This window comes from Thalia democratica, chromosome 4 (genome assembly GCF_965202585.1).
Source record: "Thalia democratica chromosome 4, ktThaDemo2.hap1.1, whole genome shotgun sequence".
NCBI classification, from domain to species: Eukaryota; Metazoa; Chordata; class Thaliacea; order Salpida; family Salpidae; genus Thalia; species Thalia democratica.
The window spans coordinates 62,376,022-62,520,200 of NC_139168.1; the positions used below are offsets into that span (position 1 = coordinate 62,376,022).

The 144,179-nt window shown below is 27.1% G+C and overlaps 4 protein-coding genes across 6 annotated transcripts; all 4 read right to left on the reverse strand.

Moving 5' to 3' along the window:
• Positions 1–1,328: 1,328 nt before the first annotated feature.
• On the reverse strand, positions 1,329–5,517 carry LOC145833519 (heat shock cognate 71 kDa protein-like). The gene is made up of 9 exons (XM_082940691.1): positions 5,443–5,517; positions 5,109–5,238; positions 4,836–4,954; positions 4,349–4,712; positions 3,857–4,158; positions 3,249–3,581; positions 2,937–3,135; positions 1,905–2,240; positions 1,329–1,381 (listed from the first exon to the last, which is right to left on the reverse strand). The coding sequence occupies exons 1-9, from the start codon at positions 5,515–5,517 to the stop codon at positions 1,329–1,331; spliced, it is 1,911 nt and encodes a 636-aa protein (XP_082796817.1).
• Positions 5,518–14,965: 9,448 nt separating this feature from the next.
• LOC145834654 (putative RNA-binding protein 18) lies at positions 14,966–18,843 on the reverse strand. Its single transcript, XM_082942138.1, has 4 exons — positions 18,707–18,843; positions 17,717–17,843; positions 17,347–17,504; positions 14,966–15,854 (listed from the first exon to the last, which is right to left on the reverse strand). Exons 1-4 carry the CDS (start codon positions 18,823–18,825, stop codon positions 15,668–15,670), a joined length of 591 nt encoding a protein of 196 aa, XP_082798264.1. The 5' UTR covers positions 18,826–18,843; the 3' UTR covers positions 14,966–15,667.
• Positions 18,844–19,090: 247 nt separating this feature from the next.
• LOC145834291 (GPN-loop GTPase 3-like) lies at positions 19,091–24,455 on the reverse strand. 2 transcript variants are annotated; one of them, XM_082941688.1, is made up of 3 exons: positions 24,168–24,455; positions 20,132–20,219; positions 19,091–19,786 (listed from the first exon to the last, which is right to left on the reverse strand). In XM_082941688.1, exons 1-3 carry the CDS (start codon positions 24,436–24,438, stop codon positions 19,321–19,323), a joined length of 825 nt encoding a protein of 274 aa, XP_082797814.1. In that variant the 5' UTR covers positions 24,439–24,455; the 3' UTR covers positions 19,091–19,320. The 2 variants fall into 2 exon arrangements, with proteins under 2 accessions (XP_082797814.1, XP_082797813.1); XM_082941687.1 differs by having other exon boundaries at positions 20,132–20,228.
• Positions 24,456–34,307: 9,852 nt separating this feature from the next.
• On the reverse strand, positions 34,308–75,434 carry LOC145833862 (A disintegrin and metalloproteinase with thrombospondin motifs 4-like). 2 transcript variants are annotated; one of them, XM_082941093.1, is made up of 15 exons: positions 75,430–75,434; positions 43,225–43,699; positions 42,679–43,064; positions 42,351–42,469; positions 41,936–42,039; positions 39,907–40,179; positions 39,381–39,523; positions 38,819–39,060; positions 37,125–37,236; positions 36,797–36,946; positions 36,333–36,472; positions 36,049–36,252; positions 35,742–35,926; positions 35,236–35,444; positions 34,308–34,917 (listed from the first exon to the last, which is right to left on the reverse strand). In XM_082941093.1, the coding sequence occupies exons 2-15, from the start codon at positions 43,690–43,692 to the stop codon at positions 34,854–34,856; spliced, it is 2,799 nt and encodes a 932-aa protein (XP_082797219.1). In that variant the 5' UTR covers positions 43,693–43,699; positions 75,430–75,434; the 3' UTR covers positions 34,308–34,853. The 2 variants fall into 2 exon arrangements, with proteins under 2 accessions (XP_082797219.1, XP_082797218.1); XM_082941092.1 differs by lacking the exon at positions 75,430–75,434 and having other exon boundaries at positions 43,225–43,711.
• Between the last annotated feature and the right edge of the window lie 68,745 nt (positions 75,435–144,179).

Here is a 144,179-nt window from a genome sequence, read left to right on the forward strand (position 1 = left end):
TGTAAGGAAAAATATATTTATATATTAATTGTCTACTTAAGGATAGTAGTCGTCTGTACAACAAAGAATTCAAATTGCTAAAAATATTAAATGATTAGCAGGTTTAAATTTTCTCTTACTAGAATTTCTTGTCTTATATTTATTCTAGAATCTCGTTTTATTAGACTCCCGTTCCAAAAATTTGTTAAAGACGTTTGAATAACTTATTACTTTTTTTAAATTTATTGTTTTACCTAAGTTTTTAAGCTTTTTCTTAAATTTATTTGTTTTTCTGCTTTCCAACTAAACATTGAAACTAACATTTAAAAAATCATATTCTACTTAAACTGATCAGGAGTGAAGTAACCAAACAGTAATAAACAAACTATCATATACATGCAAAATTATTATAGCAGTATATGTTTTTAGGAACCTTTCACTAGATGTAAGTATAGCTGTAAAATTTTTGGTTATGGTCTGCTGCTATTTAAGTCGTAAATGAGTGACAAATGCTGCAAACATATTCAATTTATTGAATTAATCTTTTACTAAGATTAGGTACATGCTCACATCAGAAACTACTTGAAATTAGTTTTAATCTAGACACGCTAAATAAGATTAAGGACCAAACTATATTTAAACTTTATTATCTAACAATTGTTTATTAGCTTAAATATTTTTTTTAGTAATTTAGTTCGATCGTTTAGTCGTTTTTAAATTTACTTAAACAGATGCTTACATCAGGATCAGAAATAAGCTAATTTAATTTAGAAATTGAACTCGTTATTCACGGCTGTGTGTTAATTTATTTCTATTAAGTAAATTTTTACTGAATCTAATTTCTGTTTGGTAAAACTCAGTAAAACGAAGTAAATTTTTATTTCGTTTAATGAACACCGCTAAAATTTGTATCATACTAATAAAAAAAGGAATTTTAAGGCGGATTGGAAGTTAAGCATAGTTAAAAATTTTTGGCAGTTTTATATTTGTTGTTTAACCTTGCGTCAAGGTTTCACAGAACTTAAACTTAAGTAAAACAAACAACTTCTACAAATTAAAAAAAGCCAAATTTTATATTCTTCTAATTGTTTTTCAATTAAAATCAGGTTTAATTATTCATACATGATTATTTTAAAACTTAAACAATAACATGTTTTTTGTTTATTTTATTTTTACAACAAAAAATACATCATAAAGTGGCTTTGAGAAAAAAGGGAGGTCGAAAAAAACTCAATAAAAATATGGCAATATAAAATGGCTCAAAAAAAAAAATCATACAGTATAAATTAAATGCATAAACACAGTATTTATCTAATTAGCCTAATGAAAAAAGCAAAGACAAGCATGATTCAATCAAGTATTATAATGGTTTCTGATTCTTGTTGCGATTCAGGGGATCCACCTGGTATTATTTGATTATTTTAGAAGGTTTTCTATGTACAGCTATAAAGTTTACTTAAAGCAATTTTTCCTATAACCCATAACAAATCTTGTTTTCTACTTCTATAATTGGCAGTAACATTATTTATTTAGCTTATCGAATTTATAATCAGAAACTAATTTAATAAAGAGTTAATATGATACTAAATATAACAAGTAGTAGCCGGGCTACGACTGATTGAGGCAAAAAAGCAAGCCTGGGTTAACAAAACAGTGCAAGCTCAAGATATAAGTTAATATAAATTACTTAAAGAATCAATTAGTAAAAAACAAACACGGTTAATTAGATTAAAAAACTTCGACTAATCATTACTATATCAAATTGACTACTTAATAAGAAGAAAAAATTAACATGATAACAAACTAGTTTTGTAGTCATGAACCTTATTTAAACTCTCAATACTTTTTTACCTTTCTGAGTGTGTAAAAACATTAATATTCCAAATGTGAACAATTTTAATAAAACAAACAGACTCCTGACGTACCTTCCGCAGCAGCGCCAACTTGCTGATAAACTTTCGTCAACACCGGGCTCGCCACATTTTCCAGCTCCTTCTTTTTGCCCTCATACTCGTCCCTTTCAGCCTGTTGATTCGTTTCCAACCACTCCAGCACCTCTTCGCACTTCGCCACCACCGCCTGCCTGTCCTCATCGGATATCTCACCCCTCATTTTGTCGTCCTCGGCGGTCTGCTTGCATTGAAATGCGTAAGCTTCCAGCTGGTTCTTCGCCGCAACGCGTTGTTTTTGCTCCTCGTCTTCAGCCTTGTACCTCTCCGCGTCGTTCACCATCTTGTCTATCTGCTCCTTGCTCAAGCGTCCTGATGAAGGTATTTTAGTAGTTCGTTTGCAAACAGCTTTATCATTAGTACGGTTTAAGAAACAATTAAAATAAGGAAGTAGGGTGGGTGCAAACTGATTTAAGCTTAAAGTTAGAGTTATAAATTCACTTTTTAGGGAATAACATTTCAACGTTTTTGTGATTTACTAAGATCTGTGAAAAGTTTTCAATAAGAACCTATGGACCATAACATTTTCCAACATCAATTTTTCTCAGGATTTAAACAGATTAGACATTTATCTGCTAATTTTCGGAGCTCTGGCCACCCAATTAAAATGAAAAATTTTCTTGAACAAGTTTGAAAATATTATAAAATAAAAATATCAGTTAACAACTTTGTAATTTACATTAAATTATTTTAACTTTATCAATTAACTTAAAGTGAAATTTGTAAAATGTAACTTCAAAAATGATAAACATAATTGTTTAGTGGACTAATAGTTTATCATTCCATAATGATCCTATTGAATTTGTTGAATTTTATTTGTTTTACCTCAAAAACTTATTTGAATTTTTCTTAGCAGTTAAAGGCATTTAATAGCTAAGTTGAAGCTAATTTTAAATAAAATCAATTCGTAAAAACCAATGTTGACAACCATTGTATATTTTATAAAAAGTCAAATTTTATCACCAGTTTTTTTCTTAAAATAGAAAAAGTTAATTAATTAAAACATACCTTTGTCGTTGGTAATGGTAATTTGTTTGGACTTTCCCGTGGACGTGTCACTAGCCATGACGTTCAAGATAGAGTTCGCGTCAACATCATAAGTCACTTCAATTTTGGGAACTCCCTTGGGCGCAGGGGGAATTCCAAAAAGCACGAATGTTCCGAGCAAGTTGTTGTCTTTTGTGAATGCACGCTCTCCCTCGTACACCTGATTAAAAAAGTTTTTGTTTGTTTTTCTAGTTATTGAAAATGCATAACTATAACAACACTGAAAGAAGTGTACTTTTGTATTTAAATTGTAATCTCTTGCTTGTTAAATACCTGAATTCGGACAGAGGTCTGGTTGTCCTCATATGTAGTGAACGATTTGGTCTTCTTGATTGGGACTGTGGTGTTTCTTTCAATGAGTTTTGTCATGACACCTCCGGTGGTCTCCACACCAAGCGAAAGCGGAGCTACATCGAGAAGTAGAAGATCTTTGATCTCCTCCGAAGTGTCTTTATTCAAAAGGGCAGCTTGGATGGACGCTCCATAGGCAACTGCCTCATCAGGGTTGATTGACTTATTGAGCTCCTTGTTGTTAAAGAAGTCTCTTAACTCCTTCTGGATTCTCGGTATGCGAGTTGATCCGCCAACAAGGACAACTTCATCAATCTGGTATCCAATTATTCAAACAGAGTTATTATATTAACAATATGTATTGTAAAATTCAATTGTATTTTATTAGCTCATTTTCTTGTGATTAAAATTGTGAAGAAACAAAGTTAGTGAAAACTTTTGTTTATATTTAATTTATTCAGACTTCTGTAAAAAGTATTTAACTTTAAAATTTTAATACTTGTTTTTATAAACCTGTTTAGTTGAGATCACACAGAAAATGTTAAATGTATACTCAATATTGTATTAATTAATAAAACTGAAAAAAAAACCTTATCTTTGTCAAGCTTTGCTCCCTCTAATGCTTCTTCAACTGGTTGAAGAGTGTAGCGGAACAAATCTACGCAAATGTTTTCGAAACAAGCACGTGTGACGTTGGAGTAAAAGTCTACACCTTCAAACAAAGAATCAATTTCAACACTGGTTTGCGCAGATGAGGATAAGGTCCTCTTGGCACGTTCGCAAGCCGTGCGCAGGCGACGCAAAGCTTTTTTGTTTGATTTGATGTCTCTTCTGTGTTTACGTTTGATTTCATTAACGAAATGATCAACAAGACGACCATCAAAATCCTCACCTGTTTATTTTAATCAAATTTATTTAAGTGGTAGTTGAAGTACCTTAATATTGTTTATTAAAATAGTTATAAAAGCATTAAAAACTTCTTATAAAAACGTGTTTAAACTGGTTGTACCTTTCTATTATTTTCAAAACAAACCACTGTGTATAAAAGCTTGACTACCTTATTAGCCTCAAAGTTTACTCACCTCCAAGATGAGTGTTACCAGCAGTAGATTTAACCTCGAATATGCCATCTTCAATAGAAAGAATGGAAACATCAAAAGTACCGCCTCCCAGATCAAAGATGAGTACGTTTTTTTCGTCCCCAACCTTTTTGTTAAGGCCATAAGCAATAGCAGCAGCGGTTGGCTCGTTGATGATACGGAGAATGTTCAAACCAGAAATGATGCCAGCATCTTTGGTGGCTTGACGTTGGGAATCGTTGAAGTAGGCCGGCACGGTGACTACTGCATTTGTGACAGTTTCGCCCAAGTAGCTTTCCGCAGTCTCTTTCATTTTAAGGAGGATCATGGAACTGATTTCCTCTGGAAAGAATGTTTTTGTTTCACCCTGTTTAGTTATTATGTGAGAAACAAGTATAGTAACTTTGATTGATAAGAAAAATTAAGTTAATAAAAAGCATGCAAAACAAGATAGTTACTATTTGTACACAAATTTTATAATAATAAACACCTTGTATACAACTTGAACTTTTGGCTTTGTGTTATCATCAACAACTGTAAAAGACCATTGTTTAATGTCGTTTTGGACATCTTCATCAGTGTACTTGCGACCAATCAAACGCTTGGCATCTGAAAAAGTTTTATAATTAAGTAAAACATAAACAATATATTAAGTTATGAAATCTGATCAAAATTCAATTAGCTATACATTATCTTAAAATTTAGTTATCAGAGGGACTGTTCAGTATTAATATAAAAATAGTAAAATTAGCTGTTTTCCTACCAAAAACTGTGTTGGTGGGGTTCATTGAAACCTGATTTTTGGCAGCATTACCAATAAGACGTTCAGTGTCAGTGAAACCAACATAACTAGGTGTAGTACGGTTGCCTACGTCATTTGCAATAATTTCAACCTAAAACATTTTAAATCATTTTAAATCATTTTAAATGTCAATCTTTCTTCTAATGCATAAATACATATATGATTAATAATCAAACATAAAAAACTGTTAATTATAACACACACACAACAATTAGTTCAATTATCAAAGTTTTATAATTATATAAATTTAGTAATTGTCATATGAAGCTTAATTAAAATATTTTTTTCAACTTACCTTGCCATGTTGAAAGACACCAACACAAGAGTAGGTTGTTCCTAAATCAATACCTATAGCAGGAACTTTTGACATTTTACAGTTTTATATAATTGAAAACTAATTAAATTTATTTGCGTTTATATAATTTTTATCTATTTTATAAAAACTTGGTTTTCATAACAATACCTTAATTACTGAATATTAATTTCATTTTTAATTCAGAAACAAAAAAATCCAAAAAAATATGATAGTATTTTACTGCACAAACAATCATAAAACAATGGTGCCTTATAAGAAAATTAACAAAATATAGTGCTATGAAAAAAGTAACAACTTTATAAATTTAGCTTTTTATAGTAATAAATATAGTATTGTTTGAAAACAAATTGATTGCACTTAACACTTTACATGAAAATGTTGACTACCTCTTAATATTAAGAGGTTCAAAATCAACGACTGAACTTTTTTAAATTTAATAATCTTATTAGTTTTTTAAGTTCTTATTTAAGAGGTATATGTCTGAATTCAGCATTAATTCATGAATATACACCATGTTAACGATAATTGATTTAATTAAATCAATCCTAACTTAAATATTTACTGGTTAAAAACTCTTTAAATATATACTAATTTTTTCCTTACTCAAGATAATCTTAATTTTTTCTTCAAATAGAAATTTAAATTACTTTTATATTAAGCATTGTTGTAAACAACTTAGGTATTAGTATTTATTTGTATGGAGTTCTCAAAACATTCTTTCTTATCTTAGATTTAAAACAAAAATCTTAAGTTAATCGATGAAATTGAATTTTACACGTTAGAAGGCCCTGGTGTCTTCTATATTAAATTTTTGTAGTATTTAATTTTGTTGGTTGGTCATAATTTTTTTTTCAACTTAGTAATTACATCTACATAAAGCTCAAAAAAAAATATTTTAGAAATTAAAGTGGAAAAAAGAATCATAACAATCTATAACCTTAATTATTAACTTCTTTTTTTTGTTGTTATACTGTATTAGTATTTGTTTCAGTGTAATGTATTTTGCTTTTGATAAACTCTTTGAGCAAAGTATACATAGCAGATCTTGGCTGATAGCAAGTCTTTTTTTATATTAAAATTTAAACTTGGAGATTTAGATAAGTTTAACAAATTCTTTTAATATTAAAATATAGTCTAATAAAGGGGTTTTCATAGTATAATTAGTTTTAATTTTTTTTATCAGAATACCAAGTGTATTTTTTAAGCCCTAAGAAGTAAATCACTTTTTCAAAAATTTTATCTTAAACTAATTTTTAGATATAGATAGTTAAAATTGAAGAGTAAAACAGGCAGAAGAAAACTGAAATGGTAATTAGAATCCACTTAAAAAAACTTGTTTTTTATTTTGAGAAAAATACTTAAAATTTTCACAATATGTATCTTGCACTATTATGAAAGTTCTGTAGTAAAGAATGAAAAATATTAGTAAAAATAAATATAAGAAAATCATGTCCATAAAACCTTACAACAAAACTTTTGTTTACTTGATAAACTAAAATTGTCCAAAATTTTATAACTCATTATCTTTTAACTAAACACTGCCTGATATTTTGCATAGGACTTTTCCTGGAAACTTGAGATATTTTATTAAAAAATGTACTAGGAGATAGATTTTTAGTGATATCAAATTGTTTAATATTTAAGAAAACTTGTTGTACTCTCAAAATATAACCAGCTATATCTAAAATTTAGCTTGAATATTAGAAATATGTAAAAAGCAACTTGTAGCATAGTAAAAGTTATAAAAAACAAGACTAACTTAAAAAAAAATTGATTTACTTTCTCCTCCTTTAGTCTTAACATTTTATAAGATGTAAGGCATGTATAAATTATAAAGTAGAAAAACTTTAGTTAGTGAATTATTTTTCTAGTGTCAGATGATAATAAAGAAAGTTTTAGCAAGCTTTTTACTTATGATTCATAAAGCTTTTGCTAAACGTTAAAAAAAGCTCGCAAGACTAATAGATAAGTTAAAAAGTATAAAATATAAGTAGCAGTATGTGCAAGTTAAGGCCATGGTGTAGGATTTTTTATACTAACAGTGATCCTTATTTGTTATCTTAAACTGTGTTCTATGAAATTTTTTTTCTATAAAAGAATATATATTGAACATTTGAGGTTAAGTCAGATGAGTAAAAAGTTTCAAATACACATGTTTAGTAAAGATAGTTTCTTTGCTAACTACCTTAAAATTTTGAAAACAAAATATCTTAAAATATACTTTCTCATTTCTCAACATTAATTCTTGAACCTGAAGAAAAAACTTAAATTTACAATTAAAAATAAATTAAATGTTAAGCAATACATTACCAAAAAGTTCAGATTTTCTTCTTTACAATTATGTATTATTCAGCTTAAATTATACTAAAAGCTCTGAAGATCCTTTTAGAAAAAATATTGTCAGTTTAAGTGACAATCATTAATAAGAAAAATATTTAGTAATTAAGCATTTATACATTGAGCACTCAAACTCATACAGTTGTATAACTTAAGTAAAGTTATACTAAATAAGTTTAAGAACAACTGCTTGAACACTGTAGGAGAATATTGATTTTTATCAAGGCTCTTTAACAGAAAATTATTAGAATTTGTTACAAAAACCAAGGTTACCACTTTTTAAAGCAAAAAAAAAAGACTTCTTAAAAAGAGTGACTAAAAACTGATATAAGTCAGCTAGAGTTCACAAAATTTTTTTATAAATTTTCAAGCTAGTTTGCAAATAATTTAATTCAGTTGGCACAGAAAAAATTAAATGATAAACATTCTGAATAAAAATTGCACAATTTTTTAACCAGCTGCTTACTATGCACACAATAATGTGATATATAAAAGGAGAACTACTTTTTTTTTCTTTGCTTATTTACACCTATAATTTAAATTCTTTTAAAATCACTTAAATCAGGACTGCAATAGTGTGCTTTCACACTTAAGGGTTACAAATGGATGTAAAAATATAACAATTAATAAATACAAATATAGCTATAAACAGTATTCAAGCAGAGCTAGAGCGGCTAGGAAATTTTTTACTTAAGGATGAAAAAATCACTGAAAAAAAAATCAGACCAGGATTGGCATATCAAATAAATGAATATAAATATACAGCTTACTAACAATATAAAAATTAAACTAGGCAGAAATTTTCAAAACATAACAAAACTAGCAGGAGTTAGCCTGGTTATCAGGCTACCCAGCAAAATTCATTTGTCAAGCAAAAATAGCCTAAATGAGTGGTAGCCAGATTGTTTTTATATGTAGTCTCAATACAAAATTCAAACCCAAAAACTGCTTTTGTTGTAATCTTAATCAGATATTAACAAATTTTTGTTGGTTTAAACATTCATAACAATAACTAATATTTACAACTCACTTTATTTCTTTAACTAATTTACTAAAAGTAGTTTCAAAAATTAAAGAAAACTGTTAAGCATTAAATGAAATTAATTGAAATTTATTTAAGTCTGAACAATTTTATATCCAAGTAAACATATTAGTGTGGAACTTTAAAAAAAATTAAATGGTTACCTGATTGAAAAAAAAAGGTATTTTATTGAAGTTGGAAAACTAAAATTTCTTAACATGCACAAAAGAAAAGTTTGTTTTCTTATACTATGTACAAGTAAAAACAATTGAATTATTCATGACCTGCACTAAATATACACAACAAAGACTTCATTGGAATAGTGTAATCATTTTGTAATTAATAGAATGCACAGCAGTCTTAAAGATACTTAGCATTATATATACTATAACTGCACTAATTAAAGAGTAGCTTTCTCAATAACCAGCACGTTTTTTCAATTAAATGCCACAAAAAGCACCTAATCTATTACAAGTCGTTCTAATCAGAACAAAAGCTTGAAGTTTTAGAAAAATTAGAAGACAACATTGAACATATGATGATTAAATTTATTTAAGCGCAGTAAATCTAAAAATGTAATGGCAGCAATAAAATCAGTAATTAAATGCCAATAAAAAAGTGTTATTAACATACAGTCTAACTTGAAAAATAATTAAAAACTCGTAACAAGATACGTTTAAAAGTATTTAAACATTTTAGAATGAACTTAAACTTACTTTATACACTTCTAACCATATTTATTTAAATCACTGACTGTAAACTAGTTAAAGAGAAGTTTCAATAACGAAATCTTTTTTCGTATGTCTCATTTTATGAGAATGTAATTTGTTGTGCTTCTAAAATATTTGCAACTAAGAGTTTTTATAGTCTTTTCTTAATTTTTTTTATTTTTGATAACTTTTTTCACCGTTATGAATTAATAAATTAAGTTAAAAATACTTTGTAAGTAAAAATTCTTCATTGGCTCAAGATTTTATAAAGTATTGTACATAACTTCAAAAATTAACTTATACGGAAATTATAAGTGTTTAACTTTTCTGCAATAATTAAGTTTACAGTTTTTCATTTGAAATTTTTTATAAGTTCTATAAGTTTATTAAACAAAAATTTGAAAAAAGTTTTGATCGTCTAATGATATGTTTTTCAAACTCATTAACTAATTTGCTAATTTTTAAGTTATAAAATATAAAAAAACGCGACATGTTTAGTTTCAAATTTGTTAAAATGTGTTATTATACTATTTTAAGTTTTAGTATTAACTGAACATAGCTTGTACGTTTTTGTCAAAGTAACGTAAACTAGGTATAAAATATTATTAAGTTTTTAATAGAAACAACAAAGTTATGTCAAGTAACACTCAGAGTAAAAAAAAATTATAACTATCTATTGTTTATTAAATTAACACAGAAATGAAGATGTCATGCAAACAGATATTAGTCCTGTACAGGACGTTAAAAGGTATCCAAGTGGTGTGCGACTCATTAACCGAAAGGTTCTTCGTGCACCAGGTCCTAGGACCAAATCTTTTGAGCGTCTAATTTTTGTCGCTTAATAAACTATACTACATTAGGCTTTCAAGTCAACATGAAGAGCCAAAACTATTTGCAATCTTAATAGCAAAAGTTAAGTTTACTTTAAAACTTTCAAAACTATTAAAAACATTTAGTATCGACAATAAATATTAAACTTTGGTTAATATAAGTCGAACAAAATACGAAAAGAAAAAAAACTATATGACTGTTTTTAATCCCAACTAGCTGAATTATGCTTTTTAGTAAAAAACCTATTTAAAAACTTAAAAATATAAGCACTAAAAAACTTTTTTAAATTATGTTTTATAAAACTAAACTATTAACTTTACTACAACTGGGTTTTCACATGTCAACCATTTACTGTTTACAACCGTTTACCGTATACATGTAATACACCCAGAAAGGGAGTTATTTCGCTTACATTGAGAAACTGTACTATAGACCTTGGTTTGCAGCAAAATAGTATCTAGAAACTGTTTTGAATTTATGTTGCTATTTATTGATGCTTTTTAAAATAGTTTTAGTTTTTGACATAAAAACTTTTCAAATAAAACTTTGTAAACTAGCCACTTTTAAGTGTTAAGAGTGCATTTTTTCTATGTTACAAAACTTCTACTTACATACCAAAGTCTAAAACTTTTCATAAGTTTATCTCTAGCTACTCCATGACTTTTATTGTTGATAAATATAGAAATAACTTTGAGTATATTAGCGACATAATTACTACACGTTTTAACTTAGCTTCAATTAATATTCAAAGTAGTTTTTAATATCAATATAAAACAGTTAAAAATGTATTATGTTATTTAAGTTTTTAATAAATAATTTTTTGGTTTAAGTTTAAATTAAAGTTAAGGTGTAACTGTAACACACAATTTATTATGATGTGATAAGATTTTTTAAGTAGTCTAAAACACTATTTTTTTTAAATTATGCATACCTCATTTCAATTTTTCTAGAAAAACATTAAATAAATAATTTAATGTGTTTATACTATAAGAAACTTATTATTGAACAAGTTTTTAAACGATTAGAAAAACTCAAATGAAACTCATTAACTTTCAAAGATTAGTTCTAAGTTAAATTTAAGTTATGTTAATAAATGTTTTGTAATAATTATAAGTCATTTTTCATATTGAAATATAATTTTTTTCATATTCAAAACTTAAAAAATAATCTATTTATTGATAGTAAGTTATAAGCTAAACCATAAATAATGTTAAATATAGTACATTTACTAGTAATTGTAGCTATAAAAAGCAAACTATTTCGCAATATAGAAAATTGAAAAATAATTAAAAAGCAAATCTTCAAGCCATGTTTTATATTTTGAATTAGTAATTAATATAAATGAAACATAAAACTTTATTTTACCTCGTGGTACTTGGAATAAGGTTATAAATCTACTTTAAAACGTAGTATTAAATAAAAAATTTATAAATTTACTAAATAAACAACATTAGTTATCAAAAACAATAAAACTCAAGCAAATTTATTATTAAATCAATGTATTGCTAATAAATTTATATAAAATAAATTTTATTTAAAAAAATTGTAGAAATATTATTGAAAAATAGATAATGATTATCTACGTAAAAAAGAGAACAAAACTGAAAACTTAATTTTGATAAGAAATAAGCTTACTAAAAATAGCTACTCGATTTTTTTTTCTTATAAAGTGAGTCAACTTCTGTCTAAAAAGTTTGGTTAAAAATAGTTAGCTTTTCTTACTTTTAAATTATCATTTTTAATTTTCTAGGACCGAAATTGAAAAAAAATTGTATCAGTGAATTTTAAATTTTTTAAAGTATTAAACAGTACCGCAAAAAATAATCTAAGATTTTTAAGCCTTTGAATGTTCTAAACAAACAAGGTAAACTTTTTAAAGTACATCCGAAAATAAAAACAAAATAAATTGAAAGTGAGAAAACTTAATTCAAGCTGTACTAGAAACGTTAGGATTTCACTTAAAACAGTTTAAAATTGACTTATTTGCTTTATTTCTTTTGAATGAATGTGTTTGTATCTTTTATAGCTTTAAAATGTGAGATCAAAAAACAAATCTAAGTTTTTTTTCAATCCTAATAAGTTTCTTATCTTTATGTTTTGAATTACTTAACTTTAACTAAATAAAAATAAGCTTGTATTTGAACCTTATAGTAAAAAAATTGTTAAAAATTAGATTTAACTTGGTTGAAGTTATTTCAATGTCATAAAATCTTAATTAATTTTAGACAGCCTATTAAAACACACTTAAAACTAAAGTGAACTAAACATCTTAAGGAAAAGTGGAAAATAAACTAACTAATTATTTTCAAATGCACAGATATTTTCCGATGATATTAGTAAAGTTTTAACTAATGCATTAAAAGTTGTGTGAAAGAAGTATAGTTAAAACAGTGTTTTTAAAGGGTAAAACCAAACATATTTTTGAGTTAGAAAATTGGATTGTTGTTTAAACATAAAGAAATTAAAAGAGAGCTTTTGCGGTTTTTATAAAGTACTTTTTAATACCATTTCTATATATTTTAAGAGCATCATGATCATTCATAAAATTTACTTTTTGAAATAGTTTTCTAACCTAATTAAACTACAGATTACTTGAACCTTTTGGTTATATTTAATAAAAAAAAATTCCTTAAAAAGCTTAATTACTAACAAATTTTCAATTTGAATTAAATGTTCCTAATTTTATGTATAATAGAAAATTTAAAATCAAAAACTACAGCAAAAATTATTTGAAAAGAGTTACTATGTCTTAAGAGAGTCTAAAAAATGTAATTTTTTTTTGTAAAAACATTAAAAAAGTCAGATTATCATAAAAAGATAAGATATTATGCAAAGAGAATAAATAAGTAGTTAATTTCCTAACTGAAAATCGAGATATAAAGTCTAAACTAATTTTAAGTGCATAATTTGATATATTTTTTAACATTTTAACAATAATTAAAGTATTTTTTAGACATGTTACATATTACAAAGAAGAATTATACACTGTAAAATTGTAATATAAGCGTTTATGTAACCAAATATAAAAACCACACTTAATGATAATCATTTATATATCTGGTTATAAAAAATATGTATGTTCTATTTAAAAAATATTATAATGTTTAAAAAACTCTAAACACTTTTAGATGAATTTTGTACACAAATCAGAAAAAACATTTGCCTCTTATTTTAATGAAAACTGACCTATAACTACTTTTCGGATAGACACTACTTAGAGATACCATATTTAGATGTATAAATTTTAACTTTCTTAAACTAAGTTTAAAATGTGGTTTATTGATTTAGATTGATGATGTAAACACAATAGATGCTTGAATTACAAAACAAAAGAATCCTACCAGGTCTTAAATTCAAATACATAATAATACATACATCATAATACATAGTTAGTTGATTTTTTATTTGTCGATACAATACAAAAATATTTAAAAAAATCATCATTCTAAATTAAAAGTTTTCTAAACAGATGCAAAAACTTATCAACACTTATTATATATTTGTATATGGCAGAAGAGGCTTACAAAAATTTATCCTTATTGCTGAAGAAATTATATAAGTAAAAAATAAAGAAAAAGTTTGCAATCTGCACTTTATTTGCCAAGTTTTCTTAAATATATAAATAACAGTATTGATTTTGATTATTTTTTGAATAAACATCAATATTCTTCTACTTATTTAAATTATAATAAAATTTTAAGGCTAATTAACCTTTGGTTGACTTTGTTAAATGTTATAAAAATAGATGGGATAAACTCGGAAATCTGTGGGCAAGATGTTTTACATTAACGGGTCGAATTTGATTACTTTTTTTATTCGCTTTACTTTCGAATAAGTAGATAAAAATACTAATTTGCTTAAATACAAAACTTTAACAGTATATCTATGAAATTAGTACAGTATTTACTCTTTTTTAAGTTACATCATTTGTAAAATTTTGAATTTATTTGTTAAGTACAAAAGTAGTCGCAGGACAGGTTCTATTCTAGAAAAAAAAATCAACAAACCAAAATGTATTCGTACTCTTAATCTCTTGAAGCAGATTTTTATAGACAAAAATAATAATCCTGTATTTGAAGGAGCAGTATTTGTTAGTCTTTATAGTTAATTAATTTTTAAACATAAGCTGTTCTGGTGCTTACAAATGCCTTAGTTAATCCCTCACGTATATTTCAAATCAATTGAAGTTTTAAACCAACACGATTTTTTAATTGTCAACTTCAATGTTCTATGAGTATAAAAAACTAAATCTGAAATTATAAAGGCAGACAGTAGAATGGTATAAACTAAAAAATATATTTCAACAAGTTGTTGTCACTATTTATAACTTGTTATTCGTACAACATATGACTGCTTGTATAATTGTCTAAACTTTATATGAACCAGCTACGAATTTTTGTTTTAGTGTCTGAAAGATTAGCTAAAACTTTAAAACATCTAAATAAAATTTGCAACTTTATATGGTTTTTAGTTTTTGAAATTTTAAAAGCAACGTTTTAATATGCAATGACAACACAAAGTTAATACCAATTTTATAAACAGACATGTAATAAAAACTATTGGCCTTCCTATTTTCAATACCACTAAAAATAAATAATCTAAACTAAAGACATGGGTATATGAATAAAATTAGTTTTTAATTTCGTATTATATTAGTTATATTAGTATATATAAGTTATATGTCAAAATTTTTTATTGAATTTTCATGTTTTATAAAAAATAACATAGCTAAAAGAATTAATGGTACTTTTGCTTCTTAGGTACAGTAAGATGAAAAAAACTACTTGGACCAATAAATAAAACGCATACATTCAAAAACATCTACTCCAAATATTGTACTACCTTTACATATAAAACTACTAATTGTATAAAATAAATTGCAAAATTACAAAAATAAAGTGGTAAAATTATTTAATCAGACACAACTAAAATATTTTTTCATAAACAAATCAATGATTCAAAGTAGAGTTTTAAAACTATATTTAAAAAATAAAATATAATTCTCTTTGTAAATATAAAAGCAGCTTAATATAAAATTCAAGTCGTAATAAAATTTAAAACAAAGTATTTTTTTGAAAATTTATTAAAAAAAAATATTTATAATAATTTCAATTTCTTTTCTTAAGATTATGATGCACTAAAAATTACTTAAACAAAAGACATCAAATAAAAACGTGTATTAATAAACTTCAGAGTATCACGAGAATTTCTAAATCTTATCAAGTCACGATACTCATACCACAGCTAACAATTCAAAATCAAACACGTTTGAAAAACTATAAAAATTTTATAATGTTCACAATCTTCACCTTCTCTTGTTGTTGTTGTTGTTGTTGTAAGGGTGATTTCTCCTCGCCTTCTTTCTCGCCTCATCCTCCCTCCTCCGCACTTGCGCTTGCTGCAGGAGGGGATGCATCCTCCCTTTCTCCTCACCTGCGTCACGTGGTTCCTTCATCTCCTTCAACTTCCGTTCGATCGCCTCAATAGCGCTCCTGGCGGTAGAAAATACGAGGAAGTTAATTATTTTATAATAAATTGAAAAAACAAATTCTAGAAAGTTTGATTAATAATAGATATTCAAGTTAAAAAATTTTTTTAATCAAATATAAATGAATACAAAAATCAAATTGACTAAAATATTTTTGATATTTATGTAAACTTTTTTTTAACTTACAAATAAATTAGTTCATATATAATTTATACGCGCTACTTACTTTTAAAATGAATCTTTTTTTATTCAATTATTATAAACTCAAAATTTTAATGAACATTATTAAAATACAAATTATTATAGTTTTAAAGCTTCATTAAGATAATTTTAGTCTATAAGGTAAAAAAAAACAAATATAATATATTTCTTGCTTTTAAAAGGTTTTGAAACTTGAGTAGTTGTAAAACCTAAATTTGCTGAAAGTTGTAGTTATGTAACAAGCTCTTAAAATTAGTTTAAGTTGATCTAAAATTCAATGACTTTCTCAGCAAACTTTAAAAAAAAGTTATTACTAAACATTTCTAAACTGATTATGGAGTTAAACCACTCGGCAGCTTTTTATGATTCCCAGATCAATTTTTCAAGGCAAAAAGGATCGCGGGGCACAGTTATTTTAATCATTTTGATAATAAGTTAAAATCTATTATTTTAAACCAAAAAAAGTAAGCAACAATAAAACAGTATTAAATTTCGATTATTTAATTAAGAGCTTAGTAGCTCCCTTTTACTAAAAAATTTTTTTTTATTGCTTTTAAAAACAATGTTTTTAGCTAACAAGTATGTACATCGCAAGCTAATAATTTACTTTATGATTTATTTTTTGGAAAATAAGTACACCTGAGTATACGATTCACATTCTGATTTTAAATGAAAACAATATTTTTTTCTCTATTTATAAACAAATAACATCTATTTTTAAACTTTTTTAAATTAAACTTGTAATAGAATCTTTAGTTGTTGATTTAACTTTTATTATTCAATACCTAATTTATATACTATACATGAGTTGATGCAGTTTTTAAATTTATATTCAACTGCAAACTTGTTTAATAAATATAAACTAATAAAATATATTATTTTAGAAACTAATTTAAGTATTTTGATATTTTACTACTAAAGTTTAGTACGTTTTCATAAGAGCCATTAGTATCAAGAACCATGTTATATAAAAAACATTTAAAAAGGACATTGAAAATAATTATTGGATTTTAAATTAGTTAGGTCTAAGTCATGATCCTTTCGTAAACTATTTCCTTATTTTACAATAGAAAAAAAAAATTATTGTGTAATACTAAAAAACAGAAATCACCTCTAGTAAAATACTAAATTGCTTATTTTGCAAGTTTAAAGCTTTAAAACACTTCAATTCTGTTGTGTTCCAAGCTATTAAAACATAGTTTATAAAATGGATTTCATAAAATAAATTGAATAAAGTGGTCAAAATTTTATCAGTATTAAATTAGTTATAAAAACTTTTTAGAAACAAAACCAACTCTTTCTTGTTCTTTTTGCTCTTTCCAACCACAAGAGGCGTGGTGAGCACGGACGGAGCTAGTTGCTTGGCAACAGTGAACTCGGTTGCCCATTTTACAGATATTTTTCTACCGCTGACAGTGCTGTTGTGCAGTTCTTTCATTGCTTTTTCAGCTGGCTGTAGGATAGAAAAATTAAAAATAGTTTTTTGAACTGTAATATCTAAGTATTATTTTATCAGCATTACGAAAAAAGAAAACACAAAAAACTAATAGATACGTTGAGAAAAATTTTATATTTATAAAGATTAATAATGATTCACAACATTTTTCAATCAAATTTTAGTTGATCTACAAGATGTAAAATAAACTTTATAAGAGTATAAAAAACCTGTTTTGATGAAAAAGATGCAAAACCGTATCCCTTAGACTGCCCTTTGTGGAGACCCGCCTTGTTCCGTATAATGTCGAATGATTTCAATGTTTCGTATTTTTTCAGCAATTGAAGTAGAATGTACCTCAAGAAAATGTTCAAAAATTAACCAGAAGTTAATGTATTTTGTTGCATGTACACCAATAGAAACTTATAATTATAAATGTAGTTTATTTAAACAACATTATTATTTTTTTGCTTTTTACATACTTATACAATTGACTTCTATAAGCTACTAGCATATAATAACATGAAATGATTAAAATGCAAATAGTAAAGTTGTTACGGTTTTCTTTAAAAATTAGCCTTAAGGTTTATAGAAATTGAAACTAGAAATAGTATATTTAAAATAGTTAATTAAAGTTTCAAGCTTTTAAAGATTATGAATGGGATTCTTCAAACAGTAATAAACCCAGCTCAATATTTTTTTCAAAATATTTGATTTTGAAAATAACAAAAGCATATAAAAACACATACTTATACACACCTAGTTATTAATTACTAAAGCTTTAAATTTTTATTTTTGTATACAAAACAAATACAAATATTAAAATCAAGTAAAAAAAAACAAGTAAGTTAATTAACAAAACACAGTTGTTTTCGTACTTTTACTTCTCTGTACAATTTATTTCTATAAACATACATATTTATCTATTTAAAACAATGAGCCTTTTGACTCATTGGGATTTACTGAACTTCCTAATCAATAAAACTTTAATGTATTGAGTTAAATTAGCTTAATGCCTAAAAATTAAATAAGTATTTAAAACATTGACTTCAATATTCTTCGAACTAAAATAATCAGTAAAAAAATACACGTTTTAAAATATGATTTATTTGCTTTAATCAAAAACTTTAACTAGCCAATGTTTTCTAAAACTTCAAGTTAGGCTTTGGGAATGAAGTTTCATGAAAAAGACCTATTGAAACAACATGAATTGAACTAACTCATTCCATTTTGTGTCTAAATTTCCGATCCAAATTCTGAACTCATCTTTTGTATCTGTTGTATCGAGTACAGGCAAAGGTTTAGACACGACTGTGCCTGGTGTAAACTCAGTTGTCATGCTATTTTAATTAATGCTAATAAAAACGTATAAATATTAAAACATATTGAAAATATACATTTGATGAAGTTTAAACAAAAAATATTGTAATAATTCTTCTAATCTAGTATTAAAAAGCGAATATGTTCTTTATAAGCAGTGTAACAAAATTTCTAAACAATTTGCTCAAAAAATATTCTGCTTTATCAATATTTTTTTTTGTTTATCAGAAAAAACAAAGTTTTACTTTAAACATTAATAAAAACTTTAAGTTAGTTGAGTTATTTCTTTGTTAAGTTTTAAACAAGTTTATTTAATTATTTTAACCATTTAAAAAATATTAAAAAACAAGTAAAATGTATAATCAATTAAATTTTATTTTTTTTAAATTCAAGAAGAAATCATAACCACATCTATAAAAAAAGTATTACATAAAAACCGAATCAAAATTTCCTATTCAAAAAAGTTCCCATATTGTCTAATCACGGATTTCCAAAAAAAATCATTGTCAAAATCTCAATCGTCGATGTCGGGAAACTCCTCGTCCCTCACTTTCACGTCCCTGTCGTCGTCCACCTGCAGGATCATGTCCACCGTCTGCAAGATCATGTCCAGGGTGTCCACCTCGCCCTGGTCCACCGGCATGAAGCTCACCATGCCGTACTCGTCCACCAGGTCGCAGATGGTCCTGGTCAGCTTCACGAACTTGCCCCGCCCCCTGCCCCGGCACCGCCGCTCCTCCTCCTCCACGAACTCCACCAGGTTCCTCGTCTCCAGGAACTCCTCGATGCGGTTCTTGCTGGCCTGGGGCAGCATGTCCATCTTGGTCATGAGGGTGCAGTAGCTGACCTCCAGGTTGATCATGCACGACAGCGAGGCGAACACCCCGCTGAGGAACTTGAACGGCTCGCCGAGCATGTGCGCGTCCACCAGGAACAGCCCGCACACGCGGAAGTCCAAGTTCTGCAGCTTGTCCACGAACCTTTTGCAAATGTATGTATGCTTTGTTATTGCATTTTTTTTTCAACAAAAATGTTAATATTTTTTTTATAAGCTAATCAGACTAAACTATTTTTTTAGAGGTTTTACTTAGTTTTTTGAATTGTTATACTGAACTACATCTACGCCAAGAAACCTTTATTTTGTTCAATTAACCTGACTTGTTAATACTTTTTTCAAAAAGATTTTTGTTTTGCTTCTTAAGGTTTAATGAATTATCAATTAAAATGTTTATTAGTTTAGGTTTCTATTGTTAAAACTTGTTTTGTTATTATTAAAAATTCAAATGGTTAAAAAATGTTGATCATAAATCTAACAAACAAAGTACTTTCTCATGATGTTCAAATGCGTGTAGAGCTCAATTTGTCCAGGAAAGTCAAATATGAAGTAGTCTCCATCTCGAGCGTCAAGCAGGTCTATTAAACCTAGAAAAAAAATATTCGTGAAAGTTTTTCAACATAATCGTCTTTCAACTTTAAAACCAAGTTGGTATAGCTATGTGAAAGTTTTAAATTTGCATCTCATTAGAATCTACAGAAAAATTGCATTCCATTTAACTCAGTGGATCAGTAGAAATATTATTTTTATTTAATTATAAATTTCTAAACCGCTTGTAAATTGAAAAATATATCTAAATTTATCACAATGCCATTTATGTCTCATTTTTTCACAAGCAAAATAAAAAAAAAACTACATAAACTTAGCAAAACAAACTCTTTAAAAATACTTATTTACTTATAGCGACTTAATATCAATGCTTCTAAACTTTGTACACAGGAAAATTGTTATAACCAGACGAAAATAATGTTTTAAAAGATGGAATTCTTGAAAGATATTTGTCGTGTTTACATTTCTATGCTTAACGAAAATTTATTGAAAAATAAAGGTAAGCATTATCTTATAACTATTATAAAAGTAAAATAAAGTCCACAACAAAATTCAGCGTAACTATCACAACTACATATAAAAGCTATTTGTTTATGAAGCAAGCAATTAAAATTTTCAAATAAAAAGGCAGTTATACTACAGATTTTTCTTAAAACAATTTAAAATTGTAGGCTTCAAAAAACTACAAACTTTTAAACTTTTCTGTGTACACAATACATATAAGTATCCAATTACCTTAACTTTTCAATCATATTTTCAGAACTTAAAACTTACTATAATTTTGGCATAAACGAAACTAGACGAATGTAGCTACACTATAGCATGGATTAAACAAATATACAATATTTAAAAAAAGAATTTGAAAATTCCTATTTTCTAATAAGTAAATTAAAACAGTTCAATAGAAAAAATATTTTTTAAATTTAAAATTTAATTCTAGACTGTAGCTTCATTTAAAAACTTTTTCTATCAACCTTTTTATCAATTTTAAAAACTACAACTGAGGATTATGATAATAAATTATTTACTTGAAAAACTTAAATTTTTATAAGAAAAGGTTAATGGATAACTAAGTATTGTTGGCAAAAAAAACTCTTCTTAATGTTTCACTAAACATGGTTTGATCTTAATTTAAACTGACAGAATTGTCTCCACACTCTTACTTAAGTTTTGCCAATAGTTAAAAAAAATATAGTATTTTTTGTTTTAAGATTGTAGTTTAAAATTAAATTAAGGTCATAAGGGAGTCCAACATTTTTTTTCACAAAAGTTAACTTTAGCTTTTATATAAAAGCTTTAAGTAAAAACTATAAGCCAGTTTTTATAGAATTAAAAAATATCATTTAACTTTTGAGATATTAACTTTTTGTAAAAATTTTCCAATATAAACGTATGGACTGCAAATTTTTTGGGGTCAATTTTCTCGGAAATTTAAAATTCACTAAAAATCTATCTCCTCCTTCATTTTTCAAGCAATCTTCTTCGAATTTTTAGGAAACGTTCCTTATAATAGAAGGAAAAAACGTTACTTTAGAATTTTAGTATTTTAAAAAAATAAAAATTTTATCACAAAAGTTGAAAAAAAAAGTGTTTTTTTTTCATAAAAAAAAAATTTACAAAATCTTTTTTCAATTCCAAAGTAACGTTTTTTTGTTATTGTATAAAGATTAGACTGTGAAAATTTGAAGAAGATTGCTTGAAAAATGTAGGAGGAGATAGATTTTAAATGAAATAGTCTTTTTTCGCTGTTTTAGTTTTCCCTTCTCATAAGGAACCTGTTATGCGGCCCGGCTTTGACTGGTCATATCTCAAAAATAATTTGAACTTTCTAAAACGATAAAAAGCATCTTGAAGCTTAGAAAAAACTCTGTAAAATAAGATCAACTTGTAAAAACATTTTGCAAATCACACAATGTAGGATTCACTCAAGTAAGGTGCACATCAAATATTTTATTTAGGAATGAGTGATTTCAAGAAGAAGCAAAATGTGTAACATGTTTAGAATATTTAAAACTTAAAAGTTTCAGGAAGTCAAAAGTATATAAAACTTTAAATCTTAAAAGTATAATAAATATTTTCATGTGATTAGCATATGTTTTCCAAACATCATACTTGAACTTTTTTATTACAAATGATTTAAGTTAGATGAAGTTAACTAACTTTTGGGTAAATAAATATAGTTTAATAAACATGTTATCAGCTTCTAAAGTATTAGAAACAATTGATACCTTTTTTGGTAATACATCTTCTACAATAAAGAACTTCATATTTACATTTGTAGAACACTACTCAACATGCTTTATTTATAGCTAAATTTACTACAAATGGATGAAACAAATGAGGTGTTTTTTTTTCAAAATAAAAAATTTAAATAGATATTCATTGTTATTACAAAATAAGCTTTTGAATTGAATACTTAAGTATTGAATAACTAATTTTTCAAAGTCAGATGTTCTAAAGGTTTGTTTTATTTTACCCCAAACGGAGTAATAGTTTCCCTTAATTTTAGTAACTACAGGTTAAACTGATATAACACTGTTAATAATATAAAACTTAACTTTTCTAAATAAATGATCTCAGTACCTTTTTTCACCTTAGTGGAACTAGTTCAACATATTCTAATTAAATTGAAACATAAAAATTGTGCATTAAAAATAAACTGCATAGAAGTAAAAGTCAGGCAAAAGCTTAAACCAATTGGGAGTACAGGCACATTATTGAAAACTAATTACATTAGCTTTTATTTGAAAGTGTTAAGTATAAACTATAGGCTACTTTTTAAGGGTAGGTGTCAGAAAAGCACAGCGTCACTTTAGCACAGAGTGACACTTTAGCATGGAGTGTCACTTTAGCACGGAGTGACATTTTTGCACGTAATAATATTAAATCTTTTAAAATGTTTATTTAAACAATGAATAGTTACCTAGAATTATTAACTTAACAAACAAATAATTGTGACAATTAGTTCTTACACTTTTTAAAAAATTGTCTTAAAAAAAATTAAAAACTAAGTTTTTACTATGGGCTTAAAATGAAATAAGAAAGTTTTTAATCTTTATATTTCTCACTTTTTATCTAAAACTTACGCTTAAAGTTTAGTCTTATTAGAATTAGTTAAAGCATTAAAAAAAAGTTTTAATAATCTTAGAGCTTGTATTTATTGCAAGCTTTATTAAAATAGTTTTATGTTGACAACTTTAGAGTAAAAGTATCAAAATATTATCATCTAAAATTAAATAGTAAAACAAGTTAATAAAGTTTTTAAATTTACTTTTGCATTAGTTTTAAGTAAAGCTTAAACTTGTAACTTATTTAAAGCTTGTTAAATTTTAGTTTACATGATGCATAGTTTGTTTTTTAGATTTTAAACATTACAGTACCTAATGTGATTTACGCAAAGAAAAAAAAAATCAAAATAAATTCTGTGCTAAAATGACACTCCGTGCTAAAGTGTAACTCCGTGCTAAATTGACACACTGCGCTAAAGTGTCACTCCGTGCTAAAGTGTCACACAGTGCTCAAGTGTCACCCGTGCTTTTCTGACCCGTTCCCACTTTTTAAAGATTATATTATTCAATTAATTATTAGAAGTAGTCAGCATTGTGAAAATTTATGCTACTAATGTATTAAGGGCAACTTTTAGACTGTTTCTTATAAATTTATAACATACTGTTAGATTTCTAAACTATCTAACTCAAACTCCATGCATAATTATTTAAATTATTCAAAAGCATTTAAATTTTATACCTTAAAAAACATAATTGTACTACTAGTTGTAAAATTAAAATGTATATATAAATATGTTAAAAAAGAAGTACAACTTTAATTCAAAAATTCTTAAATTTATCTAAAATAAAATTCTTCAAAATAAGTGCATTACTCCTCTATGGTCTTAATGTATACAAATCTTTCAAACAAAGTAAAATAATTTAAAGTTTTTAGAATTATTTCATTTGGTACAAGCACACTAAACAAACCATCTTTTTCTTCCATGTTCTTCACAATATGGTCCATGCAAAACACCAGTCCACCATTCGGTCCCAGGTCTACATACTCCATGGCATCGTCTAAGTCAATTATCTGCTTAACGTCCACATGGCACTCGTAGTTGAAGTTTTCTGCAGCAGGGTCACAGTTGACAACAAAGTGGGGTCTCTTGAGAGTAGTTAAGTGCTGCTGCATGATGGCGCAGTAAGTTGACTTGCCACTGCCTGCTGGGCCCATGACTATCTGTGCATACTTTGGCATTTTACTTGTTTAATTAATTAGGCTGAGAGAAAAATTTTATTATGGATATGATTAGCTATAGATTGGATTTTATTTATAACAATTTCATGTTGATAAAACTTTGAGAAATAATGTGATTTAATAGAGGATTTTCAAATTTTGTTAAGAAAAACTAAATATCTGAACAATTTTTGTAATGAAAATATTATAAAGCTGTTTAACAAGAATTGCAAAAACCATTCAATAACCAAAATTGAAAGATACACTACACTGCTCAAGTATCTTATTTTTGTATACATCATTACCTACAAAAAAAAGTAAATATTTTTTACAAATATTTGTCTACAAAAAGATCACAAAATTAATAAATTTTAAGCTCACAGTTAGAACCGGATATCTTTTAAATATGTTATTTTGAATGAAGTTTAAAAACTTTTAACAACTATGCACTTTTACATTCAAGGTTCTAAACAAATATTTTTTAAAAATCAATAAAATCTTCTTGGATCAAATTTTATCTGATAGAAAGCCTGGGTTATTAAAAAAAAAAATTGTTTGAATTTGTTTCAATTACTTTTCTTAAAGACTTTGAAAGTTTATATAATTAAATACAGTTCAATTTATTTTGTCTAACAATCTGGTGTTCACAGAACTTTTCATTAGTGATACATTTGACAGATTCTTAACCATTAGAGAACAACTAATTTAAGCTAAAAAATAATAAGCAATTGCTATAAACATTTGAAAACTAAGTGTGGTGAAAGCATTTCGTACACAGACATAAAAGGATAAGATTCATATGCTGACTGAGTGCTTTAAAAGGCTTAATCTTTTTTTCAGTCATTCAATAACTTAAAATCAACAGTTAAAACTTCTGCAACCTGTAAAAATACTCTTTGTGAAAAGACTTAAAAAAGACTATTTGTTCATGGTAAACTTAAAACAGGATGTACTTTAAATAAGGTGTGCTGTATTTAAAACTTTCACTACATTTATTTTGAGGTTGCTACTTACAGGTTTGCTACTGGTTTTATATAAATGTTGTCCAGATTTTCTGGTTATTTTCCAGGTTTTAAAAAGTAGAAGGTTTCTTGTCCCATGTAGGTATAAGATATATTTTAAGGTTTAATAATACTAAATTTGTTTAATAATACTAAATTACTGAAAAGATACTTTAGTACAACTTTAAATGTGTTGTCTAATGATGAAAATTCTAAATAATAGTATAACCGTTTCATAGTCTGTAAGTTAAAGTTCTGCAGTTTTTCATCAAAATATTGAAATTCACAAGAAAATTTTAGTTTATAATTATTATGGCCATAGGGGGGTCCAACACTTTTTTTTACAAAAATTAACTTTGGCTTTTATATGATAGTTTTAGGTACAAACTACAAGCCAGTTTTTATAGATTCAAAAATATAATTAAACTTTTGAGATAATTTATTTTTTGCACAAAGTTTCCAATACAAATCTATGGACCGCAAATTTTTCAGGGTTAATTTTATCAGAATTTTTTAAATCCCTAAAAATCTATCTCCTCCTTTGTCTTCAAGCAATATCTTCAAATTTTCAGGAAATGTTCTTTATATTAAGAGAAAAAAATGTTACTTAAAAATTATAAGGGCATAAGGGGGGTTAACACCCTTTTTTGGTTTTTGATCTTATTTTATATAGTTTTTACTAAGCTACAAGATGCTTTTTACAGATTTTAAAAATTCAAAATAGTTTTTGAGATATAGCTGGTCAAAGTCGGAGGCAACAATAGGATCCTTATGGGAGGCGCAAACTAAAACGGCAAATAACTAGAAATCACTAAAAATATACCTCCTTTTACGTTTTTTGAGATAACTACCTCAAATTTTCAGGAAGTGTTCCTTTCCAAGAAATAAACAAAAAAAAATTTTTTTTTGTTTATTTTTTATATAAAATTTTTATTTTTTTTTTTTTTTAATTACTTCTGACAGAATTTTCTAAATATATCAAGGAACATTTCCTGAAAGTTTGAGGTAGTTATCTTAAAAAACATAGGAGAAGATATATTTTTAGTGAAACAGTCTATTTTTCCATTTTAGTGTGCGCCTCCCATAAGGAACCTATTGTTGGCTATAACTTAGACCAGCTTTATCTCAAAATTTATTTTGAAATTTGAAATCTGTAAAAAGTATCTTGTAGCTTAGTAAAAATTATATAAAATAAGATCAAAAACCAAAAAAGGGTGTTTACCCCCCCTATGCCCATAATAATTAAAAAAAAGTTTTTTTTTTTTTAAAGTATATTTACTTGAATTTTTTCAAGTCCAAAGTAACGTTTTTTTTTATTGTATAGAAATTAGACTGTGAAAATTTGAAAAACATCTTGAAAAATGTAGGAGGAAAAAGATTTTAAATAAAATAGTCTTTTTTTGCTGTTTAAGTTTTACCTTTTCATAGAGAGCGTATTATGCGGCCAACTTTGACTAATCATATCTCAAAAACTTATAGAATTTTTTTAAATGATAAAAAGCATCTTGAAGCTTAGAAAAAACTCTATAAAATAAGATTAACTTGTAAAAACATGTTTTACCCCTTTCCACCATATGGTCTTATTATTTTTTATCTATACCAGGGCTAAAAATGAATTTAGTTTTATTTACTACTAATGATACCTATTCAATGTCATTTCAAGTTTGGTAGAAAAAACTATAATGTTGAAAATAACCAGAAGTTTTTCTTTATTAAGAATTTATTTGCTTTATATGTTTAGTGTATTGCATTTAAATCACTCTATAATATGAAACTGACTATAATATTATATATATATATATATATATATTCATATTGTTATATTTTATATTGTGGTTTTGTGATTTTAATTGTTGATTTAGTTAGATGGAAGATCAACTTTTGCACAAAATATTTGTAATGTACAATATTCAATTCTTACATCATTTTGTTTTTTTGTATAATTTTTGCATCTTTGTTCACCAAAGTGCATTTTATATTAAATTGAACCTGCTGAAGATAAAGACAACTTTTTTTTTGTCTTTATGATACGTATATTTAGGAATTTTGAAAATCACAATTTCCTAATATATTATTATTATTGTATTATATACTTATAATAAACAAACAAATACTGTCACTGATGTCTCAAAAGAGTGATAAAATAAAGTATTAAAGGTTACAAACCAAATTGATAAAATATTCAAATAATTTCTTTAATCCAACTATAGTTGCATTTCAAATGTAATTCCAGATTTAAATTTTCTAGAGACCTAAAGAGTTACTGTAAAAATTAAGAATAAAATTTGAATAAATACTGCTTTTTAAAGTTATAATAACTTTATTTTGTATGTGTGTCAACTAAGTTTTTATCTTATAATGTTCAACTCAGGAAGTTTCCAAATTACTTTTAAATATGGTTGTCACTGATCAAGCTGAGAAAAATTTCCTGACTTTTTACCAAAATTTTCCTGACTTTTCTAAATCAAGCTCTTAAATTAAACTTATTCTAATATACATAATCTAACACTTGAAAGTATATAAAGCTTTCAATCTAATTTTAATACAGGTTAAAAACAACAGTTTTTTGCTGAATTCTATCATCAAACTTCCAGTACATCATTTAAACCATTTGTGTATGATTGATGTTTGTAATAAACAGCTCTATCAACAAAATACTTGTATTATTACCTTATAAACACAGTTTGTCTGAAAAAAGACACAATTTTTTAGCATTTCCTAGCATAAATGTATCTAGATAAACAAACGACATATAAGGAACTTTTAGAAAGTTTTATAAAAGATATTCTACTAATTTATACCATGTGAAGGCATTGGAAACAAAATTAAATATTTTTGTAAATTTCTATAGAAATTTTGGATTTTTTTTTGACTTTGAAGGACTTTTAATTAATTTTTACCATTTTACCATTGGCTTTGAAAAACAAGGAATTTTGTAAATTTAAACTGACAAAATCTTTTTTTTTTTTAATTTTATCAAATTTCATGACTTTTCCTGACTTATTTTCAAAACCCCCCATTTTTTCCTGACTTTTCCTGACTTTTGTCATTTTTTAAATTTCTCCTGACTTTTCCTGATTTCCTGACTTTTCCTGACCGAGTGGCAACCCTGATTAAATTAAAAAATATGTACTAACTGACTATACTGACTAACTCCTTAAAATTATTTGAGTTTAAACCTCTAAATGTTTTAACTTTAAACTTGCAACCTTAACATTAGCAAACTGTATTACAAAGTAAGTCAGGGTTTCCTAAAGTCAGCCATGTAGTCCCTTGGTGGTTATTACAGAAATTTAGGGAGCCATGAAGCCATACCTTGAAACTTAAACTAGATATTCTGGAGTTGATGGTGAGGAGCAAAAAAAGATCTTAGGTGTATTTAAAGGTAATTTTGGAACTTATTTTAGATATAACAGTAAAAATTCAGAAGTCTATAAGCTGTAGAAGGGGATCCATGAGGCCATAGCTTGAAACTTAAACTTGATATAGAGGGGAAAAAAAGGGAAGTGTATTTAAGGAAAGTTTTTTTAGTAATCTTGACGGAGGGGGCCATAGATTTTTTATTTCTTAAAGGGGCTTTATAAAAAATTTTGGAAAACCCTGAAATAAATAAATTTTGTTATAAAAATGTAATTAAAAATTTGTTAAGTTCTTGGGTCAAACACATTGTTTTTCAAGGTTTTGTATCCTCTGAAGCCAGGGGTTTTTATGTGATTATCAAAGTAAATCCAAAAATAATCTGGAGCTCTGTAACAGCTTATTTATTTTTAAAAGTTAGATTCTACTGGAATAAGATGTTTGTTTTACAGTAAATATTTTGGCTTGTCATAATTTCAGTATGTATTACTGGTCTACTGAGCACAAAATAAACATGCTTTAGAATAAACCTAATTTTAAACAACTACTTTTCAACATTCAAAACAAACAAAATATAAGTGCTAACTTGCACCCGTAAAAACCAAACAAAAAGTTGAAAAAGGAAAGGATGTAACTGTTCAAGTGCTTAACATTAACAAAAAGGATATAATTAATTCTAAAACAAAACAACATTAAAATTTAAAATCATCATTAATTTCTCATTATATAATATTCAAAACTATCATCTAAATTTTAGTTTTAAATAAGTTAAGTGTAATCTTACTAAGGAATGCTAACATTATACAGTTTTTCAACTTAAGTTGTAGAGTATGACATTTCAGTTCAAAATAACCAAACGTTAGTTAAGTAACCAGTACTGAGAATTCTTTATATTTGGAAGCCCTGATCTCATATGTCATAATAGCTTTTACACAACCACTGCCTCTACATTTCTTAAATATAAAGTATCAGACACCACAGAAAAAACTTACATATAGTATTTAATAAAGTTTAATAAGAAAAAGGCATATTAAAATTTTAATTAATCAATGAAAAAAAACTCAACAAAAGTTTTTGAAACTTAAATTATTTGTAGAACAGTTTTTGACAACAAACTTATTTTAACATTGAATTGAAACAGCTTACTTTAACTTATTGAGGTAAGATTTATTGCGAAAAAAACTAGTAAAACTAATGTTATATATAATCTTTATAGTTTAAAGTTTATTAAGTAGTTGCTCAATTTTTTATTTATTACTAAACTTAACAAAAAAAATTTCAAACTTTTTGATAATTAATTGTTTTTATATCAGCATATGTGTGTTTTATACTTTTGTTTTGTGTTTTAGCCCTGTAGTACAACTTACAACTACTATATATGTTAGACCTTATGAAAAATTGTTTTAGTGTACAATGAGTCTTTAATTTTTAAATGTACATTAGGTGTACTAACTTTTGTTTAGTCAAACTAACTTTGATTTCATATTACCTTGCATTGAACGTTTAATGCTGAAGAAGTAAAGTAAAGAAAAACTAAAAAAAAAAATCAATTTTTTTTTTACGAAAAGTAATATTGCTTCTTATATGAAGTTTAAACTTTAAACAATGTTTTACCTTATGAAGGACATAAGAATTAAAACTAATTTACAAGCATATAAGTAAAACTCTTGTTAAATAAAAAAAAGAGGTTTTTATATACAAGAGAAAAAGGAAGTCGAAAGTCGACTACAAACCTTTAAACGGCAAAAAGTTACGTACTTTACTGCTTTTTTGACAATTTTTACCCCCTCAAACCAAGTAAAAGCTAAAAAAAATCTTTTTAGTAATAATACTATCAATTCTAGTATAATTTAGATTCACTTGACAAAATTAATTTCTATTTTATTTTCATTAATCCTAACAAGATCATGTTTTCGGTCATTTAAATTTATTGGTATTTTTTGAAATAAAATTTGATCCTATTTTGTCGAAATTTTATGTGTAGTGTACCTCATATAGGTTCGTTTTTTCTAAAATGCGTTGCGATGTCGCTACTGTAAAAACAACTTCTTGGGGCAGGACAGCAAAAACTAGTATAAAATTATTATAACAATTTCCTAAAATTTTTGTGTTACCTACATAAAAACAACTCAGTAAAAGCTCTTACTTAAAAGGTTGATAAATATATCCTTCAATTTAGCTGCTTTTCTAAAACCATGCCAAAATGTTTGATGTTTTTACTCTGCTTACTAAAAACCTTTAACCTATATACTAAACTTAAAACTTAATTTTTTGAATATGTAAAAAATATACTTTTGTTTTTTAAATATTTTATTACCATATATTACCGCACGACCAACAATCTATTCAAAACTAATTACTTATTATAATATTCCACCAAGGATCATATGCAAACAACTTTCTTAATTTATACTTTGTAACAAAGCATATGTCATAAGTATAAACAAAATCTACGAAACTATGATTATATAAATTATAAAGTTTTATAACCTTTAATCAAATATTTTCCGTTTTAACTGCCAAAACTTAATGGTTTTTAACAAGACTATAACAAAACTTTATAATAGGTTCAAACATAAAATATTTTTTCACGCGCAATAAATTATTTTATCTTCACTTATGGTGAAAACTAAAATTTATTTGTAGATTTTCTTATTAATGTCTTTAAAACTTATAAGTTTGTTCTAAAAAAGTCTATAGACATATTTGTTTGTAAAAACAACAACGAAGATCTAATATCTCACTATTTATTTATTTATTTATTTAGGTAAAAACTACATTTAATAGCAAAGTCGAAACAATACAAGGTTTACTCCAATTTAAACTAAAAACAGTTGTAAGTATATTACACACAAGCATTATTATTCATTACACCACTCTTAAAACTACTAAAAGAGATCTTAATTATTAAATTATTTTGAAAGATATGTTCTGCTTTAAAATTCAGGTCTACAATGTATGATAAAACTTGTTTTTTCATACTTTTTATAAACTACAGTGCTTATGAATAAAAATAAAAATTTTCATAAAAGTATAAAATATAATTAATTTATGTAAAAGATAAAAACGTTTTAAATGTTATTAATAAAGAGATAAACAAAAACAAAAACTGTTTTACAAATTTTTAAGTGAGTTACATGTCAATATTTTAACAAAAACAAAATTTCTTAGAGCATTAAAAAGTTTTAAACTCTTATGAAAATAATTTTGTGTTTAAATGGCATTCTAATAAATATTAAAAAAATCTACAGCAATGTTACAAATTGCACCATGAATTTAAAACTAATCATTATTAAGCAAAAAATAAAACATTTATTTTGATTTGAGTTATAAAAGATAAAAAAAATATATAGACTACCCTCTTTATTCTCCAAAGAATATAAAATTAAAGTATTTTTTTTATAAATTTAATATATTTATAATCTTGAAAAAACTTTTAAATTAAAGAGTAAACAAACATTTTTTATATAAACAGAAAAAACACTAAAAAGTGAAAAAAAACATTGAGTAAAAATGTATATAAAATCTTTCACACAATGAATTTATAAGTCTACTTAAATGTCGTGGTAGGAAATACTAACATGAGACTCTTGGTTTCAAAAACTATTCAAGATTTATTTAATTAAACTGTATGTGTGACTATAATTTTCTTTTACAAAAATATTTTTGAATGAAGTTAATTTTAAACACTTAAATTTATAGTATACTAAACTGAAAGAAAACATTATTATTTATATGGCTTTTTTCACCAAATATTAAATTTGTTTTTAGTTTTATAGTTTAAATTTTTTGAGTTACGTGCAAAGTACATAAATAAACAGTTAACTTCTAGTATTTTTTTAATTTTCTGTTTTAGATGATTGCAAAACTGTTAAAAATGCTTGTTACATAAACATTTTATAATAATATCATTCATCAATAAACTTTAAAAATAGCTCTTTCATTCAAAAGGAATACCTAAGTATATGTCAACTAACCGCTTGTCTAAAAGCCTAAATTGCGTGAAAAAATTCAAAGAGAGTAAATCTTATATGCCGCAATCATCATAAAGTGAGAATTTAGTTTCCCTAAGATTTGCTCACAAAAATATTTTGTTGTTTGTTGCACAAAACCAAGGAAAGTGTATTTTGTTTTGTAATATTACGAATAAATTTGTTCGAATAAATTGTTAAGAATAATTAATAAAAGCTGTTCGTTTAAGCTTGAGAAACTTGTTATTCGTACATAACAGTTTTTGGTTTAGGACTTTAAAGTTTTTATTGATAGCTCTAAACGGTTGTTAAAAAAAGCTATAATAAAAATTGTACTTGAATGCAAAGGTGCTGCTGTCTGAAAGTCTGTAAAGCGAAATCCATCATTAAAAAAAGGTTTTTTGAAAGCCTACAAAACCGAGGCCATAGTAAAGTGAACAAATTTTGCTTTATCGACATTTGTTTTAAAAGAGTATGGTTCATGTTTTAAAATCATGTCGGTTGCATTTTTTCGTTACAAGAAGTATAAATTTAATTAACAATTATCTAATTTCATTTTTTAGTTGTTATCTTGTTCGTCAAAATGTTCTATAAAAAGTATGTAAACTTTATGCGTTTTTGCTTTTGTTTAAAATATTTATAGTAAGTATTCAACTTTTGAAAGTGATGAAAAGTAAAAAAAATCTAAAAAATTTAAGTTTGCTTTTAATGTTACTGTACTTCATAGTAGCCCAATACTTATTCATCGAACAGTTTTATAAGTTTCAGTTTAGTACTTTAATAATAGTGATACTATATGATAGTTGCTAACAACTTATTTTTTTTCTACTCTTTCTATTAAATATCTCATTTAAATTTATTAAAATTATACTGATATCTGTTTCGGAGACTAGCTGTTTAATATTTTTGGGTTAACTAGGAAAAAATTGTCAATCATGTTATTTTTAAAGTATTAAGGGGCGTCATAGATTAATTAAACATATCAAATTTTTAACCAAAAAGCGGTTTGTAAGTTAATTAATTTTCACTGACAGTTTATAGGTGTTTTTTTAATTTGTATTAAGTTATGTGGTTTGTGAACTAACCTGCTATAAAAATTAAACATTGATAATGTTCAGAACAAGATAAAAAGATAAGTACTGGTAAAGTAAACTTAGCGGTTGTAAATAAATTAGTGAAAAAAGTGACTGATTATTAAATTTATAATATTAATTTTTAATTAAATTTGGTCATAAAACTTAAGTTTAAAATCTAGTTAACTTTTTATGTGAACAAAAAAGTTAGTTTTTTATGAGTTAAAGAAATACAAAAAAATTCAATTTGTTTTATTATCTAGCTCTTATTATCATTTATTAAGTATAAACTTAAGAAAAACACACACAATACTTAATCATTTTATTTTATAAACGATCAAAATAAGTTTGTTCTTAAAATTCAGAAGCTTTTTTTGTTGTAAAAATGTTAAGATACCGTATATTATAAAAAAAATTATTTGTTAATTGTTTAAGTACAATACATTTTTGGTTCTTAAAATAAGAACACTATCATAAAAATTACCAACAGAAGTCTATATCGCTATTCCTAAATAAGCTATCTTATACTTAAGTATGTTTAATTTTTATAAAAGTTTTACAGTGAATTAAGGTAATTCAAAACAAATTTAAAACAAATAAAGTTATTTTTATATGCTAAGGATTTTTCCCGCATTTTTAATAAAACATTTTTTTAAAAGGTATGTTACAGTTTGGTAAACATATGGAAAAAACAAAAATATTAGTTGTTTTAAGATAAATCAAAACATAAGTTTTTATATTTTATATTTTTAATAGAAAACAAAAAGCAGCTGCTGACAAAAATCAGTTTATAAAAAGAAAATTCTTAGTTATAAAACAAATTAAAATTATTATAATAGTCTGCAAGTTCTTTGGTCCTAGTTTTAGAATTTACCAATCAAAATAGTTTTTTAATTTTAAGATGTACTTTTCAACAACTTTAGGAATGAAATACTAAAGAAAAGAATGTTAGCAGTAAAAAATTTCAAATATCTTGAAAGTACAGTGAACAGGAAATATAAAAACAATATGATTAGTTAACTAATTCTACTTCATCAATTATTTCTTTTGTTGCACTTTCTACACTTCCTTCTTTGCCTACGCTTGAGCTTTTTACACCTGGAAAAGGAAGGTAATTAAAATTTGTAAGTAGTTAGTAGAAACATATTTACAGCAGTAAAATTTAGCGGATGAATACACATATAAACTTAAGTTATTATCTTTTTTTAGCTTGGTTGTATAAATTTTTTTCAAATATTTTTTAGTTTAGTTTGTTTTTTGGTTCGTTAAGAGTTGGTTCGTTTTACATTTAAAAAGACAAAGTTCGTTAAGAGCTTTAAACTATCTTGAAATTTTGTGTATATAAAAGTATTTTATATTGAAATTTGAATGAAAACTTGTACTTTTATGTTACTTAACTATGAACTACAGTTATACCTTCCGTTTCCTTTTTCTTTTCTGGTGCAACTATACTTTTCACAAATTTCCGAGCAACTACTTGGTGATTTTAAGTGAATGACGTTATTACTAAAATTTTTCTTCCCTTTCTTTTTTATTTCCTGTTCAATTCTTTTCAGATTTGCTTTGGCATCTAAAGTATCACGAATTTTCTTTTTATTTAACCTTAAATCTTCTTCTTCCGCAAACTGTTATAAATTAGCAGAAAATTAGTTTTATGTTAATAACCAAGGTACTTAACATAAGTATTAAAAACAACTTAATTAAACTACTGTTAAAGTTTGAATTTTTTTCTTTATAACATTGAACAAAAATTTTAACTTATTAAACTTGTAATAGAAAAATACATATGTGAGACAATGTCGATTGGCTTTAGTTTTTTATTAAACGTTTAAATGTTTTCTATTTATTGCAGTTAAAAAATACTTTTGCTTACATTATTTTTATTTCAAAAAAAATTTTTTTGTTTTATTTTAATATCTAACTTGTTCATAATAAGCCCTGTTTTCTGCTACATTATAAGACCAATCAATTAATATCTTAGCATTAGGAAAACTGCTCAATGTAATGTCATCTTCATATATCTTTATCAGAAGCTTTCGGCTAAGTGTACCTTTGAGCGTGATTTTTTGAGAGGTACGGTCCGAGTTGAAGTACAAGACTTCTGTGTCTGTTCGAATTTTTTATCTTAAGATTTAAAAAAAAGTGAAATTTTTGCAAAACGTTAATGTTGTTGGTTTTACTTTCAGAACAAGTCAGAAAAGTATAAAACATAAAAACTACAAAACATACTGGAAAACACAAATTTTCCATCTCCTTCCAAAACACTGATATTTCTCAACATAAAGTCGCCTGTTCCGTCGAACACAAGAATATGTCCGAAATGCCCATGTTTTGTCAGCGTCAGGTTGGTGGCTCCATGTTCTACTTCCACAAGCTTCAACACCCCATCTTCTCTCATGTCCAAAAAATCAGCTTGCTTGTATAAATACGAACCTGTAGGTATATAAACGTTTTGATTTCGTAAAAGTTAAAAACCAGTGTATAACTTATAGTCCTTAAAAAACTCAACGAACCAGTGAAAGTAGTGCACATGTGATCTTCATCATCACAGACACCGCACTTGTTAAGTGTCTTGTCAGATCCAATTATTCCGTCACACCCAGTCGCAAAACATTGGCCGTTGACACAAGTGTCGGTGGAGTCTACTCTACACCTGTTAAGTTTTGCTTGTATTATTACCATTAAGAGTTTTAGTTTTATAATCTTTATGTAATATTTAAATCTTATTACTTGTTTATACTAAATTGATCATAAATATAATACACACTTTAAAGCTTACTTATAAGTGTAAACTTAAATAAGTTTTCATACTACAAAGTTATAAGTAAGAATAACTTTACCTAACATAAAACAAAAAAACTATTTTAGCACCAAAATTAAAAATTAAACTTTCCTTTAAGCACCTTATTACGATTTCAAAGCAATTTGAATAAAATTTATAACAGATTTATAGGTACTTTTATAAACAACCACTAACTTAGTGCCGTCCTCCACGTCTTTCCTGAACGCGTATCCCTCCTCGAACCAGGGCTTGGTTGGTCCGAACTTCTTGCAGAACAGCGCGCACTCGTGCTCCTCCCAGTGGCCGTAGTACACCGGCTCGTACAAACGCTTCCTGCTGGTGAACCTGTGTAATTTCAGTTGACAAAATTTCCTTTCCATTCACTTGAAAATTGAACAATATAAAATCAGTCAAGCAGAACGCAAATTGTCTGACGCAATGTCAAGACCTTCCAGATGTAGTTTCAGTGTAGAAATAATTTATATTGCTTATTGTGAGTTTTTTTTAAAACTTATGGTTATACCTGTACAGCATGCCGAAGAACCACTGGTTGCACTGGTCCATCCGGTCGTCGTTGTAGCCAATCAGAGGCGAGCACGGTTGGTTGCCGCAGCTTTTAAGTTTCCTGTCAACTCCTGTGAAACATTTTGAGACTTTAGGTTAGATTGAATGAAAATTATTAGTTTGTTTAATTATAATTTTGGTTACTTAAATATTTTAAACATTTTTGTAATAACTTTGATTAATGTTTTTAAAATTTAGTTGTGTTATTCAATTTTAAAAGTTGACATCCACTAAAACAAGACTATTTTGTCTATGAAAAATGCAAGTTTTTTGAAATATTATTGAAGCAAATACTTCAAAATTTTTTGCTTGTTTTTATTTTAATTTAAAAACATTTCAAGTCTAAGTGTGTTGATGTTTAAAATAACTTTTTTTTTATTAATTTCAAACTAAAATGTACTAAAACAAAATTCTAACGATAAACAAGCTAATGTGTCAAAAGTAAGATTAAATAACGATCATAAAAGTTACACATATTGTTATTATATTTTGAATTTATGTTTTATTGTCATTAGTTTATACATAGTTTTATTTGTTTTTATATAAAATAAGAAAACTTCGACTAAGTTTTTTCGTGATCGCAACCAAATCTATAGTAAAACAAAACATTTAAGCACATTTAAGGTAAACCGATTAGTAAAAACGAAATAAATTGTAGGCGTAATTTTTTGTTAAGGAGGAGTTTTGATGCACAATAATATTTAAGGTAACAAAAGCATCATGTTATAAACATTTGTAAATTTTGTTTAAAATTGAACAAGTTTTTGAATTTAAAAATTTAATTACATTTTAAAGTTTACGCCTATTGATTAAAAATTGTGAATAACAATAACACTACTTAAGCATGTTTTAAGTTTTATCTAAATAACGCTTTGCAATAAATATGCTTTAATTTCAAAAAATTTCAAAACTCAATTCTTCCTTTTATTTTTAGAATAAAGATTTAATATTTTTATTGCGAGTTGATTAGTTAAGATAGTAAATTATCGGTTTAAGCTCGAGTAAACAAATTGCATAACTAATGAATTGTTGTTGACTAAAACTAAATATTTTTTGAAAATACTTTCTAGTCATTAATAAAACATGTTGTTTTCGAACAGTTTAGATTAGCAAAAACAGTTTTTGAGGTTATTCACAAACGAAGTTTTAGCTTAATTTTTAAATGACGTATTTCAAACAAATCTTAAATTCAAAAGCTTTTTAACTACGTTTAATATAGCTGCTTAGAACTTTCATATAAACTACCTAAAATTTTACAAAACTCATAAGAGCAAAGTAGTTGAAAAACATTTTTACTTGACAACTTATATGTTTCAGTCGACACCGAATTGCGACAAAATAAAAAGTTTCTAAACATTTATGTTTTAAAGTGCTTTACATATACTTAATACTTGAGTACTGTTAAAATCTAAAACTACATACATGTTTGAATTTAAACATAGCAATTAAAAACCTGTTTTACATATATTTTTATATTAAAACGTATAAATATATATATATATATATTCAATTAAGTCTCAATATTATTCATAACAAAACTAATTTGCAGAAGCTGCTGTGTTAAAGTTTTAAAAAATTGAAGAAAAGTTTTTATCCTTATCAAGCGCACTTGAAGTTACATAGACTTTATTCGATTGTCAAAAACCAACCAACCGGAACAGATTTGCCCGCCAAACTGCGGCACTGGGCTGTCGCAACGTCGGTAGCTGTAAGAAACCCCTCCGTCGCAACTCTTGCTGCAGGGGCTGTACCTGGACCAGGAGGACCAGCCCCCGTGTACGGGGCGGGGCACCTCCCTCTTAAGTACGCACTCTCCGGCGAAACAAACGCTCTTCTTGCCGCAGTCGGTGCCGTCGGGCACAAACATGCGTTTGAAGTCGCAACTGTTACTGTCCCTGTTATTTTATGATTATTGAATGTTTTTTTTTCAAGGAAAAGTATGATCAATAAAATTAAAGTACATTCTTACTTAAATTACAAGTATTGTTGTCTTTACTTAAGTTTAGACAAAAAAATAAAAGTAAAAACGTTGAAATTTTTAGTAAAGTAATTTAGTACCATTGTACAATACATATCTCAATTTAATAAATACAAGTATAACAATTTTTACTACTGCGTCTGTTTACATAACTTCTTTTAAAAAATATCCACACTTAATCCACTTAATATTTACACGTTTAATAAATAAAGCAAAAGCAAAAAACAAACAACCAACTTGTTCAAACACTTGAGTTGCTCGCAGTAATTGTAATCGCGACCCCTCATGTTTCTGGGGCACGCCACCGATTCGTTGCCGTATGTCATCTTGCACTGGTCGTCGTGGCCGTACACTTCCCCCGGAAGAGCAAACGCGTAATCCTGTGATGAAGCACAAGCGTGATGCAAGCTTGCTGTGTCAAAATTCCTGCGGTCGACGCACAGGTGCATTTCATATTAAAACGCGTCACTCAAAGATTATTTTTTGCTGCTACACATAATGATTTTTTGCGTTTGTCTTGAAAATTCTAAGAATAATTGACGCGTATGTATTCAGTCATACTCAGCTTAGTTTGTATAATCACAGACTAAGTTTGAACGTATAATTGAATATTTAAAAAATCAGCCAAGTAACTCGATTATAATCATGTGCTTATTTTTTTTCAAAATTCAATAATTTTTCTTTTAAATTTTTCTCAATCATTTAAACAACAAAATTAATACATACTGCAGCAAAGTAAGAACTATTTCAAAACACAACTTACTTTAACGATGCCCGCACTCTTGTTGAAGTAAGTCTTCTGCGGGACGTCGTACAGGCACTTTCCGTGGCCCTGCTGCAGGAAGTAGTGCAACTGCTGCGCGCTGCAGTCGCTCCACGGCTCGTCGGCGGGTATCTGCGCTCCGAACAGCCCGAAGTGGCTGCTGTACATCATCTTCACTTCCAGGGAATACCCTCCGAACCCCCCGTCGTGCTCCGGGAACCTCTTCGTGCAGTAAGTTGAGTCGTCGTGTTGCACGTTCATGGTGTGGGCGATCTACAATAGTTCAACAAGATAAAAAATACAGATAATTTTAAATAGTAATGTATTATGTTCAATGTTGTGATGGTTTAAACTGTAAAGTGTGCGCGATCTGTTGAGTTAAGGATGCCGAGTTTAAATCAAGTTGAATTTTAATTTAAGTATTTTTAGAGTTGGCGAATAACTTTGCTTTTTCCTTTATTCCAATAAGGAAATTAACCTTAGCGAGAACTGGAAAACAACTTTTTTGGTTTTTATATAGCTTTAAAATGATGCTAAGTTTAAAGTACTTAAAATATATGAAATGCAGTTTGTGCATTAAAAATTGACGGTAGTTTTAAATAGTCTATAAAAAATACAGATAATTTTCAATGTTGTGTTGGTAAAAACTGTGAAGTTTTGGTTTAAAATTGGAAAACGTGCGTTCTTGCGTTTTGGTAAGTGAAGTGCACGTGTAAAAGTTAGCACCTTTTTTATAGTATACTAAAGCTTTTTAAATCTTATAGAAAAAAATGATATATGAAAAACTACAGTTTGTATACTTTAAATTACTTTAAAACCAAATGATAAGTATAGTAAAACTAGTAAGGTTTTCTAGTAATTGTTTTAGTATATTTAATATAAATAGTTATAAATTTGAACAGGTTAGTTTTTTTACTGTTTACATCACGAGATTAATCTTTTGTTAAACTTTTTTCTCAGATTTAAAAAAATACACATAAACTAAAGGCAATATACGTATAATTATTTTTTTTTTTGAAAAACAAGTTTTTTCCATTAAAATAGTTTAAAAATAGTTTATGGTTTTTAAAAGCTTCCTAACCGCGTTTAAAATCAGCTAAAATTTGCACCTTATTGCTGCAAACAACTTTATTTTCTACAAAAATTTTACTACAACCCGCAAAGTAACCATTACTCATGACAAACATACAGCTACAAAAACTGTTTGCATTTTGGTTCGTATTAAGTTTATTGTTCTTAAGTGAACTCTTAAAACACTTTTCAATAGCGTTTAAGAACAAAAAGTTAAAACAACTTTTTACTGAATAGTTTTTGTTCGTAATTATAGATTCCTAAAAACTTTAAAACAATCAGCTTTAACACATATCTTACTGACATATTTTATATTTAACAACATATAACGAAAACTTAAACTACAACAATTAGAAAAATAAAACGATTTAAGCAGTTTTAGATAGGAGTAACTCAAATTATAATTTTAATTACAACTTGAGGCGTAAAAGAAAACAGGAACATAAAAAATATGTTTAAGTTTTTTAAGGGTAGAACTTTGTGGACTTAAAATAATTAAAATTATACATTAAAGTACTTGAAAATTATTTAAAAGATATAAGTTTGACAGCGTATGTAGATAAGAAATATAACATAACAATGATATAACATCGTGGAAAGATACTGATAACAAAATTAGTTAACAGTTTGTATTAAATATTTTTCTTAAATATTTTTTCTTAAATATATTAAATATTTTTTGAACGATTTCAAACTTAGTCGCAATAAAAAATTTCGTATAAAACTATGAGCAAGAATTTTTTGTTTTTAAATGTGGTATTTAAAAAGTTTTACTTATTAACAAAAGTTATCAATTAATTTGGCTTTCTAAACAAACTCCGAATTTTTGCTGATGTAAACAACTAATATACTTTGTTTACTTAAATCTAAATATTTTCTGTTTAAATATGAACTTATTAGTGGTAGCACTTCTTACGTTTTTTAACTAATCTAATTTCTCCTAAGCACACATACTCACCTCATGAGCAGTGGTTATTATGACTTCGGTGAGAATTCTGCTGTGAGTTCCGATGAGGGCGCAAGTGCCCCCTCCTGTGCACATACCTGCCGCGTACGCCATTCCTGCGTATAAAAGCACATTAAATGTCGTGTTTGTACACTTATGCGTGGTATAAACACTGTTTGAAAAAAAAAGAAATTTCTACTATAAAAATTGGCCAGAGTAAAAATTAAGAAATTCCAGCTGGAATGAAAGATTTTGAAACTTTTTTAAAAGGTTTGTTTTGGTACTGGTTTTAACTAAAAATTTAGAACACAATAAAGTTGTTTAATTTTGTTTAAACAGTTATTCAAAAATAATACTTAAATCTTTTATTGTATTTCGGTAGCTTTCCTTAGCATTTCTTGTGAAATCCAAAAAATTCAATGTTCACCTTTAACAGTGTTGACTGTGTACTTGGACTTGAGCCACATTTCCTCGTTGGTGAACAACAAGGCGATGTCGAAGTGGTCGTCTCTCAGGTCGGAGTTGAAATTTCTCTCTTGCTTGTAGCTGCAGAGCAAGTAATTTACCAAAAACTGTAAGTAAATCCAAATAATACTAAATTTCGTTCAAAAGAAAGTTTTAATGATAAAAAATGTGTAAATTTTGAACATTTTTAAAATGACTGCAGCAAACTTAAACGCTTTATCATTATACTCCTCGTACCACTATGATTAAATCGTTTCATTCAAGTTAAAACACCCTAAAACTACTCGTACCTGCAAAACTCCTCCAAGGCGTGGTGCGACTCCTCACCGAACTTCAGCTTCTCGCTCTCCTCTTTATCCATCACCACGATCTGGTTCAATGATAAAATCACCGACACGTTCAACTTGGGTCTCTGGTACAGCAAGTTGGCTCCGTTGATAACCGCCGTCATGTACTTTTCCAACTCGTCACCATGCTCGAGCGCCATCTTGTGGGTGACGAATGCGGCGATCTCGACGTAGAACTGGTCACGTGGCAAAGGACCCAGTATCAGCGGATCGTCCTTGTCTATGTACCCGATCTCCCGCGTCTGCACGCTCCTCCTCTGCCTCCTCTTCTCGTCGTGGATCTCCTTGCGGATGCGGTGGTTCGCCCTCCTCAGTTCCTCTCTGGTTATCTGTTTTTTGTATGTTTTGTATTTGTTATTATGTTATTTCAATTAGCAACTCTTTAAAAGTAAAAAAAAATGTAGTTACTAGCTACACGCTTTTATAATTTTTGTTGGCGTTGTCTAAAAAAAAAAAGAGCATAATAACTAATGCAATATATTTATCTACTTGCGACGGACGATAGCTCCTGCTGAATGCTTGAAACTTTTCCTCGTGCAAAATGCTGCAGCTCGACAACCGCTCGACTTCCTCAACCACGTGGTGGTTCCCCGCCTTCTTCAAAACCAGAATTTTTTCTCCCCGCGCGGGTGCCAGCACCCCCTTGTAGCGCCACTTCTCGTCCCCGCAAACTCCGACGAGGGCGTGCTTGAACTCCTCGGAGTTTCCAAAGTACAGCGCGCACGACCCCTCCCACCTCGTGCGGTCGTAGTAGCCGAAGATCAGGGACTGCTCCTCCTCGTCCAGGTGCTTCACCGGGATCATGTCGACGCCGCGCTCCCACTGGTCGGTTCGGAGGTTCACGGTGATGCGCGGGTCGTCGCGGGAAAGCCCCAGCTTCACTTTGACTTTGAGCGAGACTGCGGTTGAAAGGGCGAAAAGGCACGGTAAGAGTGTGAGAGTTAAGGTGGTTTTCATTTTGGTAGTTTAAGAAAAATAACCTAAGAATAACAGCTTTTTTGAAATGTATAGAATAGTTTGTATGTGAAGCATACGATAGCCTGAGTACTTGCCTTCTACTTTTAAGTAGATACTGTATTTTATTCAAATTAACCGTTATTGTTATTAAACAAAAGTTAATTTAGGGAAATAAAGTGCTTTACTTACTTTGATACATGCAATATACAAACTAATTAAAAGACATATATCCAATAAAAGCTACAAAAACTGGTTGAAAATCAAATAAAGTTTAAGCCACTTAAGTACTTTACTTTTTACATGTCCAACTGAAATTTACTATCCTCGAAGGAGCTAATAAAATTGTGAGACAGACATTATTAAGTATTAAATTCTTGAAATACTTTTATACGTTTTTTATGATAAAAAACATCAGTCTCAATATATATATATATACAATATATCGTTTAATCTTAATTGAAATATATTGATACTAATCAGATTTATGGAAACATTATAGCTTATGACGTGCAAGTTGTTTAAGTTTAATATATTTAATAAAAATAAATAACATTTTAAGTAAAAGCTCGTGTAAAATAATACAAAGTTAATGAAAAGCTATAGTTAGTTACGTATGTATGGTTTTAAATTAATATTTAAATAAGAAAATAATGATTAATTTTTATTAAAAAACGCTTCGTGTCTTTTACTTGAACTCGTTTATTAAATTAAGTTTTTTCTTACTACTAAAAAATCAAAACTACTTTTATCGACAATAACGATATGCTAACATAACTCAATTCAGTATAAATGTTATTATACGATTAAAAGTAAAACTTCTATTGATGACTGTATTTTTTATAGCTAAATCTCTCATTAAACAATTTAGTTAAATGTTTTATAAGAAAATATAACCTAATAAAAGTTTTAAACTTAAATGCTTAAAGAAATTACAAGTTATGTTAAACGTAAAATCAAATACTATTTTCTCAAGTATATACACAAAAACATGTTGGTAACCATTAAACTTTAACTTTATATAAAATTCAAGTCTAAGAAAAAGTCTTCATTAATCTTTTCAAAAAACATTTTTTCTTAAATTCAGAGTAATGACACACTTTTATATCATATACATTTGCTTTAAAAGCTATAAACAAAAACTTTAAGTTTGTATTTTAGCTAAATGCTCTTTCTAAGCACTCATTACATTAACTTCTTTGAAATTTATTCTGCATGCTTAAAAAAATTCTTTGTTTTGCGCAATATAAGTATTTTTGTAGCATCTTTTTTTCTTCGCATTAAACTGAAACGTGCATAGTCTGAGAACGCAAATTTGAGAGAAGCTTTATTTTTGGTCTACAAAAAATAGCTGTAAATTCCCTAAAGAATCTTTAAGTGTCTGAAAATTTAATAAAAGTATGTTGTTAAACTTTTATGTTTTACAACAGACTAATCGCATGTAATTTCAGTAAAAAGATAAAATTTTATTTGACACAAACACTTTTAAGTTTAAAGAGAAAATGACACGCGTTTCGTAATACTAAAATATTTGGAGCAATTTCGCTCACATTCTCCGTAAAAGAGCTTGCTTTCAAATTTGAAAAAGACTGAAGTTGTTAAGGATTGTATTAGTTATATAGCAAGCCCAGTAATTAATAGCCTTGTTAAAATGCATATTGTAATTAAAATAATATATTTTTTACTTAATTTTTTTTTTGATATTAATTCATGGCTAAAATTGCTCAATTATTTATTTTAAGCACTTAACAATTTGGTAAATTTCAGAAAATTAATTTTTTTATTACAACACTGATTTAAAGTTAAATACATATGATTTGAATTAGTTTTAATGAAGTAGACCAAACAAAAGCTCTCAAATAAGTTCGGAAACGAAAATCCAAAATAGAACTTTGCTATCAAAATTTCATGTTAAACATTTTCAAATAACATGTTAAGCTAAAACAACTTTACAACAAAATAAAGCCACTAAACTGAACGAAACATTGTTTCTTAACAAAATTCAACAAACACCATGCCTGACTAAAACAACGTTTTTGTAATTTTAAAACTGGCATTTTAAAGCATTTCGACATAACAAATTCTCCTTTCCTTTGAAACAGAGACGTCTTTTATTTTACCTTTAGCGCCAAGTCCAAAGTCCGAAAAGCTCGCTTTTTGTGAAGCTGCGAGAAAGTGACGAAGTAAAACGCATTTTACAAGTATTTTTTCTCTAAGCCGTGAACCTGCCTCAATGACGAAATGCTTCACAATAAACTTTGCAAGTTGAATTTAAGTTTAACGCCACATAAGTCAAGCGAGTGCATGTTTAACTTGGGTTTTTTAGCGGTTTTTGAATAAACTTGATTTATTACTTTGCAACTAGCCTTGTGATTTATTGTAAACAACTTTGTTCAAACAACAACATAGTTAAATAGAAACAGTTGGATTTACTCATCAGTAACATTTATTTACACTGTTTTTACAAGCTTTTAAGTTTAAATGCTAAAGTAGTACTTTTTTTATTTAATAAATTAAACTAACAAGTAAAGTTATAACAGATGTTTCTAATTTTTTAAATAAAAGTTTGATCAATATAAAATATTTTTTTATTTTTTCTTATTCCTAAAAACTATAAAAAAAAACTTTTAAGTAACTTAAAACAAAATATTATCAAGAGTCTAGTTTGAAAAACTTGTCATCAAATATTTCATTTAATTCTTTTCCTTTTATTATAGCAATTGAAAACTTTTTACTTTTTTACTACAGAACTGAATATTATTCCTTACTACAAACCAATGTTTGCAAAACAAGCCTGCGGAATTATTTGAACAAACAAATATTTGTAGCAAAGTAAAACCAGGTAGTAATTTTACCTGCTTTGCAAATTTGAAACATTTTTTGAACAACTCTACGTTTTAAGTACATAGAGTAAAACTATCTTATATAGTTTTTATATCAAGAATGCCTAAAATTTTAGATATATATTAAAGAAAATTGGTGGTTATGTATAACTCTACAAGGAAGTAGGGTGTAAATATTAAATTTTTATTATGGTTTTTACAAGAGTATCATTTTAAACGTATACTGTTAAAAAATACAGAAAGTAAAAGTTTAGTACCTTGTGCAAAAAAAAATAAAGTTTTAACCAATTCAGTTTTAAACAATGTAGTATTCAAAAAAATCTAATCCCACATGAAATGTTAAATACAACTTTTGAACACAAAAAAAAAACTGAATATAAAGGTAAACATAGTTTTGATAGCTAAAGTAAAAATTTCAACATAAAATAATTTATTTCTATTGCCATTTTTTGATATAAAATAAAACGGTAAATGTAGAATTACTTAGAATTATAAAGCTATGCGTCTATTTGAAAAAAAAACTACAAATAAAAAAGAAAGTTGTTGTTTTCTTTCTAATTATTACCTTTCATTATTACAATCTCTTTTATTAAATAAATACATTTTTTTGTCTGCTTTACTATAACAAAACCTTTTAGACTTTGTTGTTCAGCGATTATTTTTTTCAAATTTTTCCTACTAAAAAAATAATTAATTTACTTAATCAAGTTTTGTGTTTAATTTTAACTTGATAAAACAAACTATAAATAACACAAATGATGCAGCAAGATAACATTCCTAAAAAAAATCTCATCATGAAAAAATTTAACTAAATACTAGTTCGAACGCAAACAACTTGTTTGGATAGATATAGTAAGGTCTTTATATAACGCGACGTTTTGTTAACTAAGCAAATAAGAAGGCCCAAGTTCAAGCTCAAAACAATTTTTGTTTGTTTAAATATTTTTTTTTCCTAAAAATAACTTTTTTATGTTATACATATCTTGATTTAAAGTATAAATAAATTTGAAAACACATTTTTATTATTTTTATAATGAATTTGACTTGATAAAGTTTTAACTATCATATAAGTTTTAATCAGCACAAAAAGTTTCATTTTAATCTCTTTCCTTAAGTAGGCACAATTTAAGTAGAACAGAAATTAATTCAGAATTAACTTAAAGTTCAAAATTTTCTGAAACAATGAAACTCGTTTGTATTTCTAATCCCCTTCAGAACAAACAATACACTTGCACTAGACATGACTGCGCTTATAAAGGAAATTAAATGAATCGTAAAGTTTAAATTCTTTCGATATCAACATCCGATGTCCACGTGTTTTATTGAGATGGATGCTTAGAGATTTTATATGAAATACATAAGGCTTAAAACTTCATGCTACTTACTATATTCGTTTTATTTTACCAAAAAACAAAAATTTTACTTGATACTTTCTAATCAAGTATCACTCAAATTTATTTAGTTTTATCAGCACAGTAAAGTTTGTCATTTTAGATAAAAAGTTTTACTCAAAACTTTTTTTATGTAGACATAAAGCTACTTTTGATATTTTAAAAACTCAGCTAACTATCAAAATCGTATCTACTCAAGTATAAAGTCTAACTAGCTGTAGTTTGACAACAAGACATAGAATAAAATACGTAAACAAGTCTGCTTAAGTCAATCGAATATACAAAATTAAAGTATTATCAGTTTAAAATCGCAAACTGCAAACAAACTATTGAAAAAATTATACTTTTTACCTACAATAACACTAGATTAAAGCTTGCTTACAAAGTTTGTTTTTAAACATCGCAGTTTTTATCAGAGTGTTAAGTTTGCACATTTGATTGACAAGTTAAATAAGCAATATATGTGATAGTCTTGCTCGTCTGAAAGTTTTTTGCTTGCTTTTGTCTTTAGAGAAAAGCTTTGAAACCAGTCCTGGGTTTATTTAATGAGCTGGGTTTTAACTTTTATTCATAAATTATTTTATATTTTCAAATAATTCAAAAAGCTACATCGGTTAATAACCAAGATAGCTGCTTAACCCTGATCTTAGTTAGTAAACAAAAAAGGATTTGAATACATGTTAAAATAATACTTTGTAGTTTCTCTACCTTAGATTAATTCAAAATATTGTTCATGTATAAAAAAAGTAAATGTCTAAAAAAAATTAATGTTTATTAAAAAGTTACAAAAATAAAACCAATGTAAGTGTATACTGCTTTTTGTTGGTAAACATGAATTTCCTTATAAAACTTTTATATGTTATATTATAATTAAAACTTAACAAGTTTTTTTTTATACGCAAACTTTATTGTTGTTTTTTTCTCAAGTATTTATTCTACACTTGATGTAAACAGAATTTTGTTACTAAATAAAGTTCGCCAAGCAACTATCACTAAACATAAACAAAAAAAGATAAAAAGTTTTACTCATAATCTGTTTATCAGAAAAACATTTATTTATACGAAGATCCTCTGATCGTTAGCAATGTTTTCGCAGAACTGATCAAGTCTCACATCTCAAAAAAATAATTGCAGCTTGCGGCAATGTAAACCTTAGTCGCTGAAAGGCGGTACAGAAGCAATTTGTTCAAACAAACTTGTTTACTGTTTCATAGTTAGATGCCTTCGAGCTTACGTCCATTTGCATTCGCGGTTTGACAATGACTTGATTTTAAGGCTTTATTTATTGCAATATGTTAAGTTTCCTTGTGAAATTAGTTAAATTTATACAAGTTAAGTTTTGAAAAAGTTTAGTAATATACGGGTAACTTATTAAATTTTGAAAATGTTTTAGTATTTGTTTTTCACTAACGAACAACCTGTTGTAAAAGCTGTTTATATATAAAAACTTTTAGTTTGAGTTACTTTTCTTAGAAACTAAAAAAAAAAAATCTTTCGTAATCAAGCAATTAAAAACGATTTTATATAGAAACATAGACACCATTAAAAGCTTATTTAATTAAAAACTTGTTGTTTTTTGTAATATTTTAAAGCCAGCCAGCTTAATTTTGTTTGTAGATCATTAAAAAAACAAAAAAAAAAGGTTTAATATTAAAATATGTGTAATTTGAAGCGTTTCTCTATGTCAATTTAGGAACTACCTACGTAATTTAATTTTTAACTCTCGTGCTAAATGTTTTTCTTATTTTGCTTCCAGGTAATACCTTAATCTTTACTCATAACAAAGGTGATCGTAGTTCTGCAAACACGTTATTATTTTGCAGCAATGTAAAGTATTTTGTTTAAAAAATGTCTTAGTTGTTGACTTAAGATTTAAAAAAAGTTTGTGTTCTAAAACATATTGGAATAAGGATTTCAAAATGCATTAATTATTATAATAAGTTTTAGTATTTAAGAGTTTTTAATGTTTTGACCTTCTGACTTTGATAAATAACTTTTAAATGCTTAAAGTGTAAAAAACAAGTAATAAAATCATTTTTTGAGCTATCTAAATCTTACAAAACTCTTTGTATTACAAAAGGTTAAGTGTTTAATTTTATAGACTTGTAATATTTGTTATGATTATTGGATTTATGTATAATATTGTTTACAAACTTTGCTGTTTTTTTTTATTATTTATTACGATTTTTTTAATTATTGGTTTAAACTGATTTAAAGGTTTATCAAATTCATTTACAAAACTTATTCAGTTTTGTTCACAACTAAATAGAATAGGTAATGTTTTTTATACTTGTCAGTGGTATATTATGGCAAATATATACCTAACTAAAAGATATCACAACAAATAATAAAATTAAGAAGTGTACAAATAGATGTTATATACAAGCGCTATGAATGCTAAGTAAAACAAATTTAATAAATGTAAAATAGATATTAATAGTTTATTAATTTAGCTTTAAAGCTTTTCAACTTAATTCCAAAAAAATAACAAAATGGTCGAAATAAATATTTTTTTTTGTCGATTAAGTTTAGGTTTAAGACTAAAAACGTAAAATACTTTGTTATACTAAAATTTTTAGTTGATGATTTAAGTCATATAAAAGAGTATGCTAAGTTTGAACATATAAGAATAAGAGCTTTTTTAAGTAAATAATAATTTAACAAGTTCTAGTTTTTTGATAGCAGTATTTTAAGTGTAAGGTCTTAACTTTGAAATATAACTTTCCAATGCTTTAATTATCTACTTATTGTAGTTACAAAAAAAAAATATTTTAAAAACTTTAAAAAGTTCACAAAAAAAAAAAAACTTGACAAAATTTGAATATGCAATATTACTCTATATTAAACTTTTTAAATTAATTAACATACAAGAAATAAGAAAGCAAAATGAATGTTAAATAAGTCGTTAAAGGTATTTTTTAAACTTCAAAAGTCTTTTTAATTAGTTTGATTATAAATTTGACTTTAAATAGGATCTTTTGTTAACTAATGCTTAAATTTATATTTTGAATAGTTAAATTAGATTTTATACATTTAAGTTCTTTATTTTAAAGGTTATTTTTCATATCATAATTTTCATAAAATTTTGTTTAATCTTTTTTATATGACGAATACTTATTTATTATTGTATATTAACTAGGTTAAAAAAGATTTACTCACTTTGATTATTTACAAAACTAATTCTTAAACAATTTCATTGCAAAATACAAACAAAGGTACTTTTACTCACACTTATCAGTATTATACCATGGTAAAAAAACGATAAAGAATTGTATATATACAAAAAAATGGCAATATATAAATACATATAAAATACTAAATCTGTAAATGTTATTTTAAAATAAAAGTAAACCGATGGAAAATAAGCAGCACCAGTTGGCTAATTAAGTTTTACAACTAATCAACTTTATTTCAAATATAAAATACAAATACTTGTAAAAATAATCTTTGTCTGCAAAGCTCAGGTTTGGTGCTTAAAACGTAGAAAAGTTCTAAACAGTTTAGCTGAAACACATTACAACTTTTGAAAGTATTCTAAAGATATTCGAAAAAGATTTATTAAAACAACTTGGATTATTATTTAAGTTGACTAAGTGCTAAACTTCTGTGAATTTTTAATTCTCTCCCAGTCATTGTTTAAAGTTCTAATACTTATCATACTAGTATTTAATTGTAAGTAAATTAATTTGCTTGCTTGTTTTTTATTTACTGATAAAGAAGTTCTCTTCAATAAAAACTACGTTGATTTGTTTACTAAGTGACTGATACTATTGCTAAACTGAGCTTAAATTTTTAAAGTCATTACAAAATGAAAAGAAGCATTTGATTCATGTATCAAGGTCGGCAGCCTTCAATAAGTAACGGGCTAATTTTCTGATAAACTTCTTCGTGGGCCGCACTGTATAGAAATAAGTCTTACCCGGGCCGCAGACAGAAACAACTTAAAAACTAAGGTTTTAAAATTATCAAAATCATTCAATAATGGAACTGTAATTGCGGGTTGCAGTTTGCCGACCTCTGAAACAAACAAACATTATTTCTACAATAATACAAATTAATTTTATGGGTTGGTGAAAACATTGTGTACAGATTGAGTTAAATTAACAAATGAATGATCTGTTTTTAAAAAAATCAAATTAAGTTTAATGAATATTATTATTAGTTTTTTTCTAATAAATACTTAAACGTTAAAGTTATTAAAAGTGACACTGTTTCAGTCTAATATCCGTTTTTCTAATAAGCCTTAATATCTATCATATTTTTGTCGAGAAAAACTTGAACTTCAACTAAGTTATAACACTCGTCTGTATTTGTTGATATGACTAGATAATTATACTTTAAAGTTATACTTTAATTATTTTATGTTAGTTAGATAACAAAGATATATACAGAAAATTCAAATAGTTTACGTCTCAATTTTTTTTGTAGTATTTAAAAAGTTACCAGCACCTAAAAAAGAAAGGTACTGGACATAAAATGACAAATTTATTACTTTGTCGGTTAATTTTGTAAGCTTTCCTTACATTGTTGAATGAACTTCTCAGTCCTTTAGCAAAACTCGAAGCTAGCCTCTTCGCCTTCGGTTTAGTTTTCGCTTCAGCCTGCAACTGGTCGGGAGAAACTCGATTTGATCTAAACCATCAGAACCGTTTTGACTCCGGTTTAGTCTTTCGAGCGTTGTCTTTTATCAAATTGTTCGATTTATTACTATTTGATGTTTTTGCTAAGCTACAGCTTTTAATGTCTGTTTAAAAGTAACTTTCAATGCAAGGACTTTTAGTAAGAAAAAACTCACTATCATCAGACAAGCTTTCGTAATCTGGTGTCAGTTCTCTTTCTAGTGAGCTAAAACTAAAAACTTTTGTTAGCTTTTTATCTTTTCTAGACAAGTTATCATCAATTAATTTTTTCTTTTCAAGTTTCATTACATCATTTTTGTGTTTCACATAAAGCAATGCATTATTATCTCCCATGTCAAAATTTCTTTGCTTTCCAAGCTCAGTAGAGACTTCAATGCTTGAATGTGATTTTATACCCGTTAGACTCTCTTTTGCCCGGTCAGTAGAAACTATATTCCTAATTTTTATGTGTTCGTCTTTAGTAGTGTTTTTTTCCACTTCATTGTTTTCAAAGGGTTCAAGTACCTTATTGAGAGAAGAATCACCATTTTTAGCTTCACAAATGTTCTTTATTATAAAGCTGTCTTTAGTTACGCTTTTTATCATTGTAGGATCATTTAAGAACGCTGACTCATTTTTCACAGTTTTGCTTACATTGCAAAGTATAAAAGCTTGACTTGACTGTTCACCAGTAGATACACTAATCTCATTTCTTTTATGCAAATTAATTTGCTGCTCAGTATTTAGAGGAGCATAACCATTTTCAACTACATCAAAGTTCTCCGCTATAAGACTGTCTTTACCTGCATTTTGAAAAAATGAAGGAACACCTGAGAACTCTGACTTGGTTTTCAAACCAGAATCAGTTTTTCTTACAGTGCAAATTTAAGAAGTTTGATTCGGTTTTTCATCATTATATACAACAATCTCATTTGCTTTTTGCAAAGTTAGTTTGCTGATGAATAGCATTGAAACTGTTAGTTGACAAGTTTTCTTCTACTGCAGCCAGCATGGCATTCATAAGATCATTTATAATAAATACGTTTTCCATTGTGCTTTTTAAAACGTGTTGTTTTGAAAACAGATAGTTTTAAAATATTTAAAAATTATACATCGAAATTTTATTGACGTAACAATACGTTTATTCATTTTTGATAGTATTTATACAAAAATATACGGTGGTGCAGATAGAAAATACAAAAAAAAACTTCTATAAAATATATAATTTAACCTTAAAATGTTAAAGAATTAATTGGATCGCCATTTATCATTTTCAGCTGTATATATCATAAAAAGTATTATAAGTAATTTAACAAAAAGATGATAAATTGTTTCATTTTAACAACTTGTAGACTATTTTATAAAATAAATACAAATTTAGTTAAAATAAGCAATGTTAAAATAAACTTATTTATTTTGTAAAGAACAGCTTAGAAAGACAAAATTAAGGTGAAATGTTTTGCTTTTAGTTTTATACTGCAAGAAGTATAATTCAATTGTTTAGAAAACATATAGTTATCACTAAAAAGTACAATTATATGCTGAAAAATCTGTTAAAACAAGCGATAATAAACCATATTTTTTATTTTTCAAAACAGTATGTTTTTAACATAAAACTACATCGAGGGCCACAAGTTATGCTTTGGCGACTTTTGTATCAGATAAAAATAACTCTTTGTAATTTATTTTTTAGCTTATTTAAAACAATTTGCTTAATAAAACACATAGCTTGTTATTTAAATTTAACGCCAAGTTTAAAAACTGTTAAGCAACTTGAATAGATCATATTAAGTAATAACTGTAAGAAAATATTTCAGTATAATTTCGACCGTTAACTACTAAAGTTTACCAAAGTAAACTAATACTTATTTCTCGTTAAATTTTAGACTTGTAAATTTTGTAAAATTCAGCAAGCGTTTTTCAAAACTAAAAAAAAACAAGTTAAAAAAAATATATTAAAAATAACTGTTCAAAATATAGGTTTAATTGTTTGCTAACAAAAGATCCTAGTGAAGTAACTTCACTGGAATATAAATAAAAACAAATTATACAGTAATCTTCCTTTATTCTACCAACATATGTTTCTGTGTGGCAACGAATCAACACACTTTAACTGGGTTCTGTAAAAAAATAATTACTGTAATGAGAGAATAGAAGCATAGAATAAAGTAGGTGTATACATGTTTTCATTAAAATAATACATTTTCTACAGATAATAGTTATTAATAGTTTGCCATTAACGTGAGTTGCTTGTTTATATTATGTTTTGTTGTGTAATTTAGCTTACTTTACTTATTTTAGACTTAATAATCACAAATATTATATAGTTTTATAACAGTCGGAATTAATATTAAGTATTTCACCTATTAATAACTATTATCCGTAGAAAATATATTGTTTTAATGAAAACATGTATACACCTACTTTATTCTTTGCTTCTATTCTGTCATTACAGTAATTATTTTTTTACAGAACCCAGTTGAAGTGTGTTGATTCGTTGACACACAGAAACATATGTTGGTAGAATAAAGGAAGATTACTGTATAATTTGTTTTTATTTATACTAAAAATAAATATTTGTAATATATCAAATTTAAACTAAATTTAAATGTTACTTAACTGAACTTTAACAGTAATTTAAAAATGCATATGAGCTAAAATTAAATTATACTGAAAAAAAAATGGCGCAAAAATAAAAGCTGATTCATGAATCAGGTAGAATGTTTTAAAACTTTATATATGTTTTTTAGTTTTAACATTTCTGTCTCATTTTGATGTTTATTGTCAATGAATACATGGTCAAAATATACACGTTGTGTTATCAGCTGTAAAATATAAAGTATTTTTTATAGAAGACTATTGCAACATTCTAAACTTACAAGAAAAATTAACTGGTTACATTAAAATGTTCATCGATCTTTTTTATATTTCATTTAAGTTCTACACCAGGGGTTGGCAAACTGCGGCCCGCTAAGGGTAAATCTGCGGCCCGCATGCACGTTATTTTTTTAAATGGAATGCGGCCCGAAAAATAAAATTTTGCGGCCTGCGAGCATGTAAATGTGGCCCGCTGACCAAAAATTTATTTCAATTTAAACTTGATAAATTTATTTTTAAGTTCCTGTATAACATTTAAAAACAATTAAAAGACTTTACTGATTTAGCCTTAAAATGTGAAAAAGACAGGTTAGCATTCTACCAGTATTTTATTCTTAATTTCATAATTACTTTCTTCTTACAACAGCAAATTATTTTCTGAAAAAAAGTGTAAAAAGTGATTTGAATTAGTAAGATATTTATACAATACCTTTTTGGTAAAAACTAAATGCAAATGTTTTCCGTTTTGTACAAAAGTAATGCACAGTTATTAACTAAAATGTCATTTCTTTACAGTTTAATTTTTTTTTACTCGTGTTTATACCTAAGTTTCTATTACAGATGTTTTATTTCTAAATGTTATAAACTAGTTTACACAAATACATTTAATAAGCATAATAATATTAATAAAAACAATAATAATATGAAGAATAGTAAAAATAATAAGAAGAAATAAGGTTAATTTTATTTTGGTTCTACAACTTTTGATGTTTTAGAAGTTTTCTTTACTTTTTAAATTAAAATCTATGTACACCAGTTAACAAAAATAATCTTATTTTAAACAACTTTTTATATAATAATTAACGAGATAAAATTTAGCCTATGCACAATTTTCTAACACTATTGTTTCTACATGTAATAACTAAGTGTGTACAGACACATTTAAAGCAATATATATGACATAAGTTAAAAAAGTTTTTGAAAGGTATACTTTTCGATTTTTCAAACATGTTTTTGGCAAAATAAGTTAACTTTTATGCGTTGCATACTAATATAAACAGTTGCTGTTTTTTGGAACTACCTATCTAATACAAACTAGACTGAAAAATGGTAATTTATTAAGTTTGTACATTTTTAATCAAAATAGCTCAAATTCGATCAAACTAACAAATAAAAATTGCCATACACTCAGACTATGACTACTTGAAGAATTTAAATCTTAGGAAAATTTAGTCATTTTTCAGTTTTTGTCTTGTATTACTTTTTTAGGCTAAAATAGCAGGCTAGTTTTGGTCACTCGGACTGACTTTTTTGCTTTAAAGAGGGGTAAATTAAATTTATGATGCGTGTTTTGTTCAATGCACAGTGTTGGTTTGAATCAAAGTATTTTTAAAACTTTAAGTCTTTCAGCAGATATATCTTAGATTATTGTTTATACTAATTGTATACATATAAGTGTAACAACTAATGTTGACAAAAAATCCCGGAAAAGCTTGAAAATTGACAACTTATACTTAAAATATCTGAAAAAGCCTTGAATTTGAGAATTATCGAAAAAACTGGAACTTTAAAAAATTTCTAAATGTAAAGTAATAAATGTTCGATTTGACATAAAAAATTAACAAAATAATATTTAAGTAAAAAACACATTTAAAGTATTTTAACGGTATTTTTCAAATTTTTTCTATTATTTAAGACAGTTTTTTATACCTTCAACTTAATTATATAATAAAAACAGAACCAAAAAGTTGTACTTTTAAAACTTTATATTAGTGCATCGCAACTTTGCTTTTGAAATGTCTTAACCTATGTTTTGCTTTGTATTGGAACTAAACCTAGAAATTCTTCTAAAATGTCAAGATTAGTAAAACCACCTGTAATAAAAAATCTAAAATTAGCAATATCTGTTGTATCGATACTCGCATCTTAACAGATTAATTTGAGTCTTAAATTGGTTAATGCAGCTTTATAATCTTCAGACATTTCCTAAACACGACTTCTTGTTGATATTGAAGAAATAAACTAAGATATTTTAATAACGCAAACACAAATTATCTAAATAAGTTTTCTAATCACAACGGTTTCAATTTTTAGTAAATAGTTTTTCTACTTTATAACTTACCTAAACATATTTTTCTGATCATTCTGTAGTTACTGAAAATAATTATGTGCATTGTTGAAAATGACTTAAGCGATTTGAGTTTTTTCGTTTCTCGCAATAAATTCAAAATAACGTCTTATAGTTCTTATCGCTCGTCTTATAATTCACATTTACTCTTTTTAAATGCAATATTTTTCTTGCAGATAAAGAATTGCTATAGTGCTCAATAAAAAACAGGTTTTTCTACTTCATTGATAGCTTAATAAGTTTTAATACATTTGATAAAAATGTTCAAAAACTTTATTGTCCATTAAAGCTGAATTACAATAATTTTTTTAATTATAAAATTAATTCACTGTTAATAAACTTCGGTATTTCTTTATGTTTTGAACTTTATTTTAAACAGGGTTGCCAAACAAACAGGCTAGTTTATAAGTAAATAAAAAATTAGACTACGTTAAAGCTGTTTAAGAAATTTTTATAAAACTCAGGTGTATCTGAAACACTTTGAATAAACCCTCGAATTCTCAGAATAGTTTTTATGATTGTAGTGTAGTTTACTAATTGTATTTTTTTATTTATTTACATTATGTGTTTTTTTATAATAATACTGTATTTAAGCTTAAAAACAGAAAGTTTTTAGCTATTTTAACTTTTAGTAAACTTTTAATATAATTCAGAAATGTTTGCTTTTAAAGTGGCAACCGTGTTAAAGACTAATCAATTACTAATAAGGTATTTTATTAAAGTATTCCAGCATTAATTATGCTAAAAAATTTGATATAGCTTATTTACATTATAAAATGGTATTGAATTATTTAATTAACTTATTACTGAATTTTCTAAAAAGTGCAAACTATTTAAGGCGCAAAAACTATTTTTTTAAGTTAACAGTTTTTAAAATATGAAAAGGTGATTCATAATATTAATATAAAAAATTAGTAAAAGTTAGCCATAAATGTTTTTTAAATCTCGGTTTTTACTGAGAGTTAGGTTGTAAGTAAAATAATATAAGTATTTTATTAAGTTTAACGTGTTAAGTATTTAAAAAAGTACATATTTTATTAAGACTTAAGTATGTTAAAAAATGTAAATTCTATTACAATAGATATTTATATATTAAATAGGCATTCTAAGTATAGCTAAAAGTCATGTAAAGTAATTAAGTGAATCAAAGTAAAACTATCTCTGGTGTGACGAAAACTATAGCCTAAATAATATTCAAATATCATTAAAATTAAAACTTTAAATTTGGCCCGCGCGCACCAACTGCCTGCCGACCCCTGATTGAAGCTATTTTTTTGTAAATACTATACGAGTCACTTATTTCGTAATTAAGTTAAGTAAGTTTATAACTAAACTACATTTATGGTGGTATTACAACTCCTAGAAATAATACTACTACCGAAAATATTCTTTACAATGTTGATGACTAAATTAAACTGCAATTTACGTTTAGTTGAGTTTAAGTTATTTAATATAATTAACTTAAAAAGAACTATTCTACATTAATACGTTTAGACTCGCAATCGGTAGACATTAGAAATATCAGGAAAAGTAGAAAAATCAATTTTGTAATTATAAGCATCATTTTAACAAATAACGAAACATTATCGTTATGATTTTTTTGTTTTTGTTTCTATAATAAATGTTTTTATAACTGTTTCGGTGATCATAAATTAAAGAAATCAATTAATCTTAAACATATACTAAAGATCTTATCATTTAATAAAACTATTCTATTCATCAGGTAAAGATCAAGTTTTTATAGATTGTTAAAATTGAGCTGTTGCCGCTATTGAATAAATAACTTTTTATTAAACTTTTCATTAAAAAAATTATATAAATATGTTATTTAAAGTTTAACTTACAATTTGATTTTTGATTTGTATATTGTTTATTATAGAGTAGGGTTTCACAAAATGAGCCAAGTGGCCCCCTTAGGGGCCATTAGATCATAATTTAAAACTTACACTAGATACTCTGGAGTTGATGATTATAAGCAAAAAAAGAAAAAAGGTCTTAGGCGTTTTTAATGGCATGTTTTTAAGAAATCTTCTTGGAGAGTCCAATATCTTATTTTTATTTCTTTAAAGCGGACCTTTTTTTAAAGTTGGAAAGCCCTGCAATGAAGTTCTTTATTTACTTGCATTTTTAATTGTTTTGTATTTTAAGTACGTAGAGCCAGAAAACAATGACCATATATGGTAGTGACCTCTCAAAACACTCAACCATAACCTAATGAGCGAATCGGAACTAGGGTTATTGAGGCATGGAAATTACAAAAAAAAATCATAAAATGTATATAAAATACATTGATTAGTGCTATAGATTAAGTAATATAATATTTGCTACTTCTTGTGTAGCTGAGAGAAATATCAACTGAACCTTTATTTGATTTGTATGTTATTGTAATTAATGTTTAAATATAAAGTTAATATTTGAACTTTATGTTTAATTGCTTTCAATACTTGAATAAAATTTAAACGTTAAACTGTTTATTAAGTCGTTTATAGTCTATTGATCACTAAAAGTTTTTATTTAAGCTTTATTTAATAGTTTTAAGTACTTTGAAGTAGATTTAAATATTTGAAGATTCTTAAATTTTTCATGGTTACTGCACTAAAACTTGTTTTACTATTAAGTTTGCACGTTTTCCAAGTAAATAATAAAAGTTTTATAAGTAACTTATTACTTCGAAATAGAGATTTTGTAATAGATTTTGTAGCTCTACTGTAAAATAGACACATTGTTTAAACTGTCTGATTTATATACAGTAGTCTCAAATAGAATCTAGTATTTATAAGATATTCATTAAATAAGGTAGGATTTAGTTATGATGAGTATTATAAATATATTAATTGTACACAAATCCATAACTTACAACCTTGACTTAGAGTAAGATTTTTTGTGAAGCACTTTAAAGTTTAAGCTATATACTCTAACAACAGAAAACTATTTAGGTTAAACTAAAAATATGTCATAAAGTTTCAATTGTTTCCATAAGGTATTTTATCTGAATATACAACTTTAAACATACAAAACACAAAATAAACTCATTTATAGTAAATTTTTTTAGTTTATAGAAAGTGTTTGAAGATATACGCAAGTTTTATACGAATATTAAAAACACTTCGCCGACTACTAGACAAAAACTTTTCGAATGATGAACAATTAACTATCTATATCTTTTACTGCATATCGTTTAACATTTTATTTAAGAAAATTTAGGGCATATGTTTGAAACATATTCAATTAAATGTTGAAGTAAGTATTTTAGTTTGATATTCAAATGCTGACTGTAAACTTAGCTTATATTTCATTTAAAGCACAAAAGAGAAGTTTAAAAATATTAACGTTTTAATTGATTTTTCTAAGAACATCACTACTTTCGTGGTGAAATATGCATTCAGGAACTTTAACAAATGCTTTCATTTTGTTCTAAACATATGTTATGAAATTTTGATAAATGAATACTGTCGTTCAGGGACGTCGCGTGGGGTGTTGCACTGCCGCAACTGCACCACCTGGAAATTTTGTAAGGAAAAAATTAAGTATCTATAATATTTTCGTTATTTTTTAGAACGAAATCTCTTTTAAAACTCCAATTTAGAAAACGACCATTTTGCCCACTTCACCGCCGCAAACTTTTAGCTGACTGCCGCAAATGAACTCAAAAAAGCAAAATTCTTCAAGAATTACCGCAAAATCAATATCTTGCGGTAAGTAAGCTAAGTTGAAAATTCCCTAAAACAGGACATGCTTAAGTATCATCTACATTCTACAAGCTATTTTCAACATAAAATAAAAACAAAGCTAAGCTACTGCAAAGGATTAAACTTGAGTTTATGTACTCACATGATTTTTTAAATTTAAACTTGTCATAAATTAAATATTTTGAATAAAAAATATAAGAAACTTAAATCACCAAAGTCTAAGAAATTCGATTTTTTATTTTAATCTGCATACATAAACTTAACTATAACTGATTATTGTAATCATAAAGTTAATAAAATATTTAATTAAATAATATTTAAATGTACAATTTGAGTTGTGAAAAAAATGTTAAGCAGTTTATTTTAAACTTCTAGTTTACTCTTACAGAAAATAATTTAGATTTATTTTAAATAAAAATTATTATTATTGAAACAGTCACATATTTAAATAAAGTAAATAGCCTTAACTTAAAATATTGGTCTGACCCCCCAAGAAACTTTGATTACTTAGAGTAGTTTAACATTTTAGTCTACTTTATATGACTTTTGGTATAATTTTTTCATAAACAAAGCAAAAATTTTAGATAGAATTGTTGAAACATGGTTGCCTTGCCTCATAATCAGGATAACTTAGAAATGTTAAAAAAACTCAAGATGACCCAAGATAAATTAAAACTGACCAAATTAGAAAATATTCAGGCTGACTAAAGCAGTTTTAGTTTTTTACTCTGAAATGACAAGTTTATTTAAAGTTAAAATATAAGTGTTTTACCCCTATGGCCACATGAAAATTAACTGTTATAATGTTATATATTTATTAATTATCTTTAAATTTCTTGAAAAGTTCTACAGCCTCACCAACTAAACTTTATAAAGTTGAGCTCCTGAGAAAAATGCTGTCATCAAAATGAAAAACAAATTAAATTTAAATACATAAAAGATACCCTTAAAAAACTATTGAATTTTAAACCTCCAACAGAAAAACATTAAGTTTAGAAAAAAAGTTAATTAAAATCTTAAAGTTTGTTGAAAAAAATTGTGCAAAATAGTGAGGGGAAAGGGGGGTGGGATGTATAGGCACTTTTTTACATGTTGTTCTTATTCTAAAATTTTCAGAAAGCTAATAGTTACTCTTTAATAAACTTGAATCTTCCAATTAAACTTTTAGATACAACCGGTCAGGCCAGAGATTACATTGATTTATTATACAAGGAGCAAACTAAAACAGCAAAAAAATACAATTTTAATGAAAACCTATATTCTCCATCATTTTTTAAGCAATTTTTATCAAACTTTTTCATCCTAATCTTTATGAAATTTTATACTTTTGTTGAAGAGAAGTGTTAAATTTTTAACTATCAATGTATATTTTTATATATACAAAAAAATATTACTTTTGTTATAACTTTTTTTTCTTAGTGTTTTAAATATCTATTTTAGCAAATTGTTTTATTTTATAAAAGAAACATCTAAAGATTTTGAGGCCAACTTATAAAAAAAGATATGGTTTTAGTGATTTGATTTATTTGTTGTTTGAGTTTATATTATATTAATAAGGACTCTTTTGTATCTCTGACTGTGAATTCCCATATCTCAAAAATTAATATGATTTTTTATATTGATAAAGAATGCCTTGCAGTTAAATTAAAACTGTATAAAATAATTTCAGTAAAATAATTTTAAAGTATATGTTAAGGGCATAAAAGGGGGGTAAAATACTTTTTTTTTAAACGCTGTTTTAGTTTGTGCCTCCTGTAAGGAACCTTTTGTTGCCTTCGACTTTGATCGGCTATATCTAAAAAAGTATTTTGAATTTTTAAAATCAGTAAAAAGCATCTTGTAGCTTAGTAAAACTTCATAAAATAAAATCAAATTGTGAAGAAAGTGTTTCATCCCCCAAAACCCTTAAAAGCAAAGCTTATCTTCAGGTGTAGCAAAAGTTCAGTTGTTTTCAAACTTGATAGTAAAAATATATTAAAAAAAATATTTTCATGTCCTTAAAGATTTTGATAAAATGAAACTCTTTGTTTTTAAACTTATTTTAATCTTTTTTTTAGCTATATTCAAGATTGCCACACACTCAGGGTACTCAGTGAAACTTAATGATATTTTAAGTTCTAAAAAATCTCAGGGAAACTCAGGGTATTTTGATTTTTTCTCAAAAACACATGGTGACTCAAGGCATTTCAAGGTCACTCAGGACAGTTTCTTTTGACTCAAAGAGTGGCAACCTTGCTTTTATTTAATTTTTTTTTAATATTGAAATTATTTATTAGTTTACTCTGTATAGTTAGAACAGTTTAAGAATTTCACAGTTATTGTTGGCAAAATATTTTACTGTTTATAATTCCTGTTTTCTTTTAGAACTTATAGAAACAGTGAAGAAGTGTTATCCTGTAGTTGAATGTAAATAGTTAGAAAGAGAACTGAAAACATTTTATTCACATGCATCAGGATGATTTAGTGAAAACACTGTTATATCTTGAAGAACATAACCTGACTAAAATATTTAACAAAACTACAAAGTTTCTTAGCACTTTGATAACTATTCCCATGAATAGTGTAGACGCTGAAAGAACATTTTCATCTTTGAAAAGTATAAAAACATTTTTGAGAAACACCATGGGTCAGTCAAGATTAAATTCTTTGAGTTTAATTTCGATTGGTAGGGACTTACTTAAAAACTGTACTAGTTTCAAAGAAGAGGTGATGGAGAAATTTATCAGCCAAAAGGAGAGAAGAATGAATTTTAGTTACAAAGGTGAAAAGTAAGAGTCTAAGTATTTATGTTTGCAAAGTTAGACTTTAGATTTAATTTTTCAGGTAGACATTCAGTGGTAACTATTTTCTGTACTAAGCAAGATTAGTTTTTCTTTAAAAAGTTGTAATTTGTAAATAAATTTTTCTTTGTTTGTAGACTTTTTAATTTACTTGCCAAGCTTCATTATGCATTCCTTTTTTTTGTTTAGTTAAAAATAAGTAAAAATATTATTTTTAGTTTGGTATTTAATCCAATATTTTTCAATTAAAGTTTTAGCTAAATTGAAATATTATTATAGTTGCTGTGTTTTTTATTATAATATAAGTTTCTTATATCTAAATTGTAAGCTACTTTTAGTTTTAACTTTAGAGCCTTTGTAAAACTTAATATTATTTAGTTTGCTTGTTTACTTTTGAGTTTTTTACTTATTTAATTTTTTTTTTATCATAAATGAATTTTAAATTTCTTTACTGAGTAATGTAAGTTGTTCTTTAAAAAAATTTCAATTTCTACACAATATTTTATTTGTTTGTAGACTTTTTCATTTACTTGCCAAGTATAATTAGACTTTTTTATTATTAAATATTAGTAAAACAATTATTAGTAGTTTGATATTTAATTAATCCAATATTTTTAAACTAAAGTTGAGGCTAAAAAAATATTATTGCAGTTGCTGTATTTTCTTATTATAATATTAATCTGTTTAATCTAAATTGTAAGTTAGAGATTTCGTAAAATTTGATAGTTATGAGCTTGCTTATTTTACTTTTGTGTTTTTAACTTAGTAGTCAAGCTGTTTTTTTTTTTCAAACATAAATATTTTAATTAGTTATAAGTTGATACTCGTTTATTTTTTTTTCATTTTTCATCAGTAAATAAGCAATTATTTTCTACTGAGTTTTAATAAATTGTACTTAAAATAAACTTGCAGTTTGTACATACATTTTTTTGTTTGTTTGTAAACTTTTTAATGTTCTTGCCAAGTCTAATAAGAAATTTCTTTTTTTTTTGTTAAGTTAAGTATTAGTAAAATAACCATTCTTAGTATTATGTTTAATCAAATATTTTTTAAATTAAGTTGAGGCAATAAAAAAACTATTGAAGTTGCTGTGTTTTTCAATATAATAAAAATTTGTTTTGTCCAATTTTTTTTCTACTGTTAGTTTAAATTTTAAAGCCTTCTTAAAAATAAATACTCATAAGTAAGCTAACATTTTTTGAGTCTTGTAAATTACTTAAAGTAATTTTTTTCTTATATTCTTATATTTACTTAAAATTTCAAAGTATTTACCTTTTTTTTAAAGTTATTTTCTTACATAATTTTTTTTTGAAAAAATAAATGTTTTATTTCTAAACAAAATTTCCCAGGTTACATTAGCAATTTAATGTAATTGTTGTAGAAAAAAGTCTTTATTTAAGATAAAAAAGAGTTTTAAAGTAGGGGATTTTTTTTCTAAATTCTGCACCACCTAAAAAAAATACCAGGCGACGCCACTGCTGTCGTTATAGTAAAAGCTATTCCGACAGTAAGTTTTCTTTATTGAAATGATAAATGCTTCTCTGTGTTAAACAAGTTAATACAGTTGCACGAAGTTCTGTAAAAAAAATATAACTACTGCAAAAAAAATAGAAGATAAGTAGGCGGATTTGTGCAGTTAATAAAGATAAGCCACAGTTAATAAAGTTAAATACTTAATATTAGATACAATATATGTTATATAATCCGAATGTTATAAATTAAAAAACAAAAGTAAATAAGTTAGAACTAGTTTATAATTTTGTTTTTTTCTACAATCAAATTTAAATTAAAATACTACGTAATGCGTTCAATTGCAGTTTAAGATGTTTACTATAAATCTGTATAAAATAGGAGTATTACAAAATCTTTTTTATTTTAGTGATGATTAAAATTGAATTACATTAAAAGTAGAGTAACATAAAATAAAAAACAAATTACTTAAATTAAGTCTTCCAGCTCCATGCACCTGACTTGAACCGTGTCTTGAGAGCGCGGTTGGAACACGGTTTTAATTGGAGTTCTGTTTTTCAGCTGAACTCCGCATTTTTGATTGTTTAAAAAGTTCCTGAAAGGTTTGTGCAGTTCAAAAGTTAAATCTAAAAGTTTCCTAGCTTTAAAAATTACACTAAAGTCATTGAAACACTTTTTAATTGAAGAGTTTTAATATATATACATATCGTAAGTAATCATTCAACTTAATTCTTATAGTAACAAAGTTATGGGTAACTGTCAAATTTGCATGAGAGCACAAAATTGCACGAATATACTTTTGCACGAAGACACTTTTGCACAAAGACATTTTTGAATGAATAGACAATTTTGCACGGAAACGTTTTTGATTGGGTTAGTTTGTTTTTGTTTTTCATTTAATTTTACTATTAATTTCTTTTTTTTTATTAATTTAAATTATTTATTTCTTTTTTACCATCACTGTTACCCCTATTCTCGGTCGTAACTATTTTTTTAAATATTTTTATTTCTTTTAATATTTTTCTATCACTGTTACCCCTAACCCTTACTTTTCCTCGGTCGGTAGCTTTTTTTTTTAGTTTTTTTATTAATTTATCTTTTTGTTTTTTAATTTTCTTATTTTATATTTATACTTTTTTCTGTTAGTTTTTTACTCCGATGCAGAAATGTAACCCTTTCAAAATTTGTTTTTGGTGCAAAATTGTCTTCGTGCAATTTTGTTTCTCTGTGCAATTCCGGCCTTCGTGTAAATTTGACTTCGTGCAAAAGTATCTTCGTTCAATTTTGTTCTAGTGCAATTTAGTAACCTTGTGTAATTTTGTATTCGTGCAACTTTGACCCGTTCCCTAAAATTAAATATTTAGTATTTAAGCATAGAATTTTTTTAAGACAATTAGTTTAGAACAAAAGAAAACTAAATGAACCTATTAATCAAAAACTATTTAGTACGAAAACATATTTAAAATCTATGTAATGGTATGTAGAAAAATTTTAGTAATTAAGTTTTTTATTTAATTTAAATAGTTTAATGTTTTAAGAATTTAAAATAACGTACTTTTATTATATTTAAAACATGTGGTAAAAATTCAATAGTTATGTTAATAGTTTATAAACAGTTGTCAAATTGGCTTTTATTTTTTTGAAACAAATGTTTTAAAAAGAAAAGCATAGAAAATATCAAAATCAATATGTTAATCATTTTATTGAAAGATGTGTACAATTTGACGGTATGAAGTATAAATGAAAAACAAATCCTTTTAGAATCAAGATTATGTATTGAACGCTTTTTTATTGGAGCTGATATAGTAGGCAGAAACTAATTGTCCTAAAATTTGTCGTCATGTTCCTCGCTTTCGTGAGTGGCTGCACTTCTTGCTGTTTCAAAACTGCCATTAAACGACAAAAAACCATTGGGAACACCATTTGTGGTTAGTTAGTTAGTTGAGTTTAAGGATTATTTGGTGGTACTTGAGACAAGTGACCATATTGACAGTCTCACAACAACTGTGCTTTTTAAATTTTAAAACTGTGCTAATTTTTAAATTTAAGCAGCTTATTTAATCCCTTGCTAGAGATTAGGAGAGAACAATTAATGTCGATACCGTGGATCAACAGTTGTTGTGACTAACAACAAGCTGTTATCATAAAGATTTAGGTGTTAGCTGCTATTTGTAATATACAAAAAACCCTCTTCTATATTTTCTGCCAAGGTTGCTAAAGTTGAACCCTTTTGAAATATTGGGCTATTCGCTAAAATATTAAAATAATCATGCGGAAATTTCCGCTACTGCGTAACTACGCTACTGCGTAACTATGTAAAAAGGTTTAAGAAGTTAAAAAATGAAATAGATGGCGTCAAATAGTTAGCTACGTAGTACTGGATCTTTTTTTTAATTTTTATACTCCTTACAAAACTTTTTTTTTTTCCTTAAATTTTAAATATATTTCTTTTTTTATCTTTCTAATATAATCTGTAGTAAGAAAAAATTATATTTTTTATTTAATTAATAGTCTTTATTCTATACGTTTTTTTCTTTTATTGACGCAAATCTTATAAAAATATTTTTATTCTAGACATGAAGAAATAAATGCTTTAAAAGCTACTATAATAAAATTATTTGCTTTTATTTTTATAAATTTTCTAAAACTCTCAACCAACGGGAAAATTACATTACACAAAAGTAAAGACTTGTAAAATAAGCAATAATTATAAAGTTTCACAGCAAGCAAAGCAAGACAATTCAAAAGGTAAATTCGGACCACTTCTCCATTCATTCTTCTCAATGTCGTATACCTCAACTTCATTTGTTAAATTTAAGCAGTTTTCAGTGTAGTTACAATCCTTAAATCCTCCAATCGCATATACTTTCGAATTGATGACGCAGCAACCAAAACAATGGCGCGCAATGTTCATCGGAGCAACGAAAGTGAACTCATTCGTGACGCTCGAGTAAACTTCAACCGAAGAAACGTTGTACAGTCTGTTTTTGCCTCCGATAACAAAGAGTTTTTTGCGGTGAGCAACAGTGCTGTGCCCGCAACGTTTTGTTATCAGCTTCAAATTGCTTGTCGTCCATTTGTTTGTTTTCAGGTCAAATGTCTCTATCGAGTCATAGCATGTTAATATGGAGTTTGAGGAGTCCAAACCGCCGACGGCCCAGATTTTTCCTTGAAAATAAGTCAGAGTAAATAGGCATCTTCTCTTATTCATGCTAGAAACTTCAGTCCATTCGCGAGATTCAAAGCTGTAAATTTCGCATTTGTTCAAGGCTTCAAAGTTTATTTGATCACCCCCGCCGACAAAAACACAATCTGCAAAAGAACATATTCCGAAACTTTGCCTTTTGTTGTGCATGGAAGGAAATGTGTGAGTGGGTAGTTGCTCTCCAACAGGCAATATCTCAGTGTCAACTAACTCCCGCCTGTTATGGCCGCCTAACAAGTACATTTGATTTCCTTTTACAATGCATTGATGTTCACGTCTAGCTGTTTTCTCATTTTTAAAACAAGCCTGTATGCGTAGTTTTTTATCCATTTGCAAAACACATTCATTGAGAGCATATTTAGCTGTAATTCCTCCGCTAATGTATATATAACTATTAACTTCATTGCTTTCTGCATCTGTAAAACTTCAAGCGTTAATAACAGTTAAACAAAATTATACTAAACATTATAGAAATAAAAAGTCATCGAAATGTCATCATATCCTAAACTTTTATGTGTCCTGACACAAGCTCCATATTTGTTAAAACAAGACAATTGGATCAAATACTAAGACCCGAATATCGTTTTCTTGTTAAAATATGTCAGTTAGTCGTAACCGTTGGATTTTGAACTTTCTTGCAGCGCATACAAAAGTTCAGTCTATAATTCCGATATCTTTCGTTGATGTTTTCTTTTTGATCTGATCACAAACGAGCAAATCAACCAACTTGGGAAAATGTGTTTAATTAGACAAGGTGTCGTCACTTGATCATACCAGCAAACAGTAGCTTCGTGGTAAGACATCAAAACTATTTTTAGACTTAGGAATAAAGACTATTTCGTTTAAAAAAATTGAAAATTTTCAATTAATACAAAAATATTTATGGTTACTTACTATTGCAATAAAAAATTCTTACAATGTATTCTTAAATTAAAAAAACAAGGTAATTTAAGCATAGTATCAATACTAGTATACAGTACAATGTATAATACTTTAATATAAAATAATACCTTTGTCGTGAGTGTTATCAAATGATGTTTCTCCGCTCTTTTTTACCGGACTTGCCACTACTTCTTTTACTTTGTTTGTTACTTCAAGATGATCCAACAACTCTTCATTTTTTGACTGCAAATTTTGGTAACTTTCTTTCATGCATTCTGCCTGGTTTTGAGCTGCTTTCAAAGATTTTTGTAAAATTCTTAGTTGAATATTTAGTTCATCGTTGGTTGCTTTTAACGCCTCGTTTTCAGTACGGAGCTTTACAATTTTACTCAACATCAAATCATTTACTTTTACATCGTGCTCATGAAGTTCATTCATATTTTTTTCAACTTCTTCAAAAAGTCCTTCGTGAAGTAATTTTTTATTCAAGCTTGAGTTCACGTTGTACTCAAGGATTTTGTTTTTTCCATCTTCATTGTTAGTCCCTTCAAAAGTGTCTTAATTTAATGCAAAAAAGTAGTTAATTAGACAATGAAAAAATAAGTATTAAGAAATCCTAATTTATTACTTCCTTTTTTAAGACATAGGCCAAGTTATTTTGTATGGTAAAAAAATACTGATCTACAGGATTCACAAGTTAGAATTATACTCGGATTTTCCTAAATTGAAACCAAGGCGGTTCTAGATTATTATACTGTAGATCCAGCCGGTTGCAGTAGTTTTAAACTCATCAAGTAAACTTTGCTAATTTTAACTAATTATGTATATATATTATCAACTGTTGTTTTGTTGTAACTTATTAAGTAATTAGCAATTTTAATAAATGTTTTACAGAACTTTGAATCAAATGAGTTGAGTTTAGTTGTTTTAAGAACGAAAAAAAAAAACATATTAGAAACAGAAAATAAAAGTTTTTTGAATATAAATAAATTAAGGCAAACTTACTGAAAATCATTGAATAAAATATTTTAGAATTTAACTACATTTTATATTTTTGTAAATTTTACAACAACGAGAAAATATATATATTTTTATTTTTAGTTATTTTTTATAAAAGTTTCTAAAACAGTGAATCTATTAATGTACTAAGCTTATGTTTAACAAAGGTAGTTTTATATTAATGTAAGAATATTATTAATTCAGTAATTTTGTCCTAACAAAGTATAAAACGTTAATCTTCATCTTTTTATCTAATTTCATCTGGATCTTATTGTGAATTTAAAATGTTGATCGAGTAGATCACTAGTACTAACAAATAAAAAATTTAACCAAAGTAAAAAAACCTTTATTTATTATTGCTTCAATGTTTTTGATAGCATCTTCTCCATTTCTTTCATCAACTTCATCACGTTCGACTAATTTTGACTCTTCTTCTTCATTCACGTGTTCTTTTTCATTCAACAATCTTCTTATCTTAGCCAACAACAAATTGTTTGTTTGTTTTAGCTTACTGCTCTTTTCAAGAACGTCTTTGATTTCTTTCTGGAAACCTTTCAAAAAGAGCTTGCACGTCCTGTAGCTTTCTTGTATGTTTTTGAATGCTGCCTTAAGACTAGTGTTTTCTTTGTCTAGCTTTTTGATGATTTTTATCATCATTATCTTCTTTTCTTCTTCATGATTACGTATATCTTCAAAAAAGTTTATAGTTTCGCTTGAACAGTCACTGTAGTCTAGATCTTGATATACATCGAAGTGAATTTTCTTCAGTTCATTTTCCCTACATTCAGCTCTGCATTTGGGACATTTATTGTCATTATCTCTTTTTAATCTTGATATGCAGTTTTTGTGAAAGGCATGACAACACGGTGTGACAGAAACTTCTGCGTTTGCTGTGAGTAATCTATCGAGGCATATACAGCACTGGTACTCCATTTAGTAGAACGGTTTGTTTTTGAATTTTTAAACTGTAAAATATGTTTTATATAATTTAGTGTAAACTTAAACTCTTTAAATTGTCTCAAACATGTTTGAGATCAATGATAACGCAAAACATAGATGATATAGTTAGATTTTGTTAATAAACAATAATAATAAACAAAGCTAGTTAAAGATAGAGTGATTGAGATAGAGTATGCTGTAAAAGAATAGCTTTTAAGGTCATAGATAAGTGTACAACCAGAATTATTAATTAAAATTATATTTTAAATTTAAGTTAAACTAAATGCTAATATTTAATAAAGTTTAGGGCTACTTCGTATAAAACTAGACATGACACGAATAAACATAGTGTATTAAAATCATTTGCAAATACTGATAAATATAGAAAGAACATCTTAATTTAAAAATCACTTTAAATGAGGTCAAAACTTTTATACATGATTTAATCTAAAAGGAATATTGTTTAATAATGTATAAAATGGAATAAAATTTAACTATTAAGAAAACAAAAAGAAATTACAAAAATTATAAATACAAAAAAGTACTTTATATAAACATCTACTATGGAACAAATATTTATTGAGCAGGCTGTGGCTATAATGCCCCCACCACTCTCTGTGGCTGTTTTATATTACATTGTTTATTGAAATACAAAAACGCTTGGTCTAAGGACCTGGTGCACGAGATAACCTTTCGGTTATCGAGTCATAAACCAGAACAGTTTAATGTCATGTCCAGGACATATGAAGCAATGTTCTTAATTTTATCAGTATAATATCATAATTTTTAACATACTCTTTAATTTATCATTATCTTAACTTGTATGAGTATAATACCTTGCGAGTTTTCTCTTAAACGCTAGGATGAACAAGAAAATAAACTCAAAACATTCCATTAAACTTAAACAGTTATTGTATAAGTATTTACCTAGTTTAACTATGTTTTGTGTTACAGACTTTATCATTCTTGTAATTAGTTTGTGAATAAACTCAACCAAGAAAGATATATTTATTTATGATAAAGTCAAGCTGAATTGAATCAACAATGCCTGTGATTAAATGCCACCTTGAGAGTTGCACATATGAAACACCAGACGTCGATTCTTCTGTAGTTGCCTCTTTGCTTATCATTCACAACAATGTTCACATTAGTGCAAATTTTTTAAAACCAAAGCCTCCAAAGATGGACCGTCCTCGAATAGGGACAGACTGCAATGAAGAGGGTTGGAACATATTTGTACAAAAGTGGACTATTTTTAAAGATAGCATAGAGATGACAGATGTAGAAAAACGCCGTCAACTGTACCAGTGCTGTGAGGAAGATCTAGGGGATGCTATTCTGAAGGGACATGGAGATGTAGTTAATTTAAGTGAGCAAGAGCTTTTAAGGAGGATCAAGCAGCTTGCAGTTATTCCTGTTTCAGTTGTTGTACGACGATCAGACTTTCTTAGTGCAAGACAGGATTTGACTGAAAATACTAGATCATTTGCCGCCCGCTTAAAGGGAAAAGCCAGTACATGCTCGTACACATGTAAATGCCCAAAGGATGGCTGTAATCAAATGATAGATTTTACAGACATAATCCTAAAAGATGTCATGGTAACAGGTTTAGTGGATGAGGATATCCGTAAAGAGGTACTAGGATGGGAAAATCTAGATGAAAGAAATGTCAATGAGACAATCGGTTTTATTGAAGGCAAAGAGATGGCACGTGATGCAATGTCGAAACCTGCTGTTACAGCCTCAGTTTTCTCATACAAATCCTCAAAGAAAACCACACAAAAACCAAATGGTAAAATACCCTGTGGCATATGTAATAAATCAACTGATAAATTTGTTTGGAGCAGTAAAAGTATGAGGTATGTTGAGTGTTTTGCCTGCAAACAATGTTGGATAAAGTCCCGTAAAAAAGTTTATCAAAGTCACCAAAATTATGCTGATGAGTCAAATGCACTTGTAGTTGGTGGATTGTATACACAAAACTTTGATAACTTTTGCAGCCAAGGTCGTAGGAAAAATATGTTCGAGCGTAAAAACGTCAAGAAGAAAAAGGAGGTACAGGGACAGAAAAATGTATTTCTACACACTGGATGGCGACGAAATCGCGAAAATCCCAAAGCAATCCTCACCTACCTCCAAATGATAAGAAGTCATTACCTTACGTCAGAAAGAGTGTTATGACTTACAATAACCCGCAGATCTCAAAAATGTGGCGTGACATTTGGAATAAAAAGAAAGAATCTCTCAGTATTCGTTTTGTTAAGTCTCTGGAAAATATAAGTGAGAACACAAAATCTTTGCCACCTTTGAATTGCGGTGATCATGTCGTGATACTAAATCGAACAGGTAACTTTCCTAGCAAGTGGGGGAATAGTGGAGTGGTGGTGGAAGTGAAGGACTGCCATCAATGTGTTGTCAAAGTTGATTGATCAGGTCGCTTAACTGCTCAAAATCGTAAGTTTCTGAGAAGATTTACCCCTCCTGTTTGCAAATCTCTAAGTAGTATCCCTTATCTGAGAAAGGCAAACATACAACTGTAAAAGTTTGTCTTTTCTGTAAGGTTGAGAAAAAGATGTCAAGAAAAGTTTTAATGTTCCATGTTTTTATAGAAAGAAGATTCTTTTTGTGAAGCATGGTGTAATTTCCTTCTGTACTAATGGTTTTCTTCGAAATTGATGTTGAACTGGAATGGCTCGGATTTGCTTTGATCTGTATTTTCTTGACTTATATTTTCTACAGAAAAGCAAACAGACAGCCAAAGTTTACTGCGAACAACAATGTGTTCGGGATGAGTGTGTGAAATTATCGGATTATTTGCAGCGTTTCCTTGTAAGACTTTACGATGCTTTTTAAAAGCTTCATGCCACCGATGTTGCTGATATTCAATTATTGTCAAGTTGGAATGTTCACTGTAAATTAATGTTTTATGGTCTAATGAATGAGTTTCAGTCCAATGGTAACGTCCTAAAGTTTGTAGTTGACTTTGCAGCAGACTAGTCTAACAGCCATCTGTTCAAAGTGATCTTGGATGAGGACGCAGAGATTGAATTTCAAAAATTCGAAACTGTTGGTTGGTATCGAGTATTTGGAAAATAAGTGTAGCAGTATTTCGTCAGTGTTCAATGCTATCAGTAATGCACCTTCTACTTTGTTTAAAGTCGAAAATATGATAAAAATGTTAATCAGCAAATGAAGTGAAGTTTCAAGATTGTTAGATGAATGACGTGTGGTTTCGTTCTTCAAAGTTGAAAAGTTCAAATCGCTGAAGCAATTAAGTTTTTGAATGTTTGTATTCAGCAAAGTGAAAAAAAAAGTTAAGATTAAGTCTCAAATTTTTGTTACATTTTGTTTGTTTTAACAAATCATTTAATAGTGAACTAAGTTAATCGTAATTTTTTAAATGTTTTGTCTTTTTGAGTTTAGTTTCGTTGAATTTTAGACCTGAAAAATGTGTTTAAGTTGTAACTAATTGTTTTAAAATAATTTTGTTTCGCTAGGTAAATTTACCATTTTATCTCCTTCGTAGATAAAATCTGGGGGGAGATGTATAAGTATTTACCTAGTTTAACTATGTTTTGTGTTACAGACTTGATCATTCTTGTAATTAGTTTGTGAATAAACTCAACCAAGAAAGATATATTTATTTAGTTATCAAATACAGCTTGATATCCCTGCATACTACCTTTTCTTCTACTATTGAAAAAGAATATTTACTCTACTTCTTTTTTGCTTTTTTGTTTGAAAATAAACACTACCCTACCTGGGAACGGGTCTAAATTGCACGAAGACTATATTGCACGAGAACCCTAAATTGTAAGAGGTGCACAAAATTGAACAAAGCCAAATTTGCACGAAGCCAAATTTGTACGAGTAACAAAATTGCACTGAGACGATTTTGCACCAAGGGTTAAATTTGCAATAGTTACATTTTTGCACGACAGTAAAAAATTACAGAAAAATTAAATAAATAAAAATCAGAGAAAAATAACTGAAAACTAATTAAAAAAAAAAGAATTTACTATCATCATTTATTTTTTAAGACCTTATTTTTTGTCTAGTTATAAGGAACAAAGTTTTTGGGCTACTGAAATAGTAAACTTACAAGGGTACTTGAATGGTTACAACATATTATATCTATACAAATAACCATAACTAACAGGGTTGCCACATATTTTTTCAAAAATTTTTCCAAGTTTTTTTAAATTATTCCAGGTTTTTTGAAGTACACATTTTTGGTATATTTTTAGTTTAAAGTTAAGTTTAAGGTAAGAAACTGTGTTAGTGAGTATAAAAATATTAAAAAGATACTGTAAAGCTACTTTAAATATGTTTTTGAATAAAAAAAAATTGATGATGACAAAATTTTTTATTTATATTATAAGTTTTTTTGGGTCAAATTGAAATTTTACTACTGAACATGTGAAAGTTTTAAAATTTCAGGTTTTTCCAGGTTTTTTTTGCCTAAATTTTCTAAATTTGTCAAGGTTTCCAGGTTAAGTGGTAACCCAGAATTAAACTTAAACTTAACTTATACTAAATGCCACTCTGTTTGCTACTTATACAAACTAAGGATGACAACTAGTGGTTGTATTTTATACTAAAGAAGAAATACACAATCTAACAATCATATAAAGAACATCATACTCTAAAAAAACTTTGAAGGAGGAGAAAACCACAACACATATCTTAAGTTTAAAATAATATATTTTAAGAAAAGGAAAACCTAGAATAAAAATTAAATACTTTAAATTTAAAACTTAAAAAATTTTCAATAAAATAAAGTTATTTAAAAAAGAACTATAAATAAAACATTATAATCAAAACTTTTAGATCTACATGTTAGCAGCAGCAGGGTTGAGGCTAGAATCTCTGTCCTTGCACAAACTCAGTATCTATATAGCTGACCATACCCTACGAAGACTTACATTAGGATCATTTTGTTTTTTTTATTTTCTCTTAATTCTTAAACCCCTCATATAAGATTTCTCAAAAAAAAATATGTTAAAAAGTTTTTTTTTGTGTTGTTTGTCATCATCACCATTAGATCATTTAATTTTAGCATTAAACATTCAATTATAAAAGTTTAAATAAATTGATATGAAAAACAAAAATTTAGATATTTTTATATAACCATGTTAGTTAACTATTTATATGATAGAAAACAGTTTGATTGTTTTTTAATTTTCAATTGAACAACTTTAATCTAACCACAAAAGGTATTCATTTGTATTAATGAATTAAAATCATGATAAGTATTAACTTGTTATGTACAAAAAAAATTATAATGCTGTTTCTAAGTAAAGTAATGTACTAACCACCAGGCAAAAACTTTTATGACGTGAATTTCAAAGTCAATAAAAGTTATGTTTCTTCACAAAATAAGTTATATAAAGTGATAAATATTGAAAATGGATCAGCTACATCTCAAAATATCCTGAGTTATTAAAATTGACCTTGAATCTCCCAGAGTATTTCTAGAATTTCAAAATATCCTGACTTTCGCTGAGTACCGTATTCTGTGTGTGGCAACCCTGTATCAATTTTGTGGCATATTATTTGTTATAGTTGCAGTTCAACTTAAAATGTTTTTTGTTATTATATTTAAAAAAAGTTAAACAATACTAACGCTATTGCCAATAAACTTATCTTAGTTACAAATTTAGTTTTATCGATTTTTAATTAATTAATTTTAGTTAACAATTTTAATTCAAAAATTGCAGTTATTTAACATACTTTTACCTTTTTTTTAATGTTTAAAACTTATAACTTATTGTGATTTATAATAAAATGTTAGCCAATGGTCATTGTCTATTAACACAATCTTGTAACTCAACTGAATGATTAAAATTTTATTCATAAACTCATTGGGTTGTACACTGTACATGAAACAATAGATTAAAAGAAACTAGATAAAATTGTGGAACATTAAATAAAAAAGTATTAATAACTAAACTTCATGCCATGAACATTTACTTGTATCATAATAAATTTTTAAACTTTTGATTAACTCTTACACTATTTTGAAAAGTTCTTCATTTAACAGAAATTAGAATTTGCTACCACACTTTAAAAAGCCTAGGCAGAAGACATACATTTTGTTTTTGGTGAATTATGAAAATAAAAACTAAAAATATACAAAAAAAACATATAAGTTATGCAAAAATAGAAAGGCGAAAAACCTGCGTAATAACATTAAGTTAAAATTAATAATATCAATTAAAATAAATAAGTAATTTGCTGCACATAAATGTATCTTTACTCAAAGGATAACTTAAATTGAAAATTTTAACATATCATTGATAACTTTTTAAATAAAGTTTCAGTACCTAGTAGTTAAAAATTAGTGTACCTTCTTAAAAAATATATACATATTAGCTTTTCAAAATAAAAAACTGTTTTTCATTCTAGTGCAGGTTTACTTTTTCATTTAATTAAAGTATAAGTTTATTATAATATTGTAGTAAACTTATATTCAAAACTAGTTCAAGCTGTTTTTAATTTCTCTCATCTTAAGGTTGCGGTTTGAGGCAAATAATCTAATTATAATTGGCCTTAGTTGTGTTGAGCTTAAAGGAAAAAAATGGAAAATAGTATGAACCAGATAGTGAAGAAAAACTTTTATACAAGTTAAAATACAAAAAAATAGCAAAAAGACTTAATATAATTTAACTTTTAGAAAAAACATTAAAACTTGCCTTAGTTTTAAAAACTTTCCAAAAAAGCTTGAGTCACCTGAAGTTAGCCTAGGATAATTTGAATTTTTAATTATTTTGTATTTTACTGAGTATTCCTTGAGACAACCCTTTTACATATTTAATTTCACTTTAACTTGTTACAAACCTTTCACTTTCACCATTTGGATGATGCTTATTGTATAATGTGGAGGTTTTTTAAATTCATTATTCACCATTTAAAAAATTTTCAAGAAACTAAAAGCTTTAAAATATATAAAGTTTCTGTATTCAAAAATATTTTTAAAAGGTTATTATTTTTGTTTTTTATAGTGTAGTTTAGCAAATACATTAGTAAATCAGTTTAGAGCTGTGTTTTTTACGAAGCATTAAGTGTTAAAAATAACACTAAAAATATACTTATCTAAAGTTTTAAATATAAATTTGTTTTCTATTTTATTAAAACTATACAACATAATAAAAGAAAGTTAAATTAGATTTTTTAGAAACTTTATATTTTAGGTTTGTTTTAAATAAACGCGAATATTTACTACAAAAATTTTAAAAAGGCCAATTTAAAACTATTAATAATAAGTTTTGTTGAAACGCTTAGGTGTTTCTCCTGTTATTTGCTGAGTCAGCACAAAAAAAAACTTTTTTTCATAGTTTTTTCTATATTTAGTTATTTAAGATTTACTTTTTGATTAACTTTTAATATGTTTTGGTAAAGTGAGTAAGGTATAACGGTATAAATTTAAAACATTAAATAAAGTATATATATATATATTTTGTTAACTCAACAAATATACGGAGAAACACCTTAATATTACAATCAAACATTCAGACCTAGTAATAATAACGACTAATACTGGTATAAATATCCTAGTAAAAACAACAAGCTGTCGTTAAAACTGAAAATAATTTAAACACTTTGCTTTGTAATATTGCTACGTGGACTAGTTACGTTACCGGTTTCCTTCGGATCCACCTCTGCCTCAGATCTGACAGCTTTGTCAGAGCCCAATTTGGTAGTAGTCTCAGAGCAACTTATATCGGTCAAAGACCAACTGCGGGTTGGTTTGATCGCAATTTTTTCGGTTTAAACGACATACTTTAGTGATAGGCAAATTTAAATATAATTTAACAACTAATAAAAGTTTATTATGTTTAATTTAAGTAAACATAAAAAAAAATATTTTCAAAAAGCTCTAATTCAATTGAACAATGAAAATAAACGTATCCTGAATTTCATTCTTTTTTGTGCAACTGATAGCTGGTTGCACAAATTTCTTGTATTAGACGACAAAGTTGCTGGCTCGTCTCATGCAAGGGGACGGTGATTGGTTCGTCATCAATCGGTAAATTTAAATAATAGTACAATTCTTAAATAAAAAACAAAGAATGCTCTGACAAAAGGATTAAATATAGAAACAACTTGTTTGTTGACAAACAGCTGTAGTTGATGTGTATGACCTTATTCGTCAGAGTTCAAAATTCAAATTGACTTAATCGTGAAGTTGGTGATTCAGCTTCGTAAAATGGTGGTGACTGGTGAGTTCTCAAACTTGAGAGCTACACAGTGGTGCTCGCAGTTGTCGCTGAGGTGTTGTCTTTTTTATTAAAATTTTATATTAATTAATTTAATATCCGTGTTGGCGACAGGCTTTATGTTCACAACAAGAAAAGAATTTAGTTACCAATTTTGAGAAACATAGTTTTATTTCTAAAAATAAAACTTTTAAAATCCATTAGATTAACTCAGTTAATTTAAGTAATTAACACGTAACACAACATATTTTTATTATTTTTAACTTTTGTAGCGCAAAAATCAAATATGCTACACATTTAAAAAGACTATTTCCCCACAACTTTGAACTGTAAGATAAATAATGTACAATAAAAAAACAAAAAAAAAATTTTTACTTGTCAGTAATTTTTTTTAGGATCGGTTTTTTAAACAAGTTGACTTACATTAATTTTATCTTTATGTAGGTATAAATACGTAGAAATTTTTTCGTGAAAACAATTAAAAAAATATAAAAAAATAAGTAGTAAATATATGAAAACTAGAGTTTTTCATGTTTCATCGTTTTCATGCTTTTCTCATTATCGCTAACGGGTGTTCTACTTCTAAAATGTTAGGGTTCTGGTTTATAACGCAACGTGCGCTTTAACTTGTACAAAATATGTCCCCAGGATAACGAGTAAACTATAGTCAATAAGTAGACTAATATGACTTACTTACTTTTTACTAAAGGTTTAATAAATAAGTTACTTATACTAATGTTAAACGTAATTCGAGTCTGTGGTAATGATTATATTTACAATGAAATTGCGAGACGAAAAGATGATACAATACTGTACAACATAAAACTAATAAATCGAACTGTCAATTCTTTTAAAAGAATAAAATACATAAATCAAAGAAGCTGAAAATAAGTGTTCGTTTAAACAAAACCCATAAAGCGATCTAAAGGCGAACTAAATTCGATAAACAAGATTGAAACCATTCACAACTAAGTGCAGCGAAAAGCCGCCATGAATTAAAGTTAGCTGCTACGCAGCAAAAACTAAAAGCCAGTTTAAGCGTAACTTTGCTTTTAATACAAGATAGCTCTCTCGAAAAGGAGAAACTGCCAATAACATTACTTCAGACACATCCGAATTCTTAAAATTTGTATAAAGAAAAATTAACAAAAAAAAAATTAAATATGCACCCATCAGGCTTAAAATTTGTCAAACAAAAAGTCGTACAACAACTTAAAAAAACTGTTTGATTTAATTATTTTTAATTGCGGCAAAAGAAAAACAACCTTTTAGCAATGATGTGTTTTTTTTTTTTTGAGCTCTAGCAACCCTGGTACTCTAAACAAAAAAAACGTTTTTTGAATGCAGTATTACAAATGTAAATATTATAAATTATATTATATACTTAAGCAAAAATAATATACTGGAACTAAACTTTTTAAAGTCAAGTAATTTAGTGGCAACAATATTTGTTAAACCGTATTCAGTTCACATATTGAATAATCGTACATAACATTTTTATTTAAAAGCAACGTTTGTTAACTTTTAGTGTTAGTTATAACTGTTTTTCTTAAAAAAATAAATCAATGTATAAGAAACAGTACCAGTTAACAAATTAAGCTTTACAATTAATCGACTTTATTTCAAAAACAATACATAACAAAATACTTGAAAAAAACGATTGACTGCAAAGCTCAGATATGGTCCTAAATACGTAAATTGATTCTAAATCTTTCAAGTGAAACAGATTTCAACTTTTGAAAATATTTCAAAGATATTCTAACTACTTATTATTAAAACAACTTAGATTGTTACTTAAGTTGACTTATCGCTAAACTTTGCGAATTATTACTTCTCTCTACCAACTTTCCGGTCATTGCTTCAAGTTCTGATATTTATCATATTAGTATTTTTATAAGTTAATTAATCTAATTTGCTTATTTGTCTTTTATTTACTGATAAAGAAGTTCTATTTAATGAAAACTACGTTGGTTTGCTTACTAAGTGACTGATACTATTGCTAAATTGAACTTAATTTTTTTAAATCATTACAAAATGAATAAAATCATTTAATATATATACCAAGGTCGGCAGCCTTCAGTAAGTAACGGGCTAATTTTCTGATAAACTTGTTCGTAGGCCGCACTGTATAAAAAAAGTCTTCCCCAGGCTGCAGATAGAAAAAACTTGAAAACTAAGGTTTAAAAATTATCAAAAACATTCAATAAAGAAACATTAGTAATAACTGATTATTAAATTAGGAGCCTAATTGTAAGTTTTAACTACAAAACTTTTTCAAAATTCTTTTATAAAAGTATGTTTTTAAAGGAACAGTAACTGCGGGTTGCAGTTTGCCAACTTCTGAAAGAAACAAACATTATTTCAACAATAATAAAAATAAATTTAATGGGTTGGTGAAAACATTGTGTATAAATTCAGTTAAATTAACAAATGATTGATCTGTGCTAAAAAAATCTAATTAAATTTAATAAATATGATTTTTTATTCTAATAAAAATTTAAATGTTAAAGTTATTAAAAGTGCACACTGTTTCAGCCTAATATCTGTTTTTCTAATAAGCCTTAATATATAATATACTTTTATCGAGCAAAAATTAAATTTAATTAAGTTATAACGCTCGTTTGTATTTTATTTGTTGATACAATTAGATAACTATACTTTAATATATTTAATATATTTAATTTTAGTTAAGTAACACAGATATATACAGAAAATACAAATAGTTTACGTCTCAAAATTTATTGTAGTATTTAAAAAGTTACCAGCACCTCAAAAATAAAGGTAAAGGACATAAAACCATCAAATTTAATCGTATTCTGCTTTTGTAAGCTTTCCTTACATTGTTGAATGAACTTCTCAGTCCTTTAGCAAAACTCGAAGCTAGCCTCTTCGCCTTTGACTTAGTTTTCGCTTCAGCCTGCAACTGGTCGGGAGAAACTCGATTTGATCTAAACCATCTGAACCGTTTTGACTTCGGTTTAGTCTTTCGACCACTGTCTTTTATCAAAACGTTCGACTTATTACTATTTGATGTTTTTGCTAAGCTACAGCTTTTAATGTCTGTTTGAAAGTAACTTTCAATGCCAGGACTTTTAGTGAGAAAAAACTCACTGTAATCAGCCAAGCTTTCATAATCTGGTGTCAGTTCTCTTTTTAGTGAGCTGAAACTAAACACTTCTATTAGCTTTTTCTCTTTTCCAGATAATTTATCATCAAATAATTTTTTGTTTTCAAGTTTAATTACCTCAACAGCATTATTTTCAGAAAGCAATGCATCACTATCTCCTATGTCAAAATTTCTTTGCTTTCTCAGCTCAGTAGACACTTTAATGCTTGAATGTGTTTTTATACCCGTTAGACTCTCTTTTGCTGGATCAATAGAAAACATGTTCTTAATTTTATTGTGTTCGTTTTTAGGAGTATTGTTTTCCACTTTATTGTTTTCAAAGGGATCAAGTACCTTATTGAAAGAAGAGTCACCATTTTTAACTTCACCAATGTTCTCCGTTATCAAGCGGCCTTCAGCTACGCTTTGTATCATTGTAGGAACATTTAAGAACTGTGAATCATTTTTGACTGTTTTGCTTACATTGCAAAGTTCAAAAGCTTGATCTGACTGTGCACCATTAGATACATTAATCTCATTCGCTTTTTGCAAGCTAATTTGCTGCTCAGTATTTAGAGGAGCATCACCATTTTCAACTACATCAAAATTCTCCGCTATAAGACTGTCTTTACCTGCATTTTGAAAAAATGAAGGAACACCTGAGAACTCTGACTTGGTTTTCAAACCAGACTCAGTTTTTCTTACAATGCAAAGTTAAGAAGTTTGATTCGGTTTTTCATCATAGGATACAACAACTTCATTCGCTTTTTCAAAGCTAGTTTGCTACTGAATAGCATTGAAACTGTTAATTAACAAGTTTTCTTCTATTGCAGTCAGCATTGTATTCATAAGATCATTTATAATAAATGCGTTTTCCATTGTGCTTTTTAAAACGTGTTGTTTTGAAAACATATATTTTTAAAATAGTTGAAAATTATACATCGAAATTTTATTGACGTAACAATACGTTTTCTTTTTTTTTATAACAAAATTTATTAATTTAATCTTAGGCTTTTTTAAATAAAAATATTTCGTGGTGTTGACAAAATATAAAAGAAAAAAAGTTTGTATAAAATAATAATTGACCTCAAAATTTTAAATACTGTAACCCCTCGCATCTTTACGCACTCGTGACGTTACGCACTCTCGTTTAGTTACGCATTTTGAATTTTAAAAAATTAAAAAAAAAAAAAATGTTTTCAATATTGCACCAATTAGGTTTATTGTATATGTTTATTTTGAAATATATTTTAAAATGCTATCAGACCTCTCAAATATTTAGACTCTGTAAACTTGTGTTCCTTGACTAATGGATAAACATTAGTTAAACCTCAGTATATCAGAAATTATGTTAACAATAAGAGATTAAATTAAAATTCTGAAAGAAATATGACTGTGTTAAATAATGAAAGTATAATGAAATAATGAGAGTTTAAAACACAAATAAATAATACAGCACTCTTGCCCTATATATGAATAAAGCATTACAAACTTTAATACAGACACCACACCATTTTTTAATTGTAAACAAATGCTTAGTTAAAGTTTGAATTCGCTAAGTAGAATAGAATATAAATGTTAAATATCAAATAGGTCACTTATAAACAAAGATAAAGGAAAAATCTATATATTAAATAAAATAATAAATTTTTTCTATATTTATTATTATTTTACATAAATTTAATCCTTTATTAATGTATGTATAGTTTTATCTTTTGTTTTCATATTTATAGATAAAGTAGAAAAATTGTCAAAAGTTGGAAAGTACCTAGTCTGCTTTTGAATAGAAACGATATTAAATAACAGCCATTATAGTAAATAAATTTGATACCTCTCGTATCTTTACGCATTTTTTCTGTGGACACAATGTGCGTAAATAAGCAAGAGGTTACTGTAATTAGTTGAACTTTTATCTAAGTATTTTTAGCTGCATCTACCATAAAAAAAAGTTTCAAATCGTAAACTAGAAAAATTATATTTAACTTAAGTTTAACATCTTGTAAGACTATTTTGTAAAAGAAACACAAATTTAGTTAAAATAAGCAATGTTATTGTAAATGTTTTGATTATTTTAACAGCAGTTTAGAATAACAAAATAAATGTAAATTAGTTTGCTTTTAGCTTTATAACGCAATAAATATAACTCAGTTATTAAGAATTAGTGATGTACCGGACCCACAATTTCGGGTCCGGCCGGACCCGGATCCGGACTTTTTTTTCAAATCAGAATCCGGCCGGAACCGGATCCGGACTTTTTTTTTAAATTAGAATCCGGCCGGAACCGGATCCGGACTTTTTTTTCAAATTAGAATCCGGCCGGAACCGGATCCGGACTTTTTTTTCAAACTAGAGTCCGGCCGGATCCGGATATCAGACAAAAATGGCAATATCCGGCCGGACCCGGACCCGGATAGTGAGTCCGGTACATCACTAGTAAGAACCCGGAGAAAGATTTATGATGCCGAAAGCGGTACATACAAACCTGTTTAAACTGTTGTTAAAATTAATGTTTTTGTACAAATTGTAACTATGTTTATTGTAACATTTTAGTGATTTACGTTCGTTTTGAGTGTTGTTTCGTTGATGTTAGCACAGAAAACGGTATTTAAGTTTGCAATTTTGTAAATAATTTGTTTTGTTAGCTAGACGTGTCGTTTCATCTCCTTGTTGATAAAATCTGGGGGGAGATGTATAAGTATTTACCTAGCTTTCATTATGTTTTCTTGTACAGATTTTATCATTCTTTTAATTAGTTTGTAAATAAACTCAACAAAGAAAGATATATATTTATTTAAAAATTTCAAATAATTAATAGAATATTAATTAAGCAATTTCAGCTGCATCTACCATATAAAAAGTTTCAAATCATATAATAGAAAAATGATACATTACTTAAGTCAAACATCATGTAAGACTATTTTATAAAATAAACTCAAATTTAGTCAAAATAAGCAATGTAAATCTAAATGCTTTGATTTTTTTAACAACAGTTTAGAAAAACAAAATAAATGTAAATTAACTTACCTTTTTAGAAGTATTATAACGCAAGAAATATAATTCAGTTATTGAAAATACATGCAGTAATCAATAATAAATACAATTATAAGCTAAAATGTTACAAACCAAACGATAATAAAGTATTAGTATTTAATAATTACCAAATTAGAAGCCTTAACGGTTTTTACAGGTATGTTTTTAACATAAAAGTACATCGAGGGCCACAAGTTATGTTTTGGCGACTTCTGCATCAAATAGAAAATAATTTCGTCATTTTTGAATGAGTATAAGTTTTGCAGATAATTAAGAGCTTTCGGTTTTTAAAACTGAAACTTTAATGGGAGAAAACATCTAAGTTTAAACGATAACAGGTAGATATTATGAAAATTGCTTTTATATCTAATTTTTTGTAAAAATGTGTTTGAAAATTTTTAAAACTATAAGTTATGAAACATGTTTTTAAACGGTATACTATCAAAATCCACCCGCGTTCAAAATCCACCCGATCAAAATCCACCCGCGTTCAAAATCCACCCGGTTCAAAATCCACCCGATCAAAATCCACCCGGGTCAAAATCCACCCGATCAAAATCCACCCGAGTCAAAATCTATCCGATCAAAATCAACCCGAGTCAAAATCCACCCGATCAAAATCCATCCGATCAAAATCCACCCGATCAAAATCCACCCGAGTTAAAATCCACCCGATTAAAATCCACCCGGTTCAAAATCCACCCGATCAAAATCAACCCGACTCTAAATCCACCCGTTTCAAAATTCACCCGATCAAAATCCACCCGGTTCAAAATCCACCCGATCAAAATCCACCCGGTTCAAAATCCACCCGATCAAAATCAACCCGATCAAAATCCACCCGCGTTCAAAATCCACATGATCAAAATCAACCCGAGTCAAAATTCACCCGAGTCAAAATCCACCCGATCAAAATCCACCCAAGTCAAAATCCACCCGATCAAAATTCATCCGAGTTAAAATCAACCCGAGTCAAAATCCTACCGACACAAAATCAACCAAAGTCAAAATCCAACCGAATCGAAACAAGCACCTTGTTTAATTATTTCTTTTTAAATCAAGTATCATTTAAACAAATCTCACCACTCTAAAAATCTTAAACAAGTTTTATTTAAAAAACACTTATAAAATCTTGTATTTTTGTTCCTTATAAATTGACCTAAGAATATAAAAAATGTACTACAGATTGAACTTATTTTGTGAGGTTTTTTGAGTTGTTATTTGGTATTTTTGTTTATTATAAGGAATTTTTGACAAAAATATTTTTGTTTTTTTGATTACTGAATATAATTTTGAATAGCTACAGCCGGCAAGCAGCTTTTAAAGGAACTGTTGTTTTTGATATAAGTATAACTATAAGAGCTAATAAAAGTTAAACAACGTTAGGATAAATAAATTAAAGTTTTACTTTACAAATATGACTATGTTAAAACTTTTAGAAAACGAAAGGATGTGCCAGAAAAAATAATCTTGTATTATCTCAATCACAATTACACGACAATCAATTATAATTTACTGTTTCTAGGTATAAAATTTAATAATTTAGAACTTTTAAGTAATTTTTAAACAAATACGTCACACGATATAATTTTTATAAAAACTGAGTATTACAAGTGAAAGCTACCATTTATACTACAAATTAATCCATTTAATTTAGGGGTCAGCAAACTGCGGCCCTCGAAGTGTAAATATGTCGCCCTCGAGCATGTAAATTTGGTCCGCTAAACAAAACAAAATTTAAATTGAAATTTTCAAAAAAAGAAAAAGAAATTATAATAGTTTGTTTTTAAGTTCCTGATTATCATTTAAAAACCATTTATTATGCTTAAGCCTTAGATGTGAAAAAAGACAGATAGTAAATCTAGAAGTTTTTCTTTAAAGTTTAGACTTTACTTTTCCTTTTAAACAACAAAAGTTTACATACTTGGATTAATTACTTATATAATATTGCAAAGTTTTTTTAATTGGCAATTTTACATGTTTTTAACTTTTAAAAACACGGTGACTGGGTTGAAGTAACTGTTGTACTTTTTTTGTTTCAAAAAGTTGCAACCCGAAAAACTTTAGATAGATTATTAAGGTACTTAAAGGTTTTAAAAGAAAAACTTACACTGTTTAAAATGAAAGTATTAATATTTGTTTATATTTTAACTAGTTTAACAAGATCACTAAAATTTTAAATACGTGATATGCTGTGCATTAAATAAAAAAAGATTTTTTTTAACTACTAAAAAGAAAAAACAAATAAAACAATAGAAATTGATTATAAAAAGTGTACATAATGATCTACACCTGTTTTTTAAGCTTAGTTTTTTTCAGATGTCACTGAGAGTTGCTTTTAAATGACAACCTGAAATGGCTATCAACAAAATGCAAAAGACTGAAAGAAAGAAAAAAACAACACTTTATGAAACCGAACCAGAAGAGGAAATGGATATCAAATTTTATTAATTGTATTATTGCATTACTGTGTTGTTGTGTACCGTGTTGTTTTCTGAAACACAAAACGTTTCATAGATTGCTTTCTTAATTATTAAACAGATAAGTGCTCATGAAAATTGAATTTGTTATTTAATTTAAATAACATTGTAAATAATGATAGAAATAATAATATGACACAAGTTTTTTAAAAAATAGTTTTCGACTTTATAAAAAAATATACATTTTAAATATGCCAGGCCTGATCCCTATAAGTAGATAAACGTGACTAAAACAGATTAAAAACAAAAATTGAATAAAACAACGGCTCGCGGAAAAAATTGAAACATGAAATTTGGCCCGAGATAAACAATTGTCTGCCGACTCTGATTAAATCCAACTGCATCTTCGTTACTTTTAATTACAAAAAAGTAAAAGGCAAACGTTTAAAATTCATTTAGTTTGTGTTTTTTTTAATATAATTTTTTTATGTGAAAGGTCTTAACAAGATTTTTATCTATAAAAGTTGTCTTTGTTAAGAAAAGGTCACTAATTTACTTTAGATAGTTACCTTTACTGTATTGCCATTTAAAGATTTTTCAATATTAACTTTAAATTAAATATTTATTAATTTTCGGTTTTATTTGTTAGACAAAATTTTCACGCTTTTAAAGTTAATTTGTCTACTAAACAATTTGTTATAACAATAGTTGTCTTTACCGTTTAAATTCGTTATAACCAAAATAAAATTTTGTTTAATTTTAATATTGTTTCATTTTTAATTAAATTACTTATAATTTCTTAAGTTTTAACAAATGGACTTTTTTTATATGAAGATTATATTTAAAAAAATAGTGGTAAATAATAACAATTTCATTTCTATGAATTAAAAAATATCAATTAACAATATAATATTGAACAGTAAATAATAATTTATCTCACTTAATTACAATTTCTATGCAACTTTATATTTATAAAAAATCATAAAACGTTTACAACTAATTAATTAAAAACATGCAGTTATAGCTTTTAACTTAAATTGTCGGAAATTAATTCAAGAACATTTATCGCATGTAAATTAAAAGTTTTAGATTAGAAAATTTTAAAGTTAAACGTTAACCAAAAGAGATTAAATTTTATAAAACCACTCAATTAATCAGTTTCAAAACTGGCCTAACCTATTAATAAAATTAATAATACGATTGTTTAAGTTGATACAGTCTGGTACAAAAATTCATAAAAATAACTTATACTTGAATTTAAACTCTCTTGTCTGAAATACATACTTTTTTTAATGAACATATGTAAAAATAGAACATTTTAATAATAAATTAAAAATGTTATAAGTTTTTTTTTCGTAATATTTGTTATAAATATAGTGTCATTTCTAAAAAACTCAACTTATTTGTTTACTACTACAATTCTAAAGTATATAATTTCCCTAGCTCAAGTCTAACTACTAACTTTTTTAGTTGCAATTTACAAGCTATTTGAGCAAACTCAATGAATTGTAAAGTCGATATTTGTTTTATGTAAAGGACTTTAGAATTCATAGAAAAATGTTTAGCTTTTTAATTTGTACTATTAGTTAAAAACTAGCAAATTAAGTTGTTATCTATATAAAAATAACTTATAACTTTAGTTACTTTAGACGAAACAATTTTTAGTTTTTTCAAAAAAAGATGGTTTATAAAAAAAACATTTAATAAAATAAAATTCAAATAACTTAAACACTTTGAAAAAAAGATAATAGCAGCTAAAATTATTGTATAAATTAAAAAAAAATAACTTAAAAATATTTGTAACAAAATTAGATAGAAAACAATAAAATTGTTTTAAAACAGTTATTGATTTCTTATATATTCCTCATTTATATTTTTAGTAAATTAGTTTTCGTATTTTTATATTAAAATTTATGTTCTGTTTTTAAAAATTACTAATAAAAGAAACGTCAATAAATTGTTTACTAAACGACAAATAAAAGCGCTCAAAATATTTGGTCCTAAGTCCTCTTGCACGAACATACCTTAAAGTTATCGAGTCGCACACCAAAAATATCTTTTAACGTCTTTTCCACGTCGAAAACAATAATGTTTAAAATATAATTGATAGGTGATAGTTTTTCCAAATTTAACAAAGGATTTTTATTTTATTATCACGTAGCAATTTTATACAATTCTTTATCTATATTTTATTTTTTATAAACACTGTTAGTTGAAATTTTTTATATAATAAAATATTGTATGTAATACTATTCTAAAATTTCAGTAAAGCACAAAACACAAAACTTTTTACACCAAAAAAAAAAGCTCAAAAATTTTAGATTAATATTTTAATTTTCTTTTTGTAACATTTTATTAACATTTTCATAAATTTACATTATTGGGTATTTGATTTTTGTAATTTTCTTTAGTTTAGTAAATGTTATTAAAGATTCTTCTAATTTATAAACTTCTATAGTTTTGATATTTTAATTTACTATGAGTTATCCTTAGTAAGTATTTTTATTTAATTATGATTGACTTTGAGAAATTAAATTAGAAGGAAGTTTAAATGGATTAAAACTGAGCGTAATTCTTTTTTTATTTTTTTTAACTTCTTTTTTTAAAAGTAACACCAACACTACTAACATTAATAAATTATAAACACTTTAAATACTTGTAAAGCTACTAAGAATATTTTTTTTAATGCTGTTTAATTATATTGTTTAACATATGTTTTTTATTATTTTATTAAATAAGTTAAAATTTCTTTTTTTATAAATACATACTCTTTTTTATACCAATAGTTGTTTAAACATATAACTTTATTCAATATTACAAAATTCTATTAGAAATTAATTCTTATTTCGAAAAAAAATGAACTCGGGTTGATTTTGATCGGGTGGATTTTGAACCGGGTGGATTTTAATCGGGTGGATTTTAAACTGGGTTAATTTTGATCGGGTGGATTTTGACTCGGGTTGATTTTGATCGGGTTGATTTTAATCGGGTGGATTTTGAACCGGGTTGATTTTGATCGGGTGGATTTTGAACCGGGTTGATTTTGAACGGGTGGATTTTGACTCGGGTGGATTTTGACTCGGGTGGATTTTGATCGGGTGGATTTTGACCCGGGTGGATTTTGATCGGGTGGATTTTGAACCGGGTAGATTTTGATCGGGTGGATTTTGACCCGAGTTGATTTTGATCGGGTGGATTTTGACTCGGGTGGATTTTGATCGGGTGGATTTTGATCGGGTGGATTTTGATCGGGTGGATTTTGATCGCGGGTGGATTTTGATTGCGGGTGGATTTTGAACGTGTCCCTTTTAAACTTTGTTAGCTTTTCTTAAAATAAATTAAAACGCTCACATCTTCAGATCAATAGGCTGTATTTTTTTGAACAGAAAGACGAAAGGAAGTTTTGTATTAAAACTTTATATATATCTTTTTTATCTAGAAATTAAGTTTTAAGTGCTAGAAAACTGATTTTTGATACTTATATTTTTTGTAATTAAAGAAAAATATTAAAAATAAACTATCGTTTTACTTGTAAATAAAACGTATAATTTTAGTTTTGATTACAACTAGCTGTAAGATTTTAGGTTTATTTGAAAAACTTAAAGCAAACATAAACACAACAGTTTTAAACACTACGTTTTAACTAGTGATGTACCGGACTCACTATCCGGGTCCGGGTCCGGCCGGATATTGCCATTTTTGTCTGATATCCGGATCCGGCCGGACTCTAATTTGAAAAAAAAAGTCCGGATCCGGTTCCGGCCGGATTCTAATTTGAAAAAAAAGTCCGGGTCCGGTTCCGGCCGGATTCTAATTTGAAAAAAAAAGTCCGGATCCGGGTCCGGCCGGATCCTAACAAAGATCCGGCCGGACCCGGATCTAGTTAGTAGAAAAGAGCATACTGAAAAGTATTTTTTCAAAAACAAACCCTGTGTAAATTAATAAGAGTCATTTTCGTCAGTTAAAATTAAATACCTACCGTGATTGGCTCATTTTGTACACGTGACTAATTTACATTTGTTTACATTTAAACTATGAAATAAACATTTCAGAAATGCAACTCTTTACGTTTGTTGTAAAATTTAAAACTTTAGAATGAATACTTGCATTATTTATTGTTTAAAGTTGAGCTCAGAGAATATTTAGAGTTAATACGGTTGAATGTACGAGCCAATGAGAATCATATGACAAAATGTTTCAAACTAAATATTGATGCAACAAAACATCAGAACATGACAGGCAGTTTATATGTAAGCAGTTAGTTAGTTTGGTGTGCAGTTTGAAGCAACAAAATATCTTGAACTTTTTTGTAAAATTTTGTGATAAGTGAATATTTCAACTGGTGTTTAATTGTTTTAATATTTAAGCCAGGTTTATAGTTTAATAGTTTATAAAAAAAATTACAGTTTCTTGTTTACTAAAAGTTTTATTTAATTTTTAGTTTGTTGTTTTAAGTCTTTTGATATAGATTTAAATAGATTCCAGTTTTTGAAGTGTTACCAAAGTAATTAATAATTTCGTATATGCTAGTATTTCTTGTTGTGTTTTATATAAAAGATTCATCACTCAAAACTGTCGTGTCTGATTATAGAAAGTAGACTCAGTTAGAATTTAGTATTTGTTAGATATTAATTAAATACGTTAGGATTTAATTATGATGGGTAGTACTAATAAGTTAAGTGTACCACAATCAGTCCACAACTTTACTACCAAATTGTCAACCTTTGCTAGCTGTTCTACTGATTATTAGATTAAAGTAATTTTTTCAGTTTTTAAAAACCTCATTCTGACTCGGGCTTGTTTATACTCACTCTAGCTAGTTTTATTGACTTAAACAGTGGCAACTCTGCTAGTTTGAAAAATTTTGGGAATGTTAGAAAATCTTGGACTGCCTCAGGCTAGTTTAGTTTTTTATAAAAGCTCAGGCTAGTTTTATGGTTTTGTGAAAAACGCAGGCTAGTTTTTTTTTAAATTTTGAATGAGTTTGAGCTGATCCATTTTTCAATATTTGGTAATTTTCTAGCGAATTGGTTCAAGAACTTGATTTCAAATTTTTAATTGTAAATAAAACCTAAATTTGTAAACCTTGTGGGTAGCTGTTCTACTTATTATTAGATTAAATTTCTTTTTTTTTAGTTTTTAAAAACCTAATTCTGACTCAGGCTAGTTTATACTAGTGATGTACCGGACTCACTATCCGGGTCCGGCCGGATATTGCCATTTTAGTCTGATATCCGGATCCGGCCGGATTCTAATTTGAAAAAAAAGTCCGGATCCGGTTCCGGCCGGATTCTAATTTGAAAAAAAAGTCCGGGTCCGGTTCCGGCCGGATTCTAATTTGAAAAAAAAGTCCGGGTCCGGTTCCGGCCGGATTCTACCTTGAAAAAAAAGTCCGGATCCGGGTCCGGCCGGACCCGAAATTGTGGGTCCGGTACATCACTAGTTTTAACTAAACTACGTATTTCATATGTTTGTAGAGCCAGACAACAATGACCATATATGGTAGTGACCTCTCAAAACACTTATCCATAACCTAATGAGCCAATCGGAACTAGGGTTCGTGAGGCATGGAAATTACTGAAAAAAATCATAAAATGTATAAAAAATACATAGATTTATGCTATAGATTAGCTAACATAATATTTGCTACTTCTTGTGCAGCTAAGAGAAATATCTACTGAAACTTTATTTGATTTGTTTATTATTGTAAGTATTGTTTAAATATAAAGTTAATATTTGAACTTAATGTTAATTGCTTTAAATACTTAAATTAAATTTAAACGTTAAACTGTTTATCAAGCTGTTTATAGTCTACTGATCACTAAAAGTTTTTTATTTAAGCTTTATTTAATCGTTTTAAGTCTTTTGAAGTAGATTTAAATATTTGAAGATTTTTAATTTTTTTATGGTTACTGCACTAAAACTTGTTTTACTATTAAGTTTTCAATTTTTCCAAGTAAATAATAAAAGTTTTATAAGTAAATTATAGAGTCGAAATAGAGATTTTGTAATACTGTTTTGTTGTCCTACTGTATAATAAATACATTGTTTAAACTGTCTAATTTATATATAGTAGTCTCAAATAAAATCTATTATTTATAAGATATTAGTTAAATAAGGTAGAATTTAGTTATGATGAATAGTACAAATAAATTAATTGTACCTACATTCATAACTTACAACCTTGACTTAGAGTAAGAGTTATCATGAAATAATTTAACGTTTAAGCTATATACTCTAACAACAGAAAACTATTTAGGTTAAATCTAAAAATATGTAATAAGGTTTCAATTGTTTCTATAAGGTATTTTATCTGAATATACAACTTTAAATATACAAAACACCAAATAAAGTCATTTATCGTAATTTTTTTTAGTTTATTGAAAGTATATGAAAATATACGCAAGTTTTTATACGAGCATTAAAAAAAAACACTTCGCCGACTACTAGACAAAAACTTTTCGAAAGATGAACAAAAAACTAGTTATATCTTTTACTGCATATGAGGTTAACATGTTAGTTAAGAAAATTTAGGGAATATGTTTAAAACATATTCAATTAAATGTTTAAGTAAATATGTCAGTTTGATATTCAAATGCTGACTGTAAACTAGCTTAAAATTCAATTAAATCAATAAAAAAGTAATTTAAAAATATTAACATTTTAATTGATTTACCGTCATTGCGAGACATGGACGTTACTTAGCGTACAGGAGAAGAAAATCAATACCTTCCACCTACGATGCCTTCGTCGCATCCTTGGAATTACATGGCAGCAAAAGATCACCAATGAGGAAGTGTTGAGACGTACTGGTCTTACCACTATGTACTTTACCCTCAGTCAGCGCAGGCTTCGCTGGCTCGGTCATATCCTGAGAATGAATACTGAGCGGATCCCAAAGTTTCTATTTTATGGCGAGTTGGTCGTTGGCAAACGAAACCGAGGACGTCCAAAATTACGTTTTAAGGATGTATGCAAGCGAGACCTAAATAGCTTGAACATTGGAATTGATGATTGGGAGTTGCTTGCAAATGACCGTGCCAAATGGAGATCAACTATACACAAAAGACTGCAAGAAAGAGAAAAGGAATATTTTAGAAAAACGAAGAAGAAGATGAAGAAATAAGAAGCAGAATGAATTTAATTGTTCTTTTTTTTTTTTTTAAACATGTAATTTTTTTATTTTTATTTTTTTCTTCTCTGTGCACAACACGCATAGCCGATCTCGGCTGATAGCGGGCCTTATTATTATTATTATTATTATTATTATTATTATTAATTGATTTATCTTTGAACATCACTTATTTCGTGGTGAAATATGTATTCATGAATTTTAACTAATGCTATATTTCATTTTGTTCTAAACATATGTTATAAAATTTTGATATAAGTTTGATAAATGAATACTGTCATTATAATAAAAGCAATTCGCACAGTAATTTTTCTTTATTGAAATGATAAATGTTTTTCTGTCTTAAACAAGTTAATACAGTTGCACGAAATTCTGTAAAAAAGTTATAAGTACTGCAAAATCTATAGGAGATAAAGTAGGTGAATTTGTATATTTACTAAAGATAAGCCATAGTTATTAACAATAAATACTTAATATCATATACAGTATATGTTATATTGTCCGAATGTTATAAATTAAAAAAACTAGGGTAAATAAATTAGAATTCATTTATAACTTTGTTTATTTCTACAATTAAATTTAAGTTAGAGTACTACGAAATGCATTCAATTGCAGTTTAAGATGTTTACTAAAAAGCTATATATAATTTTTACTCGAAATATTTTTACTGACTTTTACTCGAACGCCGCATTTTTGATTGTTTAAAAAGTTTCCGAAAGTTTTGTGCAGTTCAAAAGTTAGAACTTAAAGTTTCCTAGCTGTAAAAAGTTACACTAAAGTCATTTAAATACTTTTTAATCGAAGGATTTTAGTATATATTTATCGAAAGTAATCATTCAACTTCAATCTTTTAGTATCGAAATTATGAGTAGCTGTCAAATTTGCACGAAACACAAAATTGCACGAAGATACTTTTGCACGAAGACACTTTTGCACGAGGGGATAAAATTTTACGAAGATAAAACTGCAAAAAGAGACTTTTGCAAGAAGACATTTTTAAAGAATAGACAATTTTGCACGGAAACATTTTTTCACGAGCTGTTTTTTTTTTAATTTTTTTTACTTAGTTTTACTTATAGTTTCAGTTTTTTTAAATCTAGTTTCTATTTGTTTTTTTTTACCAGCACTGTTACCCCTGTTATCGTTCGATAACAATCTTTTTTCTTTTTATAAACTTATTTCATTTAATTATTTTACTACCTCTGTTACCCCTAACCCTTACCCTCGGTAGGTAGCTTTTTTTAAATGTTTTTTTATTGATTTATTTATTTTTTTTTCATTATATAATATACTTTTTTTCTGTTTATTTTTTACTCCAGTGCAGAAATGTAACCCGTGCAAAATTGGTTTTTGGTGCAAAATTGTCTTCGTGCAACTTTGTATTTGTGCAATTTTGACCCGTTCCCCAAAATTATACATTTAATATTTAAGCATAGAATTATTTTAAGGCAACTAATTTAGAACAAAAGAAAACTATTAGAACCTGTTAATAAAAAACTAGTTAATAAAACATATTTAAAACCTATAAAATGGTATGTAGAAAAAATTTAATAACTAAGTTCATAGTTTAATTAAAATAGTTTAATATGTTAAGAAATTAAAAAAACAACTATTATAATATTTAAAGCATGTGGTAAAAAATTAAATAGTTATGTATACAGTTTATAAACAGTTGTTAAATTGCGTTATATATATTTTTTTTTGATTCAAATGTTTTAAAAATAAAAGCATAAAAAATATAAAAATCAGTATGTTATTCATTTTATTGAAAGAGGCGTACAATTTGATAGTATGAAAAAAAAAAAAAACATTTCAGAATAAAAAGTATGTATTGAACACTTTTTTTATTTAAGCTGATTTAGTATGCAGAAAACTAATTGTCCTAAATATTGTTGTCTTGTTCCTCGCTTTCGTGAGTGGCTGCACTTGTTGCTGTTTAAAAACTGCGTTAACACGACAAAAAATCATTGGGAACACCATTTGTGGATAGTTAGTTGAGTTTAAGTATTATTTGGCGGTACTTGAGACAAGTGACCATAATGGCAGTCTCACAAGAAGTGTGCTTTTTTACTTTTAATTTAAGCAGCCTTTTTAATCTCTTGCTAAAGATTATGAGAGAAGAACTAAAGTCGATACCGTGTATCAACAGTTGTTGTGACTAACAACAAGCTGTTATAATAAAGATTAAAGTATAAGATGCAATTTATGATACACAACCACCTACTTTCAATATGCCTCTTCTATATATTCTTCCAAGATTTCTAAAATTGTAGAACCCCAATGACATATTGGGCTGTTCGCTTTAATATTAAAATAATCATGCGGAAATCTCCGCATGCAGAAGTAAACTTGAAGTAATGCGTTATTTCTACTACACTACTGCATTACTATGAAAAAAGGTTTCAGCAGTAAAAAAATATTGCTACCAAGATGCCATTCTTCAGCTGTAATAAAATAAAATAGATGGAGTCTAATAGTTAGCTACGTAGTACTGGAGGTTTTTATTTTCTACTCTTTTCAAAACTTTTTTTTTTACTTAAATGTTAAAAATATTTCTTTTTGTTATCTTTCGAATAAATCAGTAGTTAAATAAATTTACATTTTCTAATTTAATTAATGTTCTTTATACTATACGTATTTTTTTTTATTGACGCAACTCTTTTAAAAATATTTTAGATAAAAAATATAAAGAAAAAAGATATGAAGAAAAAATGCTTAAAAAGCTACTGAAATAAAACTATTTGCTCTAAGTTTTCTAAATTCTCTAAAACTCTCAACCAACGGGAATGTTACATTACAAAAAAGTAAAGACTTGTAAAACGAGCATTAATTATAAAGTTTGAGAGCAGGCAAAAAAAGACAATTCAAAAGGTAAATTCGGACCACTTCTCCATTCATTCTTCTCAATGTCGTATACCTCAACTTCATCTGTTAAATTAAAGCAGCTGTCAGTGTTGTTCCAATCCTTACATCCTCCAAACACATACACTTTCGAATTGATGACGCAGCATCCGAAACGATGGCGCGCAATGTCCATCGGAGCAACGAAAGTGAACTCATTCGTCAAGCTCGAATAAACTTCGACCGAAGAGAGAAAGTGCCCTCTTTTGTTTTCGCCTCCGATAATAAAGAGTTTATTGCGGTGAGCAACAGTGCTGTGCCCGCAACGTTCTGTTAACAGCTTGGAATCGCTTGTTGTCCATTTGTTTGTTGCAAGGTCAAATGTCTCTATCGAGTCATACCATGTTGATATAGAGTTTGAGGCGTCCAAACCGCCGATGGCCCAGATTTTTCCTTGAAAATAAGTCAGAGTAAATAGGCTTCTTCTCTTATTCATGCTAGAAACTTCTGTCCATTTGCGAGATTCAAAGCTGTAAACTTCGCATTTGTTCAAGGTTTTAAAGTATGTTTGAGCACCTCCGCCGACAAAAACACAATCTGCAAAAGAACAAATTCCGAAACTTCTCCTTTTGTTGTGCATGGAAGGAAATTTATGAGTGGGTAGTTGCTTTCCAACAGGTACAATATCAGTGTCGACCCACTCCTGCCCATTATGGCCGCCTAACAAGTACATTTGATTTCCTTTTACAATGGATTGATGGTCAAATCTAGTTGTTTTCACATTTTTAAAACAAGCCTGTTTGCGTAGGTTTTTGTCCAATTGCAAAACACATTCATTGAGAGAATATTTCGCTGTCAATCCTCCGCTAATATATATATAACTATTAACTTCATTGCTTTCTGCATCTGTAAAACTTCAAGCGTTTATAGCAGTTAAGCAAAATTATACTAAACACTATAGAAATAAAAAGTCTTCGAAATGTCATTATATCCTAAACTTTTACGTGTCCTGACACAAGCTCAATATTTGTTAAAACAAGATACTTGAATCAAATACTGAGACCCGAATATCGTTTTCTTGTTAAAACATGTCAGCTAGTCGTAACCGTTGGATTTGAGCTTTTCTTGCAGCGCATATAAAAGTTCAGTCTATAATTCCGATAGCTTTCGTTGATGTTTTCTTTTTGATCTGATCACAAACGAGCAAATCAGCCAACTTGGTAAAATTTGTTTAATTAGACAAGCTGACGTCACTTGATCATACCAGCAAACAGTAGCTTCGTGGTAAGACATCAAAATTAATCTTAGACTTAAAAATAAAGACTATTTCGTTGAAAAAATTGAAAATTTTCAATTAATAGAAAAATATTTATGGTTAATTACTGATGCAATAAAAAAATCTTAAATTTTAAAAAAATGTAATTTAAGCATAATAGTTTCAATACTAGTATACAGTAAAATGTATAATACTTTAATATATAATATTACCTTCGTCATGAGTGTTATCAAATGATGTTTTTCTGCATTTTTTTACCGGACTTGAAACTACTTCTTTTACTTTGTTTGTTACTTCAAGATAATCCATTAATTTTTCATTTTTCGACTGCAAATTTTTGTAACTTTCTTTCATGCACTCTGCTTTGTTTTGAGCAGCTTTCAAAGATTTTTGTAAAATTTTTAGTTGAATATTTAGTTCATCGTTGTTTTCTTTTAACGCCTTCCTGTCAGTACGGAGTTTTACAATTTTACTCAACATCAAATCATTTACTTTTACATCGTGCTCATGAAGTTCTTTCATATTTTTTTCAACTTCTTCAAAAAGTCCTTCGTGAAGTAATTTTCTATTCAAGCTTGTGTTCACGTTGTACTCGAGGGTTTTGTTTTTTCCATCTTCATTGTTAGTCCCTTCAAAAATATCTGAATTTAATGCAAAAAAGTAGTTAATTTGACGATGAAAAAATAAGTATTAAGAAATCTTAGTTTATTATTTCCTTTTTTAAGACATAGGCCAAGTTATTTTGTATGGTAAAAAAATACTGATCTACAGGATTCACAAGTTAGAATTATACTCGGTTTTTTTTTTAAATTGAAACCAAGGCAGTTCCAAATTTTTATACTGTAGATCCAGCCGGTTGCAGTTGTTTTAAACTCATTAAGTAAACTTTGCTAATTTAAACTAATTATGTATATATATTATCAACTGTTCTTTTGTTGTAACTTATTAAGTAATTAGCAATTTTAACAAATGTTTTACAGAACTTTGAATCAAATGAGTTAAGCTTAGTTGTTTTGAGAACAAAAAAAAAAAACAAATTCAAAACAGAAAATAAAAGTTTTTTGAATATAAATAAAACAAGGTAAACTTACTAAAAATCAATGAATAAAATATTTTACTACTTAACTACATTTTATATTTTTGTAAATTTTACAATAACGAGAAATTATTATTTTTTAATTTTTTGTTAGTTTTTATGAAAGTTTCTAAAACAGTGAAGCTATTAATGTACTGAGATTATGTTTAACAGAGGTAGTTTTATATTAATGTTAGAGTATTATAAATTCAGTAATTTTGAATAACAGAGTATAAAATATTAATCTTGATCTTTTTATATAATTTCATCCGGACCTTATTGTGAATTCAAAATCTGGATCGAGTAGATCACTAGTAAAAACTAAAAGTATAAACAAACAAAAAATCTAGCGAAAGTAAAAAAAAACCTCTACTTAATATTGCTTCAATGTTGTTGATAGCATCTTCTCCAGTTCTTTCATCAATTTCTTCAAGTTCGACTTTGTTTGACTCTTCTTCTTCATTAACGTCTTCTTTTTCATTGAGCAATCTTCTTATCTTAGCCAACAACAAATTGTTTTTTCGTTTTAGCTTACCGCTCTTTTCAGGCAGGTCTTTGATTTCTTTCTGGAAACCTTTCAAAAACAGCTTGCACGTCCTGTAGCTTTCTTGGTTGTTTTTGTATACTTCCTTAAGACTAGTGTTTTCTTTGTCTAGTTTTTTGATGATTTTTATCATCGTTATCTTCTTTTCTTCTTCATGATTACGTATATCTTCAAAGAAGTTTATAGTTTCGCTTGAACAGTCACTGTAGTCAAGATCTTGAAATACATCGAAGTAAACTTTCTTTATTTCATCTTCCCTACATTCAGCTCTGCATTTGGGACACTTATTGTCATTATCTCTTTTTAATTTTGATATGCAGTTTTTGTGAAAGGCATGACAACACGGTGTGACAGAAACTTCTACGTTTGCTGTGAGTAATCTATCGAGGCATATACAGCACTGGTACTCCATTTAGTAGAACAAATTGTTTATAATTTCTATTCTGTAAAATCTGTTTTAAATGTTTCAGTGTAAAATTAAACTTTTAAAATTGTTTTAAACATCTCTGAGAACACTGATAACGCAAAACACTAAATATATATTTAGATTTTATTAATAAACAATAATAATAAACAAAGCTAGTTAAAGTTAGAGTCATTTAGATAGAGCATGCTGTAAAAGAATAGCTTTTAAGGTTATAGTTAAGTGTACAACCAATACTATAAACCATAATTATATTTTAGATTTAACTTCAACTAAATGCTAATACTAAATAAAATCTAGGGCTACTTCGTATAAAACTACTTCGTATAAAACGTAATATTTTTGAGTCAAATTGAAAGTTTACTACTGAACATGTGAAAGTTTTAAAATTTCAGGTTTTTCCAGGTTTTTTTTGCCTAAATTTTCTAAATTTGTCAAGGTTTCCAGGTTAAGTGGTAACCCAGAATTAAACTTAAACTTAACTTATACTAAATGCCACTCTGTTTGCTACTTATACAAACTAAGGATGACAACTAGTGGTTGTATTTTATACTAAAGAACAAATACACAATCCAATAATCATATAAAGAACATCATACTCTAAAAAAAAACTTTGAAGGAGGAGAAAACCATAACACATATTTTAAATTTAAAATAATATATTTTATAAAAAGGAAAACCTAGAATAAAAATTAAATACTTTAAATTTAAAACTTAAAAATTTTCAATAAACTAAAGTTATTTAAAAAAGAACTATAAATAAAATATTATAATCAAAACTTCTAGATCTACATGTTAGCAGCAGCAGGGTTGAGGCTAGAATCTATGTCCTTGCCCAAACTCAGTATCTATGTAGCTGACCATACCCTACGAAGACTTACATTAGGACCATTTTGTCTTTATTTTCTCTTAATTCTTGAACCCCTCATATAAGATTTCTCGGAAACATTATATTAAAAAGTTTTTTTTTGTGTTGTTTTTCATCATCACCATCAGATCATCTAATTTTAGCATTAAACATTCAATTATAAAAGTTTAAATAAATTGAGATGAAAAACAAAAATTTAGATAATTTTATACAACCATGTTAGTTAACTATTTATATGATAGAAAACGGTTTGATTGTTTTTTTAAGTTTCAATTGAACAACTTTAATCTAACCAAAAAAGGTACTCATTTGTATTAATGAATTAAAATCATGATAGGTATTAACTTGTTATGTACAAAAAAAATTATAATGCTGTTTGTAAGTAAAGTAAAGTACTAACCACCAGGCAAAAACTTTTATGACATGAATTTCAAAGTCAATAAAAGTTATGTTCCTTAACAAAATAAGTTATATAAAGTGATAAATATTGAAGATGGATCAGCTACATCTCAAAATATCCTGAGTTATTAAAATTGACCTTGAATCTCCTAGAGTATTTCTAGAATTTCAAAATATCCTGACTTTCGCTGAGTACCGTATCCTGTGTGTGGCAACCCTGTATCGATATTGTGGCATATTATTTTTTTAAGTTGCAGTTCAACTTAAAATGATGTTTTTTGTTATTTTATTAAAAAAAAGTTAAACAATACTAATGCTATAGCCAATAAACTTATCTTAGTTACAAATTTAGTTTTATCACTTTTTAATTAAATAATTTTAGTTAACAATTTTAATTCAAAAATTGCAGTTATTTAACATACATTTACCTTTTTTTTTTTTTTAATGTTTCAAACTTATAACTTATTGTGATTTATAATTAAATGTTAGCCAATGGTCATTGTCTATTAACACAATCTTGTAACTCAACTGAATGATTAAATTTTTATTCATAAACTCATTGAGGGGTACACTGTACATGAAACATTAGATTAAAAGAAACTAATTAAAACTGTGGAACATTAAATAAAACAAGTATTAATAACTAAATTTCATGCCATGATTATTTACTTGTATCATAATAAGTTTTTAAACTTTTGATTAACTCTTACACTATTTTGAAAAGTTTTTTCATTTACAGAAATTAGAATTTGCTACCCCACTTTAAAAAGCCTAGGCAGAAGACATACATTTTGTTTTTGGTGAATTACAAAAATAAAAACTAAAAATATATAAAAAAAACATATAAGTTATGCCAAAATAAAAAGGCGTGAACCTGCTTTAATAAAATTAATAATACCAATTAAAATAAATAAGTAATTTGCTGCACATAAATTTATCTTTACTAAAAGGACAAATAAAATTGAAAATTTTAACATATCATTGATAACTTTTTAAATAAAGTTTCAGTGCCTAGTAGTTAAAAATTAGTGTACCTTCTTAAAAAGTATATACATATTAGCTTTTAAAATTAAAAAAACTGTTTTTCATTCTAGTGCAGGTTTACTTTTTGATTCAATTAAAGTATAAGTTTATTATAATACTGTAGTAAACTTATATTCAAAACTAGTTCCAGCTGTTTTTAATTTCTCTCATCTTAAGGTTGCGGTTTGAGGCAAAATATCTAATTATAACTGGCCTTAGTTGTTTTGAGCTCAAAGGGAAGTAAAATGGAAAATAGTATAAACCAGATAGTGAAGAAAAACTTTTATACAAGTAAAAATACAAAAAAATAGCAATAAGACTTAATATAATTAAACTTTTAGAAAAAACATTAAAACTTGCTTTAGTTTTGCAAAAACTTACCAAAAATGCCTGAGTCACCTGAAGTTAGCCTAGGATAATTTGAATTTTTCAAAAGTTTTTAATAAGTTTGTATTTTTCTGAGTATTCATTGAGACAACCCTTTTACATATTTAATTTCACTTCAACTTGTTACAAACCTTTCACTTTAACCATTTGGATGATGCTTATTATATAATGTGGGGGTCTTTTAAATTCATTATTCACCATTTAAAAAACTTACAAGAAACTAAAAACTTTAGAATAAATAAAGTTTTTGTACTCAAAAATATGTTTAATAGGTTATTATTTTTGTTTTTTAAAGTGTAGTACAGCAAATACATTAGTAAGTCAGTTTTTACGAAGCATTAAATGTGAAAAATAACATTAAAAATACACTTATCTAAAGTTTTAAACATAAATATGTTTTCTGTTTTATTCAAACTATACAACAAAATAGAAGCAAGTTAAATTAGATTTTTTAGAAACTTAATACTTAGGTTTGTTTAAAATACACGCGAATATTTAACAAAAATTTAAAAAAGACCAGTTTTAAACTATTAATAATGAGTGTTGTTGAAACGCTTAGGTATTTCCCCTATTATTTTTTGATTCAGCACAATAAAAAACTTTTTTTGATAGTTTTTTCTATACTAGTTATTTAATATATACTTTTTGATTAATTTTTAATGTGTTTTGGTAAAGTGGGTTAGCTTAAAGGTTAGAATTCAAAGAAAATATATATATAAATTTTGCTAACTCAGCAAAATTTAGGGGAAACACTTTAATATTACAATCAGACCTAGGAATAATAACGACTAATACTGGTATTAATATCCTAGTAAAAATAACAAGATGTCGTTAAAACTGAAAATAATTTAAATACTTTCTTTGTAATATTGCTAAGTGGACTAGTTACGTTACCGATTTCCTTCGGATCCACCTCTGCCTAAGATCTGACAGCTTCGTCAGAGCCCATATTGGTAGTAGTCTCAGAGCAACTTGTATCGGTTAGAGACCGATTGCAAGTTGGTTTGATCGCATTTTTTGGTTTAAACGACATACTTTAGTGATAGGCAAATTTAAATATATGTAACAACTAATCGAAGTTTATTATGTTTAATTTAAGTAAACATAAAAACTATTTTCAAAAAACTCTAAGTCAATTAAACAAGAAAAATAAACGTATCCTGAATTTCCTTCTTTTTTGTGCTACTGGTAGCTGGTTGCTCAAGTTTCTTGAATTCGACGACGAAGTTGCTGGTTCTTCTCATGCAAGGGGACGGTGGCTTAGTTCTTGATTGGTTTGTCATCAATCGGTAAATCTAAATAAAAATACAATACTTGTTTAAAAATACAAAGAATGCTCTGACAAAAGGATTTTATGTAGAAACAACTTGTTTGTTGATAAATAGCTGTAGTTGATGTGTATGGTCTTATTCGTCAGAGTTAAAAATTCAAAATAACTCAACCGTGAAGTTGGTGATTCAGCTTCGTAAAATAGTGGTGAAATCTCAAACTTGAGAGCTAGAAAGTGGTGCTCGCAGTTGTCGCTGAGGTGTTATCTTTTTTATTAATGTTTTGTATAAATTAATTTAATATCCGTGTTGGCGACAGGCTTTATGTTCACAAAAAGAAAAGTATTTAGCTACCAATTTTGAGAAACATAGTTTTATTTTTAAAAATAAAACTTTTAAAAATCCATTTGATTAACTTAGTTAATTAAAGTAATTAACACGTAACACAACAGATTTTTATTATTTTCAACTTTTGTAGCGCAAAAATCAAATATGCTACACATTTAAAAAGACTAAAAAGAATATATCCCCACAGCTTTGAACTGTAAGATAAATAATGTACAATAAAAAAACAAAAAAAAATTTTACTTGTCAGTACATTTTTTTTAGGATCGGAATAAGTTGACTTACATTAATTTTATCTTTATGTAGGTATAAATACCTAGAAATTTATTAGTTAAAACAATTAAAAAAATCTGAAAGAATAACTAGTAAATATATAAAAACTAGAATTATTCATGTTTCATCGTTTTCAAGCTTTTCTCATTATCGCTAACGGGTGTTCTACTTCTACAATATTAGGGGTCTGGTTATAACGCAACGTGCGCTTTAACTTTTATAAAAGATGTCCCCAGGCTAACGAGTAAACTATAGTTGATAAGTAGACTAATATGGTTTACTTACTATTTACCAGTGGCGTCGCGTGGTATTTTTCTAAGGTGGTGCAGAAAAAAAATCGAGTTGCCGGTGCTCGATTTGCCCTTACTTGAATTGTTCCTGCACGAGTTGCCTCTTCTCGAGTTGCCTCTGCGCGAGTTGCCTCTGCACGAGTTGCCTCTTTTAGAGTTGCCTCTGCTCGTGTTGCTTCTACTCGAGTTGAATCTGCTCGAGTTGCTTCTGCTCGAGTTGCTTCTACTCGAGTTGAATCTGCTCGAGTTGCTTCTACTAAAGTTGAATCTGCTCGAGTGGCTTCTGCTCGAGTTGCCTCTGCTCGAGTTGCCTCTGCTTGAGTTGCCTCTGCTCGAGTTGCCTCTGCTCGAGTTGCTTCAACTTGTGTTGCTTCTACTCGAGTTACCTCTGCTCTGCTTAGCTTTGTTTCGATAGCTTGTGGAATGATACTTAAGCCTGTACTGTTTTAGGGAATTTTCAACTTAGCTTACTTACCGCAAGATATTGATTTTGCGGTAATACTTAAAGAAATTTTGCTGTTTCGAGTTCATTTGCGGCAGTCATTTAAGAGTTTGCGGCAGTGAAGTGAGCAAAATGGTCGTTTTCTAAATTAGAGTTTTATAAGAGATTTTGTTTTTAAAAATAACGAAAACGTTATAGATACTTAATTTTTTCTTACAAAATTTTAAGGTGGTGTAATTGCGGCAGTGCAACACCCCACGCGACGCCCCCGCTTTTTACTATATGTTTAATAAAAAAGTTACCTATACTAATGTTAAACATAACTCTAGTCTGTGGTAATGATTATATTTACAATAAAATTGCGAAACGAAAAGATGATACAACACTGTACAACATAAAACTAATAAATCAAATTATAAATTCTTTTAAAAGAATAAAATTTATGAATCAAAGAAGCTGAAAACTAAGTGTTCGCTTAAACAAAACCCATAAAGCGATCTAAAAGCGAACTAAATTCGATAAACAAGATTGAAACCATTCACAACTAAGTGCAGCGAAAAGCCGCCATCAATTAAAGTTAGCTGCTACGCAGCAAAAACTAAAATCCAGTTTAAGCGTAACTTTACTTTAAATACAAGATAGCTCTCTCGAAAAGGAGAAAATGCCAATAGAATTACATCATATACATCAGAATTCTTAAAATGTGTATAATAGATTTACAAAAAAAAAATTAAATATGCACCCATATGGCTTAAAATTTGTCAATCAAAAAGTCTTACAACAACTTAAAAAAGCTATTTGATTTAATTATTTTTAATTGCGGCAAAAGAAAAACAACGTTTCAGCAATGATGTGTTTTTTAAGCTCTAGCAACCCTGGTACTCTAAATAAAAAACTTTTTTGAATGCAGTAACACAAATGTAAAAATTATAAATTATAATATACTAAAACAAAATATTATACTGGAACTTAACTTTTTAAAGTCCAGTAATTTAGTGGCAACAATATTTGTTAAACCGTACTTAGTTCACAAATTGAATAATCGTGCGTGACATTTTTATTTAAAAGCAACGTTTGTTAACTTTTAGTGTTAGCTTTAAATGTTTTTCCTAAAAAAATAAAACAATGTAAAAGAAACAAGTTAACTAATTAAGCTTTACAATTAATCAACTTTATTTGAAAAATAAAATATAACAAAATACTTGAAAAAATCAATTGTCTGCAAACCTCAAGTTTAAGGCTAAAAATTAAATTGATTATAAATTTTTTAACTGAAACACACTTTAATTTTTTAAAATATTTTAAAGATATTCTAACTACTTATTATTAAATCAACTTAGATTATTACTTAAGTTGACTTATTGCAAAACTTTTGCAAATAATTACTTCTTTCTACCAACTTCCCAGTCATTGCTTTAAATTCTGATATTTAACATATTAGTATTTATAATAATTTATATAAATTAATTTGCTTATTCGATTTTTATTTACTAGTAAAGAAGATCTATTTAATGAAAACTATGTTGATTTGCTTACTAAGTGACTGATACTATTGCTAAACTGAGCTTAAATTTTAAAGTCATTACAAAATGAATAAAATCATTTGATTTATGTACCAAAGTAGGCACCCTTCAATAAGTAACGAGCTAATTTTCTGATAAACTTGTTCGTGGGCCGCACTGTATAGAAAAAAAGTCTTCCTCAGGCCGCAGATAGAAATAACTTAAAAACTAAGATTTAAAAATTATCAAAAACATTCAATAATGAAACACTAGTAATTATTGATTATTAAGTTAAGAGCCTAATTGTAAGTTATAACTATAAATATTCTTCTATAAAAGTATTTTTTTAAATGAATAGTAACTGCGGGTTGCAGTTTGCCGATCTCTGAAAAAAAGAAACATTATTTCTACAATAATAAAATAAATTTTATGGGTTTGGGAAAGCATTGTGTATAACTTGAGTTAAATTAACAAATCATTGATCTGTGTTAAATTTTTTTTAGTTTAGTTTGATATATATGATCATTAATTTTTTTAAAATAAATATTTAAACTTTAAAGTTATTAAAACTGCACACTTTTTCAGCCTAATATCCGTTTTTCTAATAAGCCTTTATAATAAAATATACTTTTATTGAGCAAAAATTAAATTTTAAATAAGTTATAACGCTCGTTTGTATTTGTTGATGCATTGTTGAACAGCTTTCTCATTCCTTTAGCAAAACTCGAAGCTAGCCTCTTCGCCTTCGGTTTAGTTTTCGCTTCAGCCTGCAACTGGTCGGGAGAAACTCGATTTGATCTAAACAATCTGAACCATTTTGACTCCGGTTTAGTCTTTCGAGCGTTGTCTTTTATCAAATTGTTCGATTTATTACTATTTGATGTTTTTGCTAAGCTACAGCTTTTAATGTCTGTTTAAAAGTAACTTTCAATGCAAGGACTTTTAGTAAGAAAAAACTCACTATCATCAGACAAGCTTTCGTAATCTGGTGTCAGTTCTCTTTCTAGTGAGCTAAAACTAAAAACTTTTGTTAGCTTTTTATCTTTTCTAGACAAGTTATCATCAATTAATTTTTTCTTTTCAAGTTTCATTACATCATTTTTGTGTTTCACATAAAGCAATGCATTATTATCTCCCATGTCAAAATTTCTTTGCTTTCCAAGCTCAGTAGAGACTTCAATGCTTGAATGTGATTTTATACCCGTTAGACTCTCTTTTGCCCGGTCAGTAGAAACTATATTCCTAATTTTTATGTGTTCGTCTTTAGTAGTGTTTTTTTCCACTTCATTGTTTTCAAAGGGTTCAAGTACCTTATTGAGAGAAGAATCACCATTTTTAGCTTCACAAATGTTCTTTATTATAAAGCTGTCTTTAGTTACGCTTTTTATCATTGTAGGATCATTTAAGAACGCTGACTCATTTTTCACAGTTTTGCTTACATTGCAAAGTATAAAAGCTCGACTTGACTGTTCACCAGTAGATACACTAATCTCATTTCTTTTATGCAAATTAATTTGCTGCTCAGTATTTAGAGGAGCATAACCATTTTCAACTACATCAAAGTTCTCCGCTATAAGACTGTCTTTACCTGCATTTTGAAAAAATGAAGGAACACCTGAGAATTCTGACTTGGTTTTCAAACCAGAATCAGTTTTTCTTACAGTGCAAATTTAAGAAGTTTGATTCGGTTTTTCATCATTATATACAACAATCTCATTTGCTTTTTGCAAAGTTAGTTTGCTGATGAATAGCATTGAAACTGTTAGTTGACAAGTTTTCTTCTACTGCAGCCAGCATGGCATTCATAAGATCATTTATAATAAATACGTTTTCCATTGTGCTTTTTAAAACGTGTTGTTTTGAAAACAGATAGTTTTAAAATATTTAAAAATTATACATCGAAATTTTATTGACGTAACAATACGTTTATTCATTTTTGATAGTATTTATACAAAAATATACGGTGGTGCAGATAGAAAATACAAAAAAAAACTTCTATAAAATATATAATTTAACCTTAAAATGTTAAAGAATTAATTGGATCGCCATTTATCATTTTCAGCTGTATATATCATAAAAAGTATTATAAGTAATTTAACAAAAAGATGATAAATTGTTTCATTTTAACAACTTGTAGACTATTTTATAAAATAAATACAAATTTAGTTAAAATAAGCAATGTTAAAATAAACTTATTTATTTTGTAAAGAACAGCTTAGAAAGACAAAATTAAGGTGAAATGTTTTGCTTTTAGTTTTATACTGCAAGAAGTATAATTCAATTGTTTAGAAAACATATAGTTATCACTAAAAAGTACAATTATATGCTGAAAAATCTGTTAAAACAAGCGATAATAAACCATATTTTTTATTTTTCAAAACAGTATGTTTTTAACATAAAACTACATCGAGGGCCACAAGTTATGCTTTGGCGACTTTTGTATCAGATAAAAATAACTCTTTGTAATTTATTTTTTAGCTTATTTAAAACAATTTGCTTAATAAAACACATAGCTTGTTATTTAAATTTAACGCCAAGTTTAAAAACTGTTAAGCAACTTGAATAGATCATATTAAGTAATAACTGTAAGAAAATATTTCAGTATAATTTCGACCGTTAACTACTAAAGTTTACCAAAGTAAACTAATACTTATTTCTCGTTAAATTTTAGACTTGTAAATTTTGTAAAATTCAGCAAGCGTTTTTCAAAACTAAAAAAAAACAAGTTAAAAAAAAATATATTAAAAATAACTGTTCAAAATATAGGTTTAATTGTTTGCTAACAAAAGATCCTAGTGAAGTAACTTCACTGGAATATAAATAAAAACAAATTATACAGTAATCTTTCTTTATTCTACCAACATATGTTTCTGTGTGGCAACGAATCAACACACTTTAACTGGGTTCTGTAAAAAAATAATTACTCTAATGAGAGAATAGAAGCATAGAATAAAGTAGGTGTATACATGTTTTCATTAAAATAATACATTTTCTACAGATAATAGTTATTAATAGTTTGCCATTAACGTGAGTTGCTTGTTTATATTATGTTTTGTTGTGTAATTTAGCTTACTTTACTTATTTTAGACTTAATAATCACAAATATTATATAGTTTTATAACAGTCGGAATTAATATTAAGTATTTCACCTATTAATAACTATTATCCGTAGATAAATATATTGTTTTAATGAAAACATGTATACACCTACTTTATTCTTTGCTTCTATTCTGTCATTACAGTAATTATTTTTTTACAGAACCCAGTTGAAGTGTGTTGATTCGTTGACACACAGAAACATATGTTGGTAGAATAAAGGAAGATTACTGTATAATTTGTTTTTATTTATACTAAAAATAAATATTTGTAATATATCAAATTTAAACTAAATTTAAATGTTACTTAACTGAACTTTAACAGTAATTTAAAAATGCATATGAGCTAAAATTAAATTATACTGAAAAAAAAATGGCGCAAAAATAAAAGCTGATTCATGAATCAGGTAGAATGTTTTAAAACTTTATATATGTTTTTTAGTTTTAACATTTCTGTCTCATTTTGATGTTTATTGTCAATGAATACATGGTCAAAATATACACGTTGTGTTATCAGCTGTAAAATATAAAGTATTTTTTATAGAAGACTATTGCAACATTCTAAACTTACAAGAAAAATTAACTGGTTACATTAAAATGTTCATCGATCTTTTTTATATTTCATTTAAGTTCTACACCAGGGGTTGGCAAACTGCGGCCCGCTAAGGGTAAATCTGCGGCCCGCAAGCACGTTATTTTTTTAAATGGAATGCGGCCCGCAAAATAAAATTTTGCGGCCTGCGAGCATGTAAATGTGGCCCGCTGACCAAAAATTTATTTCAATTTAAACTTGATAAATTTATTTTTAAGTTCCTGTATAACATTTAAAAACAATTAAAAGACTTTACTGATTTAGCCTTAAAATGTGAAAAAGACAGGTTAGCATTCTACCAGTATTTTATTCTTAATTTCATAATTACTTTCTTCTTACAACAGCAAATTATTTTCTGAAAAAAAGTGTAAAAAGTGATTTGAATTAGTAAGATATTTATACAATACCTTTTTGGTAAAAACTAAATGCAAATGTTTTCCGTTTTGTACAAAAGTAATGCGAAGTTATTAACTAAAATGTCATTTCTTTACAGTTTAATTTTTTTTTACTCGTGTTTATACCTAAGTTTCTATTACAGATGTTTTATTTCTAAATGTTATAAACTAGTTTACACAAATACATTTAATAAGCAAAATAATATTAATAAAAACAATAATAATATGAAGAATAGTAAAAATAATAAGAAGAAATAAGGTTAATTTCATTTTGGTTCTACAACTTTTGATGTTTTAGAAGTTTTCTTTACTTTTTAAATTAAAATCTATGTACACCAGTTAACAAAAATAATCTTATTTTAAACAACTTTTTATATAATAATTAACGAGATAAAATTTAGCCTATGCACAATTTTCTAACACTATTGTTTCTACATGTAATAACTAAGTGTGTACAGACACATTTAAAGCAATATATATGACATAAGTTAAAAAAGTTTTTGAAAGGTATACTTTTCGATTTTTCAAACATGTTTTTGGCAAAATAAGTTAACTTTTATGCGTTGCATACTAATATAAACAGTTGCTGTTTTTTGGAACTACATATCTAATACAAACTAGACTGAAAAATGGTAATTTATTAAGTTTGTACATTTTTAATCAAAATAGCTCAAATTCGATCAAACTAACAAATAAAAATTGCCATACACTCAGACTATGACTACTTGAAGAATTTAAATCTTAGGAAAATTTAGTCATTTTTCAGTTTTTGTCTTGTATTACTTTTTTAGGCTAAAATAGCAGGCTAGTTTTGGTCACTCGGACTGACTTTTTTGCTTTAAAGAGGGGTAAATTAAATTTATGATGCGTGTTTTGTTCAATGCACAGTGTTGGTTTGAATCAAAGTATTTTTAAAACTTTAAGTCTTTCAGCAGATATATCTTAGATTATTGTTTATACTAATTGTATACATATAAGTGTAACAACTAATGTTGACAAAAAATCCCGGAAAAGCTTGAAAATTGACAACTTATACTTAAAATATCTGAAAAAGCCTTGAATTTGAGAATTATCGAAAAAACTGGAACTTTAAAAAATTTCTAAATGTAAAGTAATAAATGTTCGATTTGACATAAAAAATTAACAAAATAATATTTAAGTAAAAAACACATTTAAAGTATCTTAACGGTATTTTTCAAATTTTTTCTATTATTTAAGACAGTTTTTTATACCTTCAACTTAATTATATAATAAAAACAGAACCAAAAAGTTGTACTTTTAAAACTTTATATTAGTGCATCGCAACTTTGCTTTTGAAATGTCTTAACCTATGTTTTGCTTTGTATTGGAACTAAACCTAGAAATTCTTCTAAAATGTCAAAATTAGTAAAACCACCTGTAATAAAAAATCTAAAATTAGCAATATCTGTTGTATCGATACTCGCATCTTAACAGATTAATTTGAGTCTTAAATTGGCTAATGCAGCTTTATAATCTTCAGACATTTCCTAAACACGACTTCTTGTTGATATTGAAGAAATAAACTAAGATATTTTAATAACGCAAACACAAATTATCTAAATAAGTTTTCTAATCACAACGGTTTCAATTTTTAGTAAATAGTTTTTCTACTTTATAACTTACCTAAACATATTTTTCTGATCATTCTGTAGTTACTGAAAATAATTATGTGCATTGTTGAAAATGACTTAAGCGATTTGAGTTTTTTCGTTTCTCGCAATAAATCCAAAATAACGTCTTATAGTTCTTATCGCTCGTCTTATAATTCACATTTACTCTTTTTAAATGCAATATTTTTATTGCAGATAAAGAATTGCTATAGTGCTCAATAAAAAACAGGTTTTTCTACTTCATTGATAGCTTAATAAGTTTTAATACATTTGATAAAAATGTTCAAAAACTTTATTGTCCATTAAAGCTGAATTACAATAATTTTTTTAATTATAAAATTAATTCACTGTTAATAAACTTCGGTATTTCTTTATGTTTTGAACTTTATTTTAAACAGGGTTGCCAAACAAACAGGCTAGTTTATAAGTAAATAAAAAATTAGACTACGTTAAAGCTGTTTAAGAAATTTTTATAAAACTCAGGTGTATCTGAAACACTTTGAATAAACCCTCGAATTCTCAGAATAGTTTTTATGATTGTAGTGTAGTTTACTAATTGTATTTTTTTATTTATTTACATTATGTGTTTTTTTATAATAATACTGTATTTAAGCTTAAAAACAGAAAGTTTTTAGCTATTTTAACTTTTAGTAAACTTTTAATATAATTCAGAAATGTTTGCTTTTAAAGTGGCAACCGTGTTAAAGACTAATCAATTACTAATAAGGTATTTTATTAAAATATTCCAGCATTAATTATGCTAAAAAATTTGATATAGCTTATTTACATTATAAAATGGTATTGAATTATTTAATTAAATTATTACTGAATTTTCTAAAAAGTGCAAACTATTTAAGGCGCAAAAACTATTTTTATAAGTTAACAGTTTTTAAAATATGAAAAGGTGATTCATAATATTAATATAAAAAATTAGTAAAAGTTAGCCATAAATGTTTTTTAAATCTCGGTTTTTACTGAGAGTTAGGTTGTAAGTAAAATAATATAAGTATTTTATTAAGTTTAACGTGTTAAGTATTTAAGAAAGTACATATTTTATTAAGACTTAAGTATGTTAAAAAATGTAAATTCTATTACAATAGATATTTATATATTAAATAGGCATTCTAAGTATAGCTAAAAGTCATGTAAAGTAATTAAGTGAATCAAAGTAAAACTATCTCTGGTGTGACGAAAACTATAGCCTAAATAATATTCAAATATCATTAAAATAAAAACTTTAAATTTGGCCCGCGCGCACCAACTGCCTGCCGACCCCTGATTGAAGCTATTTTTTTGTAAATACTATACGAGTCACTTATTTCGTAATTAAGTTAAGTAAGTTTATAACTAAACTACATTTATGGTGGTATTACAACTCCTAGAAATAATACTACTACCGAAAATATTCTTTACAATGTTGATGACTAAATTAAACTGCAATTTACGTTTAGTTGAGTTTAAGTTATTTAATATAATTAACTTAAAAAGAACTATTCTACATTAATACGTTTAGACTCGCAATCGGTAGACATTAGAAATATCAGGAAAAGTAGAAAAATCAATTTTGTAATTATAAGCATCATTTTAACAAATAACGAAACATTATCGTTATGATTTTTTTGTTTTTGTTTCTATAATAAATGTTTTTATAACTGTTTCGGTGATCATAAATTAAAGAAATCAATTAATCTTAAACATATACTAAAGATCTTATCATTTAATAAAACTATTCTATTCATCAGGTAAAGATCAAGTTTTTATAGATTGTTAAAATTGAGCTGTTGCCGCTATTGAATAAATAACTTTTTATTAAACTTTTCATTAAAAAAATTATATAAATATCTTATTTAAAGTTTAACTTACAATTTGATTTTTGATTTGTATATTGTTTATTATAGAGTAGGGTTTCACAAAATGAGCCAAGTGGCCCCCTTAGGGGCCATTAGATCATAATTTAAAACTTACACTAGATACTCTGGAGTTGATGATTATAAGCAAAAAAATAAAAAAAGTCTTAGGCGTTTTTAATGGCATGTTTTTAAGAAATCTTCTTGGAGAGTCCAATATCTTATTTTTATTTCTTTAAAGCGGACCTTTTTTTAAAGTTGGAAAGCCCTGCAATGAAGTTCTTTATTTACTTGCATTTTTAATTGTTTTGTATTTTAAGTACGTAGAGCCAGAAAACAATGACCATATATGGTAGTGACCTCTCAAAACACTCAACCATAACCTAATGAGCGAATCGGAACTAGGGTTATTGAGGCATGGAAATTACAAAAAAAAATCATAAAATGTATATAAAATACATTGATTAGTGCTATAGATTAAGTAATATAATATTTGCTACTTCTTGTGTAGCTGAGAGAAATATCAACTGAACCTTTATTTGATTTGTATGTTATTGTAATTAATGTTTAAATATAAAGTTAATATTTGAACTTTATGTTTAATTGCTTTCAATACTTGAATAAAATTTAAACGTTAAACTGTTTATTAAGTCGTTTATAGTCTATTGATCACTAAAAGTTTTTATTTAAGCTTTATTTAATAGTTTTAAGTACTTTGAAGTAGATTTAAATATTTGAAGATTCTTAAATTTTTCATGGTTACTGCACTAAAACTTGTTTTACTATTAAGTTTGCACGTTTTCCAAGTAAATAATAAAAGTTTTATAAGTAACTTATTACTTCGAAATAGAGATTTTGTAATAGATTTTGTAGCTCTACTGTAAAATAGACACATTGTTTAAACTGTCTGATTTATATACAGTAGTCTCAAATAGAATCTAGTATTTATAAGATATTCATTAAATAAGGTAGGATTTAGTTATGATGAGTATTATAAATATATTAATTGTACACAAATCCATAACTTACAACCTTGACTTAGAGTAAGATTTTTTGTGAAGCACTTTAAAGTTTAAGCTATATACTCTAACAACAGAAAACTATTTAGGTTAAACTAAAAATATGTCATAAAGTTTCAAATGTTTCCATAAGGTATTTTATCTGAATATACAACTTTAAACATACAAAACACAAAATAAACTCATTTATAGTAAATTTTTTTAGTTTATAGAAAGTGTTTGAAGATATACGCAAGTTTTTATACGAATATTAAAAACACTTCGCCGACTACTTGACAAAAACTTTTCGAATGATGAACAATTAACTATTTATATCTTTTACTGCATATCGTTTAACATTTTATTTAAGAAAATTTAGGGCATATGTTTGAAACATATTCAATTAACTGTTGAAGTAAGTATTTTAGTTTGATATTCAAATGCTGACTGTAAACTTAGCTTATATTTCATTTAAAGCACAAAAGAGAAGTTTAAAAATATTAACGTTTTAATTGATTTATCTAAGAACATCACTACTTTCGTGGTGAAATATGCATTCAGGAACTTTAACAAATGCTTTCATTTTGTTCTAAACATATGTTATGAAATTTTGATAAATGAATACTGTCGTTCAGGGACGTCGCGTGGGGTGTTGCACTGCCGCAACTGCACCACCTGGAAATTTTGTAAGGAAAAAATTAAGTATCTATAATATTTTCGTTATTTTTTAGAACGAAATCTCTTTTAAAACTCCAATTTAGAAAACGACCATTTTGCCCACTTCACCGCCGCAAACTTTTAGCTGACTGCCGCAAATGAACTCAAAAAAGCAAAATTCTTCAAGAATTACCGCAAAATCAATATCTTGCGGTAAGTAAGCTAAGTTGAAAATTCCCTAAAACAGGACATGCTTAAGTATCATCTACATTCTACAAGCTATTTTCAACATAAAATAAAAACAAAGCTAAGCTACTGCAAAGGATTAAACTTGAGTTTATGTACTCACATGATTTTTTAAATTTAAACTTGTCATAAATTAAATATTTTGAATAAAAAATATAAGAAACTTAAATCACCAAAGTCTAAGAAATTCGATTTTTTATTTTAATCTGCATACATAAACTTAACTATAACTGATTATTGTAATCATAAAGTTAATAAAATATTTAATTAAATAATATTTAAATGTACAATTTGAGTTGTGAAAAAAATGTTAAGCAGTTTATTTTAAACTTCTAGTTTACTCTTACAGAAAATAATTTAGATTTATTTTAAATAAAAATTATTATTATTGAAACAGTCACATATTTAAATAAAGTAAATAGCCTTAACTTAAAATATTGGTCTGACCCCCCAAGAAACTTTGATTACTTAGAGTAGTTTAACATTTTAGTCTACTTTATATGACTTTTGGTTTAATTTTTTCATAAACAAAGCAAAAATTTTAGATAGAATTGTTGAAACATGGTTGCCTTGCCTCATAATCAGGATAACTTAGAAATGTTAAAAAAACTCAAGATGACCCAAGATAAATTAAAACTGACCAAATTAGAAAATATTCAGGCTGACTAAAGCAGTTTTAGTTTTTTACTCTGAAATGACAAGTTTATTTAAAGTTAAAATATAAGTGTTTTACCCCTATGGCCACATGAAAATTAACTGTTATAATGTTATATATTTATTAATTATCTTTAAATTTCTTGAAAAGTTCTACAGCCTCACCAACTAAACTTTATAAAGTTGAGCTCCTGAGAAAAATGCTGTCATCAAAATGAAAAACAAATTAAATTTAAATACATAAAAGATACCCTTAAAAAACTATTGAATTTTAAACGTCCAACAGAAAAACATTAAGTTTAGAAAAAAAGTTAATTAAAATCTTAAAGTTTGTTGAAAAAAATTGTGCAAAATAGTGAGGGGAAAGGGGGGTGGGATGTATAGGCACTTTTTTACATGTTGTTCTTATTCTAAAATTTTCAGAAAGCTAATAGTTACTCTTTAATAAACTTGAATCTTCCAATTAAACTTTTAGATACAACCGGTCAGGCCAGAGATTACATTGATTTATTATACAAGGAGCAAACTAAAACAGCAAAAAAATACAATTTTAATGAAAACCTATATTCTCCATCATTTTTTAAGCAATTTTTATCAAACTTTTTCATCCTAATCTTTATGAAATTTTATACTTTTGTTGAAGAGAAGTGTTAAATTTTTAACTATCAATATATATTTTTATATATACAAAAAAATATTACTTTTGTTATAACTTTTTTTTCTTAGTGTTTTAAATATCTATTTTAGCAAATTGTTTTATTTTATAAAAGAAACATCTAAAGATTTTGAGGCCAACTTATAAAAAAAGATATGGTTTTAGTGATTTGATTTATTTGTTGTTTGAGTTTATATTATATTAATAAGGACTCTTTTGTATCTCTGACTGTGAATTCCCATATCTCAAAAATTAATATGATTTTTTATATTGATAAAGAATGCCTTGCAGTTAAATTAAAACTGTATAAAATAATTTCAGTAAAATAATTCTAAAGTATATGTTAAGGGCATAAAAGGGGGGTAAAATACTTTTTTTTTAAACGCTGTTTTAGTTTGTGCCTCCTGTAAGGAACCTTTTGTTGCCTTCGACTTTGATCGGCTATATCTAAAAAAGTATTTTGAATTTTTAAAATCAGTAAAAAGCATCTTGTAGCTTAGTAAAACTTCATAAAATAAGATCAAATTGTGAAGAAAGTGTTTCATCCCCCAAAACCCTTAAAAGCAAAGCTTATCTTCAGGTGTAGCAAAAGTTCAGTTGTTTTCAAACTTGATAGTAAAAATATATTAAAAAAAATATTTTCATGTCCTTAAAGATTTTGATAAAATGAAACTCTTTGTTTTTAAACTTATTTTAATCTATTTTTTTGGTATATTCAAGATTGCCACACACTCAGGGTACTCAGTGAAACTTAATGATATTTTAAGTTCTAAAAAATCTCAGGGAAACTCAGGGTATTTTGATTTTTTCTCAAAAACACATGGTGACTCAAGGCATTTCAAGGTCACTCAGGACAGTTTCTTTTGACTCAAAGAGTGGCAACCTTGCTTTTATTTAATTTTTTTTTAATATTGAAATTATTTATTAGTTTACTCTGTATAGTTAGAACAGTTTAAGAATTTCACAGTTATTGTTGGCAAAATATTTTACTGTTTATAATTCCTGTTTTCTTTTAGAACTTATAGAAACAGTGAAGAAGTGTTATCCTGTAGTTGAATGTAAATAGTTAGAAAGAGAACTGAAAACATTTTATTCACATGCATCAGGATGATTTAGTGAAAACACTGTTATATCTTGAAGAACATAACCTGACTAAAATATTTAACAAAACTACAAAGTTTCTTAGCACTTTGATAACTATTCCCATGAATAGTGTAGACGCTGAAAGAACATTTTCATCTTTGAAAAGTATAAAAACATTTTTGAGAAACACCATGGGTCAGTCAAGATTAAATTCTTTGAGTTTAATTTCGATTGGTAGGGACTTACTTAAAAACTGTACTAGTTTCAAAGAAGAGGTGATGGAGAAATTTATCAGCCAAAAGGAGAGAAGAATGAATTTTAGTTACAAAGGTGAAAAGTAAGAGTCTAAGTATTTATGTTTGCAAAGTTAGACTTTAGATTTAATTTTTCAGGTAGACATTCAGTGGTAACTATTTTCTGTACTAAGCAAGATTAGTTTTTCTTTAAAAAGTTGTAATTTGTAAATAAATTTTTCTTTGTTTGTAGACTTTTTAATTTACTTGCCAAGCTTCATTATGCATTCCTTTTTTTTGTTTAGTTAAAAATAAGTAAAAATATTATTTTTAGTTTGGTATTTAATCCAATATTTTTCAATTAAAGTTGTAGCTAAATTGAAATATTATTATAGTTGCTGTGTTTTTTATTATAATATAAGTTTCTTATATCTAAATTGTAAGCTACTTTTAGTTTTAACTTTAGAGCCTTTGTAAAACTTAATATTATTTAGTTTGCTTGTTTACTTTTGAGTTTTTTACTTATTTAATTTTTTTTTTATCATAAATGAATTTTAAATTTCTTTACTGAGTAATGTAAAATGTTCTTTAAAAAAATTTCAATTTCTACACAATATTTTATTTGTTTGTATACTTTTTCATTTACTTGCCAAGTATAATTAGACTTTTTTATTATTAAATATTAGTAAAACAATTATTAGTAGTTTGATATTTAATTAATCCAATATTTTTAAACTAAAGTTGAGGCTAAAAAAATATTATTGCAGTTGCTGTATTTTCTTATTATAATATTAATCTGTTTAATCTAAATTGTAAGTTAGAGATTTCGTAAAATTTGATAGTTATGAGCTTGCTTATTTTACTTTTGTGTTTTTAACTTAGTAGTCAAGCTGTTTTTTTTTTTCAAACATAAATATTTTAATTAGTTATAAGTTGATACTCGTTTATTTTTTTTTCATTTTTCATCAGTAAATAAGCAATTATTTTCTACTGAGTTTTAATAAATTGTACTTAAAATAAACTTGCAGTTTGTACATACATTTTTTTGTTTGTTTGTAAACTTTTTAATGTTCTTGCCAAGTCTAATAAGAAATTTCTTTTTTTTTTGTTAAGTTAAGTATTAGTAAAATAACCATTCTTAGTATTATGTTTAATCAAATATTTTTTAAATTAAGTTGAGGCAATAAAAAAACTATTGAAGTTGCTGTGTTTTTCAATATAATAAAAATTTGTTTTGTCCAATTTTTTTTCTACTGTTAGTTTAAATTTTAAAGCCTTCTTAAAAATAAATACTCATAAGTAAGCTAACATTTTTTGAGTCTTGTAAATTACTTAAAGTAATTTTTTTCTTATATTCTTATATTTACTTAAAATTTCAAAGTATTTACCTTTTTTTTAAAGTTATTTTCTTACATAATTTTTTTTTGAAAAAATAAATGTTTTATTTCTAAACAAAATTTCCCAGGTTACATTAGCAATTTAATGTAATTGTTGTAGAAAAAAGTCTTTATTTAAGATAAAAAAGAGTTTTAAAGTAGGGGATTTTTTTTCTAAATTCTGCACCACCTAAAAAAAATACCAGGCGACGCCACTGCTGTCGTTATAGTAAAAGCTATTCCGACAGTAAGTTTTCTTTATTGAAATGATAAATGCTTCTCTGTGTTAAACAAGTTAATACAGTTGCACGAAGTTCTGTAAAAAAAATATAAGTACTGCAAAAAAAAAAGAAGATAAGTAGGCGGATTTGTGCAGTTAATAAAGATAAGCCACAGTTAATAAAGTTAAATACTTAATATTAGATACAATATATGTTATATAATCCGAATGTTATAAATTAAAAAACAAAAGTAAATAACTTAGAACTAGTTTATAATTTTGTTTTTTTCTACAATCAAATTTAAATTAAAATACTACGTAATGCGTTCAATTGCAGTTTAAGATGTTTACTATAAATCTGTATAAAATAGGAGTATTACAAAATCTATTTTATTTTAGTGATGATTAACATTGAATTACATTAAAAGTAGAATAACATAAAAATAAAATACAAATTACTTAAATTAAGTCTTCCAGCTCCATGCACCTGACTTGAACCGTGTCTTGAGAGCGCGGTTGGAACACGGTTTTAATTGGAGTTATGTTTTTCACCTGAACTCCGCACTTTTGATTGTTTAATTAGTTCCTTAAAAGTTTGTGCAGTTCAAAAGTTAAAACTAAAAGTTTCCTAGCTTTAAAAATTACACTTAAGTCATTGAAACACTTTTTAATTGAAGAGTTTTAATATATATACATATCGTAAGTAATCATTCAACTTAATTCTTATAGTAACAAAGTTATGGGTAACTGTCAAATTTGCATGAGAGCACAAAATTGCACGAATATACTTTTACATTAAAGTTTATTGCAAACAAACAAAATATAAAATAGAAGTACTTTTCGGACACGCTCTTAAGTATTTTTTCGTGTCAAAACAAGCTGAAATAATGATTAACTGATAAAACTAAGTATTTAAGCAAACAAATTAAATTTAACACATTAGTAAAAATTAACAAATTAAGGCAATCGTTTAATCAGAATATATATATACTTTTGCACGAAGACACTTTTGCACGAAGACATTTTTGAATGAATAGACAATTTTGCACGGAAACGTTTTTGATTGGGTTAGTTTGTTTTTGTTTTTCATTTAATTTTACTATTAATTTCTTTTTTTTAATAATTTAAATTATTTATTTCTTTTTTACCATCACTGTTACCCCTATTCTCGGTCGTAACTATTTTTTTAAATATTTTTATTTCTTTTAATATTTTTCTATCACTGTTACCCCTAACCCTTACTTTTCCTCGGTCGGTAGCTTTTTTTTAGTTTTTTTATTAATTTATCTTTTTGTTTTTTAATTTCTTATTTTATATTTATACTTTTTTCTGTTAGTTTTTTACTCCGATGCAGAAATGTAACCCTTTCAAAATTTGTTTTTGGTGCAAAATTGTCTTCGTGCAATTTTGTTTCCTTGTGCAATTCCGGCCTTCGTGTAAATTTGACTTCGTGCAAAAGTATCTTCGTTCAATTTTGTTCTAGTGCAATTTAGTAACCTTGTGTAATTTTGTATTCGTGCAACTTTGACCCGTTCCCTAAAATTAAACATTTAGTATTTAAGCATAGAATTTTTTTAAGACAATTAGTTTAGAACAAAAGAAAACTAAATGAACCTATTAATCAAAAACTATTTAGTACGAAAACATATTTAAAATCTATGTAATGGTATGTAGAAAAATTTTAGTAATTAAGTTTTTTATTTAATTTAAATAGTTTAATGTTTTAAGAATTTAAAATAACGTACTTTTATTATATTTAAAACATGTGGTAAAAATTCAATAGTTATGTTAATAGTTTATAAACAGTTGTCAAATTGGCTATTTTTTTTTTTGAAACAAATGTTTTAAAAAGAAAAGCATAGAAAATATCAAAATCAATATGTTAATCATTTTATTGAAAGATGTGTACAATTTGACGGTATGAAATATAAATGAAAAAAAAAATCCTTTCAGAATCAAGATTATGTATTGAACGCTTTTTTATTGGAGCTGATATAGTAGGCAGAAACTAATTGTCCTAAAATTTGTCGTCATGTTCCTCGCTTTCGTGAGTGGCTGCACTTCTTGCTGTTTCAAAACTGCCATTAAACGACAAAAAACCATTGGGAACACCATTTGTGGTTAGTTAGTTAGTTGAGTTTAAGGATTATTTGGTGGTACTTGAGACAAGTGACCATATTGACAGTCTCACAACAACTGTGCTTTTTAAAATTTAAAACTGTGCTAATTTTTAAATTTAAGCAGCTTATTTAATCCCTTGCTAGAGATTAGGAGAGAACAATTAATGTCGATACCGTGGATCAACAGTTGTTGTGACTAACAACAAGCTGTTATCATAAAGATTTAGGTGTTAGCTGCTATTTGTAATATACAAAAAACCCTCTTCTATATTTTCTGCCAAGGTTGCTAAAGTTGAACCCTTTTGAAATATTGGGATATTCGCTAAAATATTAAAATAATCATGCGGAAATTTCCGCTACTGCGTAACTACGCTACTGCGTAACTATGTAAAAAGGTTTAAGAAGTTAAAAAATGAAATAGATGGAGTCAAATAGTTAGCTACGTAGTACTGGATCTTTTTTTTAATTTTTATACTCCTTACAAAACTTTTCTTTTTTTACTTAAATTTTAAATATATTTCTTTTTTTATCTTTCTAATATAATCAGTAGTAAGAAAAAATTATATTTTTTATTTAATTAATAGTCTTTATTCTATACGTTATTTTCTTTTATTGACGCAAATCTTATAAAAATATTTTTATTCTAGACATGAAGAAATAAATGCTTTAAAAGCTACTATAATAAAATTATTTGCTTTTATTTTTATAAATTTTCTAAAACTCTCAACCAAAGGTAAAATTACATTACACAAAAGTAAAGACTTGTAAAATAAGCAATAATTATAAAGTTTCACAGCAAGCAAAGCAACACAATTCAAAAGGTAAATTCGGACCTCTTCTCCATTCATTCTTCTCAATGTCGTACACCTCAACTTCATCTGCTAAATTTAAGCAGTTTTCAGTGTAGTTACAATCCTTAAATCCTCCAATCACATACACTTTCGAATTGATGACGCAGCATCCGAACCGATTACGCGCAATGTTCATCGGTGCAACGAAAGTGAACTCATTCGTCACGCTCGAATAAACTTCAACCGAAGAGAGAAAGTGCACTCTGTATTTCCCGCCTCCGATAACAAAAAGTTTATTGCGGTGAGCAACAGTGCTGTGCCCGCAACGTTCTGTTATCAGCTTCAAATTGCTTGTCGTCCATTTGTTTGTTGCCAGGTCAAATGTCTCTATCGAGTCATACCATCTTGATATGGAGTTTAACGGCCCGAAACCGCCGACGGCCCAGATTTTTCCTTGAAAATAAGTCAGAGTGAATTCGCTTCTTCTCTTGTTCATGCTAGAAACTTTAGTCCATTCGCGAGATTCAAAGCTGTAAACTTCGCATTTGTTCAAGGCTTTATAGTTTACATCATCACCCCCGCCGACAAAAACACAATCTGCAAAAGAACACATTCCGAAACTTCCCCTTTTGTTGTGCATGGAAGGAAATGTATGAGTGGGTAGTTGCTCCCCAACAGGCACAATCTCAGTGTCGTTAAACTCCTGCCCATTATGGCCGCCTATCAAGTACATTTGATTTCCTTTTACAATGCATTGATGTTCATGTCTAGCTGTTTTCTCACTTTTAAAACAAGCCTGTTTGCGTAGTTTATTGTCCATTTGCAAAACACATTCATTGAGAGAATATTCTGCTGTCACTCCTCCGCTAATGTATATATAACTATTAACTTCATTGCTTTCTGCATCTGTAAAACTTCAAGCGTTAATAACAGTTAAGCAAAATTATACTAAACATTATAGAATAAAAAAGTCATCGAAATGTCTTCATATCCTAAACTTTGATGTGTCCTGACACAAGCTAAATATTTGTTAAAACAAGATACTTTAATCAAATACTAAGACCCGAATATCGTTTTCTTGTTAAAACATGTCAGTTAGTATAAACCGTTGGATTTTGAGCTTTTCTTTCAGCGCATACAAAAGTTCAGTCTATAATTCCGATAGCTTTCGTTGATGTTATCTTTATGATCTGATCACAAATGAGCAAATCAGCCAACTTGGGAAAATGTGTTTAATTGGACAAGCTGACATCACTTGATCATACCAGCAAACAGTAGTTTCGTGGTAAGACATCAAAACTATTTTAGACTTAAGAATATAGACCATTTCGTTTAAAAAAATTGAAAATTTTCAATTAATAGAAAAACAATTATGGTTACTTACTATTGCAATAACAAATTCTTACAATGTATTCTTAAATCAAAAAAAAAATAATTTAAGCATAATAGTATCAATACTAGTATACAGCACAATATATAATACTTAATATATAATAATACCTTTGTCGTGAGTGTTATCAAATGATGTTTTTCTCCTCTTTGTTACCGGACTTGAAACTACTTCTTTTACTTTGTTTGTTACTTCAAGATGGTCCAACAATTCTTCATTTTTCAACTGCAAATTTTGGTAACTTTCTTTCATGCACTCTGCCTTGTTTTGAGTTGCTTTCAAAGAATTTTGTAAAATTTTTAGTTGAATATTTAGTTCATCGTAATTTTCTTTTAACGCCTTGTTGTCAGTACGGAGCTTTACAATTTTACTCAAAATCAAATCATTTACTTTTACATCGTGCTCATGAAGTTCTTTCATATTTTTTTCAACTTCTTCAAAAAGTCCTTCGTGAAGTAATTTTCTGTTCAAGCTTGTGTTCACGTTGTACTCGAGGATTTTTTTTTTTCCATCTTCATTGTTAGTCCCTTCAAAAGTGTCTGAATTTCATGCAAAAAAGTAGTTAATTTGACATTGAAAAATAAGTATTAAGAAATCTTAATTTATTACTTCCTTTTTTAAGACGTAGGCCAAGTTATTTTGTATGGTAAAAAAATACTGATCTACAGGATTCACAAGTTAGAATCATACTCGGGTTTTCCTTAATTGAAACTAAGGCGGTTCTAGATTATTATACTTTAGATCCAGCCGGTTGCAGTTGTTTTAAACTCATTAAGTAAACTTTGCTAATTTAAAGAAGTAATTATGTATATATTTTATCAACTGTACTTTTGTTGTAACTTATTAAGTAATTAGCAATTTTAATAAATGTTTTACAGAACTTTGAATCAAATGAGTTAAGTTTAGTTGTTTTAAGAACGAAAAAAAACATATTAGAAATAGAAAATAAAAGTTTTTTGAATATAAATAAAAAAAGGCAAACTTACTAAAAATCATTGAATTAAAAATTTTAGAATTTAATTACATTTTATATTTTTGTAAATTTTACAACAACGAGAAAATATATATATTTTTATTTTTAGTTCTTTTTTATAAAAGTTTCTAAAACAGTGAAGCTATTAATGTACTGAGCTTATGTTTAACAGAGGTAGTTTTATATTATATAATGTTAGAGTATTATAAATTCAGTAATTTTGTTCTAACAAAGTATAAAACATTAATCTTGATCTTTTTATATAATTTTATCTGGACCTTATTGTGAATTCAAAATCTGGATCGAGTAAATCACTAGTACTAACAAATAAAAAAATTAACAAAAGTAAAAAAACCTTTATTTATTATTGCTTCAATGTTGTTGATAGCATCTTCTCCATTTCTTTCATCAATTTCTTCACGTTCGACTTTGTTTGACTCTTCTTCTTCATTCACGTCTTTTTTTTCATTCAACAATCTTCTTATCTTAGCCAACAACAAATTGTTTGTTTGTTTTAGCTTACTGATCTTTTCAGGCAGGTCTTTGATTTCTTTCTTGAAACCTTTTAAAAAGAGCTTGCACGTCCTGTAGCTTTCTTGTATGTTTTTGAATGCTGCCTTAAGACTAATTTTTTCTTTGTCTAGCTTTGTGATGATTTTTATCATCGTTATCTTCTTTTCTTCTTCATGATAACGTATTTCTTCAAAGAAGTTTACAGTTTCGCTTGAACAGTCACTGTAGTCAAGATCTTGATATACATCGAAGTAAACTTTCTTCAGTTCATTTTCCCTACATTCAGCTCTACATTTGGGACATTTATTATCATTTCCTCTTTTTAATTTTGATATGCAGTTTTTGTGAAAGGCATGACAACACGGTGTGACAGAAACTTCTGCGTTTGCTGTGAGTAATCTATCGAGGCATATACAGCACTGGTACTCCATTTAGTAGAACGGTTTGTTTTTAATTTCTAAACTGTAAAATATGTTTTATATAATTTAGTGTAAAATTAAACTCTTTAAATTGTCTCAAACATGTTTGAGATCAATGATAACGCAAAACATAGAAGATATAGTTAGATTTTTTTAATAAACAAAGCTAGTTAAAGATAGAGTGATTGAGATAAAGCATGCTGTAAAAGAATAGCTTTTAAGGTCATAGTTAAGTGTACAACCAGAATTATTAATTAAAATTATATTTTAAATTTAAGTTAAACTAAATGCTAATATTTAATAAAGTTTAGGGCTACTTCGTATAAAACTAGACATGACACGAATAAACATAGTGTATTAAAATCATTTGCAAATACTGATAAATATAGAAAGAACATCTTAATTTAAAAATCACTTTAAATGAGGTCAAAACTTTTATACATGATTTAATCTAAAAGGAATATTGTTTAATAATGTATAAAATGGAATAAAATTTAACTATTAAGAAAACAAAAAGAAATTACAAAAATTATAAATACAAAAAAGTACTTTATATAAACATCTACTATGGAACAAATATTTATTGAGCAGGCTGTGGCTATAATGCCCCCACCACTCTCTGTGGCTGTTTTATATTACATTGTTTATTGAAAGACAAAAACGCTTGGTCTAAGGACCTGGTGCACGAGATAACCTTTCGGTTATCGAGTCATAAACCAGAACAGTTTAATGTCATGTCCAGGACATATGAAGCAATGTTCTTAATTTTATCAGTATAATATCATAATTTTTAACATACTCTTTAATTTATCATTATCTTAACTTGTATGAGTATAATACCTTGCGAGTTTTCTCTTAAACGCTAGGATGAACAAGAAAATAAACTCAAAACATTCCATTAAACTTAAACAGTTATTGTATAAGTATTTACCTAGTTTAACTATGTTTTGTGTTACAGACTTTATCATTCTTGTAATTAGTTTGTGAATAAACTCAAACAAGAAAGATATATTTATTTATGATAAAGTCAAGCTGAATTGAATCAACAATGCCTGTGATTAAATGCCCCCTTGAGAGTTGCACATATGAAACACCAGACGTCGATTCTTCTGTAGTTGCCTCTTTGCTTATCATTCACAACAATGTTCACATTAGTGCAAATTTTTTAAAACCAAAGCCTCCAAAGATGGACCGTCCTCGAATAGGGACAGACTGCAATGAAGAGGGTTGGAACATATTTGTACAAAAGTGGACTATTTTTAAAGATAGCATAGAGATGACAGATGTAGAAAAACGCCGTCAACTGTACCAGTGCTGTGAGGAAGATCTAGGGGATGCTATTCTGAAGGGACATGGAGATGTAGTTAATTTAAGTGAGCAAGAGCTTTTAAGGAGGATCAAGCAGCTTGCAGTTATTCCTGTTTCAGTTGTTGTACGACGATCAGACTTTCTTAGTGCAAGACAGGATTTGACTGAAAATACTAGATCATTTGGCGCCCGCTTAAAGGGAAAAGCCAGTACATGCTCGTACACATGTAAATGCCCAAAGGATGGCTGTAATCAAATGATAGATTTTACAGACATAATCCTAAAAGATGTCATGGTAACAGGTTTAGTGGATGAGGATATCCGTAAAGAGGTACTAGGATGGGAAAATCTAGATGAAAGAAATGTCAATGAGACAATCGGTTTTATTGAAGGCAAAGAGATGGCACGTGATGCAATGTCGAAACCTGCTGTTACAGCCTCAGTTTTCTCATACAAATCCTCAAAGAAAACCACACAAAAACCAAATGGTAAAATACCCTGTGGCATATGTAATAAATCAACTGATAAATTTGTTTGGAGCAGTAAAAGTATGAGGTATGTTGAGTGTTTTGCCTGCAAACAATGTTGGATAAAGTCCCGTATAAAAGTTTATCAAAGTCACCAAAATTATGCTGATGAGTCAAATGCACTTGTAGTTGGTGGATTGTATACACAAAACTTTGATAACTTTTGCAGCCAAGGTCGTAGGAAAAATATGTTCGAGCGTAAAAACGTCAAGAAGAAAAAGGAGGTACAGGGACAGAAAAATGTATTTCTACACACTGTATGGCGACGAAAACCGCGAAAATCCCAAAGCAATCCTCACCTACCTCCAAATGATAAGAAGTCATTACCTTACGTCAGAAAGAGTGTTATGACTTACAATAACCCGCAGATCTCAAAAATGTGGCGTGACATTTGGAATAAAAAGAAAGAATCTCTCAGTATTCGTTTTGTTAAGTCTCTGGAAAATATAAGTGAGAACACAAAATCTTTGCCACCTTTGAATTGCGGTGATCATGTCGTGATACTAAATCGAACAGGTAACTTTCCTAGCAAGTGGGGGAATAGTGGAGTGGTGGTGGAAGTGAAGGACTGCCATCAATGTGTTGTCAAAGTTGATGGATCAAGTCGCTTAACTGCTCAAAATCGTAAGTTTCTGAGAAGATTTACCCCTCCTGTTTGCAAATCTCTAAGTAGTATCCCTTATCTGAGAAAGGCAAACATACAACTGTAAAAGTTTGTCTTTTCTGTAAGGTTGAGAAAAAGATGTCAAGAAAAGTTTTAATGTTCCATGTTTTTATAGAAGGAAGATTCTTTTTGTGAAGCATTGTGTAATTTCCTTCTGTACTAATGGTTTTCTTCGAAATTGATGTTGAACTGGAATGGCTCGGATTTGCTTTGATCTGTATTTTCTTGACTTATATTTTCTACAGAAAAGCAAACAGACAGCCAAAGTTTACTGCGAACAACAATGTGTTCGGGATGAGTGTGTGAAATTATCGGATTATTTGCAGCGTTTCCTTGTAAGACTTTACGATGCTTTTTAAAAGCTTCATGCCACCGATGTTGCTGATATTCAATTATTGTCAAGTTGGAATGTTCACTGTAAATTAATGTTTTATGGTCTAATGAATGAGTTTCAGTCCAATGGTAACGTCCTAAAGTTTGTAGTTGACTTTGCAGCAGACTAGTCTAACAGCCATCTGTTCAAAGTGATCTTGGATGAGGACGCAGAGATTGAATTTCAAAAATTCGAACTGTTGGTTGGTATCGAGTATTTGGAAAATAAGTGTAGCAGTATTTCGTCAGTGTTCAATGCTATCAGTAATGCACCTTCTACTTTGTTTAAAGTCGAAAATATGATAAAAATGTTAATCAGCAAATGAAGTGAAGTTTCAAGATTGTTAGATGAATGACGTGTGGTTTCGTTCTTCAAAGTTGAAAAGTTCAAATCGCTGAAGCAATTAAGTTTTTGAATGTTTGTATTCAGCAAAGTGAAAAAAAAAGTTAAGATTAAGTCTCAAATTTTTGTTACATTTTGTTTGTTTTAACAAATCATTTAATAGTGAACTAAGTTAATCGTAATTTTTTAAATGTTTTGTCTTTTTGAGTTTAGTTTCGTTGAATTTTAGACCTGAAAAATGTGTTTAAGTTGTAACTAATTGTTTTAAAATAATTTTGTTTCGCTAGGTAAATTTACCATTTTATCTCCTTCGTAGATAAAATCTGGGGGGAGATGTATAAGTATTTACCTAGTTTAACTATGTTTTGTGTTACAGACTTTATCATTCTTGTAATTAGTTTGTGAATAAACTCAACCAAGAAAAATATATTTATTTAGTTATCAAATACAGCTTGATATCCCTGCATACTACCTTTTCTTCTACTATTGAAAAAGAATATTTACTCTACTTCTTTTTTGCTTTTTTGTTTGAAAATAAACACTACCCTACCTGGGAACGGGTCTAAATTGCACGAAGACTATATTGCACGAGAACCCTAAATCGTAAGAGGTGCACAAAATTGAACAAAGCCAAATTTGCACGAGTAACAAAATTGCACTGAGACGATTTTGCACCAAGGGTTAAATTTGCAATAGTTACATTTTTGCACGACAGTAAAAAATTACAGAAAAATTAAATAAATAAAAATCAGAGAAAAATAACTGAAAACTAATTAAAAAAAATGAATTTACTATCATCATTTATTTTTTAAGACCTTATTTTTTGTCTAGTTATAAGGAACAAAGTTTTTGGGCTACTGAAATAGTAAACTTACAAGGGTACTTGAATGGTTAGAACATATTATATCTATACAAATAACCATAACTAACAGGGTTGCCACATATTTTTTCAAAAATTTTTCCAAGTTTTTTTAAATTATTCCAGGTTTTTTGAAGTACACATTTTTGGTATATTTTTAGTTTAAAGTTAAGTTTAAGGTAAGAAACTGTGTTAGTGAGTATAAAAATATTAAAAAGATACTGTAAAGCTACTTTAAATATGTTTTTGAATAAAAAAAAATTGATGATGACAAAATTTTTTATTTATATTATAAGTTTTTTTGGGTCAAATTGAAAGTTTACTACTGAACATGTGAAAGTTTTAAAATTTCAGGTTTTTCCAGGTTTTTTTTTGCCTAAATTTTCTAAATTTGTCAAGGTTTCCAGGTTAAGTGGTAACCCAGAATTAAACTTAAACTTAACTTATACTAAATGCCACTCTGTTTGCTACTTATACAAACTAAGGATGACAACTAGTGGTTGTATTTTATACTAAAGAACAAATACACAATCTAACAATCATATAAAGAACATCATACTCTAAAAAAACTTTGAAGGAGGAGAAAACCACAACACATATTTTAAGTTTAAAATAATATATTTTAAGAAAAGGAAAACCTAGAATAAAAATTAAATACTTTAAATTTAAAACTCAAAAAATTTTCAATAAAATAAAGTTATTTAAAAAAGAACTATAAATAAAACATTATAATCAAAACTTTTAGATCTACATGTTAGCAGCAGCAGGGTTGAGACTAGAATCTCTGTCCTTGCACAAACTCAGTATCTATATAGCTGACCATACCCTACGAAGACTTACATTAGGATCATTTTGTTTTTTTTATTTTCTCTTAATTCTTAAACCCATCATATAAGATTTCTCAAAAAAAAATATGTTAAAAAGTTTTTTTTTGTGTTGTTTTTCATCATCACCATCAGATCATCTAATTTTAGCATTAAACATTCAATTATAAAAGTTTAAATAAATTGAGATGAAAAACAAAAATTTAGATTATTTTATATAACCATGTTAGTTACCTATTTATATGATAGAAAACAGTTTGATTGTTTTTTTAAGTTTCAATTGAACAACTTTAATCTAACCAAAAAAGGTACTCATTTGTATTAATGAATTAAAATCATGATAGGTATTAACTTGTTATGTACAAAAAAAATATAATGCTGTTTCTAAGTAAAGTAAAGTACTAACCACCAGGCAAAAACTTTTATGACATGAATTTCAAAGTCAATAAAAGTTATGTTCCTGAACAAAATAAGTTATATAAAGTGATAAATATTGAAAATGGATCAGCTACATCTAGAAAATATCCTGAGTTATTAAAATTGACCTTTAATCTCCCAGAGTATTTCTAGAATTTCAAAATATCCTGACTTTCGCTGAGTACAGTATACTGTGTGTGGCAACCCTGTATCAATATTGTGGCATATTATTTGTTTAAGTTGCAGTTCAACCTAAAATGTTTTTTTGTTATTTTATTAAAAAAAAAAGTTAAACAATACTAATGCTATAGCCAATAAACTTATCTTAGTTACAAATTTAGTTTTATCAATTTTAAATTAAATAATTTTAGTTAACAATTTTAATTCAAAAATTGCAGTTATTTAACATACATTTACCTTTTATTTTTAATGTTTTAAACTTATAACTTATTGTGATTTATAATTAAACGTTAGCCAATGGTCATTGTCTATTAACACAATCTTGTAACTCAACTGAATGATTAAAATTTTATTCATAAACTCATTGAGGGGTACACTGTACATGAAACAATTGATTAAAAGAAACTAACCAAAATTGTGGAACTTTAAATAGAACAAGTATTAATAACTAAATTTCATGCCATGAACATTTACTTGTATTATAATAAATTTTTAAACTTTTGATTAACTCTTGCACTATTTTGAAAAAAAGTTTTTTCATTTAACAGAAATTAGAATTTGCTACCCCACTTTAAAAAGCCTAGGCAGAAGACATATATTTTGTTTTTGGTGAATTATAAAAATAAAAACTAAAAATATATGAAAAAAACATATAAGTTATGCAAAAATAAAAAGGCGTGAACCTGCTTTAATAAGATTAAGTTAAAATTAATAATACCAATTAAAATAAATAAGTAATTTGCTGCACATAAATTTATCTTTACTCAAAGGACAACTTAAATTGAAAATTTTAACTAATGATTGATAACTTTTTAAATAAAGTTTCAGTACCTAGTAATAAAAAATTAGTGTACCTTCTTAAAAAATATATACATATTAGCTTTTCAAATTAAAAAACAGTTTTTCATTCTAGTGCAGGTTTACTTTTCCATTCAATTAAAGTATAAGTTTATTATAATACTGTAGTAAACTTATATTCAAAACTAGTTCAAGCTGTTTTTAATTTCTCTCATCTTAAGGTTGCGGTTTAAGGCAAATAATCTAATTATAACTGGCCTTAGTTGTGTTGAGCTTAAAGGGAAGTAAAATGGAAAATAGTATGAACCAGATAGTGAAGAAAAACTTTTATACAAGTAAAAATACAAAAAAAAATAGCAAAAAGACTAAATATAATTTAACTTTTAGAAAAAAAACATTAAAACTTGCTTTAGTTTTTCAAAAACTTACCAAAAAAGCCTGAGTCACCTGAAGTTAGCCTAGGATAATTTAAATTTTTCGAAAGTTTTTAATTAGTTTGTATTTTTCTGAGTATTCATTGAGACAACCCTTTTACATATTTAATTTCACTTCAACTTGTTACAAACCTTTCACTTTAACCATTTGGATGATACTTAATGTATAATGTGGAGGTCTTTTAAATTCATTATTAACCATTTAAAAAACTAACAAGAATCTAAAAGCTTTAAAATATAAAAAGTTTCTGTATTCAAAAATATTTTTAATAGGTTATTATTTTTGTTTTTTAAAGTGTAGCATAGCAAATACATTAGTAAATCAGTTTAGAGCTGTATTTTTTACGAAGCATTAAATGTGAAAATAACATTAAAAATACACTTATCTAAAGTTTTAAATATAAATTTGTTTTCTATTTTATTCAAGCCATACAACAAAATAAAAGCAAGTTAAATTAGATTTTTTAGAAACTTTATACTTAGGTTTGTTTTAAATACACGCGAATATTTACTACAAAAATTTAAAAAAGACCAATTTCAAACTATTAATAATGAGTGTTGTTGAAACGCTTAGGTGTTTCCCCTATTATTTACTGAATCAGCACAATAAAAAACTTTTTTTGATAGTTTTGATAATTTTTGATTAATTTTTAATGTGTTTTGGTAAAGTGGGTCAGGTTAAAGGTAAGAATTCAAAAAAAAAATATAAATTTTGCTAACTCAGCAAAATTTAGGGGAAACACTTTAATATTACAATCAGACCTAGTAATAATAACGAATAATACTGGTATAAATATCATAGTAAAAACAACAAGCTGTCGTTAAAACTAAAAATAATTCAAACTCTTTGCTTTGTAATATTGCTATGTGGATTATTAACGTTACCGGTTTCCTTCGGATCCACCTCTGCCTCAAATCTGAAAGCTTCGTCAGAGCCCAGATTGGTAGTAGTCTCAGAGCAACTTATATCGGTCAGAGACCGATTGCGGGTTGGTTTAATCGCTATTTTTTTTGGTTTAAACGACATACTTTAGTGATAGGCAAATTTAAATATAATATAACAACTAATAAAAGTTTATTATGTTTAATTTAAGTAAACATAAAAAAAAATTTCAAAAAGCTCTAAGTCAATTAAACAAGGAAAATAAACGTATCCTGAATTTCTTCTTTTTTGTGCAACTGGTAGCTGGTTGCTCAAGTTTCTTGTATTAGACGACGAAGTTGCTGGCTCGTCTCATGCAAGGGGAAGTTAGCAACGGTGGCTTAGTTCTTGATTGGTTCGTCATCAATCGGTAAATTTAAATAATAGTACAATACTTAAAAAAAAGCATGTTCCGAAAAAGGATTAAATATAGAAGCAACTTGTTTGTTGATAAATAGCTGTTGTTGATATGTATGATCTTATAATACAGAGTTCAAAATTCAAATTGACTCAACCGTGAAGTTGGTGATTCAGCTTCGTAAAATGGTGGTGAGTTCTCAAACTTGAGAGCTACACAGTTGTGCTCGCAGTTGTCGCTGAGGTGTTATATTTTTTATTAAAATTTTATATAAACTAATTTAATATCCGTGTTGGCGACAGGCTTTATGTTCACAACAAGAAAAAAATTTAGTTACCAATTTTGCGAAACATAGTTTTATTTTTAAAAATTAAAGCTTTTAAAAATCCATTTGATTAGGACAGTAATTTAAATTAACACGTAACACAATAGATTTTTATTAGTTGCAAACTTTGTAGCGCAAAGATCACATGTGCTACACATTAAAATAGACTGTAGCCCAATAACTTTTAATTTGAAGATAAATAATGTACAATAAAAAAGCAAAAAAAAAATTACTTGTCAGTACATTTTTTTACCGTTTTCATCATTTTCTCATTATCGCTAACGGGTATTCTATTTCTACAATGTTAGGGGCCTGGTTTATAACGCAACGTACGCTTTAACTTGTATAATAGATTTCCTTAGGATAACGAGTAAACTATAGTTGATAAGTAGACTAATATGATTTACTTACTATTTACTAAATGTTTAATAATTAAGTAACTCATACTAATGTTAAACGTAATTCGAGTCTTTGGTATTGATTATATTTACGATGAAATTGTGAAACGAAAAGATGACACAACACTGTACAACATAAAACTAATGAATCGAATTATCAATTCTTTTAAAAGAATAAAATACATGAATCAAAGAAGCTGAAAACTAAGTGTTCGTTTAAACAAAACCCATAAAGCTATTCAAAAGCGAACTAAATTCGATAAACAACAATGAAACCATTCACAACTTAGTGCAGCGAAAAGCTGCCATGACTTAAAGTTAGTTGCTACGCAGCAAAAACTAAAACCCAGTTTTAAGCGTAACTTTACTTTAGATACAAGATAGCTCTCTCAAAAAGGAGAAACTGCCAATAGCCATACATCATAAACATCCGAGTTCTTAAAATTTGAATAATAGATTTACAAAAAAAAAACAAATATGCACCCATCAGGCTTAAATTTTTCAATCAAAAAATCTTACAGCAACTTCAAAAAACTGTTTGATTTAAGTATTTTTAATTGTGGCAAATTAAAAAAACAACGTTTCAGCAATAATTTTTTAAGCTCTAGCAACCCTGGTACTCATAACAAAAAACATTTTTTGAATGCAGTATTACTAATGTAAAAATTTTAAACTATAATTTACTGAAACTAAACTTTTTAAAGTCCAGTAATTTAGTGGCAACCATATTTGTTAAACCGTACTTAGTTCGAAAATTGAAAAATCATACGTGACATTTTTATTTAAAAGCAACGTTTGTTAACTTTTAGTGTTAGCTATAAATGTTTTTTTTTTTTAAATAGATCAATGTATAAGAAACAGTACCAGCTAGTAAATTAAGCTTTAGAATTAATCAAATTTCCTTTAAAAATAAAAAACGACAAAATACTTTAAAAAAAAACATTTGTCTGTAAAACTCAGTTTTGAGGCTTTTAACGTAAATAAATGTTAAATATTTTAATTGAAGCACATTTCAACTTTTTAAAATATTTTGAATATATTCTAACTACATACATTTAAGCAGCTTAGATTATTATTTAGGTTGACTTATTGCTAAACTTCTGTAAATTTGTACTGCTCTCTACCAACCTCCCGGTCATTGCTTTAAATTCTGATATTTATCATACTAGTTTTTAACTGTAAGTAATTTAATTTGCTCGCTTGTGTTTTATTTACTGTTAAAGAAGATATATTTAATGAAAACTGCGTTGATTTGCTTATTAAGTGACTGGTAATACTCCTAAATTGATTTAAAAATTTTCAAAGTCATTACAAAAAAAAAAAAGAAGTATTTGATTTATACATCAAGGTAGGCAGCCTTCAACATGTAACGGGCTAATTTTCTGATAAACTTGTTTGTTGGCCGCACTGTATAGAAAAACTTTAAAAACTAATGTTTAAAAGTTATTAAAAACATTCAATAATAAAACAACAGTAATTACTAATAATTAAGTTAAGAGCCTAATTGTAAGTTTTAACTACAAATATTTGTTTTTTTATTCTTTTATAAAAGTATGTTTTTAGAAGAACAGTAATTGCGGGTTACAGTTTGCTGACCTCTGAAACAACCAAAATTATTTCTACAATAACAAAAATAAATTTTGGGGGTTGGCGAAAACGTTGTTTATATCTTGAGCTAATTTAACAAATTATCGGTCTTTGTTTAAAAAAGTTTAATATAGTTTGATGAATATGAAGGTTATTTTTTTTTAATAAATATTTAAAGTTTATAGTTATTAAAAAAGCACACTGTTTCAGCCTTATACCTGCTTTTTAATAAGCCTCAATACCTAATATACTTTAATCATGCAAAACTTAATTTTTTATTAAGTCATAACGCTCGTTTGTATTTTATTTGTTGATATAACTAGATAGTTATACTTTAAAGTTATACTTTTATATACTTCATTTTAGTTAAGTTACAAAGATATATACAAAAATACAAATAGTTTACGTCTCAAATTTTATTGTAATATTTAAAAAATTACCAGTACCTAAAAAAGAAAGGTACTGGACATAAAATGATAAATTTATAACTTTGTCGGTTAATTTTGTAAGCTTTCCTTACATTGTTGAACAGCTTTCTCATCCTTTAGCAAGACTCGAAGCTAGCCTCTTCGCCTTCGGTTTAGTTTTCGCTTCAGCCTGCAACTGGTCGGGAGAAACTCGATTTGATCTAAACAATCTGAACCATTTTGACTCCGGTTTAGTCTTTCGAGCATTGTCTTTTATCAAAACGTTCGATAATTTACTATTGCAGGTTTTTGCTGAGCTACAGCTTTTAATGTCTGGTTGAAAGTAACTTTTAATACCAGGACTTTTAGTGAGAAAAAACTCACTATTATCAGACAAGCTTTCGTAATCTAGTGTCAGTTCTTTTTTGAAGAAGCTAAAACTAAAAACTTCTATCAACTTTTTCTCTTTTCCAGATGATTTATCATCAATCAATTTTTCACTTTCGAGTTTCATTATGTCATCTTTATTCTTTACAGAAAGCAATGCATCATTATCTCCCATGTCAAAATTTCTTTTCTTTCCCAGCTCAGTAGAGACTTCAATGCTTCAATGTGATTTTACACCCTTTAAACTCTCTTTTGCTGGATCAACAGAAAAAATGTTCTTAATTTTATTGTGTTCGTTTTTTTTTAGGAGTATTGTTTTTCACTTCATTGTTTTCAATGGCATCAAGTACCTTATTAAAAGAAGTATCACAATTTTTAACTTCACCAAAGTTCTCTATTATAAAGCTGTCTTCAGCTACGCTTTTTATCATTGTAGGAACATTTAAGAACGCTGACTCATTTTTAACAGTTTTGCTTACATTGCAAAGTTCAAAAGATTGACTTGACTGTTCACCAGTAGATACATTAATCTCATTTCTTTTATACAAGCTAATTTGCTGCTCAGTATTTATAAGAGCATCACCATTTTCAACTACATCAAAGTTCTCCGCTATAAAACTGTCTTTACCTGCATTTTGAAAAAATGAAGGAACACCTGAGAACTCTGACTTGGTTTTCAAACCAGAATCAGTTTTTCTTACAGTGCAAAGTTAAGAAGTTTGATTCGGTTTTTCATCATAGAATACAACAATCTCATTCGCGTTTTGCAAAGTTAGATTGCTGCTGAATAGCATTGAAACTGTTAGTTGACAAGTTTTCTTCTACTGCAGTCAGCATTGTATTCATAAAATCATTTATAATAAATGCGTTTTCCATTGTGTTTTTTAAAACGTGTTGTTTTGAAAACAGATAGTTTAAAATTAACTAAATATTATTCATCGAAATTTTATTGACGTAACAATACGTTTATTCATTTTTGATAAAATTTATATAAAAATATACGGTGGTGCAGATAGAAAACACAAAAAAAACTTCTATAAAATATATAATTTAACCTTAAAATGTTAAAGAATTAATTGGATCGCCATTTAAGCATTTTCAGCTGTATATATCATAAAAAGTATTATAAGTAATTTAACAAAAAGATGATAAACTATTTCATTTTAACAACTTGTAGACTATTTTATAAAATAAATACAAATTTAGTTAAAATAAGCAATGTTAAAATAAACTTATTTATTTTGTAAAGAACAGCTTAGAAAGACAAAATTAAGGTGAAATGTTTTGCTTTTAGTTTTATACTGCAAGAAGTATAATTCAATTGTTTAGAAAACATATAGTTATCACTAAAAAGTACAATTATATGCTGAAAAACCTGTTAAAACGAGCGATAATAAAGCATTAGTATATACTAATTACCAAATTAAAAGCCCTAAAGCATATTTTTTAATTTTTCAAAACAGTATGTTTTTAAAATAAACTACATCGAGGGCCACAAGTTATGCTTTGGCGACTTTTGTGTCAGATAAAAATAACTCTCTGTAATGTATTTTTTAGCTTATTTAAAATAATTTGTTTAATAAAACACATAGCTTTTTATTTAAATTTAACGCCAAGTTTAAAAACTGTTAAGCAACTTGAATAGATCATATTAAGTAATAACTGTAAGAAAATATTTCAGTATAATTTCGACCGTTAACTACAAAAGTTTACCAAAGTAAACTAATATTTATTTCTCGTTAAATTTTAGACTTGTAAATTTTGTAAAACTCAGCAAGCGTTTTTCAAAACTAAAAAAAAACAAGTTAAAAAAAACTATATTGAAAATAACTCTTAAAAATATATGTTTAATTGTTTGCTAACAAAAGATCCAAGTGAAGTAACTTCACTGGAATATAAATAAAAACAAATTATACAGTAATCTTCCTTTATTCTACCAACATATGTTTCTGTGTGTCAACGAATCAACACACATTTTAACTGGGTTCTGTAAAAAAATAATTACTGTAATGAGAGAATAGAAGCATAGAATAAAGTAGGTGTATACATGTTTTCATTAAAATAATACATTTTCTACAGATAATAGTTATTAATAGTTTGCCATTAACGTGAGTTGTTTGTTTATATTATGTTTTGTTGTGTAATTTAGCTTACTTTACTTATTTTAGACTTAATAATCACAAATATTATATAGTTTAATAACAGTCGGAATTAGTATTAAGTATTTCACCTCTTAATAACTATTATCTGTAGAAAATATATTATTTTAATGTAAACATGTATACACCTACTTTATTCTATGCTTCTATTCTCTCATTACAGTAATTATTTTTTACAGAACCCAGTTGAAGTGTGTTGATTCGTTGACACACAGAAACATATGTTGGTAGAATAAAGGAAGATTACTGTATAATTTGTTTTTATTTATATTAAAAATAAATATTTGTAATACATCAAATTTAAACTAAATTTAAATGTTACTTAACTGAACTTTAAAAGTAATTTAAAAATGCATATGAGCTAAAATTAAATTATACTGAAAAAAAAAATGGCGTTAAAATAAAAGCTGATTCATGAATCAGGTAGAATGTTTTAAAACTTTATATATGTTTTTTAGTTTTAACATTTCTGTCTCATTTTAATGTTTATTGTCAATGAATACATGGTCAAAATATACACGTTGTGTTATCAGCTGTAAAATATAAAGTATTTTTTATAGAAGACTATTGCAACATTCTAAACTTACAAGAAAAATTAACTGGTTACATTAAAATGTTTATCGATCTTTTTTATATTTCATTTAAGTTCTAGACCAGGGGTTGGCAAATTGCGGCTCGCGGGCCAAATGCGGCCCGCTAAGGGTAAATCTGCGGCCCGCAAACACGTTATTTTTTTGAGTGGAATGCGGCCCGCAAAATAAAATTTTGCAGCCTGCGAGCATGTAAATGTGGCCCGCTGACCAAAAATTTATTTCAATTTAAACTTGATAAATTTATTTTTAAGTTCCTGTATAACATTTTAAAACAATTTAAAGACTTTACTGATTTAGCCTTAAAATGTGAAAAAGACAGGTTAGCATTCTACCAGTTTTTTTTTTCTTAACTTCATAATAACTTTCTTCTTACAACAGCAAATTATTTTCTGAAAAAAAGTGTAAAAAGTGATTTGAATTAGTAAGATATTTATACAATACCTTTTTGGTAAAAACTAAATGCAAATGTTTTCCGTTTTTTACAAAAGTAATGCACAGTTATTAACTAAAATGTCATTTCTTTACAGTTAAGTTTTTTTTACTCGTTTTTATACCTAAGTTTCTTTTACAGATGTTTTATTTCTAAACGTTATAAACTAGTTTACACAAATACATTTAATAAGCAAAATAATATTAATAAAAACAATAATAATATGAAGAATATTAAAAATAATAAGAAGAAATAAGGTTAGTTTTATTTTGGTTCTACAACTTTTGATGTTTTAGAAGTTTTCTTTACTTTTTAAATTAAAATTTATGTACACCAGTTAACAAAAATACTCTTATTCTAAACAACTTTTTATATAATAATTAACGAGATAAAATTTAGCCTATGCACAATTTTCTAACATTATTGTTTCTACATGTAATAACTAAGTGTGTACAGACACATTTAAAGCAATATATATGACATAAGTTAAAAAAAAGTTTTTGAAAGGTATACTTTTCGATTTTTCAAACATATTTTTGGCAAAATAAGTTAACTTTTATGCGTTGCATACTAATAAAAACAGTTGCTGTTTTTTGGAACTACCTATTTAGTACAAACTATATTGAAAAATGGTAATTTATTAAGTTTGTACATTTTTAATCAAACTAGCTCAAATTCGATCAAACTAACAAATAAAAATTGCCATACACTCAGACTATGACTATTTGAAGAATTTAAATCTTAAAAAAATTTAGTCATTTTTCAGTTTTTGTCTTGTAATACTTTTTTAGGCTAAAATATCAGGCTAGTTTTGGTCACTCGGACTGACTTTTTTGCTTTAAAGAGTGGTAAATTAAATTTATGATGCGTGTTTTGTTCAATGCACAGTGTTGGTTTGAATCAAAGTATTTTTAAAACTTTAAGTCTTTCAGCAGATATATCTTAGATTATTGTTTATACTAATTGTATACATATAAGTGTGAACAACTAATGTTGACAAAAAATCCCGGAAAAGCTTGAAAATTGACAATTTATACTTAAAAAATCTGAAAAAGCCTTGAATTTGAGAATTATCGAAAAAACTGGAACTTTAAAAAATTCTAAATGTAAAGTAATAAATGTTCGATTTGACATAAAAAATTAACAAAATAATGTTTAAGTAAAAAACACATTTAAAGTATCTTAACGGTATCTTTCAAATTTTTCCTATTATTTTAAGACAGTTTTTTATACCTTCAACTTAATTATATAATAAAAACAGAACCAAAAAGTTGTACTTTTAAAACTTTATATTAGTGCATCGCAACTTTGCTTTTGAAATGTCTTAACCTATGTTTTGCTTTGTATTGGAACTAAACCTAGAAATTCTTCTAAAATGTCAAAATTAGTAAAACCACCTGTAATAAAAATTCTAAAATTAGCAATATCTGTTGTATCGATACTCGCATCTTAACAGATTAGTTTGAGTCTTAAATTGGTTAATGCGGCTTTATAATCTTCAGACATTTCCTAAACACGACTTCTTGTTGATATTGAAGAAATAAACTAAGATATTTTACTAACGCAAACACAAATTATCTAAATAAGTTTTCTATTCACAACGGTATCGATTTTTATTAAATAATTTTTCTACTTTATAACTTACCTAAACATATTTTTCTGATCATTCTGTAGTTACTGAAAA

Bases quoted from the DNA above. Each gene is read 5' to 3' on its own strand.
- LOC145834291 (XM_082941687.1), bottom strand. From the start codon at position 24,438: ATGCCAAAGTATGCACAGATAGTCATGGGCCCAGCAGGCAGTGGCAAG. The intron at 20,229-24,167 runs GTTTGTTTAGTG...TTTTTTTTCTAG, and splicing joins GAACATGGAAGAAAAAGATG to GTTTAATAGACCTGCTTGAC. The intron at 19,787-20,131 runs GTACTTTGTTTG...CATTTGCAAAAG, and splicing joins CATTTGAACATCATGAGAAA to GTTCGTGGACAAGCTGCAGA.
- LOC145834654 (XM_082942138.1), bottom strand. From the start codon at position 18,825: ATGACAACTGAGTTTACACCAGGCACAGTCGTGTCTAAACCTTTGCCT. The intron at 17,844-18,706 runs GTTAGTTCAATT...CATTTTCTTGAG, and splicing joins TTAGACACAAAATGGAATGA to GTACATTCTACTTCAATTGC. The intron at 15,855-17,346 runs GTTGGTTTTGTT...TTCTACCGCCAG, and splicing joins AGCAAAAAGAACAAGAAAGA to GAGCGCTATTGAGGCGATCG.
- LOC145833862 (XM_082941093.1), bottom strand. From the start codon at position 43,692: ATGAAAACCACCTTAACTCTCACACTCTTACCGTGCCTTTTCGCCCTT. The intron at 42,470-42,678 runs GTACGAGTAGTT...CTTGCTCTGCAG, and splicing joins GCCTTGGAGGAGTTTTGCAG to CTACAAGCAAGAGAGAAATT. The intron at 37,237-38,818 runs GTTGGTTGGTTT...AATGTTTCACAG, and splicing joins TGGCGGGCAAATCTGTTCCG to GAGTTGACAGGAAACTTAAA.
- LOC145833519 (XM_082940691.1), bottom strand. From the start codon at position 5,517: ATGTCAAAAGTTCCTGCTATAGGTATTGATTTAGGAACAACCTACTCT. The intron at 4,955-5,108 runs GTAGGAAAACAG...AAACTTTTTCAG, and splicing joins CCCCACCAACACAGTTTTTG to ATGCCAAGCGTTTGATTGGT. The intron at 2,241-2,936 runs GTATGTTTTAAT...TACCTTCATCAG, and splicing joins TACCATTACCAACGACAAAG to GACGCTTGAGCAAGGAGCAG.